Here is a 144,179-nt window from a genome sequence, read left to right on the forward strand (position 1 = left end):
ACCCTTAATAATTAATGTTTCTTGTCTAGTGTTTTCATTTGTGAGTTGGCCCCTTCCTCAGATCCTGAACCCTAGCCGTGCTGGTTGCGGCAGTCAGACATCTCTCATAGCAATATGTTTATGGATACATCTCCTAAGGCAAAGAAAACTAAAGAGAAAATAAACAAAGGATCATACCTCAACATAATAAAAGACATATATGACAAACCCACAGCCAACATCATACCCAGTGGGAAAAAACTAAAATCATTTCCCCTAAGAACAGGAACAAGCCAGGGATGCCCACTCTCACCACACCTGTTCAGCATAGTACTGGAAGTATTAGCCACTGCGATTAGACAAGAAGAAGAAATAAAAGGCATCCAAATTGGAAAAGAAGAAGTAAAACTGTCCTTATTCTCAGATGACATGATACTGCACATAGAAAACCCTAAAGACTCCATCAAAAAATTATTAGACTTAATAAATGAATTCGGCAATGTAGCAGGATACAAAAAATTAACACCAAGAAAGCATTTCTATACACCAATAGTGAACTTACAGAGAGACTAAAAAAAAGCAATCCCATTTACCATCGCACCAAAAAAATTAAGACACCTAGGATTAAACTTAACTAAGGAGGTAAAAGTCTTATACGAGGAAAACTACAGGACACTGAAAAAAGAGATAGAGGAAGACATAAACAGATGGAAGAACATACCATGTTCATGGATTGGTAAAATCAACATAATTAAAATGTCTATACTACCCAAAGCAATCTATAGATTCAATTCATTCCCCATTAAAATAACAATGGCATAGCAGAAACTGGTTTGGCTCAGTGGATAAAGCATCGGCCTGTGGACTGAAGGGTCCCGGGTTCGATTCCAGTCAAGGACATGTACCTTGGTTGTGGGCACATCCCCAGTAGGAGGTGTGCAGGAGGCAGCTGATCGATGTTTCTCTCTCATCGATGTTTCTAGCTCTCTATCCCTCTCCCTTCCTCTCTGTAAAATATCAATAAAATATATTTTAAAAAATAAAATAAAATAACATAACATAACAATGGCATATTTTTTAATTTAATAAATCTTTATTCAGATTATTACAATTGTTTCTCGTTTTTCCCCCATAGCTCCCCTCCACCCGGTTACCACCCCACCCTTTGCCCTTACCTCCTCCCACACTGTCCTCATTCTTAGGTGTACGATTTTTGCCCAGTCTCTTCCTGCACCCCTCATACCCCTATCCCGCTGAGAATTATCAGTCCACTCCCTTTATATGCCCCTGATTCTATTATATTCACCCATTTATTCTGTTCCTTAGATTTTTAATTCACTTGATTTTTAGGTTCACTTGTTGATAGATATGTATTTGTTGTTCATAATTTTTATCTTTACTTTTTTCTTCTTCCTCTTCTTAAAGAATACCTTTCAGCATTTCATATAATACTGGTTTGGTGGTGATGAACTCCTTTAGCTTTTTCTTATCTGTGAAGCTCTTTATCTGCCCTTCAATTCTGAATAATAGCTTTGCTGGGTAGAGTAGTCTTGGTTGTAGGTTCTTGCTATTCATCACTTTGAATATTTCTTGCCACTCCCGTCTGGCCTGCATAGTTTCTGTTGAGAAATCAGCTGACAATTGTATAGGTGCTCCCTTGTAGGTAATTAACTGTTTTTCTCTTGCTGCTTTTAAGATTCTCTCTTTGTCTTTTGCTCTTGGCATTTTAATTATGATGTGTCTTGGTGTGGTCCTCTTTGGATTCCTTTTGTTTGGGGTTCTGTGCACTTCCTGGACTTGTAAGTCTATTTCTTTCACCAGGTCAGGGAAGTTTTCTGTCATTATTTCTTCCAATAGGTTTTCAGAACCTTGCTCTCTTTCTTCTTCTGGCACCCCCATAATTCTGATGTTGGTACGCTTGAAGTTGTCCCAGAGGCTTCTTACACTATCTTCAACTTTTTGGATTCTTTTTTCTTCTTTTTGCTTTTCCGGTTGAGTGTTTTTTGCTTCTTTGTATTTCAAATCTTTGACTTGATTCTTGTGTTCCACTAGTCTGCTGTTGGGTCTCTGTATAATATATTTTATTTCAGTCAGTGTATGTTTAATTTCTAGTTGGTCCTTTTTCATATCTTTGAGGGTCTCGTTATATTTATCGGCCTTTTCTAGGATATTCTTGAAAAGCCTTATAACCGTGGTTTTGAATTCTATATCCAGTTGTTTGTTTTCCTCCATTTCTTTCGTTTGTGATCTGTTTCTTCATCTCCCCATTTTTCACTGCTTCCCTGAGTTGGTAGGGTAGCTTTGTGTGCTAGGTTTCCTATATGGCCCAGTGGGTCAGCCTCCCCAGTTAACCTGAGGTGGACACTCTTGGTGCACCCCTTTGTGGACTGTGTGTACAGCCTTGTTGTAGTTAAGTCTTGATTGTTGTTGGTATCACTGGGAGGAATTGACCTGCAGGCCAGTTGGCTGTGAGGATCAGCTGTGTCTACACTGGGAGAAGTTCAGTGCTGGAGACAGCCTTATAGGATTAGACTTGCCAGATTGCAAAGGCCTCTGTGCTCAGCTTGGAAGGGGTGGAGTCTCAGGGCGGAGCAGACAGTCTTGGCTTCCCGTCAGCCCTGCCCTTGCGCACAAGTCTCCAGACCTCTGCCTTCCGCGGTTCCCGAGTTTCCGCCTTACAGTCCAGATTTCCCCCGTAAGAGCATGGGTCCCCAGGGGCTTGCCCGGAATTGCGGTTCAGTGCAGTCCGAACTGGGGTTCAGTGCAGTCAGGAGCTTCCGACTCCCTTCCACTAGGGATAGCCTGTGGTAACCTCTGCAGTCAGTCTTTGTGCGCACTCGCGCCTCCAGACCCCTGCCGCCGCAGCTCCCCTGAGTCTCTGAGTCTCCGTGTACCTTTCTCTCTACCTGACAGTCCAAACTCCCCCTGTATGAGCCTGGGTCCACAGGGTTTCTCCCAGAAATGAGGTTCAGTGCAGTCGGAACTGGGGTTCAGTGCAGTCGGGGCTTCCTTCCATCTCTCGCCAGAGAAAGCCAGCCAGGCACTCCGCCGCCCTTCCTCTCTGCGCACGCGTCTCTGTACCTCAGCTCTTTGCCACTCCTTTTCCATGAGCTTTCCTTTTTCCTTCTAGTTGTAGAATTTCCACTCAGCCAGCTTTCCTGTGGTTCTGGATGGTGTCTGTTCTGTCTTTTACTTGTAGTTTTGAAATTGTTGTGCGGGGCAGCAGTTTAGGTGCTTACCTATGCCGCCATCTTGGTTTCTCCCAGGCATATTTCACAGACCTAGAAAGAACTTTCCAAAAATTCATCTGGAATTTAAAAAAAAAGACCCCTAATAGCTGCAGAAATCCTGAGAAAGAAGGACAAAGTAGGTGGGATCTCAATACCAGATAGCAAGCTGTATTACAAAGCCACTGTTCTCAAAACAGCTTTGTACTGGCACAAGAACAGACATATAGATCAATTGAATAGAATAGAGAACCCAGAAATTGACCCAAACCACTATGCTCAATTAATATTTGACAAAGGAGGCAGGAACATACAATGGAATCAAGACAGTCTCTTCAATAAATGGTGTTGGGAAAATTGGACAATTACATGCAAGAAAATGAAACTAGACCACCAACTTACACCATACACAAAAATAAACTCAAAATGGTTAAAGGACTTAAACATAAGATGGGAAACCATGAAAATACTAGAGGAATCCACAGGCAGCAAAATCTCAGATATATGCTGAAGCAATATCTTCACTGATACTGCTCCTAGGGCAATGGAAACTAAAGAGAAAATAAACAAATGGGATTACATCAAAATAAAAAGCTTTTGTACAGCAAAAGAAACCATCAACAAAACAATAAGAAAGCCCTCTGCAAAGGAGAAAATATTTGGCAATGTTATCACCAATAAGGGTTTAATCTCCAACATTTACAGAGAACTCATACAACTTAACAAAAGGAAGATAAACAACCCAATAAAAAAATGGGCAACAGAAAAGAAACCAAGATGGTGGCATAGGTAAACACCTAAACTGCTGCCTCACACAACAATTTCAAAACTACAACTAAAAGACAAAACAGACATCATCCAGAACCACAGGAAGGCTGGCTGAGTGGAAATTTCACAACTAAAAGGAAAGAGAAAAGCACACTGAGACTTACAGGAGCTGTGGAATGCAGAGGTACAGAGGCACGTGCGCAGAGAGGACTGGCAAATGAGTACACGGCTGGCTTTCTCAATCAGGAGGGAGACAAAAGCTCCCAACTGCTCTGAACTCCAGTTCCGGGAGAAACTCTGGGGACCCAGACTCATACGGGGAGAAACTGGACTGTCTAGCAGCGGGCAAAATCAAAGGCGGCTTTCCCTCAGAGGTGCTTGCAGCGATTACTGCGGGACACTGAGAACCAGGGGCCTCTTAGGGCAGGGCTGACAGGAAGCCATCGCTGTTTGCTCCACCCTGAGATCCTGACCCACGAAGACATAGCTGTTTGCTCTGCCATGAGACTCCGCCCTATCCAAGCTGAGTGCAGAGGCTTTTGCATATGAATGGCCTGGTCCTTTGAATTTTAAACTTACCTAACAAACTGCAGCTGAGTCAGTGAGACCCAGAACACCCAAAAGAAGGCCCAAGGCTCCGCAGCAGCTTGCATTGCTTCACAGCTGGGCCTCATCTGGGCACCTCCAAAACCCAAACAAAGAAGAGGAATCTACAGATCTCTCCATATCTCCTGCTGGGTGGCCTCAGGCAGAGGCTAAATTAGCACCTCCTTGGAGATCCAATAGCCAGTGTACCCGGGGATCAGAGTGGGACCATCCAGATTACAACTCCTCAGATCCATAAGGGACACACTCAGGGGGCAGACTCAGTGAGCATCAAAGCCCCAGTGAAGCAAGTCTTGTCTCATAAAGGTGTCTCCAGCACAGAAGTTCTCCCATAGTAGACACAGCTTATCCTCACAGCCAATTAGCCTGGAGGTCAATTCCCCCCAGTGATACCAACAACAATCAAGGCTTAACTACAACAAGACTGTGCACACAGCCCACAAAGGGGCCCACCAAGAGTGTCCAACTCAGGTAACTGGGAGGCTGAGCCACTGGGCCCTATAGGACACCTAGCACACAAAGCCACTCTATCAACTCAGGGAAGCAGCCAAAATGTGGAGACAAAGAAACATGTCACAAATGAAAGAAATGGAGGAAAGCAAACAACTGGATATAGAGTTCAAAACCACAGTTACAAGGTTTTTCAAGAATTTTCTAGAAAAGGCTGATAAATTTAGTGAGACCCTTGAGGATATGAATAAAGGACCAACTAGAAATTAAGCATACACTGACTGAAATTAAAAATAATATACAGAGATCAAACAGCAGACTAGAGGATCACAAGAATCAAGTCAAAGATTTGAAATACAAAGAAGCAAAAAACGCCCAACTGGAAAAGCATAAAAAAAAAAAGAATCCAAAAATATGAAGATAGTGTAAGGAGCCTCTGGGACAACTTCAAGCTTACCAACATCAGAATTATGGGGGTGCCAGAAGAAGGGAGAGAGCAAGATACTGAAAATCTATTTGAAGAAATAATGACAGAAAACGTCCCCCAGCTGGTGAAAGAAATAGACTTACAAGTCCAGGAAGTGCACAGAACCCCAAACAAGTGGAATCCAAAGAGGACCACACCAAGATATCATAATTAAAATGCCAAGAGCAAAAGACAAAGAGAGAATATTAAAAACAGCAAGAGAAAAACAGTTACATACAAGGGAGCACCCATATGACTGTCAGCTGATTTCTCAACAGAAACTATGCAGGCCAGACGGGAGTGGCAATAAATATTCAAAGTGATGAATAGCAAGAACCTACAACCAAGACTACTCTACCCAGCAAAGCTATCATTCAGAATTGAAGGTCAGAAAAAGAGCTTCACAGATAAGAAAAAGCCAAAGGAGTTCATCACCGCCAAACCAGTATTATATGAAATGCTGAAAGGTATTCTTTAAGAAGAGGAAGAAGAAAAAGGTAAAGATAAAAATTATGAACAACAAATACATATCTATCAACAAGCGAATCAAAAATCAAGTGAATAAAAAATCTGATGAACAGAATATTCTGGTTAATATAATAGAATCAGGGGTATAGAAAGGGAGTGGACTGACAATCCTCGAGGGGAAAAGGGTGTTGGGGGTGCAGGAAGAGACTGGACAAAAATCATACACCTGTGGATGAGGATAGTGGCGGGGGTGGTAAGGGCATGGGGTGGGGTGGGAACTGGGTGGAGGGGAGCTATGTGGGGGAAAAAAGAGAAACAACTGTAATAATCTGAACAATAAAGATTTTTAAAAAAACAAACTGAAAGACAAAAATCACACGATCATGTCAATAGATGCATAAAAACATTCGACAAAATTCACACCCATTTTTGATAAAAACTCTCAGCAAAGTTGAAATAGAGGGAGCATATCTCAACATAATAAAGGCCATATATGACAAACCTACAGCCAACGTCAAACTCTATAGGCAAAAACTAAAACCATTTCCCCTAAGAACAGGAACAAGACAGGGAAGCCCACTTTCATCACTCCTATTGGGCATTGTACTGGAAGTGCTAGCCATAGCGATCAGACAAGAAGAAGAAATAAAATGCACCCAAATTGGAAAAGAAGAAATAAAATTATCATTATTCACAGATGACATGATATTGTACATAGAAAACCCCAAAGACTATATCAAAAAACTACTAGACTTAATAAATGAATTCGGTGGCAATGTAGCAAGATACAAAATTAACAACCAGGAAATCTATGACTTTTTTATACACCAACAATGAACTCACAGAAAGAGAAATTTTTTAAAAATCCCATTTAACATTGCACCAAAAAAATTAAGATACCTAGAAATAAACTTAACTAAGGAGGTGAAAGACCTGTACTCAGAAAACTACAGAACATTGAAAAAAGAGATAGAGGAAGACATAAACAAATGGAAGAATATACTGTGTTAATAGATTGGTAGAATCAACATCATTAAAATGTCCATAATACCCAAAGTAATTTACAGATTCAATGCAATCCCCATTAAAATACCAACAGAATATTTCACAGACCTAAAACAAACTCTCCAAAAATTCATCTAGAATTTTTAAAAAGACCCCAAATAGCTGGAGCTATTTTGTTCTGAGAAAAAAGAACAAAGTTGGAGGGATCACAATACCAGGTATCAAGCTATATTATAAAGCCACTGTTCTCAAAACTGCCTGGTATTGGCACAAGAACAGACGTATAGACCGATAGAACAGAACAGAGAACCCAGAAATTAACCCAACCCATTATGCTCAATTAATATTTGACAAAGGAGGCAAGAGCATACAATGGAGTTAAGATAGTCTTTTCAATGAATGGTGTTGGGAAAATTAGACAGATACATGCAAAAAAAATGAAACTAAACCATCAACTTACACCATACACAAAAATAAACTCAAAATGGATAAAGGACTTAAACGTAAGACAGGAAACCATAAAAATCTTAGAAGAATCCATAGGTAGCAAAATAGCAGACATATGTTGTACAATATCTTTACCGATACAGCTCCTAGGGCAATGGAAACTAAAGAGAAAATAAACAAATGGGACTACATCAAAATAAAAAGCTTCTGCACAGCAAAAGAAACCATCAACAAAACAACAAGAAAGCTCACTGCGTGGGAGAACGTATTTGCCAATGTTATTTCCAATAAGGGTTGAATCTCCAAAATTTACAGGAAACTCATACTACTTAACAAAAGGAAGATAAACAATCCAATCAAAAAATGGACAAAGGACCTAAATAGACACTTTTCGAAAGAACACATAAAGAAGGCCAAGAGACATATGAAAACATGTTCAAAGTCACTAATCATCCAAGAGATGCAAATCAAAACAACAATGAGGTACCATCTCACACCTGTCTGAATGGCTATCATCAACAAATCAACAAATGACAAGTGCTGGCGAGGATGCGGAGAAAAAGGAACCCCCGTGGACTGCTGGTGGGAATGGAGACTGGTGCAGCCACTGTGGAAAACAGTATGGAGTTTCCTCAAAAAATTAAAATGGAACTCCCATTTGACCCAGTGATCCCACTTCTAGGAATATATCCCAAGAAATCAGAAACACCAATCAGAAAGGATATATGCACCCCTATGTTCATAGCAGCACAATTTACAATCGGTAAGATTTGGAAACAGCCTAAGTGCCCATCAACAGATGAGTGGATTAAAAAACGGTGGTACATCTACACAATGGAATACTACGCTGCTATAAAAAAGAAGGAACTGTTACCATTTGCAACAGCATGGATGGACCTGGAGAGCGTCATACTAAGCGAAATAAGCAAGTCAGAAAAAGATAAATATCATTTTATCTCACTCATTTGTGGAATATGATGAACAACATAAACTGATGAACAAAAATAGAGCCAGAGGGGAAAAAATATTCTAGAATATAATAGAAGCAATCCTGTTATTTGCAGGTTTTAACATTTCCTACAACTTTTGTGATATCATACTATGTAAGTACAGTTTTAGTGATATTATTTATACTTAAAATCCCTTTATTCCTGAAATATTAATGTTTATTGCATGTAACATTATTATATGTAAGATTATTTTTCTTGAACAATTGGTGTTTATTGCATATAAGATCATATTTAAAATCGTTTTTCTTGAGATATTAATGTTTATTGCATGTAACATTATTATATTTAAGATCGTTTTTCTTGAAATATTGAGGTTTACTGCATGTAACATTATTATATTTAAAATTGGGGTTTTTTTTTTAAATTAAAAAAAGCAGAAAAAAGAAAGACCATACCGGTAATTAGAAAGATCCACACTTGGATGTTTCACTCAAATCCAAGAGTTGGTTTTTCGAAATTAATATGGAGTCTAGCAGAACTGGTTGAGTACCACATAAACCAGCTTTCAAGCACAGCTGAAGTACCATGACCTCTGTGGGGAAAAATGACTCCAGTCATGGTAATTTCAGTATGAGAGAAATCCCCAAGATAGAAGGCCCTGCACATGACTTCCTCGGCATTTTAATTACCTTAAAAAAGGGGGGGCTTTGAATATTTATTCCAACATTTTACTGTGAATAATTGCTGTGTTTAAGTACTGGTTTATTGGTCCTTAAAAAGAGGAATGTATCTTAGGGGAGGCTGGGAGAAGGTCAATGGGAAAAGAAAAAAAAAAAGGAGATATATGTACTACTATGTGTAATATTTTAAACAATAAAAAAAAAACAGGAATGTATCAAAAATAAGAAAAAATATATAAGGGAATGAAAACTAGGAATGTAGGATATACAAATACAAATCGTGTATTTGAAACTAATTTGTATACCTGAAACTAATGTCAATTACACCTTGTGGAGCAGGGGAGGAACAGGAAGGTGGAGTTATTTGTCAAATAGCACACGTAATATACCTCATATAGAGTGCTTGGTATTTCATAGGATCTCAAATGGTAACTATCACATAAGCCATAGAAGGCTGCACACAGAAAGCTGTGCCTGTTCTAGTGGGATGGGAAGCAGCAGAGACCAACAGAGCCTGTAGAAGCAAGCTTCCGTCATGAAAGCTTAGGGTCAAGAGTCTAGCCTACATGACAAGGTCCTTTCCCAAAATCCAGTAAAGGGCTAATTTTGCCACTCCTCCTGTCTTTGTGCTGAACCTCACACCCCACCAGGGGGCAGTCTCAGCAGCTGTCTGGTGGGGAAGCATGGGACTTGGTTGGAAAGTCTGGAAGGAGGATTCTCTGAAAGGTCAGAGGCCTCAAGGAGACCTTGCCAAAGGCGGAAGCCACTACCTTGACTTTTCCAAACAAGTCTGAGCCCCGGGTGTTTACTTAGACATGTCTTTGCTTAAAGGACAGGACAGACGGATATACTTTCTCAAGGATGCTTACCCTGCTGATTGTATCTAGAAGTTAATTTTAGTTCAAGCTGTTGTGACAATAAAAGCAGAACGAGGCAGGCAATCAAGGCTTTTTTGGCTCCTTACGCCACTAGCCCCTTAGCTTACTCTTTCACAGAAAAAGAAAAGAAAGAGAATTTTTGTTGGTAATATCTTATTTTTCAGTGTCCACAAAAGTATCCCCCAAATATCTGAAAGAGATAATCATATATCTAGAAAGATACAACCTCAATTATAGAGGGTCTTAATATAATGACACAATATTCACATTTGTGCCTGTACTATATATAAAACAATTAATGTACTAAAGTTTCGTAGTTTATTTCCTTCTAATAAAGTTGTCATAAGCAACTCTAAAAACACCATGAAAAGGGGACATTTGTAATATTTCACCAATAAAGATTTAAATTTTAAAAAATAATAATAAAAACAAACACCATGAGACTAACCAAAGTCACAACACTAAGGCTGACCTTCCTAGCCTCCTTTGGGCACTCCTCTCCAGAGCTTTTCAACCCTGATTCAGTGCAAAGACGGACAACAGAAGACAAAGAAGGGAGTTGGGAAGAAGAGGGGGAGGAGGAGAAGGAAGAAAGGAAGAAAGGATTGGAGAGGGGGAGAAGAAAACAAAATAAGAAAAACAAAGGAGGAGAAAAGCTCCTTTCCATTCCTTTGCCCCTGCAAAGCAAAGAAGCAGAAGAGGAATGTCACCCTGACTCCTTTTAACATGGATGTGCAGAAGAGGCAACGTGTGTCCACAAGAGGGCACATGCTCAGTTGAAGTCAACCCTGTACCTATAAGGAAAGAGAGAGAGAGAGAGAGAGAGAGAGAGAGAGAGAGAGAGAGAGAGAGAGAGAGAAGAAGAAGGAGGAGGAGGAGGAGGAGGAGGAGGAGGAGGAGGAGGAGGAGGAGGAGGAGGAGGAGGAGGAGGAGGAGGGGAGAGAGGGAGGGAGGGAGGAAGAGTGGAGCCCACCTGGCGTGGCTCAGTGGTTGAGCATCAACTTATGAACCAGGGGGTCAGGGTTCGATTCCTGCTCCTGTGGGGACACATGCCCACGTTGCAGGCTCAATCCCCAGTGTAGGGTGTACAGGAGGCAACTGATCAATGATTCTCTCTCATCATTGATATTTCTCTCTCTCTCTTCCTCTCCCTTCCTCTCTGAAATCAATAAAAATATTTTTTAAAAAGGGAACCCTGGTTGGTGTGGCCCAGTTGGTTGGACATTGTCATGCACCCGGAAAGGATGCTGGTCGGGTTCCCAGTTAGGGTACATGCTGGGGTTGCAGATCACTCTTACATGGATGTTTCTCCCCCTCCCCCATCTCTCTCTCTCTCTCTCTATCTCTATCTATCTATCTATCTATCTATCTATCTACCTACATATCTATCTCTCCCTCCCTCCTCTCTTTCTAAAAAAAATTAAACTAAAAAAAAAGAAGACAAGAAAAATAAAGGTGCAGGTATGCGCAGCTCTGGGGCCTGTACCCTGCGGCAGTGAGAGGCTAGAGCGAGAGGAGTTCAAGGAGGCCAGGGGTGGGGACTCTGGCGCATGTGGGTTGGGCGCGCATGCCCTCTGTGGCTCCCTGATCAGAGCAGCACAGGTGGAAAGCCTGTTGTTTTATAAATTGTATAACGTAGGGCTGGACTCAGAAGATCCGCAGGCAACGGAAGCATCTTGGTGCCCTCTGGTGGTTACAGCATGGATTTGTTCCTCCAGGCAGGAATTCCTGACCTTGCAATTTGTATTAAAAACATCCAGAGCTTGTGGCTCTCACGGTCATCATTTCACCAAATGTACATGTCCCTCTGGTTCTGTGGATGCGATGTTCCCGCAGCACCTGCCGTCTGGAGACCTGCTGCCACAGTGGATAGTGCCTTTGTCTTCCCATGTTCCCTCCCACATTCTGGGATCTCTAGGTGTGCGTTCCAGCAGGCTCCCAGCCTGCCCCACTAGACTCCTCAGGAATACCCGAGACTAGACTGCACAGCAGCTCCCCCAGCATCTGGCCAGGGAGGCTGCTGGTGCAGTACTCTATTTAAAATCCTATATAATAAAAGGCTAATATGCAAATAGACTGGTCGCTATGATGCACACTGACCACCAGGGGGCAGATGCTCAACGCAGGAGCTGCCCCCTTGTGGTCAATGCACTCCCACAGGGGGAGCACCACTCAGCCAGAAGCTAGGCTTACAACTGACAAGCACAGCGGTGGTGGCAAGAGAGGTGGTCCAGGACCCCTCCGGGGATGTCCGCCTGCCATCTTAGGCCCGATCCCCATGGCGGACATCCCCGGAGGGGTCCCAGAATGTCGTGCACCCAACCTCTAGTATATATATTTTTTGGCCTTTGAGTCATCAAGCCAATTAATTTTAGAAGAGCACATGACTGTTAATAAACAATAAGAATGGACATTGTGCAGGGAGCTCATAATTGAAAATGCCCCACTCACCACCGGAGACCAGGTGCGTCTTTGCTTTCCCACTCTTGGGGAGCCACAGAGCGCCTGAAATCTGCAGCTGGAGTTTGAACTGAGAGTGATGCTTTAGAGTTCCTCCTTGCAGGGGAACTTTTCTCGGGTCCATGTTAAAACACAATCGTTGAGGGAAGTGTGTGAAATGGATGGAAGGGGCCAAAAGATACAAACTTCCAGTTATGAGATAAATAAATCCCGGCATGTAATGGACAGGGTGGTGACTGTAGTTGACACTGCAGTGTCATACATCTGAAAGTGGCTGAGAGTAGTTTTTTTTTTTAATTATGTACTGATTGATTTTAGAGAGAGAGGGGAGGAGAGAGAGAAACTCTGATTTGTTGTTCCACTTATTTATGCATTCATTGGTTGATTCTTGTATGTGCCCTGACAGGGGATCCTTGGCATATGGGGAGGATGCTCTAGCCAACAGAGCTCCCTGACCAAAGCAAGAGAGTAGATCTTAAACTCTCTCATCACAAGAAAAAAATGTAACTATGTGTGATGATGGATAATAACTAAACTTCAACTTATTTAGCAATATATACAGGTGGCCCTCTGTGTCCCAGGGTTCTGCATCATGGGATTTAAAAAGTTACATTTTTACTGACATGTATTATGTAGTTAGGCCTACAATTATTGCATCTGGAGACTTTCCCCCCCCTGCCATTATTCCCTAAACAACACAGTATAGCAACTATCTACATTGCATTCACATTGTAATATAGTACTCTATAGAGATGATTGGACATAGGTTATTTAAGGGACTAGGGCATCCACAGATTTTTGTGTCTCAGGGGTCCTGGAAGCATTGGTAGATATCAAGGGACATACACTGAGTGGCCAGATTATTATCATCTCTGAACACATAATAATCTGGCCACTCAGTGTATATCCTATATAATAAAAGGGTAATATGCAAATTGTCCCCTGGACCAGGAGTTCAACCAGCAGGCAGGCGGGCCAACGGCCCATGTCCCCTACCCCTGGCCAAGCTGGCCAGACCCCACCCATGCACAAATTCATGCACCAGGCCTCTAATACACACACACACACACACACACACACACACACACACACACACACACACTGAGTGGCCAGATTATTATGCGTTCAGAGATCATAATAATCTGGACACTCACTGTATATCAAATGATTATATTTTACACCTACAACTAATACAATGTTATATGTCAGTGATATCTCAATACAAAAAAAATACAATGGTGTCCACAAGCAATGACTGAAAACTTTCTGTATGTACCAAAATCACCTAAAGCAGTGGTCCTCCAACTTTTGTGTTTAAGATACTGAGCTGGGGGCACTCTCCCTCCCTGGAGCATACCCATGCCTTTCCCTTTCCCTTCTCCTCCTCCCCACTTCCCCCAGGCACTTTACCATTAGCTTCCTCACTCCCAAACTCCAAGGCCCCTTCCTTTACCTCTATAACCTGTTTCCTAAGCCCATTTCTTATAGAAATTACTTCTTCTACCTCTATGATTTCAAATATAAATGTTCTCTTACAGAAAAAAAAAAAAAAAGAAACTCAGCTGGGGAGTTTAGGCAAAAGGAAGGTTTCTTTGACCCCGCCCCCAACAATTTTAGGACCTAGGACCCTTGGCTTTAAAGATACTTAGATGGTGGTGATAGAGTCTGTTCCCCCTGCATGTTGAGAAATACTTACCGGTTGAAAGGTGCATTCTGAAGGCTCCTGCCTAGTACATCCCTCTGGGAAGGTTTGCGGAGGCTGTTGGCCATCAGCATTCTCATTACAACACATACACTTCACTCACTGACTGACTGCTCTTTAAGAACTCATAGTGCAACATGGTTACTATCTTTCACATGTTTTATAATTGAAAACCAAAGAAAGAAATGCATCTACCATCGTATCTAGTACTTATATATTTATGTGTATGTAAATACGTAGGCATGTATTGTGAGGACTAGAGCAATACAATCCGTAATGGCCATTTGTAAGCTTCCTGCCTAGACCTGATCAAATAATTAATCGATACCCCCTCCCCTGGGAACTGACCTTTAGGCCACTTCACAATGGACATTCCACTTGCTAAAACCATTATCTCTCCCCTCTGGACTTTCCCAGAATCCAGATCTGCACAGAGAATTCTCCACCCAGATAAAGCCCGCCTAGAGTCCTTTAAAAACCTCTGACTCCCCGTGTTTGAGGGCTGGCACCATTTTGGGGCTCAGCCCCATCTAGTAGCCAGATGACCTAATAAATTTATAATCCCTTACCACTTTAGCCTTGTGCATCCCTCTTTCGGCAACCCTAATATTTGATGCCAAAACCTGGGAGGGTTCCACGGGGATGGGGAGCCATTGTCCCAGCTACTTAAAGAGCATTAGGCAGCTGCAGCTCGACCTGGGCTTGCCTCCAAATCCTACTCGGGTGACTTGATTGCCAGCCTTGATTAGGCCTCCCTCTCTTAAGGACCCTCCCGAACCAGCCAAGGAGGGTGCCAGATCCGGAATCTCTCCTTCTCCATTGCTGACCCTCCATCCCACACTGGCCAATCTTCTCTAGGTGAGTGACGTTCCACAATATCTCTCATCTCGAGTCTTCTGCCCACTCTCTCTCACTGACTTGTTGAAAGTCTCTCATCTCAAAAGTCGTACCGCTAGGCCAGCAGACTCCTCAGCCATTTGGCTTTGGGTCCTTCTGGATTGGGGATGCCCAGTCCAGAGAGTTACCCCCTCATTTCTCATGGTGATTTGTTTAGCAGCAGGGACACCTGCCTTAACAGTCACTCACCCTTCCTCTCTCGTGGGCCACACTACACTCCCTCTGCACACTCACGGGGGAGATCATGCCCAACCACCTCATTTTCTTTTGTGACACTGTTTGGCCACAATATAAACTAAATAATAAATTTCAATGGCCTGAAAATGACACTTTCAATTTTAACACACTGTCTGGTTTAGATAATTGCTGTCACCACAATGGAAAATGGTCAGAGATTCCCTACATCCAGGTCTTTTGCAACCTCCAGTCCACCCCTCTCTCTGTCGGTCCTGCTCTATCCATTAGAATCTTCTCCTTCACACAACATCATACTCCTAACACTTCTGATTCTGAACCTACTTTTGACCCAGCAGACCACCGACTTCCATCCCCTTATGTGCCCCTTCCCTTACCTGTAGTAGATTCCCAAAACCCAGACCCTCCTAACCAGCAACCACCTTCTCCCCCAACCCCTGAGAGCCTAAATCCCAAGAACTCCAGCTCCAAAACAGCCATTTCCCATCTGACACTCGCTCTCAGGCCACCCAAAGACTGCCTTCCTTAACAGTCTCTTCTATTCCCATGCCCATTCCACCCCTGAGGGAGGTAACAGGAACTGAAGGCATAGTCTGAGTCCACGTCTCATTCTCTATGTCTGAACTCTCACAGACTGAGAAACATCTCAGGACTTTTTCCACTGACCAGACCACCTTTACTAAGGAATTTGAGTACCTGACCCAGTCCTATGACCTGACCTGCTGCATCTAATCATCCTGTCCTCCTCTCTCACCCCAGATGAGAAGGAGTGCATCTGGCTAGCAGCTCAGGACCATGCCAAAGGCCGTCCATAGACAGGACTCAATGGCCAACCTGGTTGACACTGATGCAGTCCCCCGAACTGACCCGGGATGGGACTATCAGGTCAATTCTCCAGGACGCCAGCTCCGTAGCCATATGATCATCTGTCTTAATTGCCAGACTCAAAAAGGCTACCTATAAGGTGGTCAATTATGACAAACTTAATTAAATCACTCACGGCCCTGATGAAAACCCAGCTCTCTTTCTCTTACCCCTCATGAAGGCCTTACAGAAATTTACCACCTTAGACTCCACCTCCCCAGAGGGAGCCCTTCCTCTGAACATCCATTTTATATCCCAACTAAAGGCCCGGTGCAAGAATTCATGCACCAATAGGGTCCCTCGGTCTGGCCTGTAGGATCGGGCCAAAACCGGCTCTCCGACATCCCCCGAGGGGTCCTGGATTGCAAGAGAGCGCAGACCAGGCCGAGGGACCCCACTGGTGCACGATCAGGGCTGGGGAGGGACATGGGAGGTTGGCCAGCTGGGGAGGGACTGTGGGACTGCTCCAGGGTGTATCTGGACTGTCTCGCTCAGTCCCGATTAGCCAGACCCCAGCAGAAAGCTAACTTACCAGACAGGGAGTCTGCCCCCTGGTGGTCAGTGCATGTCATAGTGAGTGGTTGAGTGGTCTTAGCATATCATTAGCATATTATGCTTTGATTGGTTGAACAGACAACTGGATAACCAGACACTTAGCATATTGGGCTTTTATTGTATGGGATCAGGCCCTAACATATGCCACAAACTTGGAAAAATAGACAAAGGTCCACAAACCCCTCAAAAAGACCTCATTAACCTGGCCTTTAAGGTCTTTAATAATAGAGATGAGGAGACCCAAATCCAAAAACAAAGGTGAGATCAGGCCAAGGCTGAGGCCCAGAGGAGGCCTTCCAGCTCCTAGCCACCACTCTCATGAACCCCAAACAAAGTGACAGTCCTCCAACCAAGGGTAAGTCAGGGGCTTACCCTCCTCCAGGCCCATGCTTCAAATGCAATAAGGAAAAACATTGAATCAAGTCCTGCTCCAACCTGAGACCCCCGCTGGGCCCTGCCCAAGGTGTGAAAGGGAAGGCCACTGGAAATCAGACTGTAGTCTGGCCCCTCCAGGTCAGACCTCAGCCAGTCCAGCAAGGCCAGGATCCATTTTCAAGCTCCCAGACCTCCTGGGACTGGCCACCAAAGACAGAAGCTGCCCAGGCCCTGACAAGGCCCCACAGACTTACATCATCAGGACAGAGCCTTGGGTAATGATTGTGGTGGCAGGTAAGCTGATCTCCTTTTTAATTGACCCTGGGGCTACTTATTCTGCCCTCCCCAAATTTGCTGAAACCCTTGTCCCCTCCTCAGTCTCTATTATGGGAGTTGACAGATTAGTCTCACAGCCATTAGCCACCTCACCTCTACACTGCATCTTACTAAATACCCCATTCACTCTTTTCTAGTTCTACCTCAATGCCCAACTGGAGCTACCGCTCATCCCCTCATAAAACCCAGTTGTCCCAAACAGCCGTCTGTCATCTACTTCAGTTTGACTCTCCCCACAAAGTCGCACCATTCCTTAGACTGTAAATGCCTTACCTCCTCCATGACTGTCCCCTCCTCTAAACAAGAAATACTCTCCTTTCTTGGGCTTGCTGGATATTATCGCCTCTGAGTTCCTAACTTTAGTCTTCTCGCAAAGCTCCTCTATGACATGACATGGTAAAGGGACGCCCCTCACTGAGCCTTTAGATCCCAAGGCCAGCATTCTCACCACTTTAATGCTCTAAAAACTGCTCTGACCTTAAAATCTGCTCTGACCTCAGCGCCTTCTCACTCCCTTCCCACCCCCCGACCCCTGTTTCCCAAAGGACAATTTTCTTTTATTTTTTTTTAAGATATTTAGGAGACATCTTTATTTCAATTCTGATTAGAAGAAAGTTTTAAATACAAATAAGGGAAGACAATGCAGAAAATCTGACTACTGAATATGTAATCAAAATGAAATCTATATATATATATAAGGCTAAGTGACCATCCGGCCGGTAGCTATGATGTGCAATGACCACCAGGGGGCAGATGCTCAATGCAGGAGCTGCCAAGCTGCGGTGACTTGGCAGAGAGGAGGGAGCCCGATTCTGGGATGCATCACCCAAGAATCGCCCTCTAGCGATCCGGGACCCCTCAGGACATTGAAAAATGAGATGGTGGAAGACATAAACAAATGGAAGAACATACCATGTTCATGGATTGGTAGAATCAACATCATTAAAATGCCCATACTACCTAAAGCAATCTATAGATTCAATGCAATACCTATTAAAATACCCCCTCTCCCTTTGCATTAGGATTCCCACCTTTCTATGGCACTTCCTTCTACAAGGGGACTTCAATTACCCATGGGGTGAGATTTCCTTCTTTCTAGGTCATGAACTTACCCTTTCCCCCTCTTGACACAATCCCAACCCTGGAAGTGGGGATTAGCTCTCCTCATCTTATTCCAACCCTCCTCTCCTACACCCATAAAGAACTTTATCACCTTCACTCATCTCTAACACTTAACTTTACCCATTTCCTCCTAAACCAGACCAATCCAACCTTAGCCAGGGATTGCTGGCTCTGCCTTTCTCTCTCCTCTTCAGCATATACCACCATCCCTATACCAATCAAGAGATGGGATCAGGCAAGAATCACTCTAGCTTATAAAAAGAAAAGGAAACTATATTTCTCAAAAAGCAGACACCCTTCTAGGTAATTATTCTACAGCCCAGGCAAATCAAGACTCCCTTTTTTTCTGTACTTATATTCAATCTCTTGCAAAGGTAGCTCCTTCCTCCCTCCTGGTCACAGGTCCTATCACTCTGCACACCCCACTAATCGCCCAAGCCCCTTTATGATTTACAAGGTCACAGGGCAATATAACAATAGGCCATCTCCCATCATCAGCTTGCAACACTACATTTAACCTAGAACTACCAAACAGCCATTGGTCCCAGTGGGTTGACTACCAGGTCTCCCCAGAAACCAATGGTTATTTCCTACAGCCAGTCTGTTTTAATTCTTATCCAACCATCCAGGCCTGTGACTTCAACTGCTCCTTTCCTTCCCTTTGTTTTCCTTTGGATAACAGCTCATTCTAGCATTCCCTCCCACTTTTACTGCAATAAAATCTCAACCACTCATCTGTCACCCCTTATTGGTAGCACCATGGTGACTCCCCTCTCAGCTTGGATCACGGAACCCGAAAGGGAATCTCATACCCTTTAGTCCACCTCTTCTCTCTATACCTTTTAGCTTGTCTCCATGATCAGAGATTCTTCTTCCTCTGTGAGAACACATACTTCTGTCTCCCTACCAACTGGACAGGAACCTGTACGCTCATCTATATTTCATCCAATGTAGATGTAGCCCCCAACAATCAGTCTTTACCTGTCAGTATAATCAGTCCGCATAACCCACCATATCTGACACAAAAGGGCAGTTCAGATAATCCCTCTCCTAAGAACCCTTGGCATCACAGCAGAGGTTGGAACTGGCATACGGGGCCTAACCACTGCTCTATCCTTCCACTGTCTCTAAAATCCAATGGAAAAATATCCTTCAGGTAAGGATTAACAACAACAAAAATAATAAAAATAAAATGGGGCCCTAGCTGGTTTGGCTCAGTGGATAGAGCGTCGGCCTGTGGACTCAAAGGTCCTGGGTTCGATTATGGTCAAGGGCACATGCCTGGGTTGTGGCTCAATCCCTAGTAGGGGGTGTGCAGGAGGCAGCTGATCAATGATTCTCTCTCATCATTGATGTTTCTATCTCTCTCTCCCTCTCCCTTCCTCTCCGAAATTAATAAAAATATATTTAAAAATAAATAAAATGGGAAGAAATTTCAAGGAACAATACTAAACCTGCGGTGTGATGAGGGTCCCTCTACAATCAGAACTTTGTCATGTGCTCCAAAAGATACAAATGCATGAACAATAACAATCTTACATTTTTCTCCCTCAAGGTCAGGCTTGTCTGTTCTGAATAAAGCCTGCATTTCTCTAATCCCTCTTTTAAATGTATATTTGGATGGCTTTTTAAATGCATAACACACACTTAACATTGGGTAATTAGGGTGGATTTCAAATCACTTACTTGTGTCGTTTTTCTTTTTCTTTTTTCTTTCTTGTGTAGCTTTTCAAACACAGGTTGTGTGTTTACTTCTGAGGACTTTCCTGGCTCCAGGTTGATACCCAACCACTATTTCTAGAGGGGAATGTCTTCTTTTACACTGGAGAAGAATCCCTCAAATTGTGGAGAGAACTGTGGGAAGTAATCAGTGACTCTGTTGGATTTTCCCCTGATTCCTACTTCTTGCAGAAAGTCCTATTTCAGAAACCTCAGCATCTAGGGACTTATTTTCCCAAGTAGGGCAATGTGCACAGTTGGGGAAATAAGTGGCCCCTTTTCATCTACATTTGTTTTAAGCAAACCCACTCGCCTCTTCAATAAACAACAATAAGACTGGCATCAACCTATGGCTTGATTGAGTCCAGCATAACTCATGGACCTATAGGGCAACTCATGGATGTGTTGTGAGGTTCCAGGGTTAAAGACAGGCTCCTAATTCTCATTATCACTGGAGCTGGGCCACCTACAGTACAGAAAAACTGGACTCAAGGATGCCATATGCCTCCAGTAGGAAAGAAGCCAAATGGGTCTTAAAATGGCTCTGGGGATTGAGGGGGAGGGAAGGCTGCACTGCCCCAATAGGCTGGCGATCTCAGTAAGGAGATAGTTAAAGGAGACAAGATCTAACCAAGAGGTGCCTTGTTCTTGGGCAGTGAACCACAAGGCTGGGAGAAGCTCATTGTCATTCGTGATTGTAAGGCAACCCAAGTAGTTCTAGCCTTCAGCTCGTGCTTATTCCTTTAATTTGCATCAATAACAACACATCAGAATAATTGAGAGGTATAGACATGGTTGCTTTCTTCCTTTTTTAAAATTTGTTTTTCAATTACAGTTGACATATAATATTGCATTAGTCTCAGGGAGTCAACATAGTGATTTGTCCACATAAGAAACACCACATCCAGCCCGACCAGTGTGGCTCAATTGGTTGAGCATTGACCCATGCACCAAGAGGTCCCCAGTTCAATTCCCAGTCTGGGCACATACCCAGGTTGCCCGCTCGACCCCCAGGTGGGAGGAGGGGGGCGTGCAGGAGGCAGCCAATGGATGTTTCTTTCCCATTGATGTTTCTATCTCCCTCTCCTTTCTTCTCTCTCTAAAATCAATAAAAATATATTTTTTAAAAGAGAAAAGAAAAGACATCACATCCAAACCTGTAGAAAGCCAAAATGACAACATATGCCAAAAAGCAAGATCTCAAATGCCCTGGAGAATAACAGGTTTTGAGATTCTTTAATGAATTTGAAATTAAGGAGGAATGAATTTAAGGAAGAAGGAACATAAGGAAGATTACAAGGTGGGGGTTGGATAACAGAGTAGTTAAGATTATGCTCTCTAGAGGGTGGTTCCCTCTTAGAAAGAGGGGTCTGACCCTGGTGGGATAGCTCAGTTGCACCAAAATTGCAGGTTTGATTCCCTGATCAGGGCACATACAACAGATACAAAAATCAACCAATGAATGCATCAAGTGGGACAACAAATTAATGTTTTTTTCTCTCTCTCAAATCAATTTTTTTTTAATGGGAAAGGTCTAAAAGGAGGCATTTCTAAGATGTGTTACCTAGATACAACAAGTGACAGGGATTGCTGAAAACAAATGTGGACGAAAAGGGGCCACATACTAAACCTTACGAGCTCAGGGCAGGCCTGAGTGGTGGTCTTACAAACTCAGAGACATAAAGTAACCACAAAGGATGGTCTGAAATTAAAACTTTTTAACTAAAAGCAGTGCATGCTGGGAAGTCATGTCCTAGGCTCACATATTCCCTGACAAAGGTCAATCTTTGCCTTAAATGAGCCTGTCTATTGTCTTTTTGCATCTATGATAACATATCTTTGGAATGTCAAAGTCATTTTCCTTTTTCCAGACCCCTCAAAGTACAGGTGAAAACCATAAAACCCCGCATTGTTATTGAGTTAATTACTGACTCTTAACTAACCTATACCCACCTAAGTAAAATAAGTGTTTTTCTATCATTTTATTTTTTATCCAATCCCAGAGATGTGCCGCGCCAGCACAGCCAAGGGTTCCACGAGCCTGAGGGAGGGCCAGCAAAGGATGAAGAAAAGACAGACAAAGAGAATAAGCTGGGTCTAGGTGGATCTTCTGTGTGTGACTGAGACCACAGAACAGATCCAGACTGCAAGCTGATGCTTTATTTATAGTCAGAGGTAAACAAGGTAATTTACAACATTCTTGTAAGTTTCACTTGTTTTGGCAGCACTTGCTGCACCTCCCACAGCCCATTAGCTACCCAGGAAAGATCTAGGGAGCAGTCACAAGATCAAGCTTAATTATGTTAAGCGGGCTGTGCCCTCTAAGCTGAGACTTGTTTGCGGCTTTGCCAGCAGGTCAGTCCAAGGCTTAACCCTATAACTGCTCCCTACATCTCACCCTTCTTTTAATTTTAAGCTACTAATAATGGAATTAAACTTAAACATCAAGAATAAAGTTCTGACTATTAAAATATTAACAAAACAATGCCAATGCAAAACCCAATAACAAAACAATGCCAATGTAAAACCCAGACATAGTTATTAATAAAACAATGCCAATGCAACACTACAATAATAGAGAAATCAAACTACAGTAACATTTTTCTACTAAATGAAAGTTTCTTTTGCTGATTTACTCAAGAGTCCTCGGACTTGGCTGCGCAAGAGTTTGCAGAAGACTGGCAGCTAACCAATGCTAGCATGGCCAGAAACATGATTGAGGAAGTAGTTTCCACTTCTTGCTTTTCTGCCATCTGCTGGGCCTCAGTTGTTAACTTCTTCAGCTGACCCCATGTTGGCACCTTGGTCTCTTGTGTAGCCTTCGTCATCTTCCTTTTCCGCTTTGCTGTCATTGGGGCAACTCTCAGTCTTTTGAACGATGGGACAAGGAGCTTCTCTGGGTCCATTGTGGTGACGTAGGTAACGATCTGACACCCAAATTGGCTGCACTGCTCCTTCTGGAAAGATACAAACACAACCTCTTCCCCACATCATTACTGGAACTGGTCCAAACCATTGTCCAGTTTGTGCATCCTTCCATTGGGCTAACCACGCGGAGGTTATTGTACAGGAGGCCCGATGTCTTTCGGCTGCTGTATGACCCTCTGCATTGCAATTCAAAAAATTTAAAGTATAAAGAACATGACTGAGATATTTTTTGGAGAATCCAAGATGGCGGCATAGGTAAGCACCTAAACTGCTGCCTTGCACAACAATTTCAAAACTACAACTAAAAGACAGAATAGACACCATCCAGAACCACAGGAAAGCTGGCTGAGTGAAAATTCTACAACTAGAAGGAAAGAGAAAAGCTCACAGAGAATTGGAGGTACGGCAAAGGGTCTTTGTGCGTGCAGAGAGGAAGGGCGGCTGAGAGCCTGGCTGACTTTCTTTGGCAGGAGGGGGAAGGAAGCCCCTGACTGCACTGAACCCCAGTTCTGACTGCACTGAACCCCAGTCCCGGGCGAAACCCCAAGGACCCAGGCTCATACAGGGGGAGTCTGGACTGTCAGGTAGAGAGAAAGACACCCGGAGACTCAGAGACCCGGGGGAGACCCGGGGGAGCCACGGCGGGCAGGGGTCTGGAGGCGCGTGCACCAGTGTGCACAAAGGCTGCAGAGGTTGCCACAGGCTTTCCCTAGCAGAAGGGAGTCGGAATCTCCTGACTGCACTGAACCCCAGTTCTGACTGCACTGAACCCCAGTTCCAGGAGAGCCCCTGGGGACCCATGCTCTTACGGGGGGAATCTGGACTCTCGGGCGGAGACACGGGAGCCGGGGAAGGCAGAGGTCTGAAGGCACGCACATGCGCACAAGGGCAAGGCTGACAGGAAGCCAAGACTGTCTGCTCCGCCCTGAGCCTTCACCCCATCCAAGCTGAGCACAGAGGCTTTTGCAATTTGGCAAGTCTAATCCTATAAGGCTGTCTCCAGCACCGAACTTCTCCCAGCATAGACACAGCTGATCCTTACAGCCAACTGGCCTGGAGGTCAATTCCTCCCAGTGATACCAACAACAATCAAGACTTAACTACAACAAGGCTGTACACACAGTCCACAAAGGGGTGCACCAAGAGTGTCCACCTCAGGTTAACTGTGGAGGCTGACCCACTGGGCCATATAGGAAACCTAGCACACAAATCTACCCTACCAACTCAGAGAAGCAGTGAAAATGCGGCGCTCAAAGAAACAGATCACAAACGAAAGAAATGGAGGAAAACAAACGACTGGATATAGAATTCAAAACCACGGTTATAAGGCTTTTCAAGAATATCCTAGAAAAGGCCGATAAATATAACGAGACCCTCGAAGATATGAAAAAGGACCAACTAGAAATTAAACATACACTGACTGAAATAAAAAATATTATACAGAGACCCAACAACAGACTAGAGCAGCCGTGGGCAAACTAAGGCCCGAGGGCCGGATCCGGCCCGTTTGGCTGTTCTATCTGGCCCGCAGAGCCCAAAGAGCGGAGGGTTCTCTTGCTCTCCCCTCCGCTCCTTTACTTTGAATTTATATTAGTTCACACAAACACACCATCCATGCTTTTGTTCCGGCCCTCCGGTCCAGTTTAAGAACCCATTGTGGCCCTCGAGTCAAAAAGTTTGCCCACCCCTGGACTAGAGGAACACAAGAATCAAGTCAAAGAATTGAAATACAAAGAAGCAAAAAACACTCAACCGAAAAAGCAAAAAGAAAAAAAAAATCCAAAAAGTTGAAGATAGTGTAAGAAGACTCTGGGACAACTTCAAGTGTACCAACATCAGAATTATGGGGGTGCCAGAAGAAGAGAGAGAGAAAGATACTGAAAACCTATTTGAAGAAATAATGACCGAAAACTTCCCACACCTGGTGAAAGAAATAGACTTACAAGTCCAGAAAGCGCACAGAACCCAAAACAAAAGGAATCCAAAGAGGACCACACCAAGACACATCATAATTAAAATGCCAAGAGCAAAAGACAAAAGGAGAATATTAAAAGCAGCAAGAGAAAAACAGTTAATTACCTACAAGGGAGCACCCATACGACTGTCAGCTGATTTCTCAACAGAAACTATGCAGGCCAGACAGGAGTGGCAAGAAATTTTCAAAGTGATGAATAGCAAGAACCTACAACCAAGATTACTCTACCCAGCAAGGCTATCATTCAGAATTGAAGGGCAGATAAAGAGCTTCGCAGATAAGAAAAAGCTAAAGGAGTTCATCACCACCAAACCAGTATTATATGAAATGCTGAAAGGTATTCTTAAAGAAGAGGAAGAAGAAAAAAGTAAAGATAAAAATTATGAACAACAAATACATATCTATCAACAAGTGAACCTAAAAATCAAGTGAATTAAAAACCTGAGGAACAGAATAATCTGGTGAATATAATAGAATCAGGGGCATAGAAAGGGAGTGGACTAATAATTCTCAGGGGAAAAGGGGAATGGGGGGGTTCAGGAAGAGGCTGGACAAAAATCATATACCTATGGATGAGGACAGCGTGGGGGAGGTAAGGGCAGAAGGTGGGGTGGGAACTGGGTGGAGGGGAGCTATGGGGAGAAAAAGGAGAAACAATTGTAATAATCTGAATAAAGATTTATTAAAAAAAAAAAAAAGAACATGACTGAGTTTGTTTTGAGGTGACACATAACATCCGTCTCCCCCTTTCTGTTTTAGTAATTGCATTTTAAGAGTACGATTTGCTCTTTCCACATTGCTTGACCTTGAGGGTTGTAAGGGATACCAGTTTTATGACAAATTTGATATTGCTGACAAAAATGTTGAAAAGCAGAACTAGTGTATGCGGGTCTATTGTCTGTCTTTAGCTCTAAGGAAGGCCCTAGTACCGCAAAGGCAGCTAGGCAATGATTAATTACATGCTTGGCACTCTCTCCCGTTTGGGGAGTCTCAAAGATAAAGCGGGAGCAGGTATCTACATTAACATGTACCCATCTATGCTTACCAAATTCCGGTATGTGGGTGACATCCTTTTGCCAAATTTGATTAGGTTTAAGACCCCTAGGATTAACCCCCAACGATTGTACAGGGCAATGAATTACACACTAAGAGCACTGCTTAACAATTTGACGAGCTTGCTCCCTAGAAATACAGAGCTGTTTGAGTAAGGCAGCAGCATTTTGATGATGCAAAGCATGGGAGGACTGGGCAAGAGAAAATGGGGTAGCCTCTTGCATTACAGTAAGGAGGCGATCAATAGCATCATTGCCTATAGCTAATGAACCAGGGAGACCTGAATGAGATCAGATATGACCAATAAAGCAGGGAAATTGTCGTTCTCTAATGACTTTTTGAAGGTTGAAAAATAAATGAAAGAGTTCCTATGAATTAGTGTGCCCTATAGTAGCCGTTTCAATTAGTTTGGCCATACTTACCACATAGGCACTATCACTATATAGGTTAATGGGCTCCGTAGCAAAATCTGTCAAGGCATAGATAAGAGCTTGTATTTCTACCCGTTGTGCTGAAATATAAGGGATTTGAAGGAACTTTGCACCTCTGCTGCAGTAGTATCCAGCTTTTCCAGAGCTGGATCCATCTGTAAAAATGGTTAATGCCTGAGGTATAGGTTGTGACTTCACTATCTTTGGGAAGGTAAAGGTAGTAACTGAGAGAAATTGTAAAACCTTATTTGCTGGATAATGGTTACCAACTTGTCCGGAGAAATTAGCAAGTGCAACTTGCCAATTTGTTGATCGTTGCCAGAGCCAGTCTTGCTGTATAGCTGTAAATGGCACTACAATAAGGTCAGGGTCTTGGCCCACTAATTGGCCTGTTCGAAGGTGGGCTCGAGCTATTAGCTGGGAAACTGAATCATGGAAAGGAGTTAATACCTTAGTTGGAGAATGAGCAAATATAGCCATTCAACAACTCCAGGAGCTTGCCAAATGACCCCAGTGGGTGTATGTGTCATAGGGAAAATTAAAACCTGTAAGGGAAGGGAGTAATCAATTCTAGTAAGTTGTGCTGAACTTAAGGCATCCTCAACTTTATGGCTTCCTCTGGCTTCCTCTGTCAAGCAGCATGGGGATGACGGAGATGAATCTCCCCTCAGTATATGAAATAAAGGGCTTAAGTCAGCAGTGGTTAATTTTAAAGCAGGTCGAGCCCAGTTAATATCTCCTAATAATTTTTGGAAGTCATTTAATGTAAGTAAAGTGTCAGTCCGAATTGAATTTTCTAAGGTTTTATTGTTTTTCCCTCAATAATGCTGCCAAGATAAGAAAAAGGAAATGTCCTTTGAACGTTTTCGGGTGCTATGCATAACCCAGCACAATGCAGGGAATCCTGCAAATCTATATAGATATTATTTAGATGCATTTCATTTTTATGAGCTAAGAAAATGTCATCCATATAATGAATAATATAAGCCTCAGGATATTTTTTTCCTTATAGGATGTATAGCTGCAGCCACAAAATCCTGACATAAGGTAGGACTATTGGCCATGCCCTGAGGCAAAACTTTAGCATATCTCCACCCCCATCATCCCAAACCCACCTTGCTTCCTCCAATCCTCGCTCATATTTGGGAGAAAGCCCATAGTCCGGAGGGCTCTCTCCCACAGGAGCTGTAGCCCCAGGGACTGGAGGAGGCAGCAGAGGCACCAATGGTGGAGTCGGAAGCCTTTGGCAACCTTCCCCCATCTGTCTTGATTCCCCTGCCACATTCCTCCACTCCCCTTCTGGAGTGGGCTCTAGGCAGTCCCGAATCAGGGACCACAGACTGAAAGTAGAGGCAGGCATTTCCTCTGGACCTTCAGCTATATAATGATCGCGAAGTTGTTTTCCTAACTTTTCCCATGCCTCTATATTTACCTTTTCTTCCTCAGAAAACCATGGGCAGGTTTTACTTACAAAATCCAAAAAATTGAAAAGCTGTTCATACCTCACAGAACAGCCCCTTGCTTGGAGCACAGCCTTAAGCATGGATACTCATACATTCTTTCCCTGTGATCCTGAATTTCCCATGTTTTACACCTAGCTAGTACTACACCCCACCTTACTTACTGTGTGCGCACACCTTGGGGCCTCCTTTCACCTGACAATTGCAGTTCCCTCACACTCAGGTCCACATTGAGTGCCACTTGGGCCAAACTCAGCCCCGCGTTGGGCGCCACTTGTGCTGCGCCAGCACAGCCAAGGGTTCCGCGAGCCTGAGGGAGGGCCAGCAAAGGATGAAGAAAAGACAGACAAAGAGAATAAGCTGGGTCTAGGTGGATCTTCTGTGCGTGACTGAGACCACATAACAGATCCAGACTGCAAAGCTGATGCTTTATTTATAGTCAGGGGAAAACAAGGTAATTTACAATGTTCTTGTAAGTTTCACTTGTTTTGGCAGCACTTGCTGCCCCTCCCACAGCCCATTAGCTACCCAGGAAAGATCTAGGGAGCAGTCACAAGATTAAGCTTAATTATGCTAAGAGGGCTATGCCCTCTAAGCTGGGACTTGTTCGCAGCTTTGCCAGCAGGTCAGTCCGAGGCTTAACCCTATAACCACTCCCTGCATAGAGGTTTCCCTGCTTGCTTCCTACAGCTTCCCTAATCGATACCAATCAATTTCATCTAACTCAGTCCCACTTTCTCTTTTGATTGTAATGTATAGAATAAGGTGCAAAATTGCCATTCTCCGGAATATTATCTCAATCCATTGAGATTTTGCTTCTTGGCAATTGTCGACAGTGTGGCTCAAATAAACTCACAAAAATTCTCTATAGGTTTGAATGTTTCTTAGGTTGAAACAAAGATAAGCCTTTTACTAAGGACATTATATACCTGGAGTGTGACTACCCACCAAGACCCACCCAGTTTTTAAGACATTATCATTTACTAGAGGCCTGGTGCATGGATTCATGCACCAGTGAGGTCCCTCAGCCTGGCCTGTGCCCTCTCACAATCCAGGACCCCTTGGGGGATGTCAGACTGCCGGTTTCGGGCAGATCCCAGGGGATCGGGCTGATACCGGCAGTCCAGCATCCTCCAAGGGACATAGTAGTTCCCAAAGCAGCAGGTGGTCGGGGAGGAGCCCAAACCAGTCCAGGCGCTGCATGGCTTCTGCTCATCCTGGCCCATTGCACCTGCACTGCTGCGGAGGCAGGAGAGGCTTGCACCGCCGCAGCTGTGCTTGCCAGCCATGAGCCTGGTGTCTGGCGCCCGTAGGTCAGCTGAGCGGCGCTCCCACTGTGGGAGCACAATGACCACCAAGGGGCAGCTCCTGCATTGAGTGTCTGCCGCCTAGTGGTCAGTGTGGATCATAGCAACTGGTTGACCAGTCGTTCAGTCATTTGGTCACTTAGGCTTTTATATGTATAGATTTATATGTATAGATTACAGCACCCCTTTTTTGTCCACAGATTAGACATTTATATACTCTGTTTAGCCACCTTTTTAAAGGAGATTCCCTAAGAAAACAATTTGCTTTTTAAATTTCTTTAAACCTTCTGCTCTAGAAATGGGGGATTGAAATGCTGGTGGATTCTGATTTCAAGTATTTACACAGTAATTTGGAAATAAATGTTCATCCTCAGTTCTCTTTTCATTCATTTGTGGGGAAGGGAGAGCTACCTCAGACCTGTTCTAACCCTCCCAGTGTGCAAGGGCCTGCCCTACCTAGCCCTTCTTACTACTGAATGGAATTTTAAAGACAGGAAAGGCAGTTTTAGGGTAACGGGGTTCATGGGGGAGGAAGAAATATATTCACAGAGGATGGAGGAATCTTACAAGATAAGGGGAAAAGAAAGGGGAGGGCACTCCAAGTTGCCAGGATGCTTATCTTACATTCACAGAGGACAGAGGAATGTTACAAGATAAGGGGAAGAAGAAGAGGGGGCCACCGGGTGAGCTTTAAACTTTGAAACTGATACCCTGCAGTAAAGTAGCCAATTAGGAGAGCACAAGGCACATAAATTAAGGAAGGGTCCAATTAGAAAGTATCATGTTCAGACAAGGAAGCTACCAGCATATATAAACTAGTAGACAAAGAGACTCAGAGAAGCAGTTTTTTTCCCATTTTAGAGAAAGTGAGCAGGTTTTCCCATTTTGGGGACCCCTCACCAGGGGAAATTTGTATATGCTTCCAATAAATTTCCCCAATTTTGCCTAAAAATCTTTTAGTCCACGAATTTTATTCTTCAAACTTTGTAGGACAAGAACTCAGAGGGAGAGTCTGCTTGTCAAACTCCACTTTTCACTACCACTGAGTCCTGGCACCAAAGTTGGTGGCCATTGGTGACCAACAGTGGGGAATTCTGTAGTCTCCGACTCTCATAAATTACTGGCTGTGTGCCTACAGACTTTGGGTATGTGATCACCGCACCCTCCTCACATTCCCAGCCAGGAGTTTGGAGGTGGTCACACACCCCTCCCTCCACTGCAGGGACAGAAAAAGGTCTGTAAGGAGCATCCCCAGGGACTGATCAGGAGAAACTCCCAGAGCCACTGTGGTGGTGGGATGGAGAGGAGGAACTGTTGAGACCACAGGGTCCAATTGACAGGGCCAGAGAAAGGAAGGCCAAAGGGCCTGCAGTGTCCAGCCCAGCAAAGGGAAAGCTCTGAAATTGTGAGGCCACACAGTGGCCCCTGCAAAACAGCCTAGAAATCAGGGTCAGGTGCACCTGTTATGTCCCCCAGAAATTCCTCCAATGCCCTGTGTGTGGATCCTTCACTTTTCTGGACCTTGGTTGCAATTCAGTTAAGGAGTTTGATAGTAGATCATTTTTCACAGTATTAACTCTGTATTTAGTAGAAGTAGCAAATTAAAACAAAACAAAACAAAAAACCTTTTAGAGGAATGATACCAAATAGTTGTGGGATGAATAATAACTGATCCTGAGACATGCAGATTTCTTTTTAAGTGACAATAAGGTCAGGGTTTCATATGTGCAACTCCCTCACTGCAATCTATTGACAGTCAGCCCTTAACACAAGTGTTTGTTTTTATAAATTAAAAAAAGAAAAAGAAAAAACAAAACAAAAAATAAAGTGACACTAAAGATACAAGTAAATTGTAACCTTCCACATGAGAGTAAGTAATGTAAAAAAGGAAATGGGCCCTGGATGGGTAGCTCAGTTAGAGTGTTATCTTGATCCCCAGACAGGGCACATACAAGATTTAACCAATGAATTCATAAAGAAGTGGAACAACAAATCAATATGTCTGTCTCTCTCTCTCTCTCTCTCTCTCACTCTCTCTCTCTCTCTCTCTCTCTCTCTCTCATCAATAAATAGACCTGGCTGGTATAGCTCAGTTGGTTGGAGTGTCGTCCCATACACCAAAGGTTGTGGGTTCAATTCCCAGTCAGGACACATACCCAGGTTAGGGGTTTAATCCCCAATTGGGGTGCATGCAGTAGGAAACCAACTGGTGTTTCACATCAATGTTTCCCCCCGCCCTCTCTCTCTCTCTCTCTCTCCCCACATATAAGTATATATTAGAGGCCTGGTGCACAGGATTCATGCACTGGTGGGGGGCATGGTCTGCGAGGATTGGCCTGCTGTGGGAGCACCATTCATCATGGTCAGCTGAGTAGCTGTGGACCCACCCTCTGAACAGCTGCTCCCTGGTCCAGCATCTTCCATGGAGCAGGGCCAGCAGGGGAGGGCAGTTGGGGATGACCGGGCCTACAGGGGAGAGCCATTAGGGGCGATCGGGCTGGCAAGAGAGCAGTTAGGCGTCAATCGGGCTGGCAGGGGAGCAGTTAGGGGGCGATCAGGCTGGCAGGCAGAAGCTGTTAGGGGCAAATAAGGCAGACAAGCAAGTGAGTGGTTAGGAGCCAGCAGTCCCAGATTGTGAGAGGATGTCTGACTGCCGGTTTAGGCCCCATCCCACAGGGAACTAAACCAGCAGTTGGACATTCCCTGAGGGGTCCCAGATTGGAGACGGTGCAGGCTGGGCTGAGGGACACCGTTCTCCCCCTGCCCCCCAATGCACGAATTTTGTGCACTGGGCCTCTAGTATATGTATAAAAATATATAAAGAAACAAAAGGAAAGGGGAGGTTTATTCTCCCTCTCAGGAGCAGGACCATGCCTTTCCCGTCTACCTCTTCTTCTCCCCAGGCATGTTACCTTTGCCTTTCTCTCTCCTAACCTCCAAGGGCCCTTCTTTTTCTTCTGTGATTGTTTCCTGTGCCTCTGTAACCTTCTAAATAAACTTTCTCAGCTGGCACCATTTTGGGGCTCAGTCCATCAGGGTTTCCAGATGACCTAATAAATTTATAATCACTTACCACATTAAATAAATAAACAAACAAACAAACAAACAAACAAACAAACTTTCTCTTATAAAAAAAATAGAAATGGGAGAACAAAATAACATTTAAACCATCTCTTCCTATAGTGTGAAATCTGTGTGGGCAAAAAAGGCATTTTTTTTGTTAGGGTCGCCGGAGGAACACATGAGGCCCAAGTGGTAAGGGATTCCAAATGTATTAGGTCATCTGGATACCAGATGGGCTGAGCTCCAAAATGGTGCCAGCACCCAGGGACAGGGAGTCAGAGATATTAAAGGACTCTAGGCAGGCTTTTTCTGGGCAAATTCTCTGGGGAGGTCTGGATCCTGGGAAGGTCCAGAGGGGAGAGATAATGGTGGAATATGGCCTTAGCAAGTGGAATGTGGCCTTAGCAAGTGGAATGTGGTCTAAGCAAAAGGGAATGTCCATTGTGAAGTGATCTAAAGGTCACTTCCCAGGGGAGGGAGTATCAATTCAATTATTTGGTCACCTAACACTTTTCAGGGGAGCAATGGGCATTTGCAGCCTGTCCCAGGCCAGCCTCCTAATCCTGTCTCCAAGGCCCTCTTTTCTCTGACTTTCCAGTGAACTAATAGCAGCCCCATCTTGGCTCACTTTTGTCACTGTGACTCTTATTTCTTTTGTTCATTTGCTTTTGTTTTTTTTTGTTTGTTTGTTTGTTTTTTCTTTTGTTTGTAACTTTTATTTCTTAGTGAGCCAAAGCAGCCCCATCTAGGCTCTATCCTGTTGCTTCTTCTATCCTTCCTTGTTTCACTGTCCCCAGCTTTAATAAATGTACTCTCAAAATAAAAATTAAAATTAAAAAGGGGGTTCTTTGGAAAGTAGCCTCACACAATGATCAGATCATAAATTCCTAACTGGGCAGGTCATGGTGGGTAATCATGCCCCAGGCATATAACATTTTAGTAAAAGGCTTATCTCTACCTTAACGCTAAGCAAGTCCCATTCATTGTTTCTGTGCATCTAGGTTAACACACCTTTGAAATGCCCCCTTTTACAATGGACCCACCCTCAAGAGAGCTCTTAATCTTATATTACCCATAACCCAGTCTCACCTAGATTTCTCCTACTTCCCCAGAATCTTTCTTACATTTCCTCGTTAATTTCAAATGTGTTAGGGTCGCCAAAGGAGGAACACACAAGGCCAAAATGGTAAGGGATTATAAATTTATTAGGTTATCTGGATACCAGATAGGCTGAGCCCCAAAATGGCACCAGCGCCCTAGCCGGTTTGGCTCAGTGGATAGAGCATCGACCTGTGGACTGAAGGGTCCCGGGTTCAATTTAGGTCAAGGGCACATGCCTGGGTTGTAGGCTTGATCCCCAGTAGGTGGCGTGCAGGAGGCAGTCAATCAATGATTCTCTCTCATCATTGATGTTTCTATCTCTCCCTCTCCCTTCCTTTCCGAAATCAATAAAAAAATATTTAAAAAAACAAACAAAACAAAAACAAAATGGCACTAGCACCTGAAGATGGGGAGTCAGTGGTTTTTAAAAGACTCTAGGTGGGCTTTTTCTGGGCGGAGAATTCTCTGTGGAATGTGGTCTAAGCGAGTGGAATGTCCTGGTCTAAAGGTCAGTTCCCAGGGGAGAGGGTATTGATTCAATTATTTGATCAGACCTAACATTCCAGCCTTTTTGTTTTATGGAATAGAAACGAAGGTCATATCTTCCATATTTACTTTCTGCTGAGGTGGGATGTTGACATCACAGGGGAATGAATTTGATAGTAGTGGGCTGGACTAGGGGTCACAGCAACATGATTTCCCCAAGAGATTGGTTGGTGAAGGCTCAAAAATGGTCCTGTTGAGTGACTTGGAGGTAAAAGATGTTCCTGAGGCTGCCACAGTATCACTTGTCTGGTTATGCTGCTTTTCTGGGCCTGGAGCTAAAATACAACTGAAGCCTAGATGTTATCTTTAGGGAGGAAAAGATCAGGGTTTTTCGTTGCTTGACTAGTTATTTGCTATGGGAAGATAGGTTACCCTGAGGGCGAGGTTCTTGTTTTCCCAGTTTTTCCCCTTGCTAGCCTCCAGAGCTTTCTGGCCCAGTGAGTTTCTAAACCTGTACCTGACCCATCATCCTTGCTCTGGGGTCAAAGGGACAATGAGGCCTGGGCACAAAAGGAAATTATGATGGTGTGTAAGGGATGGAATTTCCTGAGTACAAGTAGGGCTTGCAACCTGGTGGAGACAAACTGTTTTATAAATTTTAATATTACTGGAGCAAAAGCTAGAAGAACAAGAATTATGATAAGTGGTCTGGTGGAAGGAAAGACACATTGGTTTGGAGAGCTGTAGTCTAATATACCAAAATGAGGTTTATCCTCAAATCATTTACTCTTAAGTGTCCTTGGTTTAGGGAAGATAGGGTTTTCTAGATGGCTGCAAACTTCTTGGCATCTGGATTTTCTAGATGGTTGCAAACTGCTGTTTTGCTATCTCAGTTTCCTTATTCTCCTTGTCCTCTTACTGGCCTGTGTCATTTATATAACTCCAGAGGCCCGGTGCACAAAATTCGTGCATGGCTGGGGCCCCTAGGCCTGGCCAGCAATCAGGGCCTATCAGAGCCATCTTGCCCAGTGCCAATTGGGGCCAGGCCAGTTGGGGCCTGCCGGCTGCCAGACAGGGCAGGAGGGATGGGGAGAGGGCCCACAGGAGGTTTGCCAGTGGCCGGTGGAGGAGGGAGGATCTGGGGGAGGTTGGCTGGCCGTGGGAGGTTGGCTGTGGGACCGCACTGAGCATCTGACCCCTGGTGGTCAGTTCACATCATAGAGACTGGCTGACCAATCGTTTCGGTCGTTCAGTCACAACGGTCACTTAGGCTTTTATATATATACTGGAGGGATCAGGCCAGCAGGGGAGGGCAGTTGTGGGTGATCAGGCCAGCAAGGAAGGGCAGTTGGGAGGGACCAGGCCTACAAGGGAGGGCAGTTGGGAGTGATCAAGCCTGCAGGGGAGGGGTGTCCCTCAGCCCAGCCTGTACCCTCTACAATCCAAGACCGCTGGCTCCCAACTACTTGCCTGCCTGCCTTCCTGATTGCCCCTAACCGCTTCTGCCTGCCAGCCTGATCACCCCCTAACCACTCCCCTGCCAGCCTGATTGCCCCTAACTGCCCTCCCCTGCAGGCCTGGTCACCCCAACTGCCCTCCCCTGCAGGCCTGGTCACCCCAACTGCCCTCCCCTGCAGGCCTGGTCACCCCAACTGCCCTTCCCTGCAGGCTTGATCACCCCCAACTGCCCTCCCTTGCAGGCCTGGTCCCTCCCAACTGCCCTCCCCTGCTGGCCTGATCCCTCCCAATTGCCCTCTCCTGCTGGCCATCTTGTGGCGGCTATCTTGTGTCCAGATGGGGGCAGCCATCTTTGACCACATGGGGGCAGCCATCTTGTGTGTTGGAGTGGTGGTCAATTTGCATATCATTCTTTTATTAGATAGGCTAGAGGCCTGGTGCACGGGTGGGGGCCAACTGGTTTGCCCTGAAGGGTGTCCTGGATCGGGGTGGGGCTTCCCTTGGGGCATGGGGCGGCCTGGGCAAGGGGCCTGTGGTGGTTTGCAGGCCGGCCACGCCCCCTGGTGACCCAAGCGGAGGCCCTGGTACCTGGGATTTATTTATCTTCTATAATTGAAACTTTGTAGTCTTGAGTGGAGGCCAGGGCAGGCCAGGAACTTGGCTTCCTCTATGGCCAGGGAAACCCAAGCCTCCTGTTCACTACATGGCTGCAGCCATTTTTGTTGGGATTTATTTATCTTCTACTAGAGGCCCGGTGCATGAAATTCGTGCATGGGAGGGTGTCCCTCAGCCCAGCCTGCACCCTCTCCAATCTGGGACCCCTTGAGGGATGTACGATCCTACTGGGATCTGGCCTAAACGGGCAGTTGTACATCCCTCTCACAATCCAGGACCACTGGCTCCCAACTGCTCGCCTGCCTGCCTTCCTGATTGCCCCTAACTGCTTCTGCCTGCCAGCCTGATCACCCCCTAACCACTCCCCTGGCAGCCTTATTGCCCCCAACTGCCCTTCCCTGCAGGCTCGGTTGCCCCCAACTTCTCTTCTCTGCCGGCCTGGTCACCCCTAACTGCCCTCCCTTGCAGGCCTGGTCCATCCCAACTGTTCTCCCCTACTGGCCATCTTGTGGTGGCCATCTTGTGTCCACATGGGGGCAGCCATCTTTAACCACATGGGGGCAGACATCTTGTGTGTTGGAGTGACAGTCAATTTGCATATTACTCTTTTATTAGATAGGATAATTGAAACTGTGTAGCCTTGAGCAGAGGCCTGGGCTGGCCAGGGTGTGCAGGAAACTTGGCTTCCTCCATTGCCGAGGAAACCCAAGCCTCCTGTTCGCTCCATGGCCGCAGCCATCTTGTTTGGGTTAATTCGCATATTTGCTCCTGATTGGCTTGTGGGCGTGGCTTGTGGGTGTGGCAGTTAATTTGCATATTACTCTTTTATTAGATAGGATAGATTTCTTCCTACAAGCCTTATTTAACATTCACAAGCCTTCTTTCAACTTTTTGCAAACCTTCTTACAACTTTCACATTCTTACAATTTTCTTTTTTTTTTTAATATATTTTATTGATTTTTTACAGAGAGGAAAGGAGAGGGATAGAGAGTTAGAAACATCGATGAGAAGAGAAACATCGATCAGCTGCCTCCTGCACACCTCCTACTGGGGATGTGCCCGCAACCAAGGTATGTGCCCTTGACCGGAATCGAACCCGGGACCTTTCAGTCCACAGGCTGACGCTCTATCCACTGAGCCAAACCAGTTTCGGCCATTCTTACAACTTTCACAAACATTCTTACAACTTTAACTCACTTTCTTTTTCCTTCAGAATGCATGTCCATGCCTTATGCCTTCTATTGTCAACTCTTAGAAACCTTAATTTTCCAATGATAACCAAAAAGGAAACAGCCGGCATTTCTTAGACTGACATTTATGAACATTATCACTTTCAAGAAACATACCTTTAACAAAGCACAAGACATTACATTAACAGTTCCAAATCTACTTTACAGATTTTCTGTAACAAAAGCTAAAGTCACGTGAACTTGACACTTATTGAAATATTTAGATGTTTAACATTTAACCCAGCAATGCCCCAAAGCTTTTAAGTTGCCAAAGAAAACTTTGGAAAATTATGAAAAGGTATATGAGGCTGGAGAAAAGGCTGAGGGGGGAGGGTGCAGACCCTACAGCCTGTTCCAGGACTGCCGTTTCCAGGCTTCCAGCTGCTTAGATTTAAAACTGTCACATTTTTCCTTAGAGATAACATGCTAAGGTTTGGGTAATAATGAGTTCAGCTTCTGACAGTAGCCGCACTGTTAAGTAAGCATTTTCAGTTTTAGTAAAGAAACTGTTCTTTGGGAGGCGGGAGGGTAAAAAGGCTCTGAAGTGAAAGCAGTTTTTAGAGCATTAGAGGTTGAGAATGCTGGCCTTGGGATCTAAAGGCTCAGTGAGTGGTCCCTTCACTGTGTCATAGAGGGGCTTTGGAAGAAGACTAAAGTTGGGAACCCAGAGGCAAAAGTATCCAGTGAGCCCGAAAAAGGAGCCTATTTCTTATCTAGAGGAGGGAACAGTGATGGAGGAGATAAAGCATTTAGGTCCAAGATAATGGCTCAGTTCTTTGGGGTGAAACAATTGGACTTTATGAGGGGATGCGCTATAGCCCTAATAGCGCACTGAGGTAAAACGAGAAAAGAATGAATGGGGTATTTAATAAGATGCAATGTAGAGGTGAGGTGGCTAATGGCTGTGAGATGAATCCATCAACCCCCATAATAGAGACTGAGGAGGGGACAAGGGTCCCAGCAAATTCAGGAAGGGCAGAATATGTGACCCCCATGTTAATTAAAGAGTGATCAGCTTACCTGCCACCACAATCGTTACCCAAGGCTCTGTCCTGGTGATGTAAATCTGTGGGGCCTTATCGGGGCCTGGGCAGCTTCAGTCTTTAGTGGCCAGTCCCAGGAGGTCTGGGAGCTCCAAACTGGATCCAGAGGGTGGCCTTGCTGAACTGGCTGAGGTTCGACCTGGAGGGGCCAGACTACAGTTTGATTTCCAGTGGCCTTCCCTTCCATACCTTGGGCAGGGCCCAGCGGGGGTCTCAGGTTTGAGCAGGACTTGTTCCAGTGTCTTTCTTTGTTGCATTTGAAGCATGGGCCCGGAGGAGGCTTAGCCTCTGACTTACCACTGTTGGAGGACCTGCACTTTGTTTGGGGTTCATGAGAGTGGTGGCTAGGAGCTGGAAGGCCTCCTCTGGGCCTCAGCCTTGGCCTGATCTCACCTTTGTTTTTTGATTTGGGTCTCTTCACCTCTATTATTAAAGACCTTAAAGGCCAGATTAACAAGGTCTTTTTGAGGGGTTTGTGGACCTGTGTCTATTTTTTTAAATTTGCAGCGTATGTCAGGGGCTGAATGGGATATAAAATGGATGTTCAGAGGAAGGGTTCCCTCTGGGGAGGTGGAGTCTAAGGTGGTAAATTTTTACATGAGTCAGGAAAGGAAGAGAGCTGGGTTTTCATCAGGGCCGTGAGTGATTTAATTAAATTTATCATAGTTGGCCACCTATGGGCAGCCTTTTTGAGTCTGGCAATGATACAGATGATCATATGGCTACAGAGCTGGCACCCTGGAGAATTGACCTGATAGTCCCATCCCGGGTCAGTTTGGGGACTGCATCAGCGCCAACCAGGTTGGCCATCGAGTCGTGTCTATGGAGGGCCTTGGCATGGTCCTGAGCTGCTAGCCAGATGCACTCCTTCCCCTCTAAGGTGAGAGAGGACGACAGGATGACTTAGATGTAGCAGGTCAGGTCATAGGACTGGGTCAGGTACTCAAATTCCTTGGTAAAGGTGGTCAGATTGGTGGGAAAAGACCTGAGATGCCTCTCAATCTGTATGAGGTTGGACATGGTAAATGAGATGTGTACCCAAGACAATACCCTCTGATTCTGCTACCTCCCTTAGGGGAAGGATGGGCGTGGGAATAGAAGAGGCTGTTGAGAAGGGTGGTCTTTGGGTGGCCCAAGAGCAATTAATAGGTGGGAAAAGGCTGTTTTGGAGCTTGTGTTCTTGGGATTTGGGTTTCAGGGGCTGGGGGAGAAAGTGGTTGCTGGTTAGGAGGGTCTGGGTTTTGGGAATCTCCTGCAGGTGGGGGAGGAGATGCATAAGGGGGTGGAAATCGATGGTCTACTGGGTCAAAAGTAGATGTAGAATCATAAGTGTTAGGGGTATGATGTTTTATGTGAAGGAGAAAGTTCTGAAGGGTAGAGAAGGACTGAGAGAGGGTCGAGACTGGAGGTTGCAAAAGGCCTGAATGTAGGGAATCTCTGACCATTTTTCATTGCAGTTACAGACATTATTTAAATTGCTCAGTGTGTTAAAATTGAAAGTGTTGTTTTAAGGCCATTGAGACTTATTATCTAGTTTATGTTGTGGCCAAACAGTGTTACAAAATAAAATGAGGTGCTTGGGCGTGAGTGTGCAAAGGAAGTGGGGCCCATGAGAGATGAAGGGTGAGTGACAGACCACAAATCCAAAGGTGACTGCTTAGGGCAGGCATCCCCAGCTCTTCACCACCCTACTGTGTCCAAGGGTTATGCACAAATGCCTACAAGGTCTTTGATTACCTCTCACCCACCCACCCACTCTCCCCACATTCCCTCTGAGGTTCCACACTCTGTTCCATGCTTCCATGTCTCTAGATCCACTCCATTCATCAGTTTATTTTGTTACTTAGATTCCACATATGAGTGAGATCATGTGATACTTGTCTTTCTCTGACTAACTTATTTCACTTAGAATGATACTCTGGAGAGAAACCAAGATGGCGGCATAGGTAAACACCTATACTGCTGCCTCGCACAACAATTTCAAAACTGCAACTGGAAGACAGAGCGGACATCGTCCAGAACCACCGGAAAGCTGGCTGAGTGGAAATTCTACAACTAGAAGAAAAGATAAAAGGACACTTAGACCCAGAGGAGCTGTGGAGGACAGAGGTGCGGAGACCCGTGTGCGGTAAAGGCGGGCGGCTGAATACGCAGCTGGCTTACAGGCAGCACGCAGAGGGCAGGCAGCAAGCACAGGCTAGCTTTCTCATTCAGGAGGGAAACAAAACCTTCCGACTGCACTGAAATCCAGTTCCGGGTGAGACTTTGGGAACCCAGACTCATTCGGGGAAAAACTGGACTGTCTGGCAGCGGGCAAAACTCGAGGGCAGCCTTCTCTCAGAGGTGCGCGCAGCCATCGCTGCGGGACACTGAGACACAGGGGCCTCGTAGGGCCGGGCTGACGGGAAACCAAGGCTGTCTGCTCCACCCTGAGACTCCGCCCCATCCAAGCTGAGCACAGAAGCTCTCGGAGCAGAGACACAGCTGATCCTCACAGCCAATTGGCCTGGAGGTCAACTCCCCCCAGTGATATTAACAATCTAGGCTTAACTACAACAAGACTGCACACACAGCCCACAAAGGGGCCCACCAAGAGTGTCCAACTCAGGTAACTGGGGAGGCTGAGCCACTGGGCCCTGCTAGGACACCTAGCACACAAAGCCACTCCATCAACTCAGGGAAGCAGCCAAAATGTGGAGACAAAGAGGCAGGTCACAAATGAAGGAAATGGAGGAAAGTAAACGACTGGATATAGAGTTCAAAACCACGGTTATAAGGTTTTTCAAGAATTTCCTAAAAAAGGCCGATAAATTTAATGAGACCCTCGAGGATATGAAAAAGGATCAACTAAAAATTAAGCATACACTGACTGAAATAAAAAATATTATACAGAGACCTAAAAGCAGACTAGAGGATTGCAAGAACCAAGTCAAAGATTTGAAATACAAAGAAGCAAAAAACACCCAACCGGAAAAGCAAAAAGAAAAAAGAATCCAAAAAGTTGAAGATAGTGTAAGAAGCCTCTGGGACAGCTTCAAACATACCAACATCAGAATTATGGGGGTGCCAGAAGAAGAGAGAGAGAAAGATACTGAAAACCTATTTGAAGAAATAGTGACTGAAAATTTCCCCCACCTGGTGAAAGGAATAGACTTACAAGTCCAGGAAGCGCACAGAACCCCAAACAAGTGGAATCCAAAGAGGACCACACCAAGACACATCATAATTAAAATGCCAAGGGCAAAAGACAAAGAGAGAATCTTGAAAGCAGCAAGAGAAAAACAGTTAGTTACCTACAAGGGAGTACCCATACGACTGTCAGCTGATTTCTCAGCAGAAACTATGCAGGCCAGACGGGAATGGCAAGAAATATTCAAAGTGATGAATAGCAAGATACCACAACCAAGATTACTCTACCCAGCAAAGCTATCATTCAAAATTGAAGGTCAGATAAAGACCTTCACAGATAAGAAAAAGCTAAAGGAGTTCATCACCACCAAACCAGAATTATATGAAATGCTGAAAGGTATTCTTTAAGAAGAGGAAGAAGAAAAAGATAAAGATAAAAATTATGAACAACAAATACGTATCTATCAACAAGTGAATCTAAAAACCAAGGGAATAAAAAATCTGAAGAACAGAATGGACTGGTGAATATAATAGAATCAGGGGCATAGAAAGGGAGTGGACTGACAATTCTTGGGGGAAAAGGGGAATGGGGGGTGCGGGAAGAGACTGGACAAAAAGCATACACCTATGGATGAGGACAGTGAGGAGGAGGTAAGGGCAGAGGGTGGGGTAGGAACCTGGTGGAGGGGAGCTATGGGAGGAAAAAAAGAGGAACAATTGTAATAATCTGAACAATAAAGATTTATTAAATTTAAAAAAAAAAAGGATGATACTCTCCAGGTCCCTCCATGCTGTCTCAAAGGGTAAAATATTCTTCTTTTTTACTGCTGCATAGTATTCCATGGCATAAATGTACCACAGCTTTTTCATCCACTCACCTACTGATGGGCACTTGGTCTGTTTCCAGATATCAGCTATTATAAATTGTGCTGCTATGAACATAGGGGTGCATGCATTCTATCTGATTGGTATTTTGGGGTTCCTAAGATATATTTTTAGAAGTGGGATCCTGGGGTCAAAAGGCAGTTGCATATTTAATTTTTTGAGGAAACTCCATACTGTTTTTCATAATGGCTGCAACAGTCTGCATTCCTACCAGCAGTGTACTAGGGTTCCCTTTTATATACATCTTCGCTAGCATTTGTCATTTGTTGATGGTAGCCATTGTCCTTTTAATTTACATCTCTCTGATGATCAATGTCTTTGAGCATTTTTTCATATGTCTCTTGGCGATCTGTGTGTCGACTTTGGAGAAGTGTCTATTTAGGTCCTTTGCCCATTTTTTAATTGGATTGATTGTCTTCCTTCATTAAGTTGTATGAGTTCCTTATATATTTTGGATATTAGCCCTTAACAGATGTATCATTGCCAAATATGTTCTCCCATACAGTGGGCTCCGTTTTCATTTTGTTGATGGTTTCTTTTACTCTGCAGAAGTTTTATTTTAAAATATATTTTTATGATTTCGGAGCAGAAGGGTGAGGAATAGATAGAAACATCAGTGATGAGAGAGAATCATTGATTGGCTGCCTCCTGCATGCCCCCTACTGGGGATCAAGCCCGCAACCTGGGCATGTGCCCTTCACGGGAATATAACCCGGGACCCTTCAGTCTGCAGGCCAACATTCCATGCACTGAGCCAAACCGGTTAGGGCATGTGCAGAAGCTTTTGATTTTGATGTAGTCCCATTGTTTATTTTCTCCTTAGTTTCCTTTGCCCAAGGACATATATCCGTAAACATATTGCTACCAGAGATGTCTGACCTTTTGCTGCCTACGGTTTCTTCTAGGATTTTTATGGTTTCACGACTTACATTTAAGTGTTTTATCCATTTTGAGTTTATTCTTGTGTATGGTGTAAGTTGGTAATCTAGTTTCATTTTTTTTGCATGTATCTGTCCAATTTACCCAACACCATTTATTGAAGAAACTGTCTTGATTCCATTGTATGCTCTTGCCTCCTTTATCAAATATTAATTGAGCAAAATGGCTTGGGTCAATTTCTGGGGTCTCTATTCTGTTCCATTGAACTATATGCCTGAACTTGTGCCAGTGCCAGGCTGTTACAATTATAGTGGCTTTGTAATATAACTTGATATCTAGTACTGTGATTCCTTCAACTTTGTTCTTCTTTTTCAAGATTGCTGGTCTTTTGGGGTTCCAAAATCTATTTTTGGAATATTTGTTCTAGATCTGGGAAATATGCAGTTAGTATTTTAATATGAATTGAATTGAATCTGCAGATTGCCTTGGGTAGTATGAACATTTTAATGATGTTGATTCTACCAATCAATGAACATGGCATATTTTTCCACTTGTTTATATCTTCTATCTCTTTTTTCAATGTCCTGTAGTTGTCAAAGTACAGGTCTTTTGTAGGGAGCGCTATAGGGTTAAGCCTTCAACTGACCTGTTGGTAAATACACAAACAAGTCCCAGCTTAGAGGGCACAGCCCTCTTAACATAATTAAGCTTGACCTTAGGACGCTCCCTAGATCTTATCTGGGTAGCTAATGGGCTGTGGGAGGTGCAGCAAGTGCTGCCAAAACAAGTGAAACTCACAAGAACATTGTAACTATGGTGACCACTACCTTGTTTACCTCTGACTATAAAATAAAGCATCAGCTTGCCTTCTGGACCTCTCTCTGTGGCCTCATTCAGGCACAGGAAGATCCACCTAGACCCAGCTTATTTTATTTGTCTGTCTTTTCTGCATCCTTTGCCGCCCTCCCTCAGGCTCGCCGAACCCTTGGCAGTGCTGGCACAGCACGGTCTTTTACTTCCTTGGTTAGTTTATTTCAAAGCATCTTAATTTTTTTGTTTCAATGGCAAATCAATTGTAAGTGGGATTGCTTGTTTATTTTCTCTTTCTGAGAATTTATTATCTATAACTAGAGTGCTGGTGCACAAAATTCATGCAAGGGGCTCAGCCCTCACAGCCTCGGCTTCATCCGGAAGGTCGTTTGGCAGTCTGGTCTAATTAGCATAATGAAAGCATAATATGCTCATTAGACTGGACATCCTTCCAGACATCCTTCCAGATGACCTTCCAAATGAAGCCAGGGCTGCGTGGGAAGCCCGGGTCCCGGGTGCTGGCAGCCAGGAGAAGGAAGGCCTACTGTTGCACGAATTTCATGTATCGGGCCTCTAGTTGATGCATAAAAAAGCCATCAATTTTTGGGTGTTGATTTTGTATCCTGGTACATTGCCAAATTCAATTATTAAATCTAGTAGTTTTTAGTGTAACCAATGGACACACACACTGGGGCAGGGGGGCTTGCCCTCGGGGGTGGGAATGGCTGAGGGAGGGTCAATGGGGGGAAAAGGAGACATATGTAAAACTTTACACAATAAAAAAATTTTTAAAAATCCTGTAGTATTTTGGTTGGGTCTTCAGGGTTTTCTATGTACAATATCATGTCATCTGCGAATAATGAGAGTTTTACTTCCTCCTTTCCAGTTTGGATGCTTTTTATTTCTTTTCTGATCTGATCACTGTGCCTAGGACTTCCAGTACTATGTTGAATAAGTGTGGTGAAATCAGATATCATTCTCTTGTTCCTGTTCTTAGTGGAAATGGTTTTAGTTTTTTCCCATTGAGTATGATGATGGCTGTAGGTTTGTCATATATGACCTTTGTTATGTTGAGTTATGCTCCTTCTATTCACACTTTGCTAAGAGAGTTTTTATTAAAAATGGGTGTTGGATTTTGTTGAATGCTTTTTCTGCATCAAATGATATGATCATGTGATTTTTGTCTTTCAATTTGTTTATGTGATGTAATGTTTATTGATATGCAAATATTGTACCAGTCTTGCATCCCTGGAATAAATCCCACTTGGTCATGGTGTATGATCTTTTTAATATTTTGCAAGATCAGGCCGGCAGAGGAGGGCAGTTAGGGGCGATCAGGCAGGCAGGCAGAGGCAGTTAGGGGTGATCAGGCAGGCAGGCAGGTGAGCGGTTAGGAACCAGCGGTCCCAGATTGCGAACCGGCAGTACCAGGGATCGGGCCTAAACTGGCAGTTGGACATCCCCCAAGGGGTCCCCGATTGAGGAGGGTGCAGACTGGGCTGAGGGACGCCCCTCCCCACCACATGCATGAATTTCATGCACCGGGCCACTAGTGTTGAATAAGAGTGGTGAAAGTGGACATTCCTGTCTTGTTACTGTTCTTAGGGAACATGCTTTTAGTTTTTGCCCATTGGGAATGATGTTTGCTGTAGGTTTGTCATGTATGGCCTTTGTCATGTTGAGATATGTTCCCTCTATTCCCACTTTGCTGAGAGTTTTAATCAAAAATGGGTGTTGGATTTTGTCGAATGCTTTTTCTGAATCTATTGATATGATCGTGTGATTTTTGTCTTTCAATTTGTTTATGTGATGTATCAGGTTTATTGATTTGCAAATAGTGTACCAGCCTTGCATCCCTGGAATAAATCCCAGTTGGTCATGGTGTATGATCTTTTAAATATATTGCTGGATCTGATTTGCTAATATTTTGTTGAGGATTTTAGCATCTATGTTCATCAGGGATATTGGCCTATAATTCTCTTTCTTTGTAGTGTCCTTATCTGGTTTGGAATTAGGATAATGCTGGACTCATAAAAAGAGTTTGGAAGTGTTCCTTCCTCTTGGATTTTTTTTGAATAGTTTGAGGACTATAGATGTTCTTTGAATGATTAGAAAAAACTCTCCTGTGAAGCCATCCAGACCTGGGCTTTTGTTTGCTGGGAGTTTTTTTTTTTTATTACTGCTTCTATTTCATCAGTTTTTTTGGTCTATGCAGGTTTTCTGATTCTTCCTGATTCAGTTTTGGGAGATTGTATTTTTCTAGGAATTTGTCCATTTCATCCATATTGTCCAGCTTGTTGGCATATAGTTGTTCATAGTATTTTATTACAATCCTTTGTATTTCTGTGGTGTCTGTGGTCACTTTTCAGCTTTCATTTCTGATTTTATTTATTTGGGTCTTCTCTCTTTGTTTATGTGTCTGGCTAATGGTTGATCAATTTTGTTTATCCTGTCAAAGAACCAGCTCTTGGTTTCATTTATTTTTTTGTGTTTTTTTTTGTGTTTTTTTTTTAGTGCTCTAATCTTTATTATTTTCTTCCTTCTACTTGCTCTGGGCTTTTCTTGTTGTTCTCTTTCTAGTCCTTTAAGTTGTAGAGTTAACAGGTTTATTATTAATTTTTCTTGTTTTTATTATGTGGGCTTGTGGTGCTATGAACTTCCTGCTTAGGACTGCTTTTGCTGTGTCCCAGAGATTTTGTGTTGTTGTGTGTTCATTTTCATTTGTTTCCAGGAAGTTCTTTACTTCTTTCTTGATCTCACTAGTAACCCATTCGTTGTTTAATAACATGCTATTTAGCCTGCATGTGTTTGAATGTTTTTTGCATGTTTTTACTGTAGTTGATTTCTAATTTCATTCCACTGTGCTCTGAGAAGATGCTTGTTGTGATTTCAATCTTCTTGAACTTGTAGAGACTTGTTTTGTGTCCTAACATGTGGTCTATCTTTGTGAATGACCCATGTTCACTTGAGAAGAATGTATATTCTGCATCATTGGGGTGAAATGTTCTATAAATGTCAATTAAATCTATCTGATCCAGTGTGTCCTTTAGACTTTAGAATCAGTTTCCTTTCTTATTAATTTTTGAGTGGAAGATTTATCCAGTGAAGGCAGTGGTGTGTTAAAATCCCCTACTATGATAGTATTGTTGTTGATCTCTCCCTTAAAGTCTTCTAGAAGTTTTTTTAATATATATATTTAAGTGCTCCTATATTGAGTGCATTTACGTTTACCACAGTTATATCCTCTTGTTGGATCGATCCTTTTAGTATTATGTATTGACCCATATTGTCTCTTGTGATGTCCTTCATTTTGAAGTCTATTTTGTCAGATATGGGTATTGTTATCCCAGCTTTCTTTTAAATTTCCATTTGCATGGAAAATTTTTTTCCATCCTTTCACTCTCATCCTCTGTGAGTCTTTTGTTCTGAGGTGTGTCTCTTGTAGACAGCATATAGTCGGGTCATTTTTTTAATCCATTCAGCTACCCTATGTCTTTTGATTGGAGCATTTAATTCATTTACATTTAAGGTTATTATTGACAGGTAATTATTTATTGCCATTTTAAATCTGTATGCCTAGGTTTCTATCTCTATTTCTTTTTTTCATTGCAGTAGTCCCTTTAACATTTCTTGCAATGCCCACTTGGTGGTGATAAACTCCTTTAGCCTTTTTCTTGTCTGGGAAGCTCTTTATTTCACCATTTATTTTGAATGATGGTCCTGCTTTATATAGTAATCTTGGTTTCAGATCCTTGCTTTTCATTACCTTGAGTATTTCATGCCATTCCCTTCTGGCCTGTAGAGTTTCTGATAAGAAATCAGATGGCAGCCTTTTGGGAGCTCCTTTGTAGGTAACAAATTGCTTTTCTCTTGCTGCCTTTAAGATTCTCCCTTTGTCTTTAATTTTTGGCATTTTAACTATGATGTGTCTGGCTGTGGGCCTGTTTGGGTTCTTTTTGCTTGGGACTCTCTGTGCCTCCTGAACTTGTGTGACTTTTTCCTTTTCCAGGTTAGGGAAGTTTTCTGCCATTATTTCTTCAAACATGTTCTCTACCCTTTTTTCCCTTTCTGCCTCTTCCAGTATACCTACTATTCAAATATTGTTATGTTTTATGTTGTCCCACAGTTCCCTTAAGTTGTCCTCCTGTTTTTTAATGGTTTTTGTGGGGGGAAGGGAGATTGGTTCTCTGACTGAGTGATTTTTTTCAACCCTGTGTTTTAATTCACTCATTCGATCTTTAGTTTTCCCTATCTGCTGTGTATTCTTTCCAATGTGTTCTTCATTCTTTATTTCTGTTTTCATAGTTACTATGTCTTTTCTCATGCTGTTGAGCATCTTTACTATCATTATTCTGAACTCTATATCAGATAAATTTCTTATCTCCATTTCATTTATCTCTTCTTCTGAAGAATTCTTATGTTCTTTCATTTGCTGGTTGTTTTTTTGTCTCCTCATTTTGACTGCCTGTTTGGGTTTGTGACTCTGTATTAGGTAGATCTTCTACACCTCTCAGTCTCTAGTGCAGGACAGTGTCAAATACTGTTTCTGACTAATTTTATCAGGCAAAGACTCAAAGACTCCAGAGTCTGCCTCTGCCTGCAGACTTATTGGATTCAGTCTTGAATAGCCCTCAGCCAATCGTCCACAGGTGTGGTGAGAGTTTTTCCAACAAGGTGAGGCAATTGCTTCTGCCTGTAGGCTAATTGTTTTTCTCAGTCTCAGAAACTCCACACCATGGGGCAAGAGGTTTTCCAATAGGGTGTGTCAGTTATCTTCCCCTCAGGCAAAATGGCCTAGATAGCAAATATCTGGTGAGAAAGATGACCTCCACAGAGTGAGGGAATGACTCAACACAGGAAACCAGTGTTTCTGCCTTCTGAGTTCTAACCCTAGAACCCCCAAACTTAGCCTTTGCTTACACAGCTCGAGTTCACTCTGCCCTCACTCTGCTGGTGCACAAGGTGGGTGGCTGCACAGAGAATTTTGTGCACTGGCCCTTTAAGAGGGTACCTACATTTCCAGCCATCTCTCCCTGGAAGATGGCAAACCTGCTGCTTTTCACAGCCAGATATTGATGACTGGAATGGTGAGCCAAGGTGTTTTCCCAGAGTCATGTCTCTTGACGCCAAAGAATGAGCTACACGGACCAGAAGATTTAAGCAAAAGTGTGGAAAATTTACTATAAGCAGATTTAGACTCCCTGCAAGGGGACGGGGGCCCAATAATGGGCTGCCCGTTAAAGCCTTGTAATTCAGGGGTATATATTTGCTACAAGCCTGTTCTATGTCTACCTGTGTCATCACCTGATTGATTCCCTCAATTGTTTTTGCCCAGCAACGGACCTAAACTTTCCCTGTTTCTATGCGTTCTTTCTCTGTTTAGCAAAGTTCCTATGCTGAACTTTTTCTGTTTCTATGTGTTCGTACATTTTGTTTACTGCAGGCCCTCCCTTGGTTTCCCATGCCTCTTGCTTTGTGTCCAGAAACATTTTATTATTTCTGCTTGGTTGGTTCCTGTGGTCAGGTTGGCTCAAATTGCCATGTCTGTCCCTGCCTAGGTTCTACCTGCCTTTGTTTTCCACTGGACCCCTGACCTATCTGCCTGCATTTCAAGTTAACCCTCTTATTATGTGGGTACCCTTCTTAGTTCTGGTGCTCATTTCTGGGGCCCAGCTTGGGGATTAGACCCCAGAGTTCTCAGTGGCAACCCCCATAGCTGAGATACCTCTCTGGAACTTCAGTTGCTATCTGTGGGAGACCATTGAGTCCTTTTGTGACTCTGCCCCCACCTAACAGTCTCTATTCAGTCTCTGCTTTCCATCCTTGATTATCAGGGTTCTCTCCAGAGTCTTTAGTTGATTATTTAGGGATTTTTTTTTTCTGTATTTTAGTTGTAGTTCCAGGATGCTGGGAGCAAGTCCATGCAGCTTCCACTTACTCTGCCCCCATTTTAAATCTCTGCATTTGAAATTAAGAAAGGAACATAAGGAGGATTCCACAGAGGTGGTAGAAAGCAAAACAGGATTGGATTACAGGACAGTTAAGATAATGTACTTTCTTGAGGGTGGTCATGCCATCAAAGTATATTACTTCTGGCATTTCAAAGATGTGTTAACCTAGGTACACAAGGACAATAAACAGACCTGCTTAACAACCTCTTACTCAAGAAGTTATAAGCCTGGGATGTGACTGGCCATCACAAGAAGTTATGATTTATTACAGCATCCCTTTTTGTTCACATCTGCAAACTACTACACCGAGACTTTTTGTTGTTGTTATTTATTGATCAGAGAGAGATACATTGATTTGTTGTTCCACTTATTTATGCATTCATTGGTTAATTCTTTTATGTTCCCTGACCAGATTCACACCCATCACCTTGGTGTATCAGAAAGATGCTCTAACCAACTGAGCTACCTGGCCAGGGCCAATCTGAGAGGTTTGTGGGTTATTTTTAAATATATTTTTAATTTATTTTAGAGAGGAAGGAAGATGGAGAGAAAGATAGAAACATCATTGATGAGAGAGAATCATTAATCAGCTTTCTCCTGCACGCCCCACACTGGGGATGGATCCCGCAACCTGAGCCCTGACCGGGAATTGAACCTTGACCTTTAGTTTATAGGTCGATGCTCAACCATTGAGCCACATCTGGCTGAGCCAAGCTGAGAGTTTTTGATTCCCAGACTTTCTGTGCATTTTGGGGAGAATTTTTACCTAATGAAGTCTTTTCACAACCTGACAGTGGCTGAGGCCTACCACAAGACCCCCTTCAGTGATTGCTATATTCATTAAGTTATAGGGTCGCCTTGTCACTCCAGTGAGCCAGCAACCCACTGTTCTCCTTCCTGGATTTTCCAAAAATGGTAACTGAACTCTGGTACCTGTCTAGAGTGCTGGTACCCCTTGGCCTGATGAGAACCTTTCATCAACATTCCGTTATATTAAGGGACCCATTACAGTGTTGGGGCCAAGAAACTCCTTTACCTTCAAGATTATTTCAGCTGGTCTAATAATATAAATAGACACGAGACAAATTAGCAAGAGGATCAAATCTAATACATAGGTATGCATGGGGACTCCGAATGCATGAGAGGTTCATAGAAAGGGAAAATGTGTGGTACATAAGACATCGTGAGCTAGGGATGAGGGAAGATCCCTTGGGAGCTTCAGAGGGCCAGTGCAGGATGATAAAAAGAGCAGATGTTTAGTAATTAGAAGTTTGTCCTGCCCTATAGATATATTGTAGGCAGCAGGAATGGCACCAGGTGTTAGACCATTGGGGTCAGACTGACCTGGGTTCAGCAACCTTGGTACCTAAGTTCTGACTAGGAAAGAATTCAGAGGCAAGACTCAAACTATAAGATAACATTTATTTGTAAAATCACAGAGGTAGAAAAAGTAATTCCTAGAAAAAATGGCTTAGGAGACAAGTTATAGAGGTAAAGGGAGGGCCTTTGGAGCTTGGCAGTGAGGAAAGTGCAGGCATGCTCCGGGAGGGAGAGTGCTCTGGGTCCTCCCTCTTAAGGGTTTTAAGGGTAGAGATTTTAGGTGAGGTTCCAGGGGAAGATAGAATATCCAGAGTTTTCCAGTTGTTGCCTTTCAGGGTCTAGGTCTCCACTGATTGATTGGTCGGTGCCAGGGCAGAGGGTCATTATCCAATGCAGCTGGTCCTGAGGTCAGCAGTGGTGTAGCTTGTCTGGTTTTGCTGCTTTACTGGGCCTGGAGCGAAAATACAACTGAGGCCTAGACGTTATCTTTAGAAAAGAAAGGTCAGGGGGTCCAAACCACATGACCAGTGATATGTTAGGAAAGAAAGGCCACCCTGGGGGCAAGGTCCCACCTTACAATCGTCCTTTGCGAGGCGCCCAGGGCTTTCCACCCTGGTGACCCTCTGTACCTGGCCCATCCATCTTATTCTGCTCATGTCTGTCTAACTGCCTACCACAGATAGGTCAAAGGAGGTTATCTCGCCTTGTCAGTGTGGCTCCATGGTCGAGTGTCAATCTGTGGACCGGGAGGTCATGGTTCGATTCCCAATCAGGGCACATACCTGGGTTTTGGGCTTGATCCCCTGCAGGGGCTGTGGGGGAGGCATCCAATCAATGATTCTTTCTCATCATTGATGTTTCTATCTCTCCCTTCCTCTTTGACATCAATAAAAACATATTAAAAATATATATTTTTAAAAATAGGAGGTTATCTCTGATAACTCTCTTATTATGGTCAAGGCCCCTAATTCAAGTTCTTCTAGGTAGTTAAGTGGGGCAGACATTTCTCTTGAGCCCACAGGGTCTTGGTTGCCTCTAGTTCAAAACAATCCACATACCACAAAGACGCATCTTGAAGTGACTGGTTCTGAACCCCCACAACAGCTTATAACAGCATTAAAATTATTTTAATTACCCATGACACTTGATGAGCACTGTAAGACAGTCTTTATTCTGGGGACTATTGGGATAGGGGTAGGGACCACTGCAGTAATGTCCTGTAGTGGGGGGAGAGCTTTATGGGTTCAGATTCTAAAAAAGTAGAAATTTGTAGCCAAGAAGCAGGGTCGGGGTAAGAGGATAGGATATTACTCAGAGGAAACATGAAGGGCAATGGGGGTTCTGGGTAAACTGAGCTGACCTCTGGGGGTTCCTGCTGAAGGCATTACCTGAGAGAGGGTGGGGATGAGGGATCTGAGCAGATGTCTAGGGTGGTCAGATATCTCGAGGGTGGGGGTTCTGGTTAAACTGACAAGATTCTTGCTAAAACTGGACAATGCAGAGATGAACAGGGACGCCCAAAAGTCAGTTTTACTAGAAAAAATGCCCAGGGAAGCCTGAGCAGAGTTGGGTTCAGGAGAGACTTGTCAATGTAAGAACATTTAAACCTGTAGAGAATTTTTATAAGAATTTCTTGGAGCCAAACTTACAATAGCCAGGAAGCAAAATAACTCAAAATTTTCAGAAAATGACAGTTTTACAGTTTCTTTTTTCTTTAATTTCTTATTTATTGATTTGAGAGAAAGAGAGAAACATCGATTTGTTGTTCCACTTATTTATGCATTTATTGGTTGATTCTTGCATGTGCCCTGAAAAGGTATCGAACCCAAAACCTTGGCATATGGAGATGACACTAACCAACTGAGGTCCCATGCCAGGTCTGAGAATGGTCACTCTTCAGAAGGAGGGTGCATTGCAAAGGTGTGTTAACCCAGACAGATGCACAGAAACAATAAACAGGGCTCAAGACAAAGATGAAACTTTTACTAAAAATGTTATAGAACCCAGCCGATGTGGCTCAGCGATTGAGCATCAACCTACGAACCAGAGGTCACGTTCAATTCCTGGGCAGGGCACATGCCCAGGTTGCGGGCTTGACCCCCAGGGCAGGGCGATCAATGATTCTCTCTCATCATTGATGTTTCTATCTCTCTCCCTCTCCCTTCCTCTCTGAAATCAATAAAAAAATATATATTTTTTAAAAAATGTTATATGCCTGAGGCATGACTACCCACCATGATCTGCCTAGTTAGAAATTTATGATCAAACCACCTGTGAGGTTACTTTCCATAGATTCTACCCCTCCCCCCTTTTTTTTCCTTTGCCACAATAACAGCCCAGCCTTTTTCTAGCAGAATAGAACAGAGCATATTATCAGAGTGAATCTTGATGTGTGTGCTTTTCTCTGGGCTGCAGGCAAAAAAAAAAAAAAAAAAGGGTGAGAAATGCTTGTAGAATAGAATTTAAACTCTTTAGCCTGGTGTATGAGGACCTCTGATTTCATCTCCAAGTTTGCCACACAGTTCCTCCCCCAAATAGCAAATGTTTTCAAGAGGTCTCATCTTACCCTGGCTGGGTAGCTAAGTTGGTTAGAGCATGGTCCCAATACCCCAAGGTTGTGGGTTTGATCCCCGGTCAGGGCACTTTCCTTCCTCTTCAGTTTTTTGGAATAGTTTGTTAAGGATAAATATTAATTCTTCTTTTAATACTTGGTATAATTTATTTGTGAAGCTATCTAGTCCAGGAGTTCGTTAGTTGAAAGGATTTTTTTTTATAACTGATTCAATGTTATTACTAGTGATTGTTTTGTTCAGATTTTCAGTTTCTTCCTAATTCAGTATTGATCTACACCATTTTATATAGAGGACTTGAGCATCCATAGGTTTTGATATCTGTGACAGGCTCTGGAACCAATTAATTCCTCAAGGATACCAAGAATAGTTAAGTTTTTGGTGAGTCTAAGGTTATATGTAAATTTTTTACTGTAATGGTGGTCAAAGTCCCTAACCCTCACATTGTTCAATGGTTATATGTACTTGGAGACCAAACTCCTGCTTCATGGCCTTTGCATGAACTGTCCCCTCTGCTGACATGCTCTTCCCGCACACTTTTGTTGTGCTTGCCATCTACCTGCTCTGCGCTCAAATACCACCTCCTCATGGAGGTCCTACCTTACCATTTTATTTTATTTATTTTTATGGCATCTATCCTCAATGGCATTATATTGAAGAGTCATTCATTTACTATCTGATTCCCCTTCCAGATGCCAGGACCTTTTGTTCATCATGGTCTCCCCAAGGATGGAACAATTGGTGGCACACAGCAAGCATTTTATAAAAACATACACAATCAGCAGCAGTAATATAAACCAAATACACATACACATTGGCTGGTGGGCCTTCAGCAGGGTTTAGAGCAGGGTTTCCCTGCTGGTGCATCACCTGTGACAAATAACACAATCCCATTTGGTGCAGAGGAAAGCACCTTCCCATGGCACTCAGTGCCCCCCCTCCTGCCCCCACTCTGACAACGCACTCCCCTTGTTCACTGGCCACCACCCTATGCCACCTCTCCTCCCCTTAGGAACCCTGTTCTTATCCAGGCTTGAGCTTAATCAGCTCCCTCATTTCAGATATCACTGTGGCAATGGAGCCTGCCTACCTTTTTTTTTTTTTAATAAGAAAATTCATTTAGAAAGTCAAAGAGCTAGAAGTGAACTGTAGAAAAAATGGGCTCAGGGAACACGGTACAAAGGCGAAAGAAGGGCCCTTGCAATTAGGAGAAAGGTAATGTATCTGGGGGGACAGGAAAGGCACCAGTGTGCTCCCCGATAGAGCTGCCTGCCCTGACTTCTTTAATAGAGTGACCCAGCACCCCCTTACCGTTACTGACACTGCTCCACTTTCCTTTTCCTTTGCAACACGGATCAAACTTTTGTTCACAGATGTACTCTGAGCACCTGGAAAGGCACCTAGCACTAAGAGAGCCTACTGCAGTAGGTGCTAGGTATGTTTGTTGAATAATGATTCCATATCCACCCAGTGAGGTAGACAGCATCATCTCTGTTTTCTGGATGAGGAAACTAAAGCACAGAAAGGATAAGTTGGCCTGATCATCCAGTGAGGAGTCGGGGAGGCAGGACTGAACTCTGGTGTTCTGACTCTTAAACCCAGTGAAAACAAAAGAGAAATGCTTAGCAAAACACAAGAGAAATGCAAGTTCTGAGCTGAGATGGGTCAACAATTTGCAGGGCGGTATCTGTTCAGGGGAAGGAGCTGGGCTGGGCAGCGGGGATGGACCTGCTGCTGTGTGCTAGCAATCTCTGGGCTCTGCATTTTACGTGCTTTAGGGCTGCACTAGGCAGAAGGAGGAGCACAAATTCCCAACACTCAACAGCTGGTTCCTCAGCCAGTCACAGAACTGGGAGCTCCACCAGAGGGTCTGGACCTCCAGAGCAGTGCCACAGGCTGGGCTGTTTGCTAAAGCACCTACGTCCAGCCTTCCTCCCTGGTCCCTGGTTCCTCCCATGGGGAACCTCTCCTCCACTCCATGGCCGCAATGGTGCTGCTGGTGTTCCTGAGAGGGGCTTACCAGTGAGTTCGGGGAGGCTAAAAAGGGGTGGCTCCCATTGGTATCCGTAGGCTCCAGGTGAGATCTCTGGGTGATCCTGCCAGTATCTGGCATTTGGGGGAATACAATCACTGTTCACTAAAAAGAGCTTCAATCCTTTGCTTTGTTCATTTCTTGCTGATGTCAGAGTCCAGGCATTTGACAAATGTGGCTACCAGTAACTTCCACTAGTAAGGAGAGATCATTTGTAATTTAAAGGAAGAAACAGGAGGCACCAGGCCTTGGAATGATAAGACATGCAGGGCAAAGGTCTGGTGTCTTGGCCCACTCATCTCCTCCCCGCCCATTTAGCCAGGCCATTTTCTTTGAGGGAACTGATTTGTTCTGCTTGCCCTTGAAACAGGGTCTGACAGATGCCCTAGCGGCCTAGCCAGTTTGCTCAGTGGACAGAGCATGGGCCTGCGGACTTAAGGGTCCTGGGTTCCATTCCAGGTCAAGGGTACATGCCCAGGTTGCTGGCTCCATACCCAGTGGGGGTATGCAGGAGGCAGTGGATCACTGATTCTTTCTCATCATTGATGTTTGTATCTCTCTCTCCCTTCTCCCTTCCTCTCTGAAATCAATAAAAATATAGGAAAGAAAGAAAGAAAGAAAGAAAGAAAGAAAGAAAGAAAGAAAGAAAGAAGAAAGAGAAAGAAAGAAAGAAAGAAAGAAAGAAAGAAAGAAAGAAAGAAAGAAAGAAAGAAAGAAAGAAAGGGACATGGAGGGAGGGAGGGAGGGAGGGAGGGAGGGAGGGAGGGAGGAAGGAAGGAAGGAAGGAAGGAAGGAAGGAAGGAAATAGTGTCTGACAGAAAGCAGAGGTGTCTGCAGTCGGGTGACTCTCTGGTACATGGAGACTTTTCTCTGCCTTCTGTTCCGTGGGATAGTTTAACTTTAGTGCGAGGTTTATGGAGGAGAGTTTTGAGGGGACCCGAGGCACTCTCTCTCAAACTCCGGAATCTGAAGATTAAGGATGACCCAGGAAGACCCCTCCTGACTCGGGCTATGTTCAGCACAGGGTAGTGTTTGGGGGATCCGAAGGCCCTAATTCCTGCTTGCCCTTCACTGCCACTTAACTTCTAAAGCCTTCTAACCTCTCCCTGTGCCTCTGGCTCAGTGCGAACCAAGAGCACCAAGCTTCCCCCACCAACCGCTGTGGGGGTGAGAGATTCACAGGGGCCCTCCGCGCACTCCCCAGCCTTGTCCTCACGCTCAGAAAGGCCATGTAGCGGGCAACCTTCCTTAAATTGAAACTCCGCAAATCTGTTTCACCCCAAGAAAGTGCAAACTGACACCTGGACCTCCCAAGGTGGAGGAGGCCAAGGGGGTGAGGGGAGGGGTCTGCGTCTCTCTCGACCTGGCCTCTTCAGCGGCTGCAGCTGGCTGAGAGAACGGGTTTTGGACATCCGGGGGCGGTCACAAAGGATTCCAAATGGAACGGCTTCCTTTCCCCATTCCAGCCTTCAACTTGGCCCCCATCTGCCCTTCCGGGCATCCTCTAGTCCGGGGGCCCGGGAGTGGAGAAAACAGAGGAAAGGATAGCCCAGCACCTTCCCGCCCCGCGCGCCCTCGTGCCCACTGTGTCCTCGGCCACCGTATGCGGGCGCCGTCCCCGCTGCGCGCCCGGGCCGCGGGGAGGCCGGCCCTGGCGGCGGGGCCCACGTTCCGGCGGGCGCCGAGGCCGGGACGCGCGAGGAGAGGGGCGGGGCGGCGCGCGGGCCGGGCTGGGGGTGTCGGATGTCACCCCTGCGCACACCTCGGCCTGGGGGGGGGGGAGGTGTGGGGGGGGCGGGGAGCGAACCACTGAGACGCCGAGACCTCCGCGGTCCTAGAGTGGAGCAGGAAGTGTCCCAGGGGAGGGAGCCGGAGGGTCCGGCCTTTCCTTTCCTCCGCGTCCGGCGGGCTCCAGCGGCGGCCAAGCCTGCGCGGCCGACTAGCGGGGACGCGTCGCGGCGGTGAGTGCGGCCGGGCTCCTACGGCCCGCGCGGCGCCCTCCCGCCGCCTCTCCCAGCCCCAAGCACTCCGGACTCGCGGCCCCGGACCAACCCTGCGCGCCCGTCGGCCCCGCGCGTCCCCCATCCCGGAGCCAATCGTTGGGGCTCTGCGGGCGGGGAGATAAGGCGATATCGTTTTTCAGGAGCCTGCATTTCTTTCTACTGCTTCCCTCCCAGGTGGAGCCGTGGATTTCTGGATGAGCTGGAGACGGGGCTTGGCTGGCCAAGGACGGAGTCGGGCCCAGCAGAGAGCCCGCCTCGGAAGGACACCGGGAGGCGGGCTTGGAAGGATGAGGAACGGCTGTGGAGACTAACGCCGCAGCAGGAGCGATTTGAGTTAGACGCCGGAAAGGAGTTCCAGACTCCGTGAGGTGAGGCGCGGGAGCTGGCTACCCTGGAGACGCGCGCGCGGGGATGTGCGTGCGCGCGCTGGGAGGGAAGCGGGAGAGGGAGAGCGAGGAAAAGCTCTCTCTTCCCCTGGCCTAAAATGCCCTCCCTTTCCTTGCTGCTGATCCCGTGCTGTCCCGCCTCCATCAGCTGCTTTAAGCCCCGCCTCGCTCCATGGGAATCCCACGTTTGTTCATTCATCAGGCATCACTCTTGAGCCTCCTACCACCAGGTGCCTGGGTGACAAAGAGGACCGCCACTGTCTGGTTAGGGCTGGTTCCCAGCGCGCACTGAGTGCTGCGGGTGGGGCCTTGGGTACCCTAGGTTGGGGCCGACCTGGGAACCCAGAGGCCCTGCCGTTGTGTGGTGGCTGAGCTCAGGGACTTTGGGGTGGTGGAGCTAGTTCCAGATGCAGGAAGGGCACTGAAGGAAGGTGGCCATGGGGCAGGCTCTAAGGTGCCCAGCCAGACTTCTTGAGTCCTTTTCTGCTCGTCTGTTTTCTATTGGAAAGCAGAGCAATCCAGACACTTGGTTTTTCTGACTGTCATTCCGCTTTGCGGTTCTTCTGGTCTTACTGTGAAATTGGAGCGGGGCCTGCATTCCACATTGGACCCTTAGGACCCTGAGCTGTTGAGGGTTAAGGTTAAGCTGGGGGGCCTCATACAATCTGGGTATGGAAGTCCAGTGGTCTCACAGCCTGAGAGAAGGGGAGGGACTTTTTCTGGGTCCCATAGTCTCTGAGTAGTGGCGTTTACTTTTTTTTTTTTTTTTTTTTTTTAATTAGAGAGAGGAAGGGAGAGCTAGAGAGAAATATTGATGAGAGAGAAACATCTATCTGATGCCTCCTGCACGCCCCCTGCTGGGGATCCAGCCTGAAACCAGGCTTGTTCCCTGACCCAGGAATGAACCTGGTTGATTGGTTGATACTCAACCATTGAGCGACACCGGCCAGGCAGTACTGGTATTTATAAATGCACAGCATTACTTTTCTCCTGCAATCTGAGGTGTGACTATCACTTTTGACTGTCCCCCCCCTCTTTTTTGTGACTGTCCCATTTTTTGTTGCTTTTTAAATGCTCATCTGAGGATATGTTTTTATTGATTGATTTGAGAAAGAGAGGAAAAAAGAAACATTGATGTGAGAGAGAAACATGGATCAGTTGCCTCCCGTACACACCCCAACTGGGGATCGAACCTGCTACCCTTTGGTGTACGGGACGACTCTCCAACCTACTGAGCTGCACTGGCCAGGGCTTGTCTGGGTATCTTCTCGACCATGTGCTTTACCCTTGTTTCTCAATGCAGACTCTATGGGTCAGGGCTGGTCTGGCTGTGTGGAGCCAGCAGGTCTAAAACCAATAGTCTGCCCAGGCCACCAGCAGGGTGGGTTTCCCCTCCTCAACAAGCCTTCATGGTTCTTATCTGGAACATCTGTCTTTGTCTTTCCAACTCATGTTGTAAAGGTCTCAAGGGAGAAACGGTGACTTTGGCTCAGAAATCCCAAGATAGCAGCCTGCTTAGCTCGGCCCTCTTGGGTTTTCTCCAGGAGGATCTGGCCACCGAAGGTACCACGGAGTCTTAATTCCTTCTCTCTCCTGCATGTAGCCCTGTCATTGTCCTGGGATTCTCGGAATGTCTTTGTCACATTGAAAGGCCACCGCTTTTCTCCCGGACTCCCTGCCTTGTTTGTCAGGTTGACCAATTACGGGGACCATGCAATGATGCTGTTGGGGGTGGCAGTTCCCTCTCTCCATTTGTATAAGGACCAGTCACACTGACACTTCTCACACGTCCCGGGGCTTCTCCCAAGGGCTGGTCTCTGGGCCTTGTCACTTTCCCCATCACCACCCTCCACACCTACTTACAAGAGAACAGAGTATTGAAGCCAGTGATTTCTGTTTGGAAATAGGGTCGTCTTCTGCTGCTGACCCCCATCAAATCCCATCATGCCCACAGCCCTGTGTCCCCGAGTCTTGGCTCCGAAGGAAAGTGAGGAGCCCAGGAAAATGAGGAGCCCACCGGGAGAGAGCCCTGGACCCCAGGGCGAGCCTCCCAGCCCCGAATCCTCCCGACGCCTCTTCCGCCGGTTCCGCTACCAGGAGGCGGCAGGCCCCCGTGAGGCCCTACAGCGCCTCTGGGACCTGTGCCGGGGCTGGCTGTGCCCTGAGCGGCACAGCAAGGAGCAGATCCTGGAGTTGCTGGTGCTGGAGCAATTCCTGGCCATCCTGCCTCGCGAGATCCAGGGCTGGGTGCGTGCCCAGGAGCCGGAGAGCGGAGAGCAGGCTGTGGCTGCTGTGGAGGCACTAGAAAGGGAGCCAGGGAGACCCTGGCAGTGGGTGAGTGGAGCAGCTGCTCTGGGCTGGCTGGAGGTTGCGGGGAGGAGAGGGTAAGAGCCAGCAGTGTAGAGAGGGGCCACTCCCCTCCACACACACACACACCTTCTCCTGTCCCCTAGCAGGGAAGAGGAATTCTTTCCAGAACTCTTGCTTTGGTGAAGTACACATGAGTGTTGGTTTCTCAGTAGAGCAGATTATATTCCCTTAAAGGCTCTAACTAGGAAGATAAGTCCTTCCCCTTTACAGCCCTGTCCAAGGCCTGGGCTGAGCCTTCAGTGATCAGCTGTGGAGGTGATGGTCAGTAGGCCAAGGGAGGGAGTTTGCACAGCCTCTGGCCCTTGCTGGCTAGGGACCTCTCCATGAGTCCTGAAAAGCTCTCTCTGGGATTGCAGCTCAAGCACTGTGAGGACCCTGTGGTGATTGACGATGGGGATGGCCCTCTGGACCAGGAGCAGGAGCGGCTGCCAGCAGAGGCCCAGAGCCACCTTGCAAAGAGCCAGGAAGCCCAGCCAGTGGCCCTGCTCCAGGGCCCTGGGCTACCAAGCAGACTCCCAGGCCAGCTCAGCGAGGACCCAGGTAGGGAGTCTGGGGTGGGGGGCGGGCCAGCCTTTGTACCCCACCTTGTGCCTTAGAGGTGGCTTTTGACCTCAGTTCTCTTCTATCGCCTGAGGAACCATAAACAACTTTCAAGGTCTGAGTTCCTCCCTAGAGTGATTGAATCAGAATTTCCTGAGGGTGTCTGTTCTTTTCATGGTGCCCCATTCACTCAGACGGACCTCTGTCTCCCAGTGCAGACTCTGTTGTAAGGGCCTCTCTTTGAAGTTGCACCATCTTCTCTCTGTGAGGGTGCATTTCTGGGCTTTGTCATTTTGGGGGAACAGCCGGGCACTATTGGCTGTCCCAGTAGGGCTGTGTCAAGAGCGGAGTGTGGCCATAACTACTTGTCTCCCTGAACCTCTCTTTCCCAGCCAAACAGCCCCTGATCTTAGGCTTGTTATGATGCTGCAAGGAAATACAGAAATACTCTCAGGGAACAGGTTGGGGTCTCAGAGTTTGGGGCTTGAGTGTCACCTAGCCATGTCTCTACCTGTACAAAGTGTGCTGGTGGCTTCAGGCAGGTGCTTTTGGCGCCAGGTACACTTGACTACAAGCCTCAGTTTCCTGGTCCATCCAAAGGAGGTAATCATTACCCTTATTGGGTTTTGGGGGATTAAAGGATTATAGCCATAAAATGTTAAGCAGGGGGCCTGAGGCAGTCATGATTTTCAGTTGAAGTAATCCTATGGGAAGTTGTGCTGCCCTGGGGTTAAGTGACCTCTATGGTGTGAGGGTTGTTTCAGGCAGACTTACTGCTTACATTGTGCTACAGATAACAGATGAAAGGAGGGCGGATGCCAGGAGAGTATTATTGAGATTCAGGGTCCTCCTTAACATTGTAATAAGTTAAAAAAAAAAGCATATTAAATTTCTTTATGGGTTAAACTATATTGACTTCTGTATAAATCAAACTTTTCAGCCTCCCCTTGGTTAAAAGTCCAGATAGTTGTGTAAGTTTTTTAGGAATGTCTGAACAAAGGCCCACAGACTGGGCATCTTAAACAACAGACAGTTACTTCCAGTTCTGGAGGCTGGAAGATCAAGACCAGGTGTCAGGAGGGCTGGTTCATTCTGAGGTCTCTCTCCTTGGTGTGTGAATGGCCATCATCTCCCTATGACCTCATGTATTTGTCCTTTTGTGTGTGTCTTAATCTCTCTCTTTTTTAAATAAAATTTACCATTTTAACTAAAAAAAATTTTTTTAATTGATCTTAGAGAGAAGAAGGGAGGGGGAGAGAGAAACATCAATGTGAGAGAGAAACATTGATTGGTTGCCTCCTGCATGCCCTCTACTTGGGATTGAGCCTGCATGCAACCCGGCATGTGCCCTGACTAGGAATCAAACCCGCCACCTTTTTTTTTCTTCTTTAAATATGTTTTTTTTTTTTTATTTCAGAGAGAGAGGGAGAGAGAGATAGAAACATCAATGATGAGAATCATTGATTGGCTGCCTCCTGCCACATCCCCTACTGGGGATCGAGCCCACAACCCTAGCATGTGCCCTGATGGGAAATCATACTGTGATCTGGTTCATGGGTTGATGCTCAACCACTGAGCCACACCAGCCATCAAACCTGCCACTTTTTGGTGTACCAGCCAGGGCTTAATCTCTTCTTATAAGGACATCAGTCATACTGGGTTAGGGCCCATCCTAAAAATTTTATATTGACTTAATTACCTCTTGAAAGACCCCCATCTCCAAATACAGTCACATTTTGAGGTAATAGGGGTTGGGACTTCAACATGTGAATTTGGTGGGGACATAATTTAGTCTAACAACAAGCTTAAGGGAAGCAACCATTAGTCCAAATAAACACTGCATGTGCAGGCAGCTTGGGATATGCAGGTTGTGGGCCTAAGCTGGTGCTTCTTGAGGAAGTTCAGAGATAAGCCAGTTACCACTGATGGGATTCTGGTCCAAAGACTCAGCTCCTCCATTTTCCCTGAACAATAAGTGGACAAAGGAGCCATGATGAATTTTTTACTAGGAAGACCTTAAAGACTTAAAGTGATTTGTCATTGGGATGAGCCGCCAGTAAAAACCTTGTAGTTCCTAATCTTGAAAATCTTCCCAAAATGCTAGATCTTATTTAAAGGATAAAGCTTTCCACGGTGATTTGTAAAAGTGTCCGTGTACTCGTGTCCCGTGGGAAAGGTAGGGAGAGGCTGTCATTCATCCCCCAGAAGCTGGAAGGTGTGAGAGAGCAGAATGAACTCCCCCCTCACATCCACACCCACCCTGCTAGAGCTTTCCCCAGCAGAGTGAGGAGGCTGCCTCCCTCGGGGACCCCCAGTATCACTGCTGGCTACGCTGTCTCCTGTTCTGCCTCCTGTTTGGACCCTTGTTCTAAATAGTTACACCTTTCCCTGCTGCATCTTGGTGAGAGATGCTGCCTTCTGTTAGCTTTGAGGCTGATTTAACATGTGACCAGGATCAACTTTCAAAAGACCAAGAGACGATAGTGCAGCTTTCCAAGTCTTATTCTGTGAAAGGAGCACCTTTTGAAACATAACTTATTTTCACATGGCTGCACCCTGGGCCAGGCATGTGGCTTTGCTCACAGAAGCCTGAGAAAGGTGTAGTTGCCAGTCAGGGAGAGAAGTCTGTTGGAATAGCAACCCCTGTCCCCCAGGCCTCAAGGTCAGGCTAAGGGAGGTGGTCCCAGTGCTACACTCTGCACTTTCTAGTGGGCTTCAACAAGTGTTTCTTCCGGAACGGGGGGTTGGGGGGTGACACCTAACAGGGACACAGTCTTCTGGAGTTTACAGTTTATGAACTTCAGGTGTATACATTTCTATGACCCTGGAGCCCCACAGTAATTTTCATTGCTGGCAGCTCTTACTGACATCTTGACTCAGAGCTCTAACCTTTATTTTCCCCATATTTCGGATCATGAAGTTGAAGCTCCTGCATCTGTGGGAAGTTACATTGCGACTGACTTGGTGGCAGGGCCAACTCAAGCCCAGGCATTCCCTGTTAAAGTCCCCCTTGTTGTGTTTGAAAGCAAAGTAACAAATCTTGTAGTTTGCCCAAAGTTTTTTATCTGCATTATCTTGTAATCCTCCCAGGTAAGAAAAGAGGCCCAGGGTTGTGAGACACCCTTTTCTCATCTCTTTCAGTTCCTCAGGACCCATCCCTCCTTCAGGAAGTGAGCTTGAGGGATGGACAGCAGATGACCTCTCTCCAGCTTCCCCTGGTGAGTGACTTCTGCAAGAACCCTTGAAAACCCCACTTTGCCTCTCTGTCAGCTACAGGGAAGCTTTTCCAGGGCCCTGGCCACTTTCTGTCTGCCACACAGGCTGTTCAGCCCCATCCTAGAAAAGATAAGAGGACAGATGTGACTTTATGTGTCTCCCATCCCTCCCCCTGCCCCATAGTCTGGGCTGCTCACTGTGCTGGCTGTGCCGTCACCTTTGGGAGTCTGTGTGGACTATGGTGGTGGACAACAAACATCCTGGAGTCCCCATCTCTCTTCCTCTTGGCATCTTGGTGTCCCCTCCAGTGAAAAAGGGGAGGGGAAAATGTAGAATTCTTTGGTACCATCACGTAGCCGTGCAGAGGGCTGTTAGGGGGTTTCCACGTAAAGCTTCTTTCTCAGGTGTCCTCCCCAGGTGGGAGTCGTTTTTGGTCTGGCAGGTGTCTTCATGCACCTCTTTCCATCCCAGGTTCTGCCTGGGGCTGTGGTTTCTGACCACACCCCCTTAGTTTCCCTACTGAACACTTTCCTTTGGCTGACATGAAATTCAGTTATTACAAGAACGTTGGTGCTGTAAAGGGGTGGACCCTGTTGTTACTGGTTCTCAGCAGATGGAAGACTCTCTGAAGGACAGTAGACAGTTTGTTTTCTGCACATCCATGTAGTAGGACTTTAAACTTGGGAGGGGGTTCGGCTCAGGACGAGAGGACACATGGAATGGTGGGTTATCCATTCCCTTGGAGCTGTACCCCTGGAACACAGCATGTGCCTTTGACCAGTACAACTTGCAAAGTGATGCTATGAATTTAGTATCTATTGAGTTTCGGTTGTTCACCTTTGAATTTATCCAGGTCCCTGTAGATGCCACAGTGAGCAGAAGAGACAGATTCTGATAAATCAGTGTTCTTTATCACTCCATTGAAGATTGTTTCTGCCCAATGCACTAAAAGTCACCATCCTGAAGGTCCTATTTTTTAGGGCTTTTTCTTTTGAATTTTTAATTGTAAAATACATACAACAAAATTTACAATTCTAACCATTTTTAATGTACAGTGGTGTTTTTAAATGTTCAGTAATCTTAAGTATATCCCATTGTTGTGCAACCAATCTCCAGAATTTTTTCATCTTTCCAAACAAACTCCTCACCCATTCAGTAATAATTCCCCATTCCCGCATACTTCTGGCCCTGGCACCCACCATCCCACTCACTCTAGAGAGCACTCATACATGGGACCATACAGCATTTGTCCTTTTGAGTCTGGTTTACTTCCCTTGGTGTAATGTCCTAAGGCTCATCCATGATGTAGCATGTGTCAGAATTTTCTCCTTCGTGAAGGCTAAATGATATTTTGTGGTGTGTACTGTATATAACCCATTGTGCTTATCCATTCATTCTTTTTAAAATAAAACATTTTTATTGATTTTTAGAGAGAAAGGAAGGGAGAGAGAGAAACATTGATGTGAGAGGGTAACACTGATTCACTGCCCCTTGCAGGCCCCCTACTGGGAATTGACCTCACAAACCTGGCATTTCTGACCAGGAATCTAACCAGCAACCTTTTGGTGTACGGGACGATGTCCAACCGACTGAGCCATACCGGCCAGGACATTTCATTCTTTGATGGACACTTAGGTTGCTTCCACCTTCTGGCCGTTGTGAATAATGTTGCTATGAATATGGGTACATTTATTTTTTTTTAGGTAATCATAGATTCACCTCAGATGTAAGAAATAACAGATACAATACAATACAATGTTATAAGCTGGTAGATACAATGTCATAAGCAACATACTGACATCAATACACACAGGATACAGAACGTTTGCTTTCAGAAGCATCCTTCCTATTGCCTTTTTCGGCCATAACCACTGCTCTCACTCCAGCCTCTCATTGGTCTCTGATAACCATCTGATAGTATTGTTTAAGAACATTACTAGTAAGTAAGTGGGTTCATACAGTATGTCACATTTGGGTATGGACTTTTTAAAAAATTTATTGGGATGACACTGGTTAACAAAATTATGCAGGTTTCAGGTGCACAATTCTACAACACATCATCTGTACACTGTATTGCATGTTCACCACCCCAAGTCAAGTCTCCATCACCATTTATCCCTCCTAAACCCTGCTCCCTTTCCTCTAACCCCCCTCCCCTCCTCAGTCACTGCACTATTGTCGCTGTCCATAAGTTTTTTAGTTTTTCTCTTTTTTTTTTGCCCAATCCCTCCATCTAATACTTAGACACCCCCCAAAACTCCCCCTCCCCTGCTGTCAGCTGGCTTTCTATCTATGTCTGTCTCTATTTTGCTTGTTAGTTCATAAATCATATGGTACTTTTCTTTCTCTCATTGGCATATTTCACTTACATAATGTTCTTCAGGTCCATCTATGCTGTCGCAAAGGGTAAGATTTCCTTTTTGTTTTTTGTTTTTTGTTTTTTGTTACAGCCAAGTAGTATTCCATTGTGTAAATGTACCATAGCTCTTTTTATCCACCCATCTACTGATGCACAGTTGGGCTGCTTCCAAATCTTGGCTATTGTAAATAACACTGCAATGAACATAGGGGTACAAATATTCTTTCGAATTAATGTGTTGTGTTTCTTCTCATAAATTCCCAAAAGTAGTGGAATCACTGGGTCATAAAGCAGTTCCATTTTTAATGTTTTCCATAGTGGCTGCACCAATCTGCATTCCTACCAACAGTGCTCAACCACTGAGCCACGCCAGCCAGGCTCCTTTGTCAAATATTAATTGACCCAAAGGTGTGCATTTATTTTGGGGATCTCTATTTTGTTCCATTGATCTATATGTCTATTTTTGTGCCAGTACCATGCTGTTTTGATTACTGTGGCCTTGTAATATAGTTTGATATCAGGTAGTGTGATTCCTCCAGCTTTGTTCTTTTTTTCTTAAGATTGCTGTTGCTATTTGGGGTCTTTTGTGGTTCCATATAAATTTTTGGAATATTTGTTTTAGTACTATGAAATACACCATTTATGTATTGGTAAGAATTGCATTGAATCTATAGGTTGCTTTGATTAGTATGGACATTTTAATTATATGTTAATTCTTCCTATCCATGAACATGGTATGGTATATGCTTCTACTTATTTGTATCTTCAGTTTCTTTCTTCAATGTCTTATAATTTTCCGAGTACAGGTCTTTTACTTCCTTGGTTAAAATTATTCCTGGGTATTTACTTTTTTTTTAAGCGGTTGTGAATGATATTTTCTTTTTTTTTTTTTTCTTTTTTTTTTTAATATATTTTTATTGATATTTTACAGAGAGGAAGGGAGAGGGATAGAGAGCTAGAAACATCGATGAGAGAGAAACACCGACCAGCTGCCTCCTGCACACCCCCTACTGGGGATATGCCCGCAACCAAGGTACATGCCCTTGACCGGAATCGAACCCGGGACCCTTCAGTCCGCAGGCCGACGCTCTATCCACTGAGCCAAACCGGTTTCGGCTGATATTGTTTTCTTAGTTTCCCTTTCTGATAGTTTATTATTGATGTATAAAAATGCAACTGAGGAATTTGCACGTGGCTCAGCAATTCTGCAAGTTTTGAATTGCAATCCTTTCTTTTTCGTGAATAAATACTTTTTTAAAAAATATATATTTTATTGCTTTTTTACAGAGAGAAAGAGAGAGGGATAGAGAGCTAGAAACATCAATGAGAGAGAAACATCGATCAGCTGCCTTCTGCACACCCCCTACTGGGGATGTGCCTGCAACCGAGGTACATGCCCTTGACTGGAATCGAACCTGGGACCCTTCAGTCCAAAGGCCGACGCTCTATCCACTGAGCCAAACCATCAGGGCATGAATAAATACTTTTTGGTGATGAAAAAAAAAAGCAACTGACTTCTGGATATTAATTTTGTATCCTGTTATTTTACTGAATTCATTGATCAGTTCTGGTAGTTTTTTGGTGGAATCTTTAGGATTCTCTTTATTCAGTATCATGTCATCTGCAAATAATGTGTTTTACTTCTCCCTTTCTAATTTGGAGGCCTTTTATTTCTTTTTGTCTGATTGATATGGTTAGGATTTCCAGTACCATATTGAATAAGAGTGGTAAAAATGGACATCCATGTCTTGTTCCCTATGTTAAGGGAAATGCTTATAGTTTTTGCCATTGAGTATGATTTTGGCTGTGGGTCTGTCATATATGGCCTTTATTACATTGAGGTATGTTCCCTGTATTTCCACTTTGCAGGGAGTTTTTACATAAATGGGTGCTCTATTTTATCAAATGCTTTTTCTGCATCTATTTTTTAAAAATATATTTTTATTAATTTCAGAGAGAGAGAGAGAAATAGAAACATCAATGATGAGAGAGAATCATTGATCTGCTGCCTCCTGCATGCCCCACACTGGGGATCAAGCCAACAACCCGGGCATATGCTCCGACCGGAAATTGAACCTTGACCTCCTGGTTCATAGGTTGACACTCAACCAACTGAGCCATGCTGGCCAGGCCTTTTTCTGTGTCTATTGATATAATCATGTGGCTTTTATCCTTCATTTTGTTTATGTGGTGTATAATGTTTATTGATTTCCAGATATTGTACCAATCTTGCAGGAGATGGTTTTCAATCAGCATAATTCTGTGGAGCTTCAACGAGTGTTTTGCATGTGTCAGTAGTCTGTTCTGTTTTTATTGCTGAGGAAAGAACCCACCGTATGGATGTACCACAGTTTGTTGAACCATTCACCTGCTGAAGGAGATCTGGGTGGTTTCCAGTTTAGGGCATTTTGCATAATGCTGCTGTAAACATTTGTGTTCAGGTTTTGTGTGAACATCAGTCTTCATTTCTCTGGGGACACATGCCCAGGTATGCAATTGTTGGGTTGTCTGGTACCTTTTTCCAGAGTGACTGTACCATTTTACGTTTCCACTATATTCCCCACATCCTTGTCAACATTTGATGATGTCACTGTTTTTTATTTAATTAAATTAATTAATTTTTTTATTGCCATTTTCAGGGACCTTAATGACTTCAATGTCTTTAAGGCTCGTAACATGGCTTTACTATTGCCAGCTTTGTCTAAATTTCTGCAGAAACACATTCAGGTAAGCAGACTCATTGGCTGGCTTTCACCATTTTTTATTTTAGCCATTCTGATATATGCATACTGATATCTCCTTTGGACTTAAATTTGAATTCTCTAATGGCTGATGAAGTTGGACATCTTTTCATGTGCTCATCTGCAATCTATATCCTCTCCATGAAAGGTCTCTTTATGACTTTTGTCCATTTTTTTTTTAACTTTATTGTTGAGTGTATTACAGATGTCTCCCCTTTTTTCCCCCATTAACTCTCTCCACCCCACACCCACCCCTCCCAGGCCTTCACCACACTATTGTCCATGTTCTAATTGTCCATTTTGCTTTTTTTACTGTTGAGTTTTGAGAACTCTTTATATAGTCTACATACTTGTCCTTTGTTGGATGTATGTTTTGTAAATATTTCTTCTCATCCCATCTATTTCACAGGGTCTTTAGCAGAGCAAAAGTTTCAAATTTGATCCCAAAGATTTTCTATGTTTTTTCCTTTAGTTATCCACTTTACATTTTGGTCCAAAATACATTAACCCAGCAGTTGCATACTTGGGTAATCATAGACTCAATCTATGATTACAATCTGTGGTCCATTTGCATTTAAGTCTATATCTCTAATTTTTGTATAAGGTGGAGAATTAGGTCACAGTTTGTTTTTGTTTTTTTTTTTTGTTTTGTTTTTGCTGGTGGATGTCCAATTGCTTCGGCCCTCTTGGTAGAAAAGTTTGTTTCCACTGAGTTGCTTTTATTCTCTTGTCAAAAATCAGTTGAACATATTTGTGTGGGTTATTCTTGGGTTCTCTGTTTTGTTCCATTGATGTATTTGTCTTTCTTTCCACTAATAGTACACAGTTTATATGTAGACTGGCTCCTCTTATTTTATTCTTTTTCAAAATTATGATAAGAATTTTGTTAAACATGTGTGTCAATTTAGGGAGCATTGACATTTTTACTATCTGGGTCTTGTGATCTGTGAATGTGATATGCCTTTCCATTCTCTTTGATTTCTTTCATCACTGGTTGGTGGTTCTCAATGCACACGTTCTATACATGTTTTATTATACATAAGTACCTCATTTTTTAAGCAGTTGCAACTGCTATTATATTTTTAATTTTGATGACAATATAATCATTTCTAGTATAAGAAACACAATAGATATTTGTATGTTTATTTTGTATTCTGTGACCTTGCTGGATTCATATATCAATTTTAAGGAGGGTTGTTTTTATGTGTATTTGCTTGTTTTTATTTTTTATTATTATTTTTTTTTAAATATGTTTTATTGATATTTTTACAGAGAGGAAGGGAGAGGGATAGAGAGCCAGAAACATCGATGAGAGAGAAACATCGATCAGCTGCCTCCTGCACACCTCCCACCGGGGATGTGCCCGCAACCAAAGTACATGCCCTTGACCGGAATCGAACCCGGGACCCTTCAGTCCGCAGGCCGACGCTCTATCCACTGAGCCAAACCGGTTTCGGCTATTTGCTTGTTTTTAAATAGAGTCCTGGATTTTCTATGTAGACAACCATGTTATCTGCAGATAAGGATAGTTTTATTTCATTCCAGCTTTTATGCCTTTATTTTTCTTTTCTTGCCTCATTCCATTGGCTAGAACCTCCAGCACAATGTTGAATAGCAGTGGTGAGAGAGGATTTCCTTGTCTTGTTCCTAGTCTTAGGGGGAAAGTGTCATCTCACCATTAAATATGCTGTTAGCTATAAGTTTTTGTAAATTCTCTTTATCTAGATGAAGCATCTCAATTTTTTTTCTGAGATTTCTTATTGTGTATGGGTGTTGGATTTAATCAAAGTCTTTTCTGCTTCAGTTGATAATGAACATGTGAATTTTCTTTCGGCTGTTAATGTGCTGATTATGTTGACTGATTTTTAATTATTGAACCAGCCTTGCATTCCCTTATTGTCATGCTATAAAATCTCTTTATCTATTGCTGAGTTTTGTTTGCTGTTATTTTGTATCTGTTCAGGAGTGATATCGGTCTGTGTTTATTTTACTGTCTTTGTCTAGCTTTGGTTTCAGGGTAATACTAGCTTCATAAGATGAATTTGGAAGTGTCCCCTCCTCTTATTATAAGAGACTAGAGGCTTGGTGCATGAAATTCGTGTATGGGGCGGGGGAGTCCCTCAGCCCGGCCTGCACCTTCTCCATTCCAGGATGCCTCGGGGGATGTCCGCAGGGATCGGGCCTAAACCAGCAGTTGGACATACCTCTCGCAATCCGGGACCGCTGGCTCTTAACTGCTTGCCTGCCTGCCTGCCTGCCTGATCGCTCCTAACCACTCTACCTGCCTGCCTGGTTGCCTGTAACTGCCCTCCCCTGCTGGCCTGGTCGCCCATAACTGCCCTCTCCTGCTGGCCTGGTCGCCCATAAGCACCTCTGCCTTGGCCCCCACTACTGTGGCTTTGTCCAGAAGGATGTCCGGAAGATGTCCGGTCTAATTAGCATATTACCCTTTTATTAGTATAGGTTGTGCAAAATTGGTGTTAATTTTTGAACACTTGGTAGAATTCTCTAGTGAAATCTATGACCTGGGAGACTTAAAGGGGGTGTAGCAGAAGTGATATTCTTTTTTTTTTTTTTTTTAGTTTGTTTTTTTTTTTTCTTGTTTTTATTGATTTGAGAGAGGGAGAGATAGAAAAGAAACATCAATGATGAGAATCATTGATTGACTGCCTCCTGCATGCGCCACACTGGGGATCAAGCCCACAACCCGAGCATGTGCCCTGACTGCATGTACCCTGACCCCATGTACCCTGACTGGGAATCAAACTGTGACCTTCTGGTTCATAGGTTGCTGCTCAACCACTGAGTCTCACTGGCTGGGCTGGAAGTGATATTTTAACTATAGGTTCAACATCCTTAATGGGGGCTGTTCGTACTGTCTATCTACTTCATAGTAGATGAGCTGTAGTGGTTTGTGTTTTTTCAAAGGATTCGTTGTTTTCATCTTAAATTGTCAAATATATGCGTGTGGAGTTATTTGTGGTATTCTGTCATCATTGTTTCACTGATTTTTTTTTCCTACTGTTTTTGTGTTTTCAATTTTATTGATTTTTTGTCTCATCTATTATTTCTTCATCTTGCATGCTTTGGGTTTATTTTACTATTCCCTTTCTAGGTTCTTGAAGATGGAAAGCTTACGGTAGGAAGCTTGAGGTGGGACTTTCCTTCTTATGTAAGCATTTCTATTGCAGGCATGTTAGTACCATAAATGTCGTTCTTAACACTGCTTTAGTTACATCCCACAAATTGTAATAAAGTACATTTTTATTTTTATTAATTTCAGGATATTTTGTATTTCTCATGAGCCACCTTCTTTGACATAAGGATTATTTATTTATTTATTTATTTATTTATTTATTTATTTATTTATTTTTAAATATATTTTATTGATTTTTTACAGAGAGGAAGGGAGAGGGATAGAGAGTTAGAAACATCAATCAGCTGCTTCCTGCACACCCCCTACTGGGGATGTGCCCGCAACCAAGGTACATGCCCTTGACCAGAATCGAACCTGGGACCTTTCAGTCCGCAGGCCAACGCTCTATCCACTGAGCCAAACCGGTTAGGGCGACATAAGGATTATTTAGAAATGTGGTTTAATTTCCAAGGCTTGCAGATTTTCCTCTGAGCTTTCTATTATTGATTTCTAGTTTGATTCCATTATGATCAGATAACACTATGTATGATGTCAGTACTTTTAGATTTGGGGTGGGGGGGGGCATTTCTTTTCTCTTTCTGGGACCTCAGTAGCCCAGTGTGTGGTCTGTCTTGTATGTTCTGTTGGTATTTGAAAGGAACATATATTCTGTTCTCGTTTGGGTATTCCATAAATATTGATTAGAACCTATTGGTTGATGCTGCTATTGAGTTTTCTATATCCTTCCTGATTTTCTATGTAGTTGATTATTGTTCCAGCTTTTGAGAGAGGCATGTTGACATCTCCAACTGTAGTGATTTGTCTGTTTCTCCTTTTGGTTCTGTCAGTTTCTGCCTATGCAGCTCTGTTTGGTGCATATGCATTAGAATTGTGACTCACATATTACATGTATATTTAGAAATGCCTTAGGGGATGAATCCCTGGTACAGTCACTCTGGTATCTTTCTCCACATCCCCCACATCCTTGCAAACATTTGCCAATAACCAAATGTTATAATAAACTAGAAGCCCGGTGCACAAATTCATGCACCAGTGGTGTCCCTCGGCCTGGCCTGCAGGATCAGGCTGAAACCGGCTCTCCAACATTCCCGGAGGGGTCCCAGATTGTGAGAGGGCACAGGCCAGGCCTAGGGACCCCACCGGTGCATGATCAGGGCCAGGGAGGAATGTGGGAGGTTGGCCAGCTGGGGAGGGACCGAAGGAAGGCTTCAGGGTGTGTTCGGCCCATCTCAGTCCCAATCGGCCGGGCCCCAGCAGCAGACTAACCTACCGGTCGGAGCATCTGCCCCCTGGTGGTCAGTGCACATCATAGTGACTGGTTGACCATTCGACTCTTTGCCCCCTGGAGGTCAGTGCACATAACAAGCAGTTGCATGGCCTTCACATATCATTAGCATATTATACTTTGATTGGTTGAATGGATGACCGGACACTTAGCATATTAGGCTTTTATTATATAGGACGGGTAATTTAGTAATTTAATACGAGCCCTTCTTTTCCCCTCCATGGCTTTTGTTCAGCAAATTACTAAATTATCCATCTATCATAATAAAAGTGTAATATGCTAATTAGACCGACAGCCGAACAACCTTCCAGATGTCATTCCGGACGTCCTTCCGTACGAAGCCGCAATGGCGGGGGACAAGGCAGAGGTGGTTAGGGGTGATCAGGCAGGCAGGCAGGCGAGCAGTTAGGAGCCAGTGGTCCCGGATTGTGAGAGGGTGCAGGCCAGGCTGAAGGGAACCCCCCCTCCCATGCACGAATTTCATACAACAGGCCTCTAGTTTAGTAGTATAATTTTCTTTATGCTAAATTCTACCTTTTTTGGTATTCGCTATTTCTTTTCCTTTTAATTAATTATTACGTAATACATACTCTCCATCTTTTTACTTTCAACCTGCCTACATCATTGTGTTTGAAGTGAGTTATGTTTTTGTTTTTTTTTTTATATTTTTATTGATTTCAGAGAGAAAGAGAGAAATATCAATGATGAGAGAGAATCATTGATCAGCTGTCTCTGCTCAATCCCCACACCAGGGATTGAGCCCACAACCCAGGCATGTGCCCTGACCAGGAATTGAACCTTGACCTCCGGTTCATAGGTCGACGCTCAGCCACTGAGCCACACTGGTCAGGCTGAAGTGAGTTTTGTTTAAATAGCAGACACAGGTAGACCTCATATTACTGTGTTTTCATCAATATCGAGGCAAGACCTTCCACAAGCAACAACATTATTACTCACTGAGCGCTCACATGATGGTTTACATTTTTTAGCAATAAATTTTTTTTTTTAATTATGCTACGTACATTGTATTTTTAGACAATGCTATTGCACACTTAGCAACTACAGTGAAGTGTAAACATAACTTTTATATGCGCTGGGAAACCAAGAAGTTCATGTGACTCCCTTTATTGCGATGTTTGCTTTATTGCAGTGGTCAGGACCCGTGAACCTCAGTATCTTTGAGGTATGCCTGTAGTTGAGCCATGTTTTTTAAACCACTTCCAGTTGCTGTGTTAACTGATGTGTTTAAACCATTTGTATTTTAACATAATTATTGACATATTAGAGCTTAAATCTGTCTTTTCCCCCATTTGTTCTGTTTTTTATTTCTCTGTTTTTTTGTTCTTGCCTTCCTATGGGTTACTTGAACATTTTCTAGAATTCCATTTTGATTTATGTAGTGTATTATTGAGTGTATTTATTTATATTTCTAAATAAAAAATATTCAATGATACTTGCTTAAGGATGGTAAGGCAAATTATTCGGACCATTGTGGTAGAAGTAGGGACCACTGCAATGGGATTTTACTCTAGGGGACAGATATTGGGCTCAACTCCAAATATGGACAAGGGGGAATTTATAGCCAAGGAGCAGGATTTGGGGTCAGTGAATAGAAAATTACTAAGAGGAAACATCAGGGCATAAGGAGGACTTTTGGGTGTTTCTAATGGGGGAGGAGGTTCCCCTATGTTCACAAAAAAATTCCCAAAGAGAGCATGGATCCCACAACCTAAAGGCTCCGTCCTGCAAGACTGCACACCCACCCCTCCCACTTGAGACACTAGTCACAAGCTCAGGTTGTCACCTATCTTTCTGACCGACTGGCTATAAATCAGAGATTCCTACAACCCCCCTTCTTGGGTTTGATTAATTTGCTTGAGTGGCTCACAGAACTCAGAGGAACATTTTACTTACTAGATCACTGGTTCATTATAAAAGAACTAGAGGCCTGGTGCATGACTTTGTGCACGAGTGGAGTCCCTCAACCTGGCCGCCTGGGAAGAGGGACCACAGGAGGTTGGCTGGCCACGGGAGGTTGGCTGTGGGAACTCACCACCAGGGACCAGCTCCTGCATTGAGGGTCTGTCCCCTGGTGGTCAGTTGCGTCATGCATATAGATATGACTCAAGAATAGCCAGATGGAAGACATGTACAGAGCAAGGTATGTGGGAAGGGGCTTCCATGCTCTCTGAGCCACCACTCTCCCTGCATCTCCACATGTCCACCAATTGGCTATGGGTTGTTGATTCAACCTCTAGCTTCTCTTCCTTCTCTGGAGTTTGGGGGAGGATGTGGGACTGATAGTTCTAACCCCCTAATATCTGGTTGGTTCCCCTGGCAAACAATGCCCCAACCTTAGGTAGGGTTCAAAGTTACTACAGTAACATAACTAAAGGACACCTTTGTGGCTCTCATCACTTAGGAAATTCCTAGAGTTTCAGGAGCTCTGTGCCAGAAAGTGGCATAGACCAAATATTATAAATCACACATCACAGTGGGGACTCTGGCTAAACTGACCTAACAGGATTCTTGCTGAATACAGGCCAGGGTTATCAATACCATCTGGTAGTGGTGGAGGGAAAAGAACCTGATCAGAAATCCACGATGATCAGATATGAAGGGTGGATTTTTACAAGGAAGTACACAGATGAGCCCAGGAGTAGGTTCAGGAGCCTAAAGTTTGTCAACCAAAGAATATTTGTCAGTATGGCATTTTTATTTTATTTTTTTTTCAAGGCCACCAAAAATTTTGGTTGCCTCCCAAAAAAAAATTGGTAGAGAGAGAGAGAGAGAGCTAATATAGCATATTTAGAGATTACTCTGATATTACATTATATATGCATAACCTACCACACCCTTGACTTCTCTTTCACCCTTTCCCTTTCTAACACAATTTAAATAGTTCCTTTAATACATTTAGAAGTACATTCCAATGTTACAAATTTTGCTTTAACTATCAAACCTTATTTAGAAAACCTAAAAGGCGAAGGAAAGCCTATTGCATTTATCCATATTTTGGCTCTATTTTCTCCCTTATGTTCCATGTTTCCTTCCTTCATTGTGAGGGGGAGGAAAAATTTACCTCTGCTATTTTAAGTTTGTTCGATTTGTCTACTAATTAAATCTGCATGAGACAGATTAGCAAGAAGAAATAACCAAATTTAATACATACCGGAACCCCACATACATGAGAGGTTCTGTTGCCCTAGGAACCAGTGGGTCAGATTTCTTAGACTCGAGTGGGCATGAGGTTCTTGGGGTACCACTAAAATGAGCACTTTCAGAAGCCCCCACAGGAGAGGGAGGTGTGGTAGAGGACTTTATTTTCATGGTGTTACATTCCTCAGGTTGCAAAAGTCCCATGCCCCTTAACCCAGCCCTAAAAAAGGTGCAGCTGGGGTTCTAATAGAGCCAAAAGGAGGACCGGTGTCCAGAGCTTCTGTTCCATGTTGCAGCCAGGTCCAGTTCAACATCAGTTAGATGTCTAGAATGGTGAATTCTTTCCAGAGGTTTTCATTTACTTTTCTTAGATTCATCACAGGAATCACCATTTATGATACCTACTAGAGGCCTGGAGCATGAAATTCATGCACTGGGGGGAGGGGGAGGTGGGTGTGGGGGGGTGTCCCTCAGCTCATCCTGCACCCTCTCCAATCTGGGATCCCTCTCACAATCTGGGACTGCTGGCTCCTACCTGATCACCTGCCTGCCTGCCTGATTGCCCCTAACCACTACCCTAACAGCCTGATCAACGCCTAACTGCTCCCCTGCCGGCCCGATTGCCCCCAACTGCCCTCCCCTGCCGGCCTGGTTGCCCCTAACTGCCCTTGCCTGTTTGCCCCAACTGCCCTCCCCTGCAGGCCTGGTCCCCTCCCCCAACTGCCCTCCCCTGCTGGCCATCTTGTGACCACATGGGGGTGGCCATCTTGTGTGAGGGTGTGATAGTCAATTTGCATATTTATTATATAGGATGGTCTTACGGAATGTGTTTCTTTTTTTTATATATATATTTTTTTATTAAGGTATTATATGTGTACATATCTTACTATTGCCCCCTCCACCCCACTCCCATACATGCCCTCACCCCCCAATGTTTTGCATCCGTTGGATATTCCTATATGCATGCATATAAGTCCTTCAGTTGATCTCTTATTTTCCCCACCTCTCCCTAACCTTACTGCTGTAATTTGACAGTCTGTTTGATGCTTTACTACCTCCGTATCTATCTTTTTGTTCATCAGTTTATAATGTTTTTTATTATCCACAAATGAGTGAGATCATGTGGTATTTTTCTTTCATTGACTGGCTTATTTCACTTAGCATAATGTTCTCTAATTCCATCCAGGTTCCTACAAATGGTAATAATTCCTTCTTTTTTATGGCAACATAGTATTCCATTGTGTAGATGTACCATAGTTTTCTAATCCAGTCATCTGCTGACGGGCACCTAGGATGTTTCCAATCTTAGCTATGGTAAATTGTGCTGCTATGAACATAGGGGTGCATATAACCTTTCTGATTGGTGTTTCTAGTTTCTTAGGATATATTCCTAGAAGTGGGATTACTGGGTCAAATGGGAGTTCCATTTTCAGTTTTTTGAGGATACTCCATACTGTTCTTCACAGTGGCTGCACCAGTCTACATTCCCACCAGCAGTGCACGAAGATTCCTTTTTCTCCGCATCCTCGCCAACACTTGTCATTTGTTGATTTGTTGATGATAGCCATTCTGACAGGTGTGAAATGGTATCGCATTGTTGTTTTGATTTGCATCTCTTGGATAATTAGTGACTTTGAGCATGTTTTCATATGTCTCTTGGCCTTCTGTCTTCTTTCGAAAAGATTCTATTTAGGTCCGTTGCCCATTTTTTTATTGGATCATTTATCTTCCTTTGATTAAGTTGTATAAGCTGCCTGTAGATGTTGGAGATTAAACCTTTATCAGTGATAACATTTGCAAATATGTTCTCCCATACAGTGGGGTTTCTTGTTGTTTTGTTGATGGTTTCTTTTGCTGTGCAAAAGCTTTTTATTTTGATGTAGTCCCATTTGTTTATTTTCTCTTTGGCTTCCATTGCCCTAGGGGCAGTATCAGTGAAGAAGTTCTTTAGATATATGTCTGAGATTTTGCTGCCTGTGGATTCCTCTAGTATTTTTATGGCTTCCCATCTTATGTTTAAGTCCTGTATCCATTTTGAGTTTATTTTTGTGTATGGTGTAAGTTGGAGATCTAGTTTCATTTTTTTGCATGTATCTGTCCAATTTTCCCAACACCATTTATTGAAGAGACTGTCTTGATTCTATTGTATGTCCTTGCCTCCTTTTTCAAATATTAATTGAGCATAGTGATTTGGGTCGATTTCTGGGTTCTCTATTCTATTCCATTTATCTATATGTCTGTTCTTGTGCCAGTACCAGGCTGTTTTGAGAACAGTGGCTTTGTAATACAGCTTGAAATCTGGTATTGAGATCCCTCCTACTTTATTCTTCTTTCTCAGGATTGCTGTGGCTATTCGGGGTCTTTCTTTATTCCAAATGAATTTTTGGAGAGTTCTTTTTAGGTCTGTGAAATATGCTGTTGGTATTTTAATGGGGAGTGCATTGAATCTATAGATTGCTTTGGGTAGAACGGACATCTTAATGATGTTGATTCTACCAATCCATGAACATGGTATGTTCTTCCATCTGTTTACATCTTCCTGTATCTCTTTTTTTCAGTGTCCTGTAGTTTTCCGAGTATAGATCTTTTACCTCCTTGGTTAAGATTATTCCTAGGTATCTGAATTTTTTTGGTGCGATGGTAAATTGGATTGCTTTTTTAGTCTCTCTTTCTGTAAGTTCACTATTGGTGTATAGAAATGCCATAGATTTCTTGGTGTTAATTTTATATCCTGTTACATTGCTGAATTCATTTATTAAGTCTGTTAGTTTTTTGATGGAGTCTTTCGGGTTTTTTATGTACAATATCATGTCATCTGCAAATAAGGACATTTTACTTCTTCTTTTCCAAGTTGGATGCCTTTTATTTCTTCTTCTTGTCTCATTGCAGTGGCTAATACTTCCAGTACTATGTCAAACAGGAGTGGTGAGAGTGGGCATCCCTGTCTTGTTCCTGTTCTTAGGGGAAATGGTTTTAGTTTTTGACCATTGAGTATGATGTTAGTTGTGGGTTTATCATATATAGCTTTTATTATGTTGAGGTATGATCCTTCTATTCCCACCTTGTTGAGAGTTTTTATCAAGAAAGGTTGTTGGATTTTGTCAAATGCTTTTTCTGCATCAATTGATATGACTATGTGATTTTTATCTCAATTTGTTTATGTCATGTATCACGTTAATTGATTTGCGGATATTGTACCATCCTTGCATTCCTGGGATAAATCCTACTTGGTCATGGTGTACGATCTTTCTGATGTACTGCTGGATCCGATTTGCTAGAATTTTGTTGAGGATTTTGGCATCTACGTTCATGAGGAATATTGGCCTGTAATTCTCTTTCATTGTGTTGTCTTTATCTGGTTTTGGTATTAGGGTGATGCTGGATTCATAGAAGGAGCTTGGAAGTGTTCCTTCCTCTTGAATTTTTTGGAATAGTCTTAGGAGGATAGGTTTTAGTTCTTCCTTGAATGTTTGGTAAAACGCTCCCGTGAAGCCGTCTGGCCCTGGGCTTTGGTTTGCCAGAAGCTTTTTGATGACTGCTTCAATTTCTCCCATAGTTACTGGCATATTGAGCTGTTTAGATTCTTCCTGATTGAGTTTTGGAAGGTTATATTTTTCTAGGAATATGTCCATTTCATCCAGGTTGTCCAGTTTGTTAGAATAGAGTTGTTCATAGTATTTTTTAACAATCCTTTGTATTTCAGCGGGATCTGTTGTTATTTCACCTCTTTCATTCTGATTTTGTTAATTTGGGTCCTCTCTCTTTGCTTCTTGGTGAGCCTGGCTAGAGGTTCATCAATCTTGTTTATCCTTTAAAATCACCAGCTCTTGGTTTTGTTGATCTTTGGTATTGTTTCTTTGGTCTCTATGTCGTTTATCTCTGCCCTGATCTTCATCATTTCCTTCCTTCTGCTTACACTGGGCTTTTCTTGTTGCTCTTTTTCTAACTCTTTGAGTTGTTGGGTTAGGTAATTTATTACCCCTGTTTCTTGTTTTTTGCAGTAGGCTTGTAGAGCTATGAACTTCCCTCTCAAGACTGCTTTCGCTGTGTCCCATAGATTTTGGATTGTAGTGTTTTCATTGTCATTTGTTGTCATGATGTTTTTTATTTCTTCTTTGATTTCTCTGGTAACCCAGTCATGGTTTAATAGCATGCTGTTTAGTCTCCATGTGTTTGATTTCTTTGGGTTGTTTTTATTGTAGTTGATTTCCAGTTTTATGCCACTGTGGTCTGAGAAGATGCTTGATATGATTTCTATCTTCTTGAATTTGAAGAGACTTTGCCTATGTCCCAACATATGGTCTATCTTTGAAAATGACCCATGTGCACTTGAGAAGAATGTATATTTTGTGGCTTTGGGGTGAAATGTTCTGAAGATGTCAATTAATTCCATCTGGTCTAGTGAGTCATTTAGGATTGATGTTTCTTTGCTGATTTTTTGCTTAGAGGATTTGTCCAATGGTGATAGTGGGTTATTAAAGTCTCCTACTATGATTGTATTGCTGTCAATCGCTCCCTTCATATCCTCCAGGAGATTTTTTATGTATTTGGGTGCTCCTGTATTGGGTGCATATATGTTTACCAGAGTTATTTCTTCTTGTTGGATTGCTCCCTTTAGTATTATGAAGTGGCCTTCCTATCTCTTGTTATGTCCTTCACTTTGAGATCTAATTTGTCAGATATAAGTATTGCTACCCCAGCTTTCTTTTCATTTCCATTCGCTTGGAAGACCTTTTTCCATCCCTTCACCCTCAGTCTGTGTGTCTTTTTTTCTGAGGTGGGTTTCTTGTAGACAGCAGATATATGGGTCTTGTTTTCTTATCCAATCTGTTGCCCTATGTCTTTTGATTGGGGCATTTAATCCGTTTACATTTAAAGTTATTATTGATAGGTACTTATTTGTCGCCATTTTTATTCTTTACCCCTGTGTTCCTTCTTCGCTTCCTATTTCTTTTTTTGACAGCAGACCCTTTAGCATTTCTTGCATTGCTGGTTTGGTGGTAATAAATTCCCTTAGTCCTTTTTTGTCTGTGAAGCTCCTGATTTCACCTTCAGTTTTGATTGTTAGCCTTGCTGGGTACATTATTCTTGGATTCAGACCCTTCCTTTACATGACTTTGTATATTTCATTTCATTCCCTTCTGGCCTGATGAGTGTCTGTTGAGAAATCAGTTGCTAGTCTGATGGGAGTTCCTTTTTATGTAACTTTCTGTCTCTCTCTTGCCGTTTTTAAGATTCTTATTTTGTCATTGGTGTTTTCCAATTTAATTGTAATGTGCCTTGGTGTCGATCTTTTGGGGTTCATTTTGCTTGGGACTCTGTGAGCTTCTTGGATTTGTGTGGGTTTTTTCTTCCCTATATTAGGGAAGTTTTCTGTCATTATTTCTTCAAACAGGTTTTCTATTCCTTGTTCAGTTTCCTTTCCTTCTGGAACCCCTATTATGTGGATGTTGTTTTGTTTCGTGTTGTCCCAAAGTTCCCTTAGGCTCTCCTCCTGCTTTTTAATTTTTTTTTTCCAGAAGCTGCTCTACTTGGGTATTTTTTCCCATCTTGTCTTCTAGCTCACTGATGCGGTCCTCTGCTTCTGCTAGTCTACTCTTGATGCTTTCTATTGAGTTCTTTACAGCAGCGATGTCATTTTTCATTTCTTCTTGGTTTTTCTTAATTTCTTCTTGGTTCTTACTCATATTGTCGAATTTGTCTTCCATTCTTTTCAGCCACCTTATGACCGTTTCTCTGAATTCTTTCTCTGGAAGGTTACTTGCCTCCATTTCGTTGACTTCCTTTTCTGGTGATGCCTGCTTTTCTTTCATATGCAGGCTGTTTCTTTGTCTCCCCATGGTCTCTCTTCTCCGGATGTCTGGTTATGTAATTCTCTCTCTCCTGCATTGATTTAAAGGCACAAAATACAACACAACCAGGTACAACTCACAAGGCACTGAACAGAAATGTATTCACGATATTAATAACCTCCAATAAAGGTGACCACCAGAGAAAGGCAAATTAGGGGATAGGAGAGAAAGATGAGGGGAAAAAAAGAAAGGAAAAAAAAAGGAGTGTCAAAATGCAATTGCGAAAAGGAAAAAAAAAAGTAAGAGAGACAAGAAAGAGACTAAGAGAGAAAGGGGAACAAACTATATGGGAAGAAAATCCAATAGAACAGCCACTAATCCCTGCAAATGCCAGCAACAAGTACCTGGGGATTAATACAAACTATAACATCAACTAATATCAAGCGATGCAAGGGAAAACAGAAGCAAAAAACAAACAGAAACACAGCAAACAGACAAACAAAAAAAGAATAAGCCAAACTATATCACAAAAAAGCATAAAAATTCAATATAATCAACATTCAAGCAAACAACAACAAAAGGACAGAGAGAAAGACAATTTTTGGATAGTTAAGACAGCGAAGAGAGAGGTGTGTATGGACTTGGAGCAGGGGATTGTAGATTAAATATAAAAGTAGGGTGAAATTTTATCAGGGGGTAAACAGAAAGAATGGGGGAAAATCTAAAGCAGGAAAGGGGTAAGATAAACAGGACACCAAAAGGGGAAAAGTTAGGAAGAGATTGATGTCATAAAGGTAGAGTTGAGATAGAGTAAAACGATGCTAAAGGAAAGATGAAACTAGAACAGGGGTGGGCAAACTTTTTGACTTGAGGGCCACAATGGGTTCTTAAACTGGACTGGAGGGCCAGAACAAAAGCATGGATGGAGTGTTTGTGTGAACTAATATAAATTCAAAGTAAACATCATTACATAAAAGGGTACAGTCTTTTTTTTTATTTCAATAGTTTTATTCATTTCAAACATTTTAACAAGAAGAATGTAAACACTAATTATTATAATTTGAAACTTCAAAAAATGGAGGAATCATAGCACAATAACATACCTTATATTGAAGATGGCAAAGGCAAAATAAAATTGCCTAACAAAGGAAAGGTACAAAAGCCTTTCAAATTAAACTTAAATATAATAAAATAATTTAAAACTAAAACAAACAGAAAAGAACAAAATGTGTAAACAGTAAATTAAACATTTTCTTTAGTGCAACTTCCAAATTATGCCCGGGACGTAGATGTAGATGGCAATGTAGACTGGGTTGAAAGGTTTTTGGTCTTTAAAACATCAACTTCAGTGGGAACAGTGTTGTTGGTCTCCTTTTTAGCTAATGCTCTGATACTGTGCTCTCCAGGGGCGTGTCTCCCTACATCACCACGATAACGTGTCTACGCATTCCCAGGGTGATGTCGGGGGACGCGTCCGCGGGCATTATAAGGAGCCTCTGGAAGATCGAGAGGTTGTTCCTTCTACTGAATGGGCAGATATAAATCCGCCCACTCAGAAGAAGGAGCTGCGGCCGTGTTTCCCGACGTTGCCACGTTAACACTGCTGCTGGTGAAGGAGCGGAGGGGAGAGCAAGAGAACCCTCCGCTCTTTCGGCTCCACGGGCCGGATAGAACAGCCGAACGGGCCGGATCCGGCCCGCGGGCCATAGTTTGGCCACGGCTGAACTAGAATATAGAACACTAATCCCAAAGTAAAATATAGAGAAAATAAAATGATACTTTAAAAAAAAAGCAAAATAGTAGTAGTAATGATACTGATTGAAAATAAAAATGTAATAATTAAAAAGGTAAAATCAAGTGAGGAAAAAAGAAAAAAAATAGTTTCTTGGGTAAAAGATGCAAAAAATGAAAATAAAAAGTAAAATGTGCAGTAGTGAAGGTCATTCACTTCCTCTATTGTTCTGTTTGGCACGCCTGTTTCTCAGTCCGGACAGTATTGCAGTTCCCTGCGTTCCACTGCTCCTCAGTGTTGTAAGCCAGTCCTGATTTTTAAGCAGGCGGTGTGTCTTAATTTCTCATATTCCTTTATTTTTGATTACACAAGAGTCAATTTGTGATTCAGCCCCTGGGTGGCAGTGTTTCTGGATTCACTTCCGGATCTCTTTGGCCTCTCTAGCCTGTATTGACATCCTTCTTTCCCTGTTGCACTCAATACCGGTTTGTGGAAGTGGGCTGCCTCAGAGCTGGCTCTCCGATGGTCACTCCGTGCTCTGATCCCCAGGTTCCAGAATAACACTTTCCCCTGCAGTCTCCCAGGGTGTCCCCAACTGGGTGATCCTATGTATTGGGCTTAGTAATCAGAAGCAAGGATTTGAAGAGGAAAAAGCCCAAGTGTGCGAACAATGGGTCTGCGGGCAAGTCTAAGCAGCTGGCACACCTTTGAAATTCTTAGGCTGTCCCTGCACATCAGAGCAAAATGTGTTGCTTTTTAGAGATCCCTTCTGTTAGCAGCTCTGAGGACCCCCTTCCACATTCATGGATCCTGCCAGCCCCAACAGCCACTGATTTTTCTAGGCACAGACTTCCCTGGTCCTCCAGCTCCCGCAAAACGCGCGTTCCTCTCTCCCGCCGGGACCAGAGATCTCACCTTATCCCAGGCGAAATCTGACCTTTCTGTGGTGGAGTGTAGAGCTCCTCTGAATCCGCATCTTTGCGCCAAGTGGGGACCAGTGTTTTGGGGCTTGCAGCTGTTCGGTGGGTGCCACAGTTGTGGATTTTCAGGCTTCTGATAAGCTCCACTTTCCCTTTCAAGATGGCTCAGACTCCGTGTCTGAGCCCGTAGCTCCTGGAGGGGACCCAGCTGCAGTGGGGGCTGCCCAGTCAGGGGAACCCCATCCAGCAGTCCCCCACCTTCCCTTGGAGTTTAGCTGTCCCTTAACTTGCCAACAAACACTCCTTGTGCGATCCTCAGCTGTTCTTTCTTTCTGCTCCGGGACAAGGCTCGGAACACGTCTGTCTATTCCACCGCCATTTTTTTTTTTTCCTGGAATGTGTTTCTTAAGTAAGTTTTTTTTTTGTTGTTGTTTTTTGTTTTTTTATATTTTACTGATATTTTACAGAGAGGAAGGAGAGGGATAGAGAGCTAGAAACATTGATGAGAGAGAAACATTGATCAGCTGCCTTCTGCACACCTCCCACTGGGGATGTGCCCGCAACCAAGGTACATGCCCTTGACCAGATCGAACCCGGGACCCTTCAGTCTGCAGGCCGACGCTCTATCCACTGAGCCAAACCGGTTTCAGCTTAAGTAAGTTTTGAAAGTTGAAACTACTCCTTGATTCATGGGCTGTAAAATGGATGCTGTATTAGCAGGCATGTAAACAACACAGTCTCATTGTACATCTTTATCAGAGCTCTTGTGTGACCAGATGTACTGTCAGTGAGCAGTAACATTTTAAAAAGAATCTTTTCTGCACAGTGGGTATGAACAGTAGGCTTAAAATTTTTAGTAAACTGCCCTGACCGGTTTGCCTCAGTGGATAGAGCATTTTTCTTTGGACTGAAGGGTCCCAGGTTCGATTCCAGGCAAGGGCATGTACCTTGGTTGCGGGCACATCCCCAGTAGGGAGTGTGCAGGAGGCAGCTGATGGATGTTTCTAACTCTCTATCCCTCTCCCTTCCTCTCTGTAAAAAATCAATAAAACATATTTTTAAAAAAGTATTCAGTAAACCATGTTGTAAACAGATGTGAATATCATCTAGGCTTGTTCTATTTATAGAGCACAACCAGAGTAGATTAGCATAATTCTTAAGGGCCCTAGTATTTTCAGAACGTAAATGAGTATGGCTTCAACTTAAAGTCACAAGTTGCATTAGCACCTAACAAGAGAGTCAGCCTGTCCTTTGAAGCCAGGCACTGATTTCTCCTTTCTAGCTATGAAAATCCTGTACGAATGACATCTTTCAATATAAGGCTGGATAACTTGCTGCAGCTTCTACATCAGCACTTGCCTGCCTCACCTTGCACTTTTATGGCATGGAGACAGTTTCTTCCCTTAAACCTTATGAAACAATCTTTTTTTTTTTTTTAAATATATTTTATTGATTTTTTACAGAGAGGAAGGGAGAAGGATAGAGAGTTAGAAACACTGATGAGAGAGAAACATCAATTAGCTGCCTCCTGCACACCCCCTACTGGGAATGTGCCCACAACCAAGGTACATGGCCTTGACTGGAATTGAACCTGGGATGCTTCAGTCCGAAGGCCGACACTCTATCCACTGAGCCAAACCGGCCAGGGCTGACCCAATCTTTTTTTAAAATATACTTTTATTGATTTTAGGGAAGAAGGGAGAGGGGAAAGAGAAAGAGAAACATCAATGATGAGAGAGAATCATGATTGGCTGCCTTCTGCACGCTCCCTACTGGGGATCAAGCCCACAATCTGGACATGTGCTCGTGACTTGAATCAAACCCAGGACCCTGCAGTCCATAGGCCAACGCTCTATCCACTGAGCCAAACCAGCTAGGGCATTATGAACCAATCTTTGCTAGTTTCCAACTGTTCTTCTGCAGCTGCCTCATTCTCTCAGCCTGCATAGAAGTGAAGAGAGTTGGGGTCTTGTTCTGTTATTAGGCTTGGGCTTAAGGGAATATTGTGGCTGGTTGGGATTTTATCCAGACCACTAAAACTCTCCGTATCAGCAATAAGGGTTTCACTTTCTTACCATTTGTGTGTTTATTGGAGTAACACTTTTAATTTACCTCAAGAACTATTTCTTTGCATTCATAACGTGTTTGTTTGGTGCAAGAGGCCTAGAGATCAGCTTATCTTGGCTAGTTTTCCTTTTTTTGTTTTGGTCTGGCTTCTTTCTTGGAGGATTAGGTGTACATGGGACCATCTCACAGAGCAGGACTTATATCAGTGGGGCTCTAGTGCTGATGGAGTCGGCCCCTTTAGTGTATCGGTTGTGGAGGTGGTTACTTGGTGCTTTCTACCATGTGTGCTGGCTCTGGGGCCTCCCAGGAGGTGCAGGCCGAGGTCAGCTTCTGCCTGTGTTCTGCCTGGAGCTGATGGCTGCTACTTGTGCTGGGCTTGGAGGTGCCCAGAGACCAGGCTGTGATATAAGTCTAGCTGCTGCTAGTGCCAGGCGTGGAGCCACTTAGCGAGAGGTATGCGGTACACTGAGGCCAGATGCTATTTGTTTGAGAGATTTCACGAAAGTCTGGAGCATGAGCCAAGATAGGCCCTTAGTATGGAAAAGCCACTGGAAACAGCTTGAGTGGACCCACAAGTTGGGTGAGGTGGGGTTTCAGGGACTCTCCAGGGTAAGCCAAGTTGATGGAGTCTCAGATATGGTGCACACTAGCCTGCGGGCTCTGTGGGGAGTGCGGTCCTCATAAAAGGAACAGTGGCTTCTGCCAGTACTTCTGTTTGGAGAAAGCTGCCTCTCCAGCTCTCTCTCTGATGCATGACAATTCAGTTCCTCCCTGTATGTCTCTGGTGCTTTCAAGCTGCTGCCCCAGAGCTGGAGCTCAGAGGGAGTGAGCCTGTGTAAGTCTGTGCATGGCCCTTTATGAGGAACTGATTGGGACTCCAGCAGTCCTCTGTCTCCCTCAGCCTCAATCACCGCTGGTTTTTACAGCTAGAAGTTATGAGGATTTCTCTTCCTCATATCCAATCTTTATCCCCCACACATAGGTGTGGGACCAACCTGTTCCGTGTTCCCACTTCTCCTGCCAGTCTTGAGGTGGCTTCTTTAAACCCTTAGTTGTAGGACTTCCATTCAGCTCAGTTTCACGTGGTTCTGAATGATGGTTGTTCTGTAGTTTAGCTCTAATTTTCAGGTTGTTATTGGGAGGATGTGAGTCTTATCTTGACTTTCTACATGTCTTCCTTACTAAGTTTAATCATTTCTAGATTTAGATTTAAGGTGAGAAACATGTGACTCTTCTTTCACTTAGAGGCCATTGACGGTTATTCATAGGATTAATTTTATTATTGTGTCTGAGGGAACATGGAGGCCTGGGGAGAGGGAGAGAGACGGGGAACAGCCCCTTGATGGAGCAGTCAGAACACACAACCTTTATTGATGATGTTCACCCTCTTATATAGTAGTAGATGCAGTCCATGATGCCCCAAGCAGTTATGGTAGTAACATCAAAGACCACTTATCACAGATTACCGTAACAAACATAGTAATAAAAATGTTTAAATTATTGCAAGAATTACCAAAATGTGACACAGAAGCACAAAGTCAGCAAATGGTATTGGAAATCAGTGCCGGTAGACTGCCTGTTGGGTGCCACCAGCCTCCATCCTGCACAGAATGGCGTGTCCATGCAGCACAGTAAGCCCAGGGTTGCCTGTGTTGTGGTCTCAAGTCCTGCAGTTCCATTTGTTGTTCTTGTTATCTTCTGTTTTCTTTGCTGAGACGATGTCTTTGCAGAGGGTTTTTATTTGTTTTTAGTATACTTGTAATTGTTCATTGAAGCGTTTTTATCAAGGCTTCTTCTTGTCAGATCGTTCTTAACAGCTCACATCTCTTGGTCTTTTTTCCCTCCAGTTTGAGATTCCTCTGTGGTCTTCATTGTCCCTGAAGGGGGCTTCTGAGCGGAGGTGGGAGCTCACCGATGGGGGTGTGTGTGTGTGTGTGTGTGTGTGTGTGTGGCGGGGGGGCTGCCATTGGCCTGCAGGGACAGAAGTCCTGGCTCCCACCCATTGGTCCTGAGACCCTCACTGCAGCCTGGTTTGGGGGAAGTCTGGGCTTCCCCAGGTTGTTGTGCAGTGCTTGGTGGAAGTAGAGCAGTTATTATCAGATTCTACTGCCCTTTCCTGGTTCTGTGGCTGAGTGAATAGGTTTTGTTGGGTTTTATTTTTATCTGTGCCTGCTGGTATTTCTGGATTGCCAGCTCCTGCAGCTTCAAGTTTGCTATTTGAGACATAAGGAAAACCAGGGTCCTCAATGCCATGCGGGTCCTCAGGACCCCAGGCCCCTAGGCTGTCCAGGGTTTGAGCTGTCCTTAGTGGAAGGGACCAGGGGAAAGTACATCTGCCCCATCTCTGAGGAGGCAGCAGGATTTCCCCCATCCAGTCTCCCATTGTAAAAAATTGGCTACATGTCTCCAGTTCCCTCAAAAGAAATGTTTTGATGCACTTACTTCTGGATTTGGGTCTTGGTGCGTTCACTCTGTAGATCATTGGGCCCTGTTTTTATGCTACTCTCCAAGTGTAAGCTTTCCCCCATATGACACAAAAGCTCCCTGGGTGTCCTACTAAGTGGTTGTGTCAGCATTCAAGGTGGCGCTGGAGTGCCACTGGTCATTCACCTGTGCTGGCACTCCAGTTTGCTTCCATAGTTTGAACATCCTTGCCCACTATTTTCGCAGACACCACCAAGGGTCAAAGGGAAACAAGACCCACATTTCTTTTTTTTTTTTTTAAGACCCACATTTCTTTTGAAAATATATGCTGCCAATTTTTTCTTGGAACTGCAGAGCCAGACACCTCCCAGTGCTGTCTCAGAGCCCAGATTCCTCTCATATTTCATCGATGGTGGCAGTTAGCATCTTTTCCTCATTAAGGGACTGTCAGGGAGGGAAAAAACTCTTTTTCTCTACTTTCTTAGGTTCAGTGGCCGGGGCACTGCAAACTGACAAGAGAGATTCACAGGAGAAAAAAGACTGATTTCATATGCCTATGGGGTGCCTGACAAATGAAATGAAATGAAAATCTCGAGACAGCAGTCAGAGCTTATATACCATTTTCATGGAGAAATGACAAGACAAAGGAAAAGGAATTTGAGCTTCAAGGGGCAGTAAGTTGTGGGCAGGTAAATATACGTGGACACTATGGAAGATAAGGTTTATTTAGTTTGTTATGCTGCCTTGGGCTGATAAAAGTCTAGACTTCTTTCTGCTAATCCAGAGTCATTGTGCCCTTCCTGGGAGGAGGGGAAGTGGTATTCCTGCATAAAGGAAATCCAGACTTTGTTTCTCTGTTCACTTCAGCTCAAAACAGTCTTTTGCCAAGCTTGCTCATTTTGGGGTGGCATATTTGATCCCCTTCGAGACCAACATCAAATTATTTTCTACAAGCCCCTGTCTTCCATTCTGAAGGACTTGTCCCGGGGGGCAGGCTTCCCCCAGGCTTGCCTCTTTCTAGCAGCAAAGCCAATTGGGGACCCCTTCAAATGCAGCTTTTCAAGCTGCACCCCAGACCAACTGAGGCAGAATGTGTATTTTTACCTGTATTTCATTTTTTTCTTTGTTACCCACTGTTTTTTATTTTTGAAATATACTATTTAACTTTTTCTTTGGAATTAATTTCAAACTTGGGGAGATTATAAGAATAGGACAGAAATTTCCAAATACCCTTCACTTTAATTTCTGTATATTCATTCTCTCCCCTTCCCGGTCTGTCTCACCTCCTGCCTCTGCATACATTTTTTCCTGCATTTTTAGAGACTTTGTGTCTCTCTAGTCATACAGGAGCATATTTTCTAAAAGCTAGGATGGTTGCTTACCTAACCACAATACAGCAGGTTCTCGAATAAAGTTGTATCGTTCAGTACCCTTTTTTTCTCCTTTTTTAAAAAATATATTTTTATTGATTTCAGAGAGGAAGGGGGGGGGGGGAGAGAGAGAGAGAGAGAGAGAGAGAGAGAGAGAGAGAGAGAGAAAGATCAATGATGAGAGAGAATCATTGATTGGTTGCCTTCTGCACGCCCCTTAGTGGGGATCGAGTCCACAACCCCGGGCATGTGCCCTGACTGGGAATCAAACCTTAACCTCCTGGGTCATATAGGTTAATGCTCAACCACTGAGCCACATCAGCCATTATCACGTTGATGTGGAGGGAGAATCAATTTCTGGCCAGGGACAGGGTGACTCACTGTCCATATGGAGTTGGCCCGTTCTCCCCACATCTGCATAGTTTTTCTCTGGGGATTCCATTTCCCTTCCTTGTCCCAAAGATGTACATGAGGGCATTTGGTGTGTCTGCCTCATTGTAGTTGAGTGTGGGTGGGTGTAAGTACCCTGTGATGGAAGAACTAGAAGGCCATCCTGTCCAGGGTCCGTGGGTCCTGCCAGGGCCAAGATGCCAGAGAGGCTCCACTCTGGCCACCATGACCCTGAATCAACATGCGGGAAAGTCATGTTCTTAATTATTCTTATTAATCTTTCTTAAATGTCTGTATAGCTCACATTTATTTCCATGTTTGATATGAGAAGTATTTTGGGTCTTCATTTAGAAATTCGGTGATGTTTTTGTGACCAGAAATTTGCCATAGGAACTTGGTCCAGTTTATGCCAATGCCCCTGATCAAATTGGTTTCCTTATACATCATTTTCCTTAAAGTCACAGTTTCCAAGAACCTATCGTCAACGTTAAGTAGGGACTTACTGTGTGTGTGTCACATTCTGGAAAGTTAACATTTAAATAACATATACCAGGGTTGTGCTTCTCATTTCTTTATCCTGGCTCCAGTGTTTCCTTCTTGGGGTGTCCATGTTTGTCATTGCATCAATAATCCTGGAGAGTGAAGACTAGACCTCAGTAAGGTTTAATTCCTATTGAGATTCAAGTCACATGTTTTGGTGGGAATGCTGGGCTGAGTCATGTCCTTCCAGGGGTGGCATCAAAGTAGTGTGCCACATAGAGCTCCTGACAGCTCTGAGCACCAGGGCAGGGTTCCTAGGTAATTTTTAATATGATATTTATAAAATTTGAGTATAATCTATAGATTTTTTCTTTCTCTCTATAGCTTTATTATTATTTTTTAAATTCTTTATTGTTGAAAGTATTACATGTGTCCCCTTCCCCCTCCCCTCATTGGCCACTTCTAACTCACCCCTGCCCCCACCCCAGGCCTTCCCCACCCTATTGTCTGTGTCCATGGGTTATGCATATATGCATACAGGTTCTTTGATCTCTTTCCCTCCATTCCCCCTCCCCCAACATCCCTCTGAGATTCCTCATTCTGTTCTGTGATTCTACTTATCTGGATCTATTTTGTTCATATGAGTGAGATCATGTGATACTTATCTTTCTCTGATTGGGGATTCCATTTTCCTTCCTTTCCTTTTATTTCACTTAGCATAATACTCACCAGTCCCTCCATGCTGTCTCAAAGGGTAAGAGATCCTTCTTTTTTTATTATTATTAAATTTAATTTTTTAAAATATATTTTTTATTGTTGATATTATTACAAATATCTCCCATTCTCTCCGCCTTCTCCCCTCTCCTCCCAGGCTCTACCCATCCTTCCAGGTCTTCACCACCCTATGGCCCATGTCCATGGGCTATGCATAAAAGTATATATGCATAGCTCCCAGAGATCGTTCTTTTTACTGCTACATAGTATTCCATGGTATAAATGTACCTCAGCTTTTTATCCACTCATATACTGATGGGCACTTGGGCTGTTTCCAGATCTTAGCTATTGTAAATTGTGCTGCTATGCACATAGGGGTGCATACATTCTTTCTGATTGGTGTTTCGGGTTTCTTAGGATATATTCCTAGAAGTGGGATCCCTGGGTCAAAAGGCAGTTGCATATTTAATTTTTTGAGGAAACTCCATACTGTTTTCCATAATGGCTGCACCAGTCTGCATTCCCACCAGCAGTGTACTAGGGTTCCCTTTTCGCCACATCCTCGCCAGCACTTGTCGTTTGTTGATTTGTTGATGATAGTCATTCTGACAGGTGTGAGGTGATACTGCATTGTCGTTTTAATTTGCACCTCTCTGATGATCAGTGGCTTTGAGCATTTTTTCATATGTCTCTTGGCCTTCTGTATGTCTGCTTTAGTGAAGTGTCTGTTTAGGTCCTTTGCCCATTTTTTAAATTGGATTGTCTTCATTTTATTAAGTTGCATGAGTTCCTTTATATATTTTGGATATTAACCTTTTATCAGATGTATCATTGCCAAGTATTTTCTCCCATACACTGGGCTTCCTTTTCATTTTGTTGATTGTTTCTTTTGCTGTGCAGAAGCTTGTTATGTTGATATAGTCCCATTTGTTTATTTTCTCTTTAGTTACCTTTGCCCTTAGAGATGTATCTGTAACCATATTCCTACAGGGAATGTCTGAGATTTTGCTACCTTTGGTTTCTTCTAGGGTTTTTATGGTTTCACAGTTTACACTTAAGTGTTGTATCCATTTTGAGTTTATTCTTGTGTATGGTGTAAGTTGGCGGTCTAGTTTCATTTTTTTGCATGTATCTGTCCAATTTTCCCAATACATTTATAGAAGAAACTGTCTTGACTTCATTGTATGTTCTTGCTTCCTTTGTCAAATATTAATGGAGCATAGTGTCTTGGGTCGATTTCTGGAGTCACTGTTCTGTTCCATTGATCTATATGCCTGCTCTTATGGCTGTAGTAGACTGTTATGATTACGCTGGCTTTGTAGTATAACTTCATATCTGGTATTGTGATTCTTCCAATTTTCTTGTTTCTCAAGATTGCTGTGGCTATTCGGGGCCTATTTTGGTTCCATATAAATTTTTGGAGTATTTGTTGTAGATCTGTGAAATATGCTGTTGGTATTATATTAGGAATTGCATTGAATCTGTAGATTGCCTTTGGTAGTATGGACATTTTAATGATGTTACTTCTATCAATCCATGAACACGGTATATTTTTCAACTTGTTTATATCTTCCCCTATCTATTTTTTTAACGTCCTATAGTTTTCCGAGTACAAGTCTTTCACCTCCTTGGTTAGGTTTATCCCTAAGAATCTCAAATTTTTTGCTGCAGTGGTAAATGTGATTGTTTATTTAGTTTCTCTTTCTGAGAATTCATTTTTGGTGTATTAAAAAGCCATCAATTTTTGGGTGTTGATTTTGTGTCCTGGTACATTGCCAGATCCATTTATTAAATCTAGTGGGGTTTTTTTTGTGCAGTCTTTAGGGTTTTCTATGTATAATATCACATCATCTGCAAATAATTCCTCCTTTCCAACTTGATTGCCTTTTATTTCTTCTTCTTGTCTGATCACTGTGGCTAGGACTTTCAGTACTATCCTATCTAATAAAAGAGTAATATGCAAATTGACCATCACTCCAACACACAAGATGGCTGCCCCCATGTGGTCAAAGATCCTGCCCCCATGTGGACACAAGATGGCCAGCAGGGGAGGGCAGTTGGGAGGGACCAGGCCTGCAAGGGAGGGCAGTTAGGGGTGACCGGGCCAGCAGAGGAGGGAAGTTGGGGGCGACCGGGCCCGCAGGGAAGGGCAGTTGCGGGGGACCAGGCCCGCAGGGGAGAGCAGTTATTAAATCTGAAAAATCTAGAGTGCTGGGCTCGGGGCCGCCCGCCCGCCCCTCCCCTCCTCCGGGCCCCGCAGCTCCCCGCACCCCCCCCTCATGGACATGCTGGACCCGGGTCTGGATCCCGCTGCCTCGGCTACTGCTGCTGCCGCTGCCAGCCACAACAAAGAACCTGAGGCTGAGGAGGGCATCGAGCTGCAGGAGGGCGGGGACGGCCCTGGGGCGGAGGAGCAGACTGCAGTGGCTATCACCAGCGTCCCACAGGCGGCGTTCAGCGACCACAACATCCAGTACCAGTTCCGCACAGAGAACAATGGAGGACAGGTGACATATCGCGTAGTCCAGGTGACTGATGGTCAGCTGGATGGCCAGGGCGACACAGCAGGCGCTGTCAGCATCGTGTCTATGGCTGCCTTTGCTGGGGGGCAGCAGGCTGTGACCCAGGTGGGTGTGGATGGGGCGGCCCAGCGCCCTGGCCCTGCTGCTGCCTCTGTGCCCCCAGGTCCTGCAGCACCCTTCCCACTGGCTGTAATCCAAAATCCCTTCAGCAATGGCGGCAGCCCAGCAGCTGAGGTGGTCAGTGGGGAGGCACGATTTGCCTATTTCCTAGCGTCCAGTGTGGGAGATACCACGGCTGTGTCAGTACAGACCACAGACCAGAGCTTGCAGGCCGGAGGCCAGTTCTATGTCATGATGACACCCCAGGACGTGCTTCAGACAGGAACGCAAAGGATGATTGCACCTCGGACCCATCCCTACTCCCCGAAAATTGGTGGAACTAGAACACCCTGGGATGAGAGACGGAGAGCTCAGCACAATGAAGTGGAGCGGAGGCGGAGGGACAAGATCAACAACTGGATTGTCCAACTTTCAAAAATCATTCCAGATTGTAATACAGACAACAGCAAGACAGGAGCGAGTAGAGGAGGGATCCTGTCAAAGGCCTGCGACTACATCCGGGAGCTGCACCAGACCAACCAACGCATGCAGAAGACCTTCAAGGAGGCCGAACGGCTGCAGATGGACAATGAGCTCCTGAAGCAACAGATTGAGGAGCTGAAGAATGAGAATGCCGTGCTTCACGCCCAGCTGCAACAGCACAACCTGGAGATGGTGGGCGAGAGCAACCAGCAGTGACGCCCTTCCCGTCGCGCGGCAGGCCCTCCTCTGGGCCTCTGCTGCCCTCTTTCCCAGCCCTTAGCACAGAGAGGGACAGATGCCCCTCCCCCAGCTGCGTTTTTTTATAGTAGATTTTTAACAAAAAAAAAATGGGGAGAAGTAATGAATTTCTTTGGATAAACACCCACTGCTCTCCTGGATGTGGAAATGATCTCCCTCCCCCATCTGTCTGCCCCTTCTCCTGGCCCCCACTAAGCCCCAGCACTTCTAGTGGTCTCGCCTGGAGACAAAAGGGAGGAGGACAGAGGCCCTGCCATATCCCGCTGCCTCCTTTGGCCTCTAAGAGGTACTGACATGGTGCTTACAGGCAGGAGGGGAGCCTTTGCGGGGGGCATCCCTGGGACCTGGACCTAAGAAGGGAGGCCATGTCCCACCCCACCTCTTGTTTCTGGATTCCTGCTCCCCTTTGGGTGTGTGTGTGTGTGTTTTCATTTTCTTTATGGAAAAATGGACAAAAAAGAGAGAGGTATTTAACTGCAATAAACTGGCCCCATGTGGCCCCGCCTTGTCAAAAAAAAAAATCTAGAAAATCTAGTATTTTCTTACAATCCTTTGTATTTCCTCTATTCCCACATTGCTGAGAGTTTTTATCAGTTAGGGGTGACCAGGCCTGCAGGGGAGGGCAGTTAGGCATCAATCAGGCTGGCAGGGGAGTGATTAGGAGTGATCAGGCTGGCAGGCAGAAGCGGTTAGGGGCAATCAGGAAGGCAGGCAGGTGAGCAGTCCTGGATTGTGAGAGGGATGTCCAAGTGCCTGTTCAGGCCCGATCCTACCGGGCAGTCGGACATCCCTCGAGGGGTCCCAGATTAGAGAGGGTGCAGGCTGGGCTGAGGGACACACACCCCCTGTGCACGAATTTCGTGCACCGGGCCTCTAGTGTTGAATAAGAGTGGTGAAAGAGGACATCCCTGTCTTGTCCCTGTCTTGTTTTTAGGGGAAATAGTTTTAGGTTTTGCCTATTGAGTATGATGTTTGCTGTAGGTTTGTCATATGTGTCCTTTATTATGTTGAGATATGCTTCCTCTATTCCCACATTGCTGAGAGTTTTTATCAAAAGTGGGTGTTGGATTTTGTTGGATGCTTTTTCTGCATCTATTGATATGATCATGTGATTTTTGTCTTTCAGTTTGTTTATGTGATGTATCAGATTTTTGATTTGTGAATATTGTAGCAGGCTTGCATCCCTGAAATTAATTCCACTTGGTCTTGGTGTATGATCTGTTTAATATATTGCTGGATCTGATTTGCTAATATTTTGTTGAGGATTTTAGCATCTAAGTTCATCAGGGATATTGGCCTGTACTTCTCTTTCTTTGTAGTGTCTTTATCTGGTTTTGGAATTAGGATAATGCTGGCCTCATAAAAGGAGTTTTTGAAAGTGTTCCTTCCTCTTGGATTTTTTGGAATAGTTTGGGAGGATAGGTGTTAGTTCTTCTTTGTCTGTTTGTTAAAACTCCCCTGTGAAGCTATCTGGACCAGGGATTTTCTTTGCTGGGAGGTTTTTGTTTACTACTTCTATTTCTTCAGTTGTTATTGGCCTATTCAGGTTTTCTGATTCTTCCTGATTCAGTTTTGGGAGATTATATTTTTCAAGGAATTTGTCTCTTACATCCACATTGTCCAGCTTGTATGCATGTAGTTTTACATAGTATTTTCTTACAATCCTTTGTATTTCTGTGGTGTCAGTTGTTACTTCACTGTTTTCCTTTCTGATTTTATTTATTTGGGTCCTCTCTCTTTGCTTCTTGATGATCTGGCTAACGGTTCATCAATATTGTTTATCCTTTCAAAGAACCTGCTCTTGCTTCCATTGATTTGTTTGTATTGTTTTTTAGTCTCTGTGTCATTTATTTCTGCTCTAATCTTTATTATTTCCTTCCTTCTACTTACTCTGGGCTTTACTTGTTCTCTTTCTGATTCTTTATGGTTAAATAGTTTATTATTAATTTTTCTTGTTTTTTGAGGTAAGCCTGTAGTTCTATGAACTTCTCTCTCAGGACTGCTTTTGCTGTATCATAGAGATGTTGTGTTATTGTGTGTTCATTTTCATTGGTTCCAGGAAGTTTTTTATTTCTTTCCTGATCTCATTGGTATCTGATTCATCCTATGTAATAAAAGCCTAATATGTTAAGTATTTGGTCGACCAGTAGGCCGTTCAACCAATCAGAGCTTAATATGCTAAGGCAACTCAACTGCTCACTATAACGTGCACTGACCACCAGGGGGCAGACGGTTGACTGGTCAACCAGTTGTTATGACGTGCACTGACCATCAGGGGGAGACGCTCCGACTGGTAGGTTAGCTTGCTGCTGGGGCCCCGCCCATCGCAACTGAGCAAGACAGGACGGACACACCCTGGAGCCCTCCCGCGGTCCCTCCCCGGTCCCAATCATGCACCGGTGGGGTCCCTTGGCCTGGCCTGTGCCCTCTCGCAATCCAGGACCCCTTTGGGGATGTCGGAGAGCAGGTTTCAGCCTGATCCCGCAGGCCAGGCCGAGGGAGCCCATTGGTGCCGAATTCATGCACCGGGCCTCTAGCCTATATAATAAAAGCCTAAGCAAGTGTTACGGCGGAACGACCGGTCACTGTGATGCGCATTGACCACCAGGGGATAGACGCTCAACACAGGAGCTGCCCCCTGGTGGGTCAGTGCACTCCCACAGAAGGAGCGCCACTCAGCCAGAAGCCGGGCTTACGGCTGGTGAGCGCAGCTGCCGCAGCATCAGGAGCTTCTCCGTGGTTTTTTTATGCTACTGTAAATGGTCTGTTTTTTGTGGGTTTTTTTTTATAATATGTTTTATTGATTTCAGATAGGAAGGGTGGGATAGAAACATCAATGATGAGAGAGAATCATTGATGAGCTGACTCCTGAATGCCCCATACTGAGGATCAAGCCCACAACCCCGGCATGTGCCCTGACCGGGAATCGAACCATGACCTCCTGGTTCATAGGTTGACGCTAAACCACTGAGCCATGCCAGCCGGGCTCACTATACCAATTTGTTAAACATTTTCTTGCAGTTTGTTCTATACCACTAATGTTACTGATTATTTATACCACTGTTAAGTAATTATAACACATTTAGAGTTTTTAATATAAAAGTTCATTCCCACCAGGGGCCAGAACCATAGACCTTTGACAGACCCAGTACTGGCTGGTGCCTCCCCTTGAGGAACCATGTGGCAGTGTGTCATTTCAGTGAAGACGTGGTTCCCCATGGTCTAGTACAGTGGTCGGCAAACTCATTAGTCAACAGAGCAGCAAACCACGGCGCGGGCCGCAGTTTGCCGACCACTGGTCTAGTAACTCTCCTAGTTGGAAACACTTACACATGGGCCAGGAGACAGATAAGAGAGTTCACTGAACTGTTGTTTGTAATAGCAAAGTATAGCCAGTTCCAACTTATAGTGGCTCAACTTTACTATGGTAGGAGAGTGATAGGCATTTAATAAAAATGGTGTTTTGGATTTTGAAATTAGATGTTTTCGTGGGCTGGCCAAATGCAGGAGGATGCCCACTCATGGTGCTGGGAAGGGCAGTGAGCACAGGCCCTATCAGCCAAAGGTCAGCAGTGCACACACTACAGTGTGATATTACACACATTTTCAACTTAGGATATTTTCAGTTTACAATGAAATTATCAGGATGCAGCTGCAACTTGGCTGAGGAGCATCTGTCCTGGGAAAAACCTAAACATTATTGATAAAAGAATGGATGAAATCACTGCACTCTGAAATTCTATATATTAGTTTAAGTCAATGAACTAGACCAATATGTATGTACATGAATCAGTCTTAAAGAAAATGGGAATGTGAGGCACGTTCAACATTTAAAACCATACAAAACAGTGCTGTGACATAGTTTCAAGTTACATTGAGATGCAGTTAGTGTTTCAAAGGCATGCACTAATATTTACACCAAACCCAGATGTAACCTCCCTCTGGGGAGATCTGCAGGTGGCACTGGGGGCAGGAAAAGCTCAGAGTTCAACCCTGTGCAGTCTGTGACCTACACACCACACCTTTCAAAGAAAACCTAAAGCAAAGATTGCAACCTGTCTATATTGTTTATATCTTAGAGGTGGGTGCATGGGTATTTTGTTTCAACTTTTAATGAAACTTAAGTGATCCATGCTTAGGATAAGTCTTCAGACACCGGAAAAAGGTATAAAGAAAAAACCTGATGCTTGATTCTACCAAACAGTATCTTCTACATTCTCTTGCACACACCTTTGCATTCATCCTCATGATTTCTTTAGGAAAATGTCCTGGAAACGGAATTAATGAGTCACAGGGTGTACTTCTGTTACTTTCTCCCCAAATTGTCCAGAAATTTCCTCAAGGACCCATGGGAGTATTATACTTACTCTCATCTTTTTCCTGATGGGCTTGGGCAGAACAAAACAAGTGTTTGTAAGCCCATGACTATTTTCATCCTATATACTATCCTATATAATAAAAGCGTAATCTAAGTGTTCGACCATTCATTCAACCGTTCGTCCTACCGTTCCACCAGTTGCTATGATGCGCACTGATCACCAGGGGGCAGACACTTCAACCGGTAGGTTAGCTTGCTGCTGGGGTCTGGTTGATCGGGACTGGGTGAGACAGGCTGGATACACCCTGGAGCCCGCCCGCAGTCCCTCCCCGGCTGGTGGCCCCGATCGCTGGCCAGGCCGAGGGACCCCACCTGTGCACAAATTCGTTCACCAGGCCTCTAGTGTAAACATAAGACTGTTGAATTTCACTTGTATACCTGATGATTGACATTTAAAGACAAGTTTAGCAAAATTTCTATGGCCCATTAGAAAGCTTAGACCCAGCAATTTCCAATCTTGACTTCTTGTCATAGTCACCTGTGGAAGTCATCATAATTCTTTACCTTGATAAAATAATACTATTTCATAGTTCAAAAGATACTAAATGTTATTATTGAACCCATGTTAAATTTTTCTGATGTTATAGAGCAGTTTCTAGACCAGGCATCCTCAAACTACAGCCCGCGGGCCACATGTGGCCCGCTGAGGACATTTATCCGGCCCGCCAGGTGCCGCTGCCTGTCCTGCTTAGCAGCCGACTCATCCTGGGCCTGCAGTGCGCATAGGAATTTGTTCATAGTTTTTTTTTTAAACTGTAGTCCGGCCCTCCAATGGTCTGAGGGACAGTGAACTGGCCCCTGTTTAAAAAGTTTGAGGACCCCTGTTCTAGACCATGTCTTCATTGACATTTTGGTTGACAGTTCTTTGTCACGTGGGGCTGTCCTGGGCACTGTGGGGTGTTGCGCAGCATCCCTGGCCTCCATCCTCTTGATGTCTGTAGTGCCCATCCCAGTAGTGACAGTGTCTCCAGGCATTGCCACATATCCTCTGGGTGCAGAGTCACAGTGCCATAGACATTGTGCTGATGTGGAAGAATAACCTTTTTCTTAAAAGATTCATGCGGACCCTTATTGGGGTAGCCCAGTGGTCGGCAAACTCATTAGTCAACAGAGCCAAATATCAACAGTACAACGATTGAAATTTCTTTTGAGAGCCAGATTTTTTAAACTTATTCTAACGCCACTTCTTCACAATAGACTCGCCCAGGCCATGGTATTTTGTGGAAGAGCCACACTCAAGGGGCCAAAGAGCCGCATGTGGCTCGCGAGCCGCAGTTTGCCAATCACTGGCCAGTAGCCTATTGTGATGCCTTAAGTCCCCAGTGACCCAGGGGATGAGGGATCATGCCCACCTATCGCATATGAGAGACAGGAAATGTGACAGATAGGCAAGATGTTAACTTAGCAAGTCTAGTTGAAGGGCTCTGGGCCCTTTATGCTCATTGTCCTACTCTGTTGTCTCTGGGTTAATGTGAAAACAACTGCGTACATAGGGGAGGAAGAGTCCAAAGGATATTCGTTGAAAACTGTCCTTTCCCCGCCTGATCCCCCCACACACACCTGATCCCAGCCCCAGAGCAACCATCCGGGTAACTGGTGATCATCTAGAGCAGCCGTGGGCAAACTACGGCCCGCGGGCCGGATCCGGCTGTTCTATCCGGTTCTCTTGCTCTCCCCTCCGCTCCTTTACTTTGAATTTATATTAGTTCACACAAACACTCCATCCATGCTTTTGTTCCGGCCCTCTGGTCCAGTTTAAGAACCCATTGTGGCCCTCGAGTCAAAAAGTTTGCCCATCCCTGATCTAGAGCCACAATTTTTAGCCTTTTTCATCTCATGGAACACATTTTTTGTCCATCTGACAAAAAAAATATGTATAATTTTGTTTCATTCACACCAGCCAATATCTAGTGAATATACATGCAACCATATATACACATACAGTGTGACATGCTTAGTGGAGATAGGCTGTGTATGTTTGCTCTTCTGGGATTAGACAGCATGAACAGAAATGTCAGCTTCCAGGAGTTCTCCATGTTCTTTCAAATCAAGGTTCTAGATTATTTCAAAGTGAGTAATTTTTCAATGACATTTATTGTTATCAATTTATTGTCATATTAGTATTTACAAGAAGTTTGAGACCCAAATAACTTAATGCTTCAATGGGCAAATATCTATTTCCATTTTGTAAAGGACTTTTTTATTTTTATGGTCTTCTAATATAATATGGATATGTCACCATTTTTAAAATTAAAAAATTAATTTGCCCTAGCTGGTTTGCCTCAATGGATAGAGCATTGACCTGTGGACTGAAGGGTCCCAGATTCGGTTCCCGTCAAGGGCACATGCTGATCCATGATTCTCTCTTATCATTGATGTTTCTACCTCTCTCTCCCTCTTCGTTCCTCTCTGAAATAAATAAAAATATATTTTAAGCTCTCCGACTGGTGTTCCCGCAGCCTCTGCTGCTTTCGGGCTCAGTAGCCTGGAGAAAAAATTCAAAACAAAACCTTGAAAACGCTTTAAAATTTGGGGGGGGGAAAGAGAAAGAAAAATCAAATCCCCCTCGAACCTACGGGAAAGTCACTTTTGCACACTTCTGGCCTGCCAGCCGCCTCCATGGCACTTGGGCGTGGGTGGTGAGCCGCACCATCCCTGCGCCCGCACCTCGTGGCAGCCCCGCACCGTCCTCCCCGAGCACCACGTGTCTGGCGGCCCTTGTGAAGGCGGCTGCGTGCTCGGGCCCCCCAGGCTTGCACGTTGACAGATACTTTGCATCTCTCTTCCCCAGCTGTAATCTTAAACTGCCAGCAGCCCAAGGCCTATATTTAAAGAGAAATGCGTATCCCAGAGGTGGGCACCGTTTGGCTGGCTCTTTAAGAATTTTTGTAATTAGGAGGAAAGTCCCCATTTTAATACACTTATTTTGGAAATTTGGAGCTGAAAATGCCAAACTCCCGGGGAGAGCCATATTGTTTTTGAGAGCCTTTTGTGTGCGGTCCTGCAGTCTTGAGTGAGCCGCCCCGGACTTCTGGGTCCCTCCTGCTCTGCCACCATGAGCTGGTTGCGCGCTGATTGGAGAAGAACCCCTTTTATCCTGTGTGGTCCCTGTAAGAAGTCCTGGCGGGGCTTGGGGTCACGGGGGCTTAGGGAGATGAACGCTGCCACCAGCAGCTACCCCATGGACTCCCTGTATGTGGGTGACTTGCACTGGAACATCACCGAGGCCGTGCTGTATGAAAAGTTCAGCCCTGTGGGGCCTGTGCTTCCATCCGGGTCTGCCACGATGGAACCACCTGCCGCTCGCTGAGTTATGCCCACGTCAACTTCCAGCAGCCAGCTGGCGCTGAGCGGGCCTGGGATACTGTGAACTTTGATGTGATTACGGGAAAGCCAATCCGTATCATGTGGTCTCAAAGGGATCCCTCTTTGAGAAAAGATGGTGTGGGAAACGTCTTCATCAAGAAACTGGAAAAATCTATAGATAACAAGGCAATTTATGATACTTTTTCTACTTTTGGGAACATCCTGATCTGCAAGGTGGGTGTGACAAGAGCAGCTCTAAGGCTTATGCTTTCGTTCAATTCGAGACCCAAGAGGCTGCAGACAAGGCCATCAAGAAGATGAACGGCATGCTCCTCAATAACCACAAAGTGTTTGTGGGCAGATTCAAGTCTCAAAAAGAGCGGGAAGCTGAACTTTGGGGGGCCAAAGCCAAGGAGTTCACTAATATGTATATCAAAAACTTTGGGGAAGAGGTAGTTGCGTGATGAGAGACTAAAAGAGCTGTTCAGCCAGTTTGTGAAGACCCTAAGTGTCACGGTGATGAGAGATCACAATGGGAAATCCAGAGGCTTTGGCTTTGTGAGTTAAAAAAACATGAGGATAGCTCTAGCTGGTTTGGCTCAGTGGATAGAGTATCGGCCTACGGACTAAAGGGTCCAGGTTTGATTCCGGTAAAGGGCACATGCTCAGGTTGCAGGCTCAATCCCCAGTGGGGGGCGTACAGGAGGCAGCTGATCAATGATTCTTTTTCATCATTAATGTTTCTCTCCCCCTTCCTCTCTGAAGTCAATAAAAATATATTTTCAAAAAACACACACATGAGAATGCCAATATGACTGTGGAAGAGATGAAAGGAAAAGAAATCAGTGGGAAAGTCATTTTTGTAGGCTGTGCACAGAAAAAAAGTGGAATGGCAGGCCAAGTTAAAACAAATTTGAACAGCTGAAGCAAGAGAGAATTAGTCAATATCGGGGTGAATCTCTACAGTAAGAACTTGGATAACACCATTGACGATGAGAAGTTAAGGAAAGAGTTTTCTCCTTTCGGATACACCACCAGTGCTAAGGTAATGCTGGAGGATGGGAGAAGCAAAGGGTTTGGCTTTGTTTGCTTCTCATCTCCTGAAGAGGCCACCAAAGCAGTCACTGTGATGAATGGATGCATCATGGGTTCCAAGCCACCGTATGTCGCCCTGGCCCAGAGGAAGGAAGAGGGAAAGGCTCATCTGACCAACCAGTATATGCAGCGGGTGGCCGGAATGAGAGCACTCCCTGCCAGTGCTATCTTAAATCAGTTCCGACCTGCAGCTGGTGGCTACTTCGTGCCAGCAGTTCCACAGGCTCAGGGAAGGCCTCCATATGACACACCTAACCAGTCAGCACAGATGTGACCTAATCCATGCTGGCAGCGAGGCTTCCAAGGAATGCCAAGTGCTGTACGCCAGTCTGGGCCTCTTCCAACTCTTCGTCATCTGGCTCCAACTGGTAATGCTCCAGCCTCTCGTGGCCTCCCTACTACTGCTCAGAGAGTCGGGTCTGAGTGCCCAGACCGCTTGGCTATGGACTTTGGTGGGGCTGGTCCACCCAGCAAGGGCTGACTGACAGCTGCCAGTCGGGAGGTGTTCGCACAGCTGTACAGAACTTAGCACCTCATATCGCTGTGGCTGCTGCTGCTCCTCGGGCTGTTGCACCTTACAAGTATGCCTCCAGTGTCCGCAGCCCTCACCCTGCCATACCACCTCTCAGCCTGTGGTCCATGTGCAGGGGCAGGAGCCCCTGACGGCCTCCATGTTGGCCGCAGCACCCTCCCAGGAACAGAAGCAGATGCTGGGGAAATGTTTGTTCCTTCTCCTCCAAACCATGCATTCTAACCTGGCTGGAAAGATTATGGGAATGATCTATAACTCTGAACTGCTGCACATGCTGGAGTCCCACAGGTCTCTCTGTTCCAAGGTGGATGAAGCTGTGGCCGTTCTATAGGCTTAACATGCCAAGAAAGAAGCTGCCCAGCAGGTGGGCACTGTTGCTGCTGCTACCTCTTAGGCAAGGAAAAAACGATTCAGAAGCCAAATAATCCCTCAGGAAATCCAGCTCAAGGTTTGAAGACTTCCTAGCTTGTCCTATGGACCTCAACACTAAGAACCACAAATTGCAAATTTATTAGGTCATTTTGTATCAAAAGGTCAATTATGAAGCAAATAGAATTTTTTAATTAAAAGAATATATTCTGACCTGGCCGGTTTGGCTCAGTGGATAGAGCGTCGGCTTGTGGACTCAGGGGTCCCGAGTTCGATTCTGGTCAAGGGCATGTACCTTGGTTGCGGGCACATCCCTGGTGGGGGGTGTGCAGGAGGCAGCTGATTGATGTTTCTCTCTCATCAATGTTTCTGGCTCTCTATCCCTCTCCCTTCCTCTCTAAAAAATCAATAAAATATATTTTAAAAAATAAAAATATATTTTCTGGGTTCTGCTACGGCTCAGGCAGTGTTAACTTTTGTTAACTTTTTTTTTTCTTCCTGTTGTGGGTTTTGATCCTCCCTCCCCTCCCCCCCCACCCCCGCCCCCAGAAATTGATTTTATTTTATGTATCCAAGCCTTAAGTTTCTCAATAAAGAAAAACTCTCCATAAAAATATTTATTTAAAAAAATTAATTAATTAAATTAATATTAATTTGACATATTACCATGGTCTGTGATTCAAGTTTAAGCAAAGTCTCCCAGCCACGCCTTACCCCAGGTTCCACTGCTAAGCTGCTGGTGATCCAGATTTCTGGACATTTTGTGCATTGAGCAGTCTAGATCATGTGACACACAGCTTAGACGGCTTTCTGCTCGTGCAGAGAGGACCCTCGCTCCTAATGGGAGTTTGCTTGAACCGGGCAGACTGTCCTGGAGTTAATCTGTGCTCTGGTGATGGGCAGAGAGCCCGTCAGTGGGAACATCCTTCTCTGCTATAAACGGCATCTTCAGTCTTTATTATCTATGATCAAAATGTATTGATAATATTATCTGTGATCATCAATGCTGCTGTGACTAGGCTGGTCCAGACCTAACACTGCATATGTGCAAAATAAACTCTAGAAATGGCTGGGCCGAGCCTGGTGGTGTCTCGGTCTTCATTAGCTGCCTGGGACTGTGTACCCTGCCCACAACCTTGGCCACCAGAGAGTCACCATGGTTTGCATTCAGCCAAACCAGATAGGAAGGAGGTGGATCCCAGGTGAGAGCTGGAGAGCAGCCTCTGCTCTCTCCCTTCCGTGCACACACGGGGCGGGAGTGTGCCCTCAGCTCCAGCTCATTCCCTTGTTTGCAGCAACCCTTGCCTAGCTTGTCCTTGGACTGAGGCGTCCCTGTTCTGTGGTTTCAGAAACGGGTTTCTCCTTTCGAGGACATGATCTTCTGTTTCTCGGAAGAGGACTGGTCCCTTCTAGACCCTGCCCAGACTGGCTTCTACGGGGAGTTCATCATTGGAGAGGACTGTGGGGTTTCGCTGCCTCCAAGTAAGATGTCCTTCCACCCTCTCCTGAGACCAGGGAGCTGGGGGCCCACATCTGAATTTGCTGACCACCCTCCATCCCTGAGATGAGGTCACATACACACAGCGACAGTGAGGACTCTTAGTAGAGGCATCCTCACCTACCGCTATCACATGTAAATCAGGCTTACTGGCTGTTTTGCATTCGAAACCAAGCATAACAGGTTCCTGTGCACCCACTTTTCCTCTATCATTCTGATCCTATGGCCTCTGAAGTTCTGGCTTTCTGGCTCATGGGCCTGACAGCTGCCCCAAGCCCACAGCTCCCCCAATAGTGTGCCCCTCCCCACCCTCTCTGCTTGCTCAAGCCTCTCAGTTTCTCTGCAGCCCTGCGTGGCCCTGTCACTGCCATGGCTTGGCCTGCGTCCCTCCAGGTCACTGAGGAATGTGTGTCCTCCCCTTTTCGTTGAACAGATGACCCAGCAGCCCAGCAGGACCTCTCTCAGGGTGAGGAGAATGAGCCGTGTGTTCCTGAGCTGCAGGACCTCCAGGGCAAGGGTGCTACCCAGGTCTCCTACTTGGGTGAGTCATGATTCCACCACTGGGGCGACAGTAGGGTGGTAGGTGGTGCCGACCAGAGGTGGGCCACTCCCTGCCATTTCTCTGCAGCCCTCTGTAAGCCCAGGCTCTGTCTCAGTAGAGCATGTTTTGCCGCCTCCATGACTTCTCCCAGAAAGAATGTAGGCTTATTTTTTTTGGCGGGTGTGGGATCACACTCATCAACCAGGGACTAGGACACAGTGGGAACATCCTTCTCTGCTATAAACAGCACCTGGGCTGTGCTGACAAGCCAGCAGCCCCTCCACAGGTGAGGTCACATTCTCTAGAGGTCAGGTGGAGAAAGCACTAGTGCAGGACCTCCAGGTGTCTCATTCTCTAGTGGGAGGATTTTTGTAGGTTTCAGAGTCTAGTCCTTCCACCACGTGCTGTGAGTGTGAGGAAACTAAGGCACAGGGTGCTGGGCCTTGGCTTACAACAGCACGGCATTGGCAGCAACATTTCCCACTCCCCTATCTGGGCTTTCTGTGTAGGTTGTTAACCACTTGCCATAACGCCTGAGACACTGCTCCTTCAGGACTAAAGGCTTTGTATGGTTTCAACAGCAGCCTCCTCTCCTTCCCCTTCATGACCTAGAGCTGGCACAGTGCAGTCAAGTGTGGGTCTCCATTCCCACCTGGACGAGCTTGCAGGGCCTCGGGGTGGCCAGCTCCCTGTCCTGGCAGCCTAGCAGGCTCTGTGCAGACTATTTATGCAGGGTCTGCGAGGGGCCTGGGGCCTGTGGAAATCCCACTACAGAAGTGGAAATGACCATAGGGGTGGCAGTTACTTCTTCACAGGCAAGTCGACAGGCAGATCCAGGACTCGTGCTGACTCCATATAGCTTTAGAATTTTTTTGCCTACAAATTCATTTGCTCCACAAACATTGACTGAGTGGCTGCTCAAGAAGGGAGCTCAGAGCTGCCCTTGGCTCATAGTCTGGCATCTGTTAAGATGCCTCCCCAGGAAGTGCCACAGCTGCATGACAAAACCACCTTTCCATTTTCTTCTCTGGAAAGACTTTCCAAGTGTCCAGCCATTCCAGGTCGAAGAAAGAGGAAAACAGGATGAGCTACAGGGACAAGAGTTCCAGGCCTGCGAGCAGACAACACTTACTCAGAGCACCTGCCCAGGTAAAGATGGTCTGGGAGGGGGTGGGGTGTGTGATACATATGTGAGCATATGTGTACACATGGTATGTGTACATGTGGTATCTGCTGTGTGGTATGTGCATGTTTTGTGTGTATAGTGTCTGGTGTGTTGAAGTGTGAATGTGTATGGTGTGTACATGCACGTTTGCTGGTGTGGGTGGGGTCAGGGATTGACCTCTCTGAGGTCCTTGCTGACCAACCACTCCTGTGAGTTGTCAGCTTATTGTGCTGGGTTCCCTTTTGCTAGGGTCTCTCCCAGCTGAGCTCCAGCCCAAGACCCTCCCCTCCTGGCCTCACCCTGGCATGTTGAAGAAGGTACGCCACAGCGCTACTGGCCATTAGGGGTGTGTTTCTTCCCTCAGCACAGAAGCCAGAGTCCTGGGCAAAGCCTTGGACCTAAAGAGCAGGAGTGTGGCATGCCTGTGAAAGGGGAGTGTCCTCCACCTGTCTCATAGGGTCATGTTGGTAGAAGTCACCACCTCCAGATGCAAAGACTGAAATGTGGCCATCATTTTTTTAAAAATATGTTTTTATTGATCTTTAGAGAAAGAGGAATCTTTTAAGTGAGAGGGATAGAAAGATAGAAAACATCAATAGGCTGCCTCCTGCACACCTCATACTGGGGATCAAACCCACAACCCAGGCATGTGCCCTGATCGGGAATCAAATCAGTGACCTCTTGGTTCATGGGCTGATGCTCAACCACTGAGCCACACCAGCTGGGTAATGTGGCCATCTTTAATGTCCTTGGGGTTAAGATGTTCTTCCAGCCACCATACCTGAGTTTCTGGTCCTTTTTTGTTTCACTTTGTTCTTTTTTTAAATTCCAGTTGACATACAATATTATATTAGTCTCTGGTTCATACTCAAACCCACTGTGTGAAAGAGACTTTCCACAGCTGTGGGGACTGACTCACGTATAGTCTTTTACCCGAGATGCCTTTTGGAGCAAGAGTTGTCTGGCAAAGAATTGTATGCACCCCTATGTTCATAGCAGCACCTTTTACAATAGCTAAGATCTGGAAATAGCCCAAGTGCCCATCAGTAGACAAGTGGATAACAAAAGATGTGGTGCATTTATACCATGGAATGCTAGGCAGCAGTAAAAAAGAAGAATCTCTTACCCTTTGAGGCAGCATGGAGGGACCTGGAGCGTATCATGCTAAGTGAAATAAGCTACCCAGAGAAAGACAGGTATTACATGATCTCACTCATATATGAAAAGTAATTAACAAAAGAAACTGATGAACAGAGTGGATCCAGAGACATGGAAGCATGGGACAGAGTGTGGGATCTCAGAGGGAAGGTGGGGGAGGGTAGGTGGGTGGGAAATAATCAAAGACCTTGTATGCATATATGCATAACACCAACAGTAGGGTGTAGAAGGCCTGGTGGGGGGAAAGGATGGGGGCCGGCAGGAGAGGGTCATTGGGGGGAAAGGGGAGACATACGTAATACTTTCAACAATAAAGAATTTAAAAAATAAAAAAGAATTATCCAGATGATTCTGGGGTGAAGCTAAGATTCAGGAAAAGAAAAAAAAAAAAAAAAGAGTTGTCTGGCATTGTGGTAATTCCACTTAGCTCTGTGCAGGGCTCCCTGCTATTTGTGTTCACCCCGTCACATGTAGACAAAAGGGATTTTATATTTACAGCAGATCCAGAAGGAGAATAGCCCCTCCCCCAAAACTTTGAGCTCCCTCACCCCTGGTTTTCTCAGGTGCCTGCAGCAGGCTGAGAGTGGCCATGCATAGCTGAGGATGGCCCCTCCTCAGGATGAGGGTGGCCATTTCAATGGGGCTAGATGAATGCTTGTTGCCACATGTGCACTTCTGGCCTTCTCTGGCCTCTGCCTGCCCGTAGCAGCCTCATGATATACAGAAGGGGTGCCTACATATGTATTAAATCATGTGTAATCCTCAACAGTAACCCCAAAAGGCAGCTCTGATTCCTGTCTATTTTACAGAAAAAAATTTAAAGGAGAAAGAAAGTTGCCCAACGTGTCGGAGGAATTGAGCTTAATCAGGGGATTGGGAATACCGAAGCCTGTGGCCATGCTGTGCGTGGCCTGGGAATAGGTGATGGATGGTTCCCTGTAAGCTAGAGGGACTAAGGAGAGAAGCAGGGAGGCTAGGAAGCCAGATTTGAAAAACAAAAGACAAAGGCATTATAAAGAATATATTCTTATAATGTTAGGGTGGGGAAGCTTTCTTGTAAGACATAAAACCAAAAAGGAGATGAATAAATGTGTTGCATTTTAAAACTGTGAAAAACAAATGTGCTGAAACAATATACATAAAATTTAAAAAAAGAAAAGAAAAATGGGAGGGATTATGTACAAATAAGAGGCAACAGATTCAGACCCATAATTTTGACTTCATAGAAAAGGCAAGCTATGGCTCTGCAATGTGGAGTTAGCCCGGACCTGGGGCCTGACGGCCCACATTCAGATCCTTAGTCTGACACCCATGGCCCGTCACTGTGGACCCTGGGTCAGCGACTTCTGCTCAGGAGCCCCAGGGGCAGAATGAAAACATCAGAGTACCTGTTGCGGGGTTCAGTGTTTGTGTCCCCCCACACACCACCCCCCCCATACTCATCACTCCCTGATTTCACTGTTTCTCTGGTGTTTGGGGCACACTGCTGAATCCCACCTCATCTAGTAACAATTCCTAACATTGTGTAAATGGCCCACAGGAGCACTAAGGGTTGTTTATGCCCCCTTTTAGAAATTGCATTTATTTTTTGTCACTTTAGCTGATTTGAGGGGTTGTCATCCTGTATGCACTGTATTAGTCTCCTAAGGAGGCTCAAACAACAGAAATTGGTTTTCTCAAAATGCTGGAGGTCTGAGGTCCAGGTATCAGAAGGGGCTTCTCCTGCAGCAAGTCGTCTTGGCCAGTAGCTGGCTGTCTTCTCCCTGAGCTTCCACATGTCTGTGTCCTAATATCTTCTTGGAAGGATGCCAGTTGGCTTACAAGCCACTCTAATGATCTCATTTTAACTTAACTCTTGAAAGACGTTAATTCCAAATACAGTCACATCCTGAGGTATTTGGGGTTAGGACTTAAGCATAATAGGGATTTTTAGGGGATGCAGTTCTGCCCTTAGCACTCCACCCTCTGGTCTCCTAAGTTCATGTCCTCACATTCAAAATACATTCACCCTTCTCCCATAGCCCCCAATCTGTTCCGTCATCAACTCTAAGTGACCTCCACATTGCTTTCCTGCAGCCGGAGGTGACCCACCGCCCCCTAAGAACAGCCTGGATGAGGAGGTGACCATCGAGATCGTCTTGTCCAGCTCTGGGGATGAAGATTCCCAGCTGGGCCCCTACTGCACAGATGAGACACAGAGCCCCTTGGGGAAGCAAAACGGCACCCCCATGCTCCAGCAGAATGGCCTCTCAGTGGGGGGCGAGGTGCACACCTCTGGGAAGTCCTATGTGTGTCCCAACTGCGGCAAGGTCTTCCGCTGGAGGGTCAATTTCATCCGACACCTGCGCAGCCGCAGGGAGCAGGAGAAGCTGCATGAGTGCTCGGTGTGTGGGGAGCTGTTCAGTGACAGCGAGGACCTGGACGGGCACCTGGAAGCCCACGAGGCCCAGAAACCTTTCCGGTGCGGCGCCTGCGGGAAGAGCTTCCGCCTCAACTCGCACCTGCTTTGCCACACGCGGGTCCACCTGTCGCCGACCGGCCCCCGGCCGGTGATTGGGAGCAAGCAGGGGGAGGCAGAGTCCACAGGTGGGGGGCCTGATGCCTCGCTGGCTGAGGGCCGGGCCCAGCTGAGCATCCAGTGCTGTGACTGCGGGAAGCTGTTCCAGCGGCCTGACCACCTGGCAAGGCACCGCAGCAGCGTGCACGGTAAGGACCGGGCACGGCCCTTTCGGTGCCGGTACTGCGTCAAAAGCTTCCTGCACAACTCCGACCTCCTGCGCCACCAGCGCCTGCATATGAAACGCCGCTCCAAGCAGGCTCTCAACTCTTACTGATGCCAGGCCCTCCCCGGGACGTACCTGCTCCTGGACTGACCTCACCTTCCCACCCTTTGCTCTCAGGTAGAAATGAGATAGTGATCAACTGAGCATTTCTTTTGTCTCTGCTGTGCCAAAAAGCAGGGAGGGAGGTGCATAACCAGCTTGGACTCGCCCGGTGTTTCTGGGTCAGAAGAAAGCCCCGTCCAGTGCTTCCCAGGCGGTCTGAGGGACTGGACTGCCCCAACTGCAGTGACCATTTGGGGTTTGACCCTTGCCACCAACTCACTATACTGCCATGCTGCCTTGTCTGGACCCCTGCCCCTATCTTGAGGTTCCAGGGTAACTGTACTTCCCATCTGAGAGCAAGAAGCTGTGGGCGCCGTAATGCCTAGAAAAAGGCAGGGAGTGCATGTGTTCAGCAAGGCCAGGCACACCAATCCTGCCATGTCACCAGCTGACCCAAAGAACACCCACTGTTACCAGGCAGCCCTGTCAGGGTCAGAAGCCTCCAGGGCGCTGTACAGCTGCTTGCGAAGGGGAACTGTGTCATACTTTTTTTGGGGGATGGCAGCTGCTTATTAGGATTTTGAGTTCACTGAGGGCAATACCCACATTTTAAATTGTTGCACACCCTGCTCAAATGTCATTTCTTTGTACCTGAAGGACCCGGTAAATGGTTGTGGGGTAGAAGCAGTTGTCATCATTCAAAAGGCACTTAAGTTCCCCTGCCCGTCACATTGTGTCCAGGAATGGGGAGTTCAGCCAGCCCCAGTGGGGGGTTCTGTTGTCTGGATGAGGGGCAATGGGAACAACCTCCTGTGAGGTTGGGTTCTCCATACATAGAACGTAGTCTGCTGTTCATATTCATTTGCTAGGGCTGCCTTAACAAAATACCAAAAACAGGGTGACTTAGAGCAACAGAAACATTGCCTCAGTTTTGGAGGCTGGAAGTCCAATGTCAAGGGGTCAGTGTGTTGGTTTCCTGTAAGGGAAGGTTTGTTCCACACCTTTCCCCCAGCTTCTGGTGGTGCTGGCAGTCGATGATGTTCCTTGTAGAAATATTACCCCATCTCTGCCTTCACCTTAATGTGGTGTCCCTGTGTACATGTCTGTCTCCAAATTTCCCCTTTTTATAAGGACACCATATTGGATCAGGGCCCCCATGCCTATTCTAGTATATTCCTGTCTTAATTAGTAACATCCACAATGACCATATTTCTAAGAAAGGCCACATTCTGATGTATTGGGGTTAGGACGTAAATATGAATTTGGGGTGGTGGGAAGACAATTCAATCCACAACAGCAGATAGTCTTGCAATTATCCGGTCATCCCTGATTAACAGATGAGTCAACAGAAGCTGCGGTTGGCTTGCTGTCGGTTCCACTGGAAGCAGCATAGTTTTGAAAGTGCGTGGCCTGGAGTTCTGGATTGGGAGTGACCTTTGGCTGTGAAATCTCAAGCAATGAAAACCATGGTCTTATTGTTCCTGGAAGACTGGTAATATCGGCCAGGCTCAATGTCAAGAAAGCACAGGCACTATGGAGTAGTGGTAGCTGATTCAAAGCCACCAGGTGGACATTTTGTGTTATTTGTATGTCCATCAGCAGGCAGCCAGGCCCCTTGTCATGTCTGTTGTCACATGAGATGCCATCAAACCCAGTGGAAGAGCCACAGGTTTTATAATTCTGATTACTGTGCCTGTGTAGACACCCCTGCATCCTGAGGAGCAGTAAATGCAATAAAACTGTTAGGTCATACCCTGAACAAAAAATAAATATTGGGGCTCTCCATTTCTAAATAGATTGCCTCTTATTGATCTGCCAGGAAAAGGGGGAAAGTGAATCTTTAAGGCTATTGAGGAGGAAATTACAAATAAAAGCCAGGTTATACATTTGCCCCACCCTCATGCACTCTTGCTCAAGGGCTTGTCAGCTGGAAGATGGTTCTCCATCTGCTTCAGACATCTGTGAAATGGAGGAACATTGCCCACTCACTGTTGTGTCTTACCTATAAAACCAGATCCTAAATAAGAAAAACACCAAGAGGATGTAACTGCTTCTTGAGACCCTACCAAATACTGTGGAGAACCCCCCACTCACTGACCCCATACACCTAGTACCTACCTAATTGGAAGGTCAATCACTCAGGATTCAGAAGCCCTCCAGGGTGATGTAGTTCAAATCCCAGTTCATCCCATTCCAAAGAGGCCAGTGGGGTTACCTGCTCCTCCAGGCACCAGAGAACTGACCACTTGCTCCCTCCCTGGGGGGTGGGCAGGCAGGTGAGCTACATCCTTACCATGGAAGTACAGGCCCCACATCTGAGAAGCATCTGCCCTCCCTGTTCCTTGGATCTCTGGGCATTGTTTCCACAAACTCATAAGTACATAATAAAAATTAACTTGCTGAATTAATATTCATGTTAGACTTTCCATTTAGTTTAAAAAGTAATGTGCACCACTGCTGAGATAGTTGATTGGCCTGACAAGATGAGCTTGAGGTATAAGGATGCTGAAAATAGTCCTCTGAGTGTCAGACTTCACCTTGTGACACATTTAGGCCTCAGATAGATGGCCCGCTCACCTGATCTGACCCCTGTCCAAAGGACAGAGTAAGTCACTACACCGGGGGTATTTTGTACTCCTAGTTACACTACAGCTGGTTAACCTGACCTCACCATTTTCCTATATCCTGTCTCCCAACCTCTCCCTAGCTGAGTGATGTGACCAGTGGTGTGAAGGTATGAGTTCACGCCTGCCTTGGAGATCAGTCTATGTCACTTTTCTCCCATAAGATGGTTTTCCCTTCCTGCCAAAAGCAGAGTTCAGAGTGTAGTATAGGGGATTTGATGATAACTTAAGTTGCCACATCTTGTCAAAATATGGAGGGGCTGGGACCCTTGCCTGGAAAATGTTGCAGGTCAGAAAAGGCACATCTGAGAGTCAGGGTAAGTCTACGTCATCCATATTAAGCTGGAGCCCCTTTGAATGTGTCTGTGTGCTCTGAGAAGAGACAGGACCTGCCTCCAGCCCACTGAAGGTAAATTCAGAGTGAGATTTCTGGATTTTTAAAAATATTTTTTAAATTGATTTCAGAGAGGGAGAGAGAGATAGAAACTTCAGTGATGAGAGAGAATCATTGATCGGCTGCCTCCTGCATGCCCCACACTGGGGATCTAGCTAGCAACCCAGCATGTGCCCTGACCAGGAATCAAACTGACCTGGTTCATAGGTCAATGCTCAACCACTCAGCCACGCCAGCCAGGCAGATTTCTGGATATTTTTAAGTGTTTTCCCAGAAGAAGATTGAGTGAGAAAGAGTATAAACTTGCAGAAATTTTACCATTACTTTGCATTTTCAGCAAACATTGACCCACCCAGTTGCGGGGGTGGGGGGGAAGGGGCGGTGCTAAGAATAGGTAAATCATATTTATCTTGGTCTCCCTTTTGGTTATTCCCATTTTTCTAAAATGGCTTGGCTAGTATTAGGATGATACTCCATGGCCATGATATAAAGGCTTCACTAACCATCTGTGCTCAAGAAGCCAAAGTCTGACCAGATTGCCTTCACTAAATTTGCACAGTACTAGGTGCTCCAGCAAAGATGGCCACTAAGGCCTAGCTGGTTTGCTCAGTGGACAGAGTGTCCCAGGTTCGATTCCAATGCCCGGGTTGTGGGCTTGATCCCCAGTGGGGGGTGTGCAGGAGGCGGCTGGTCAATGATTCTCATCATTGATGTTTCTCTCCCTCTTCCTTCCTCTTTGAAATCAATATATATATATATATATATATATATATATATATATATATATATATATATATATTATTTTTTTTTTTTAAAGATGGCCACCAAGATGGGAGGACCAGGGGCCCCAACATTCTTAAGGCAGTCTTCCATCCCTGTGGGGATTTTCACGTAGCTGCTGCTGTTAATAGCAGAGATCTCTGGCTTACACGCACTCTGTCTTATAACGAAGTTAGCCAGGTGGCTGGTGGGCAGTCTTGGGGCTCAGAGAGGGTGAGTGCAGACCCATGTTGTCAGGAGGAGATACCTGGTGCATCTCTCAACCCTTTCCCCACTACTAGTCACCAAGGACAGAGACCTCATTGTGTTCCTGTTTACAAAGTCTGAAACAAAACGGGACCTTGTTATGTGACGTATAAGGCATACCTTGTCCGGTCTGCCTTCCTAAGAGGCACTGGCTCCTGCCAGAGCAGGACCTTAGAAGCCAGCTTGGCCACGTGCCAAGCTAAGCCTGTGCTATCCTCATGCCAATACTCTGACACTAATGATCTGGGAGAACATTGGCTCCCATAGGTTGAAGGTGAAGGCCTACACAAGATCCCCCTCTTCAAATGCCAGTTAGGCGTCTTGGGGGCCATATAGACTAATGCTGAAATGGCTACAAACGGGGGTTCTAAAGACACCTTTGGGTTGATTATTCACTACAATGACTTCCAGTAACTAAGAGTGTTAGCCTTATGGTTAGTGTTTATTATAAAGGATACAACCAAGGAACAGCAAAAAGGAAGGGATGCACTGGGTGAGGTCAGGAATGGGTGTTCCAAAGGCAGAGCTTCCATGCCTGCCCTCTGTGGACTAGGGTGCGGCCAGCTCTCAGCCAGTCACCTTGGGATGAGCTGAGCTGTCCAGGATTCTTGCCACGTTTCATGTCGATGCCCCATGCCATGAAACTCAAGCTGCCTCCCACATGCGCCCCTCCTGGAAATCACACCCCAAATCTAGGCATCTTTCTCATTGCCCCTGTTGCCCCTCTGTGCTGGCTGCAGCCCACCAGAGCTTGTTCACTTCAGGACACCAGCTTGCTGGTGTCACAGAAATGCTGCTGTGTCCAAAGCAAGTGGAGCCCAATGAGAACTGCATGTACCCTGGAATTCGAGTTTCCCAGGAATACCTGCTCTCCTTAGTACTTTTGACAAGCTGCAATTTGGGGCAACTAAGGAAATTACACAATTAGGAACTAGAAGACCAATGTGGCCTTTGTTCTTAGGATTTTATTCAAAGATGGTGGACACCTCCTTAAGGACATGTGGCTTCATATTTGGGGCTCTGCATGTGCACAGTGGTGGGCACTGCAGAGGGACCCACCAGTCAGCTTGGTGACTCCAGTGTCCAGATTACCTAAATAATCCTGCCCCACACTGGGAAGGAATGTGTAGAGGTGTGTTACTGGTCCAAGGCCCATGTACCTGATGCTTCAGAAGGCCAAAACTAAAAATGTTAGAGTTTGGCCCGGCCAGTGTGGCTCAGTGGTGGACCATCCACCTATGAACCAAGAGGTCACCGGTTTGATTCCTATTAAGGCATGTGCCCAAATTGCAGGCCCAATCCCCAGTAGAAGGTATGCAGGAAACAGTCTTGATGTTTCTTTCTCATCAATGTGTCTCTATCTCGATTCCTCTCCCTTTCTCTAAAATAAAAAAATAAAAAAAATTTTTTAATGTCAGTTTGGAGTAAGAAAAGGTTTATTTTTTATTTAAAAAATATATATTTTTTTTATTTCAGAGCAAAAGGGAGAGGGAAAGAGAGATAGAAACATCAATGATGAGAGAGAATCATCAGTCAGCTGTCTCCTGCATGCCTCCTACTGGGGATCGAGCCTGCATGTGCCACCCAGGCATGTGCCATGATTTGGAATTGAATCGTGGCCTTCTGGTTTATAGGTCAATGGTCAACCACTGGGCGGGAAAGGCTTAATGATTGAGAAGGTGGGAGTCCTAGTAATTACTCAAATTCATCTTAAGAAAGTACTAAGTTCAGGCTTCTTTTATGTCAAGGGCAGGGGAAATGGGAGGGGCTGCTTTTGTAAAACTCAAGCTGTAAGCAGAATTCCTCTAATGATTAGCTTGTCTATATGCAAAACAAAGCAGATTTGAACAAGCTGGAGTTAGACAAAGCATTTCTCTGTTACAGGTGGATGTTCTCATGCATCGGCCTTCAAATCCTAAACATTTATAACCAGAGACAACCCCCCTACCCCGCCCCAAAGAATATTTTTGGAGACATCCTTCTTCACCCTCAGGGAATTAGCCTGGTGTGGTTGGTTGTTGCAGGTGATGGGGCTGGATGCCAAGTACATCCTTCTTCACCCTCAGGGAATTAGCCTGGTGTGGTTGGTTGTTGCAGGTGATGGGGCTGGATGCCAAGTGATTTTAGAGACCCTGTCTGCACCCAATTTCCTCTGTCTACAACAGGGAGTGTCCATTTCTTCTACTTGTCTTAGGAGGCTCACAAAAGGCTAAAGTGAATGGAGCCCGTCCAGTGTGTCTCAGTGGTTGAGCATCGACCAATGAACCAGGAGGTCACCGTTCAATTCCTGGTCAGGGCACATGCCTGGGATGTGGGCTCGATCCCCAGTAGGGGACGTGCAGGAGGCAGCCAATTGATGATTCACTCATCATTGATGTTTCTGTCCCTCTCTCCCTCTCCCTTCCTCTCTGAAATAAAAATACATTAAAATAATAATAAATTAATTAAAAAGTAAATTGGAAGTGCGAGGAATGGTGTGAAACACTATACAAGAGTCATTAAACACCTGCTTTAGACGAACATCTCATGGGCCCACAGGAAGTGGCAGTGCTGCAGTTCCTGTCCATGATTAACTTCCTCAGTTTGTAGTAAACTTGTGTTCTAATCCTGAGAAGTGGAGCTGAGAGTAGGTACCCCGTCTTCAACAGCAGTCACCCATCATGTTTCCTCCAGTCCACAGCTGTGGGAACACCCACAGAGTTGGGTTTTAGAAATGTAGTACCTTCAAGTGTTTTTTGGATGGTTTATGTTTGCAAATTCTTCATTGTCTAAAAAAAGAGAAATATATTGAGCACATTGGTTTACTTGGCTGTATTCACCAAAAGTTTAACATGACTGGAGTGCTTTTCCATGAGGCCTATTTTTGTGGGCATGGAATCTTCCTGATGCCACATTGCAAACAGCTCTCAGCAGAGTGGCACACTCACAAGAAAGGCAGGCTCCTACACCCCAAGGAGATGAGAATCAGGTAACTGCTTCTAGCCTCTCGTTTTGAAGCAAATCAAGTGCAGAGGCTCATAAAACGTGAAGTAATTTAGGCCAAGGTATGTGTATCTGACCCAGTTTCCCCCTCCCAGGCAACAGTCCTCATGCATTTCTTTTTTTAAAATTATATGTTTTTATTGATTCCAGAGAGAGGAAAGGAGAAGTAGAGATAGAAACCTCAATGATGAGAGAGAATCATTGATCCACTGCCTCCTTCACGCCCCCTAATGGGAATCGAGCCCACAATCCAGAATTGATCTCTGATATCCTGTTCATGGGTTGACACTCAACCACAGCTACACCGGCCAGGCTTCTCATGCATTTCTAATCATCACATAGTTTATCCACAAAACCTGGGAGCCTGTCTCCCAAGCCCTTCCACATAGCTCTCAGCACAGAAGCACATTATAAAAAGGCAAGATTCAAGGAAGGAGGTTTTTACAAAAAGCAATTTGCCTTATGCACTTTTCTGGTGAGCCAGAAAGCATTAGAACGGGAGGCTTGTGAGCACCTGGGTCAAGGTCCAGGTATCATGACTCCAGGGCTGATCAGCTGAGTAATGCAGGACCATTCAGACCAGTGGCCATGGCTCCTGAGTGCCCTTCCTGTGATTCCCTCCTCCTTGAGTAGCGACAAAGACCCCAGGAGTGTCATAGGCTTCACTCAGGAACAAATCCCACGTTACAGCAAATAATTTTGGGAGAGGGAACATTCATTCAAAATTTCTGAGAACCTAGTATAAGCAGGCAGTAATAATAATCACAACCTGCATATAAAATTAGATTGAGCCCAGCCAGTGTTGCTCAGTGGTTGAGCATTGACCTATGAACCAGGAGGTCATGGTTCGATCCACCCACATGCCCAGGTTGCGGCTCAATCCTCAGTAGGAGTTGTGCAGGAGGCAGCCCATCGATGATTACCTTTCATCATTGATGTTTCTATCTCTCTTTCCCTCTCCCTCTCTCTAAAGTCAATAAAAACATATTTTAAAAAACAAAATCAGACTGAAACATGGCCCCAGGGAGAGTATGAGAAGACACTGGGAAACTAGTTGGGGATGAAGGCATATGCAGTGGGTTGAGTTGTGTACCACCCCCCTCCCAAAGATATGTCCATGTCCTAACCTCTTAGACAAGGGTCCTCAAACTTTTTAAACAGGGGGCCAGTTCACTGTCCCTCAGACCAATGGAGGGCCGGACTATAGTTTAAAAAAAAAACTATGAACAAATTCCTATGCGCACTGTGGGCCCGGGACGAGTCAGCTGCTAAGCAGGACAGGCAGCGGCACCTGGCGGGCCGGATAAATGTCCTCGGTGGGCCGCATGTGGCCCGCAGGCCACAGTTTGAGGACGCCTGCTCTAGAACCTATGGATATGACCTTATTTGGAAAAAGCCTTTTCAGATGTAATCCAGTTAAAGACCACTCTGGATTACCTGGGTGAGCCTTACGTCCCATGACAAATGTCCTTATAAGATGAATAAACATGACAGAAGAGGGGATACACAAGAGATAGTCATATGAAGATGGAGGCAGACTTCAGTGACATGATCACAAGCTGGGGGTCTGCTGGAGCCAACAAAAGCTGGATGAGGCAAAGAGGCATCTGTCCCTACTGCCTTAAATACCTTGATTTCATGCTTCTGGCCTTCAGGACTATGAAAGAATACATTTTTGTTGTTTTAAGCCACCCAGTTTGTGGCAATTTGTCACATCAGTTTCTGGCAGTGCCAGGCATCCCAGAGCTTGTGGCCACATTATTCCAAACTCTGCCTCTGTCTTCACATGACAATTCTCTGTGTCTTAGAAACACACATCATTGGAATTAGAGCCAACCCAAGCAATCCTGATGATCACATCTCAAAATCCTTAACTTAATTACATCTGCAAAGACCCTTCTTCCAATTAAGGTGACAATCAGAGGTTCCAGTGAACAGATCTTCATGGGGGGCCCATTCAATTCACTACAATGATTATCAAGGATCTGATCCTTTCAAGGGAGGATTAACATCAAAACCAGCCAGGTGATCAATAATCTAGGACTCTGGCAAATCAAAGCTGCCCTTGACATTCTGGTGTTCCACAGTAAAATAATTCTCCCTCAGGAAATACTTCTCTTCAGTCAGAAATTCAGTGTTAACTCTGAAAGAGACAGTGAGTTACCTGAAGTCCTCCTTGACAGGTGGGGACCATTTGGTTAACATTTTGTTTGAGATCAGAGACAATTAGGGGAAAGAATGCAAGATTTCTGGCAGTGGGCCAGGATTGGAGGAGAGACAGGGAAATACCTCAGTCGGTGTATACCTCGGGATTCTCCAGAGAAATGGCACCAACAGCATGTGTACGTATACAGAGATTGATTCCAAGGAATTTTCTCACATGATTGTGGGGGCTGGCAAGTCTAAAATCTATAGGCAAGCCTTGGCCAGGTAGCTCCCTTGGTTGGAGTGTCCTCCCAATATACCAAGGTTGTGGGTTTGATCTCCAGTCAGGGCACATATAAGAATCAACCAATGAGCCATGGCTGGTGTGCTCAGTGATTAGTGTTGGCCTGTGCAAAATGTTAACCAAAGGGTAGCAGGTTTGATTCCTGGTCAAGGGCATGTACCTGGGTTGCAGGTTCAATCCCCAGCCCTGGTTGGGTTGCATGTGGGAGGCAACCAATCAATGTGTCTCCTCTCTCTCCCTCCCTCCCTCCCTCCCTCCCTCCCTCCTTCCCTTCTTTTTCTCCCCCCTCCCTTCCACTCTCTCTAAAAATAAATGGAAAAAATATCCAACAACAACAAAAAGCTTACATTAAGCACTAAATAAATATTATTTATAAAGTCAACCAATGAATGAATGTATAAATGGGTAGAGCAATACATAAATGTCTCTCTCCCTTCCACTCTCTCTCAAATTAATAAATAAAAATAAATAAAATCTACAGGGTGGACCCGCTGGCTGGAAACCCAGGGAAGAGTTGCAGTTCCAGTTTTAACACACTCTACTAGAGAAATTCCTTTGTTTGGGGGAAGGTAGGTCTTTGCTTTATTAAGGCCTTTGTCTTAGTTTGGGCTATTGTGACAAAAATGCCATAAATTTGGTGAGTAAATAATGTTTCTTAAAGGAAGAATTTATTTCTCACAGTTCTGGAGACTAGGAATCCAAGATCAAGGCACCAGCAGATCTGGTGTCTAGTGCGAACCCACTTCTAGTTCATAGCCATCTTCTTGCTGTGTTATCATTTGGGTGAAGAAGTTCTTTGGATCTCTATTATAAGGTCACTGAATTTCATGAGGGCTTCACCCTCATAATCCAATCACCTCCTAAAGTCCCAACCTCCTAATACCATCACATTGGAGATTAGGAGGTTCCAACATGTGAATTTTGAGGGGTCATAAACTTTTACTTCATCCCAGCCTTCAACTGTTTGGGTGAGGCCCACCCACATTATGGAGAGCAATCCACTTTCTTCAAAGTCTACTGATTTAAATGTTAATATTATCAAAAAAGCATTGGACTATGGCCCAGCCACACTGACACATAAAATCAACCTTCACACTCATTTCTTCAGGTCTGTGTAACAAAAGCCAAGGCCTACTTTCTCAGATATCTGGTGAACAGAATTCTTGAGTGAGTGCAAAACTTGGGTTCCAAATAAGTCCTATGCCAGTATAACAGATGATCAGGCCTAGAGTTGGCTTTTCATCATGAAAGTAAATTTGGGTCTGGTCAAGACAGAGCTCATTTCCAAGACTCTTGATTTGTCTCCTGCTGAGATTCTCATAGTCCCTTGAATGTCCAGGGCACTGTCATGACAGGGTCAGCCACAGCCAGCTCTAGACACAGGAGAGGCCAGGAGTCAGGGATGCACACCCACTTTTGGCCAAGGAAGAATGACCCTCCTGTCCACTTACCAGTCCTACATCTTCCAGGGTCCTGAAACTCCCCTCCCTGACACTACTCACCAGCCTTAGAAAGAAAGAAGGTGAGAGGAGCACCTTTATTATCACTGTGGTGTGCAAAGATGGTTCTCAGGATGAAATTTTTCAACAAATGATCAAACCTCCATAGGATAGATAATTGGAAGTCAGGAAGATGGACTTAAGAAGTGAGATAAACCTTCCAGGGGTTCTAAGATGCCACATCCTTGGGATCTCCTCTGCCCTGGCTGGCAGAGGGGCCTCCTTGGTTTCCTCAGATGAGCTCTGAACAGGCCTGGGGGGCACTGGCTAGTGGCACCCATGCCATGCTTTGGGCAGTACTTAAGACGGCATAAGAGCCCACACCTGGACTGCAGCCCGTAGGATGGGAACGAATAGGCTGTGGCAGTTTATTCTACAGCAACAGGAAACGAGCATAGGAACTCTGCCGCCACGTGGGACGCCGAACAAGCATCTGAAACCAGTGTGTCCAGCTCTCCCGGAACCTGTGCCTGTCTCCATCCTGTCAGCCTGGACTCGTTGGCAAATTCCTTCAACTCCCCCTTCATAATGCATGCAGACTCGGACCATTGTCACCACCCCTTGCCTGTCCCTCGCCAGCCATGGTTATTGTAGTGGCGCTGGGTGAGGCAGGAGGGCAGGCCCTCGGCTGGGGCTGGGGCTGGGGCTGTGGTCCCTCCCAGCCAGTGGCCCCGCGCTGGGTGGACACAGTTTCACCGGGGAGCTCCCAAGCGGCTTCAGAACCGCTGTGCTCGGAAGACGTGCTGTGGGTACGTCCTGGGGATCAGGATTTTATTTATTGTTCACAGTTTGAGCCAAGAGTGAAAAATGATTGTAGATGGTGACTGGAGAAGTCCCAGAGGCCTGAAAGGACTCAGGGACAACCAGCCCCGAGCGGTAAGGATTCCAGCTGGCCAGTCAGCCCCACAGTGGCCAGGCTGCCCCAGTGAGGGTGAAACAAGGCAGCTCCCTTCCAGCCAAACACTGGCCCAGCGCGTGCAGCCAGTTCTCCTTACGTGGTGGCTGCTCTGTTGGTGCGTGTCTGCCTCACTCCCGGCGAAAGCAGAGCACACTGCTGCTGGGCGGCGCCTACGTCAGGGCAGCCAGCTCTCAGGGGAGGTCAGGCCCACACTCCAGAGAGAGTTACCAGTACTGCTCGCTCATCTGTCTGAGCACCCCCAGGGTGTTCATTAGCACAATGGATTCTAAAGTGGGTTCTCTTTGATGCAAATAGTGGCATTCAACAAAGGAGCTGACCAGAGACTTCTTGTGGTGTCTGAACTTTGCAATGAATCAAGCGAGACCAGCAGACCAGCTCCTGATTCTCTTGGAAGGCACCCCCGCCCCCCGGCCCCCACCTTGGCAGACAGCGCTGTCCCATCAGCTCACAGGGCGGGCTGCACTAATGGTGTCTCCTTGTTGGTGGAATTTGATCTGAGATGGCTCTCTTGGTGTCATAGCATCTGACCAGGGGGGTCAGTGTGGAAATAGGGGCCACCACGGACTTCTAACTAAAGGAAGATGGGGAGTCACCATCAAGCACCCGTGCTTGGAATAACCAAATTGCTTAGGATAGTTTGCAACAAATGCTTTTAAATAAGTAAGAGAATTACACCAGAACCAGGTAGCTGCTGGTTTCTGATAGCCAAGGAGAGAATGACGGGAAGCCCGCAGTCTGAGAAGCCTCCGCTAGATGTCCCGGGGGCAGTCCTGGCGAAGGTGTGTGTACAGAGGAGCAGGCGGGGGAGAGGAGACTAGAAGGTGAGTGGAGAATTCAATACTATTCTTTCTCCCAGGAAAAGCTGTGAAACTTTCCAGAAGTGGCATGGCTGAATGGGCTGATCTAGAGTTTGGGCCTCCTGAATCAGAGGGTCAGTGAGCGGGGCCGGGAACCCATTTTTAAGAAACAACCCAGGTGACTCCGATGGGCATCCAGGCTGGGCAGGGTCACCGGAGAGGTGCCCTTGCTGTGCTGCTTACCAGGCCGCATCCCGGGAGCATGGACCCCAGGCGGCCACCGAGCCAGGCATCTTCAGGGCCAAACCTACCCTGCTCTGCAGACCAGCACCTGCAACAACGGATATTATGACTGTGCCAACAACTGATACTATGACTGTGCCTACTTTGGAATCATTTTTTCTGCTCTTCCCCCTCCTTAAAATCATGTGTTGTACTTTTAAAAAACATGTCAGTAGCTTAAATTTTTTTGTTGCTAATCTTCACCCAAGAATATTTTTCCACTGATTTTTTTTAGAGAGAGTGGAAAGGAGGGGGGGAGACAGAGACACAGAAACATCAATGTGAGAGACACATGGACTGGTTGCCTCCTGCATGTGCTCCGACCGGGGCCAGGGATTGAGCTTGCGACCGAGGTACATGCCCTTGACTGGACTCGAACCTGAACTCTTCAGTCCCTGGGCCGACGGTCTATCCACTGAGCCAAACAGTCCAGGGCATGTGTTGTCCTTTATTTGCCTAAAAATAATTTATACTTAAAATGGAGGTAATACAACATTGGCAAAGAAAAGAGTAAGAACATACTGGGGATCTAGGCCCCAAGATGCCCAGCAGAAATATTGTTGGTGTATTTCCCTCTAGTCTTTTTTCTATGTATGTGAATGTGTACCGATGTCATTATTTTTCTCCACAAAATCAAGGTAGCAGTGTGCTGCTGTTGTGTGTTTTTTTAATATATTTTATTGATTTTTTACAGAGAAGAAAGGAGAAGGATATAGAGTTAGAAACATCAATGAGAGAGAAACATTGATCAGCTGCCTCCTGCACACCCCCCACTGGGGATGTGCCCGCAACCAAGGTACATGCCCTTGACCGGAATCGAACCCGGGCCCCTTCAGTACGCAGGCCAACGCTCCATCCACTGAGCCAAACCAGTCAGGGCATGCTGTTGTTGTGTTTTTTTTTAACCTCCTCTTTTCATTTAATAATATGTTTTAAAGTAAAAAGTTAATGATGTTTTGTCACGCCAGTAAATAATCCTCTGTGACAGCGATGCTCAGGCCCCAGAGCGCCTTGTTCCCGGGGTGGGAAGCATGGCGCTGGGGGGCCTTGGGCCTGTGCAGTCACAGCCGCTCCACCTGCTTCTGCTTGTAACTGGAGGAGCCATGTACGTTCCATCACAAAAGATGTGGAGGCCTAAAAATTTGAAACCATTGCCCTAAGCCACCATAAAAATTTAACACCTAGTTTATTTCCTCCGTTTTAAAAAATTCAAATGGAAATGAACCTTTAAAAACTATAAAACAAACATTTGCTACTTGTTACAAACAAATTTTTGTTATGTACTTTTATTATTATTTTTTCTTTTATATATATTTTTGTTGGGGTATTGTATGTGTACATGTCTTGCCATTGCCCCCCCCCACCCCACTCCCATGCGTGCCCTCACCCCCCAGTGTTTTGCATCCGTTGGTTGCTCTTGTGTGCATGCATATAAGTCCTTCGGTTGATCTCTTATTTCCCCCACCTCTCCCTGGCCTTCCCGCTGTGGTTTGACAGTCTGTTTGGTGCTTTGCTGCCTCTGTATCTATCTTTTTGTTCATCAGTTTGTGGTGTTTTTTATTGTCCACAAATGAGTGAGATCATGTGGTAAAAAAAAAAAAAAAAAAAAAAGACAGCATAAAATGGGAAGGTGGACATGGTGATCCTTATAGGCACCCACCTCCAGGTTTCAGAAGGCTGTGCCCCTGACCACCCACCCCGCTCCACACTCATGTCCACCCAAAGACCCAAACAAACACCTGCCTTGTTCTCTCTCAGCTTCCATAACCCACCACCTGAGTGTCTGACAGCATAGGTGCTGCAGGAACCTTCATTCCCTTCGGTCCATTTCCCTCCCCATCTGCCAGCTTCAGACCTACTGTTCTCACCACCCACCAATCCCTCATTCCAACCCTTCCTGCTCACCCCTCACACCCTGCACAGGAGCTTTTCCCATCCCACCTACTGAAGAAGCAGAAAGGCAGGCTGAGAAGAATGCCCTGGTGGCTTGGTTTCCTTCACATGGAGCCTGCTTTGCTCTGAATCAGGGCTCTCCTCCCAACTCTAGACTCAAATATTGTTTCCCTCTGAGTGGCAAGATTAAAACTCCATGCCTGCTACCCTCCCCTTCCCTTACCTGTTGCCCTGAGATTAAATTATCTTGAGCATGAATGCACCTCTCTTGACCTGAGCAAGACTTAACATGGGGAGTGAGGACCCCTCATTTTTCACTCTGGTTTATTTTTTTTAAATTTTCAAATATATTTTATTGATTTTTTACAGAGAGGAAGAGAGAGGGATAGAGAGTTAAAAACATCGATGAGAGAGAAACATCGATCAGCTGCCTCCTGCACACCCCCTACTGGGGATGTGCCCACAACCAAGGTACATACCCTTGACCAGAATCGAACCTGGGACCCTTCAGTCTGCAGGCTGACGCTCTATCCACTGAGCCAAACTGGTTAGGGCTCACCCTGGTTTTAAAGGCCTTTCATATTATTCCCTCATCTAGAATGGACTAAAAAGGACAAGGGGCAAAACATTAGCATGGCAAGGAATTTTCCAGAAGGAATTCACCATCTCCTAATTAGGTGGAAATGGTTCCCAATACTCTGGTATTTACATAAAGGCATGACCCTGGTAGCTTTAGTGGCGCAGTTAGCTAGTTATTAATAAAAGGAGGAAGCAAAGGGGATTGGGCATTTTATTTTTTTATTTTTTTTAAAATATATTTTATTAATTTTTTACAGAGAGGAAGAGAGAGGAGAGGGATAGAGAGCTAGAAACATCGATGAGAGAGAAACATCGATCAGCTGCCTCCTGCACACCTCCCACTGGGGATGTGCCCGAAACCAAGGTATGTGCCCTTGACCGGAATCGAACCCGGGACCCTTCAGTCCGCAGGCCGACGCTCTATCCACTGAGCCAAACCGGTTTCGGCAGGGGGATTGGGCATTTTAAAAAAATATATTTTTATTGATTTCAGAGAGGAAGGAAGAGGGAGAGAGAGAGAGAAACATCAATGATGAGAGAGAATCATTGATCGGCTGCCTCCTGCACGCCCCCTAATGGGGATCCAGACCATAACCTGGACATGTGCCCTTACAGGGAATCAAACTGTGACCTCCTAGTTCATAGGTCAGCACACAACCACTTAGCCGCACTGCTGGGCTCCACCAATGGGCATTTTTGAACCGAAAGGGCTGGGGAGCTAAATTGGACACTGAGCCGGTTTGCTTCACCAGGAAGCTACAGCTTCACACACACTCCAAGGTATCACAGCATTGCCCCACCAAGGATTAACATCCCTCCCTTTCCCACTCAGGTATTGGATTGTTGGGGGAGCAGAGGGAGGTAAGCATATGCACAATACAAGTCAAAATGATGCAGGGGAAGGTGCTTGATCATAGAAGTCCGTCAGTCTAGCCTGGGGAAACAATGGACTGGCTAGGGTGTGGACCCATCAGAAACCCCTGAAATCTTGGAAAGTTGATTGGTTATTTTTTTTTAAAATATGTTTTATTGATATTTTACAGAGAGGAAGGGAGAGGGATAGAGAGCTAGAAACATCGATGAGAGAGAAACATCGATCAGCTGCCTCCTGCACACCCCCTACTGGGGATGTGCCCGCAACCAAGTACATGCCCTTGACCGGAATCGAACCCGGGACCCTTCAGTCCGCAGGCCGACGCTCTATCCACTGAGCCAAACCGGTTTCGGCTGATTGGTTATTTTTAAAAAGCTCTGGTTCTTCCCAAGCCTGAGATGATATGTAATCCCCAAAGAACAAAGAAGAACTGCCCTAGCTAGTTTTGCTCAGTGGATAGAGCGTCAGCCTGCAGACTGAAAGGTCCCAGATTCGATTCCAGTCAAGGGCACATACCAGGAGACAGCCGATCAGTGATTCTCTGTCATCATTGATGTTTCTCTCTCTCTCCCGTCCTCTCTCTGAAATCAACAAATATATACACACATATATATATATGTATATATTTTAAATTTTTTAAAAATGAGCTCTCTCTCTTTCTCTCCCTCCCCACCGCTGCACTCACCCCATTTGTTCAGGTGCTCTTTTGCCTGGGAACAGGTGACCATGAGGGTCTGGCAGCCAACCAGGGCCTTCAGCAGACCATGTGATAACACAAATCTACAAATGATAAATTAAAAGGGTAATATAAGAACTTCTATAAATATACAGTTGGTTTTCCTTTTCTCCCAGCTTTTAAAAACATAATTATTTTTAAAAAATATGTTTATTGATTTCAGAGAGGAAGGAAGAAGGTGAGAGAGATAGAAACATCAATGATGAATGTGCAAGAGACAGCAAGGGAAGAGAACCAAGATGGTGGCATAGGTAAGCACCAGTACGCATCACCTCCCACAACCACATCAAAATTACAACTAAAATACAGAACAACTAACCTTCAAAACCACCTGAAATCTGGCTAAAGAAAGTCCTACAACTAGAAAAGTAAAGAAGAAAGCACATTAAGACTAGTAGGAGGGGCAGAGATATGGAACAGATTCATGTGTGGTGTTTTTTTTTTGTTTGTTGTTGTTTTTTGGTGTTTTTGTTTTTTTTTAGTCGGGAGGGATATCTTGGCTGTGGAGGCCTCCCATGAGGCGCAAAGGGTCCCAGCCCCACAACAAATACCCAGTCTGGTGTTCCAGAGCTGAGAAGAGAAGTCCCCGTTACTTCGGGCTGTAAAAACCAGCAGAGATTGTGGCTGAGTGACACAGAGGCTGTTGGAGACCAAGGCAGTTCTGCTTAAAGGACTGGTGCACAAACTTACTTGAACTTGCTGCCTCTGAGATCCAGTTCTGGGACAGCAGTTTGAGGGGATCCAGGGACATATGCAGAGGAACTGGATTGTCTGGCATTGGAGCAAGAACTCAGGGGTGGCTTTCTCCCAGACAGGGGTGCTTTGTTACTATGCTGAGACATCCCTCAGTCACAGAGCTGACGCAGCCATATCTGAGTTTCCATCAGCCTGGCTCACACTGTTCACTAAACCCGGGTGATTCCCTGAGAACCAGCCTCATCCAATTTGCAGCCCCACCTAAGCAGTTTGCAGTGGCTTTTGCCTATAAATGTCCTGTCCTGGCTCAGGCTTCAGACTTTGCTAAAATCTCTCAAACAAACAGCAGCTGGTCTCAGCGTGCCCCATACCTGTCAATAAGAGGCCCAAGACCTAACACTAGTAGCAGCTCACCTTGGTTTACAGCTTGGCCTCTCCTGGACACCTCCAAGCTCAACACAAGTAGCAGCCAGCTACAAATTGCTTTGTAGCTTTGTAGCATCTGAATGAACAGATGAATGAATAATACACTAACGAAGACTCCCTGAAATACTTTCCATACAAAAGTAATTAGTACATGGGAGTTGGCCCACCAACAGACTGTATTCATGTCATCTCTTCCCAGCCTACCCACCCCACCCTGTAGTCCCCAGCACCCTAAATTAAATTTCCTTTAATTTAGGAAATTCACCTCCAGAGTTAAATGAGACACACCTGTGAGGCCCAGGACATCCTGAGACCACAGGGCATAGAGGGCTGCACTATGTTAACCCAACTCCTCCAAGGAAATTGACAGTTGTTTGCAATATGCCCAGGTTCTAACTAAAGCCAGCAAAGCCAGTGATTTTCTAAAGGAAGGAGAGACATTTCCTGTGTCTCCATAAAAAGAATACCAGTGGTTGTGGGGCTCTTATGATAAGCCATGGTCCCTCTGCCCACCATTCTCAAAGTAGGAGAACTTCCCAAGGCTCCAATCACACTGGGTGGCCCAGGCAGTCCCAGGAGGAGATCCTTCCTGCCTCCCCAGCCTCTCTCCTGTCCTCCAGGGGCTGCCGATGGGCACCAGAGCCTGTATTTTCCAATGTTCCTCTTGGCACAAAATAGAGAAAAATGACTTTTCAAATAACCAGCTGAAGTTCACAGGAACCCACAGCATAAAAATCAGTGGATCCCAGTCAGCCAGGGGGCAGAGGGATAACTGGGCATTTCAGCATCACTGCCTGCCCCCTGAGCTGGGACCACCCGCACACACAGAGACAAGGAGACTGACTGCCAGTACATGTGTCCTCCACACATATGACACATACTAAAATGCACAGGGTACACACTCAACTGACACACAAATGAGCAGAAACCTATAGATACACATGTGCACAAGACACACAAAGGCTCATTCACATGTTCACACAGGTACCCAGATGTGTGTACACATCAACATTCCAAACACATGTGCACACACTCACAGACATATACGCACACCTTGATGCCAAGCCAAGACCTGTGCCTGCAGGCCTAAAGGAGACACATGGCTACTTGACCAGCCCTTTGGAGACCCCGGACCCCCTCCTACATAAATCACCCCTCTCCCGTCAATCAAAATAACTTGCCTTCCAGCCACCCCCTCAGTGTATGCCCTGTGGTCCCTAAGCAGAGATGGTCCTCAGTGCAGGCCTTGCCCTCCCAGGGGACACCCAGGTAACAGGCTTCTGAAGCTCAGGCAAGAGCCATGGACAGAAAGGGCTGGAGAAGTGCCTACTCACCAGCCCATCGCAGGTGCTGAGCGCCACGGAGGAGGCTTCCCTCACGCCGGCCACGTCTCCAACGTAGAGGCAGGTCCCAAGCAGGGGCTCCACGCGGGTGGTGCCCCACTCACCCTGCCACTCCATTGTGGCCCCGGGCGCCACGAGGTGAGCGTTGGGCTGCAGCCGCAGGTGCAGGTTTCGGCTGAAGACGGTGATGTTGTAGAATAGGCGGCGGTCAGGGTCCTCCTCACTGCCTCCAGGGAAGCCCAGGGTCTGGGCGGGGGCAGCCCTGCGGGCCCGAACCCCGGCCTGGGCAGTCGTCACCGACACCACGTGAGACACCAAGCGGCCCTGGGCGTCAGTGCGTACGGGCACCGCCAGGATGCGCTCGGCTCCGTGCCCCAGGGGTCCGCCTGCAAGGGGAAGGAGCATTGGAGCCGCCGGGACCTGGGAGCTCCCAAGCCCGGCTGAGCCCGCAGCACCGCAGTCCCGCCCACGATACGAAGGGAAGGACATCTCTCCAGGCAACCCTCAGAAACTAGCCTGCACCTCCCCTGCAATCTGCCAAGCGGGAAGGGTAGTTAATCCCGCCGCCCGGGGGTCCCGCTCTGGGACCCTGCAAGCCAAGAGCATTCCTCTTGCCCCATCTGGTTGGTGCTCCGCGGCTCCTCACAGGTCCCCAGGGGACGGCCACCTCAGAGCAACCCCACCACCGTGAACCTACCGTCCTTGGCAGGACGTGGGCCCCTCCGAAGCCATTCCCGGTTGCCCCCCTTAACCCTACCCCTGGGAGCCTCCACCCTTCAGTGGCCCCTGGGGCGGCGAGGACTTGGCTCCCCTGGCACGGGCGGCCTCTGATGACAGTATCCCGTCCCCGGAGGGTTCCTCGGATCTTCGGGGATCACCTCCGGGGCGCCCCAACCCACCCTCCGGGCCTCAGCAGCAGCTCGGCACCCGGCTCTGGCTTCCTGAACTCGCCGAGGCTGGCGCTGCGAGCTTCGCGGGGAGTGCCCGGCCGCCGCCCGCTCGCTCGGCGTCGCGGGGCCGCGAAGGCCGGCAGCTCCCTGTAGTCCGAGGCGCCCTCTGCGCAACCGACCCGCGAGAAGTTGGCTCCGAGTCGGCCCTCGTGGGACTGGAAACTGCCTGGAGAGGGAGCGGTGCCCCCTACGGAGTCCTCCTGGGGCGCCCGCTTCCCACCGGTCAGTCCTGGGACTCAAGGGGCCACCTCGCCCTCCCTTGCACTCTGGGGCAGGACAGGGCTCAGGAATGGGTCGCGGTGGGGGAGGCCTGAGATGGAGGCCCCAGAGTCCAGAAGACAATTTTATAGAAGGGTGTACACACTGCAGGTTTCCCTCAGCTCCCAACTTCTCTCTGCCTGAAGTCCCTGTCTCCCCACAACTGCCTTCCCATCCCTCCTTTGCAGCCCGGAGCACAGCCTCCCCCAGACCTGGCCCTCCCTTCTGAGCGCTGGCCCGTTGCAGCCCGCACCGCTCCTGAATCTGGCCTCCCGGACTCTGCTCTCTCCCAGGCCCTGCCTGAAATAGCCTTTCTACACTCTACCCACGTTTTCCAACTCAGAATCCCAGACGTACCTCTCCATCCTGGGGCAAGTTTGTTCTGGAAAATTAATGAAGTAATAATCTCTCTCTCTCTCTCTCTCTCTCTCTTTTTTTTTTTTCTCCCTACAAAAAGCTTTATTGTTTCATTTGGTCCAATGCATGGGAGAGGGCTTCAGGGTGGTTAAAAAAAAATGGCTAGTAGTTTTGGGGAGAAGCTCAGGTAAAAGCCAGAGATACCAGCGGATGCCTGCGGATGTTAGTAATGTGGTCACCCATCTTCTTGATCAGTTTCACCTCCTCATCCAGGAAGTGGTTCTCCAGGAAGTCACAGAGATGAGGGTCTGCCCGGGTAGAACCCAGCACCTGCAGCTCCCAAAGGGCCTGGTTCAGGTGCCTCTCCAAGGCCAGGGCGGCTCCCAGGGCATCCTGAGTTTTGCCCCACTCATCTTGGAAAGGTTTCAGCACCTCCTGGAAGAGAATGTGGCCGCCACCCTTGTTTTGCAACTTTACGAGATGCTTAGTGCCCTCGCACTTCTTCTCCTCTGCCAACTCGCAGAAGAAGTGGCCCATGCCCTCGAGAGCCTCAGGGTTGGAACAGAAGCCCAGAGAAAGGTAGGTGTAGGAGGCCCGCAGATGCAGGTTGGCCAGGCGGTTGACCGCAGCCTCCACCTCGGTGGAATAATTCTGACGAATTTGGGAGCTCATGGTTGTTCGGCAATAGGAGTTAAGGTAGAAGAAAAACGGGTGTGTTGGCTGGTCCCGGAGGTGGTTCTGAAGGTGGTGACTGGATAAGACGCAGGAGGGTGGCCGGAGGCTGGAAGTAGGGGCGTCCCTGCGTCTGTTCCGTCCAAACACTGTTGAAACAAGACAGATCCAGGACTGCTGAGGGCACTCTAGATAGTTTTTTTGCAGATAGGAACAGCGTTCCATGAAAGACAAAAAGCATTCTGTTTCGTTGAACAGTGAAACTGACCTCTCAGCTTTTGGGTGTCTAATGGCAAATTAAATCCACCTTGCCAAGAAAAAGAAATTATGAAAAAATAATTATAATGCAGAAAATAATTGGTGCATTGAATGCATTTCCTGATTTCCTACCTTATAATGATTTTCCTAAATGGCAACACAAGCATTAAGAAAACAAAACATATTTCATGGAAATTCTCGCCTTTCCCTTCCTTTTTAAATTATTTAGTAACAGTGGTAGCTAAGAAATTGTCTCAGCTCCTATAAAACCCTCTATGCTATCTGTAGCCAGCAAGTTAGTAATTATAACGGATTATACAAAGCAGGGAAAAGCTACACTGATGTTAGGGAGTAAAGCTTGCAATTAATTAGATAACTCAGCCTTCGACATCTTGATTCTGATTCTCTGTGAAGGATGAAGAAAAAACCTTCTGCACCAAAATTGAAGGGGACCAGTGTTCTGTTATGTCCTAGGGAATTTGGTTGAAGCTCAAAGAATATGAAGCATTCCCTCTGGTTGTACTCAGCAGAATTCTGACCTTTGCCACATCTTATCATAAGCCTTTAAAAGGAGAAGATGCCAAATCACAAGTCATTTGTTGGCATATAAATGCTTCAACAACATTGACAGCATAGGGATATATATCATCTCTGTCAAAGGGAGTGAGCAGTTTCAATAGAAGAAGACTGAATATAAAAACAAATTTAAATAAACCCTAAAGGGGGTTAAACCAATACCAAACTGAAGAATATCAAAATAAAACAGTCCAGCTAGTAGTGTGTCTCAGTGGTTGAGGGTCGACCCATGAGCCAGGAGGTCACAGTTTGATTCCTGGTCAGGGCACATGCTTGGGTTGCAGGCTCAATCCCCAGTGAGGGATCCCCAGAGGGTGTGTGTGTGTGTATGTGTGTGTGTGTGTGTGTGTGTGTGTACACGAGTGCGCGCGCGTGCTCACGTGCAGGAGGCAGCAGATCTGTGATTCTCTTTCATCATTGATGTTTCTGTCTCTCTTTCCCTCTCTCTGAAATCAATAGAAATATATATTTTTAAAAAATAAGAAAACAAAAGCTTAAATATAGTCTGAAGCAAAAGTTTGATAACGTATGATTTCTAATCACCATATTTCTAGTCTATTATAAATATTGAAGAATCAAGAGTTAAAAGAGGAAAAAAATGAAAGGAAGGGATGGAGGAAATAATAAAACTTAGAACAGCTTATGAAAGCATAGGACTGGATTATAGATGGTATATGAAGTATTATGGTTGGTTTTGTAGGTACAGAATTGAATAATACTGAACCACACAGAGAGGTCATTGGTCTCAATTCTTTTGCTTACATCAAGAGGAAAGTGGGGGGGGGGCGGCTAATCTGTCTTCAACTTCTCTTTAACCCTCCCTTTAAAAAGAAAACAACAAACAAAAACAGGCTCTGAGCCTTTGGCAGACAATAGCATCTAGTCTAGCTCCAATTTAATTGCATTATGTTATTTTTATTCTATTTCTATTTACTTATTTATTTTTATTAATCCTCACCTAAGGATATTTTCCCATTGATTTTTAGAGAGTGGGAGGGAGAGGTAGAGACAGAGAGAAACATCGATGCGAGAGACACATCGATTGGTTGGCTCCCACACACACCCTTTACCTGAACCGGAATCAAACCTGTGACCTTTCTGTCCACCAACTAACGCTCTATCCACTGAGCCAAACAAGCTGGTGCTATTCTATTTATTTTTGTAGTTACCTTCTTTTTATGGTAAGCGAATTGTTTTCCATTTGTTATTGGTCTATAGTTGTTTTCTTTATTTACATTTTAAAAAACTGAGTCAACTCTTTTTCTTTATTTACATTTTTAAAAGCCGAGTCAACTTAAAGATAAACATCAGGTAGAGTACTGGGTGAAAAAAAAACAAAGAAAACTAATAGTGGATCTAACGTGGTTGGGCAAAAATCTTATGAAGGGCACTGAAATGATTTCAGTTGAGAACATGTCACCTTAAAAATCACAGACTGGCCCTAACCGGTTTGGCTCAGTGGATAGTGTCGGCCTACAGACTGAAGGGTCCCAGGTTCAATTCCGGTCAAGGGTATGTACCTTGGTTGTGGGCACATCCCCAGTAGGGGGTGTGCAGGAGGCAGCTGATCGATGTTTCTCTCTCATCGATGTTTCTAACTATCCCTCTCCCTTCCTCTCTGTAAAAAATCAGTAAAATATATTTTTAAAAAATCACAGACTGTCAGAGCTGAAGGAGAGTAGGAGCAAACAATCCAAATCTGTTCATTTTACAAATGAAGAGAACAAGGACCAGCGACAGGGCAGAAATGACCAGCAATGGTCATTTGTGATGCCAGAGACAGGTGTTAATGTAAGCTGGCTGCCTCTTCTTCCAATGCTTTTACCATTATTTAACTTGTAGGCTTCTCAGAAGCTATATATTGGACTTGGATAAATATATCTGTCTTCAAAGGTATCAAAGTAAAGAGGCAAGCCACAAAGGACTTTGATATTCTTTACTAAACAGATAAAACTTGTGCAACTAGTAAAACCACAGTGACATCTAGTGGTGTTCTTTGATAATGCAACTTTTGATGCCACCCTCTATTTGAGCAAGTTTGTCATTAAAAAGCAAAAATTATTTTGTCCAATATCCTCAGTTTGGGTTTGTCTGTTTCCTCATAAATAGATTTATTTTTTTAGCAGGAATACCAACTAAGTGAAGTTTTACCCTTCCTTAATGCATCATATCAATGATGGTTTGTTCTATCATTGGTAATATTAACTTTGACTACTTGGTTAACATGGTACCAGGTTTACCCACTATAACGTTACTGTCCCTTTCTTTATAATTAACTAGTGACCCGTGCACATATTCGTGCACATTGAAAGGAAATTAATTAGAAGGTGGCTGGCGAGATGGGCCAGACAGGCCCTGGAGCCAACCTCCTGTGGTCCCTCCCCAGCCGGCTGCACCTGGGGTGGTGCCGTGGCTCGAAAGGTGACTGTGGGGTGAGCGGCATCCCTCCAGCAGGTGGAGTCTCTCAGCCTGGCCTGTGAGGATCGGGCTGAAACCGGCAGTCAGACATCCCCCGAGGGGTCCCAGAGTGGGAGAGGGCACTCTGCAAAGTTGCTGTCGTACAGGGTGTGGAACGCAAATGCAAGTGTGCAGTAAACCAGATTCAGGGAGACAATGCCCCAGCAACAACATAACCCATGGCCGAAGGTGGAATCGCACAGCCCTGCAAGGAATCGGGTTCCCTCCCCTCTGGTTTCCAGGGTGGCTCATGCGAGAACCACTGCTGCCAAATCACTGCAGCTTGGCAGCTCCTACATTGAGCATCTGCCCCCTGGTGTTCAGTGTGTGTCATAGCAATCAGTCGGACAGGTGAAGGGACACTTAGCATATTAGCCTTTTATATATATATTAGAGGCCCGGTGCACAAAATTTGTGCACTGGGGTGGGGGGTTCCCTTAGCCCAGCCTGCACCGCTCCAATCTGGGACCCCTCGGAGGATGTCTGACTGCTGGTTTAGGCCTATACCACAGGGATAGTACCTAAACTGGCAGTTGGACATCCCTCTCACAATCTGGGACTGCTGGCTCCCAACCACTCGCCTGCCTGCCAGGCTGATCACCCCCTAACCACTCCCCTGCCAGCCTGATCAATGCCTAACTGCTCCCCTACTGGCCTGATCACCCCCAATTGTCCTCCCCTGCTTGCCTGGTCACCCCTAAATGCCCTCCCCTGCAGGCCTGATTCCCCCCCCCCAACTGCCCTTCTCTGCTGGCCTGGTCGCCCCTAACTGCCCTCTCCTACAGGCCTGGTCACCCCTAACTGCCCTCCCCTGGAGGCCTGGTTGCCCCCAACTGTCCTCCCCTGCTGGCCCAATCATCCCTAACTGCCCTCCCCTGCTGGCTGGTCACCCCTAATTGCCTTCCCCTGCTGGCCTGATTGCCCACAACTACCCTCCCCTGCCGGCCATCTTGTGGTGGCCATCTTTGACCACATGGGGGCGGCCATCTTGTGTGAGGGCGTGAGGGTCAATTTGCATATTACCTCTTTATTATATAGGATAGATAGATAACTGATTAGTGGGGCAATATTTTAAAGCCATATATTTTTTCTTCGAACTTTCATTTGCTAGTTTTACTATCCATTAATAATTCATGCCTGAATCAATTATTACTATAATGGTTGCAAAATGGTAATTCTCTAATTCTGTCATTTTTTCTGCATTTTTATTAGTTGTCATATTACTGAAAGGAGAGCTTTCCTTATTTATGTTAGTGTTTATTACTATAGACTCATGCATTCTTACATCATCTGTAATATACTATACATAATCTATATTATACTATACATAATTCATAATCTATTGCTACTTATTTCTCTTTAAAAATATAAATGTCATGAAAGTAAAAAATATGAATTGTTCCAGATTAAGGAGACTTAAGAGATATAACAACTCAATGTTATGTGTAATCCTGGATTAGATTCTGCACAGGGTGTGGGAGGAGTTGTAAAGATCTATAAAGGACATTATTGGGATAATTAGTAAAATTTGAATAATCCTGTGAATTAAACACTGTGTGTTAAATAATGATGCCATACCAGCATTAACTTTTCTGTTTGGATCACTTTACCATGATTATGTAAAATAAAAATACTAGAAAATATACACTAAAATATTTAGGGGGAAAGCAGCATTATGTTTGCAGCTTATTCTGTGTATGGACATGGTGTGGGGTGGAGGGTGAGCAGTCACCAGACCAGAGAGGTCATTGGGAGCTCTGGTCTGAGGAGGAAGCCCAGGTAGGGAACGCCAGGCAGTGACCTCACTTCTTGATGAGAGAGCCCAACAGAACTTGGAACCCTGGTAACCAGACAGCCATGTTCTAGAGAGGCCCTTGAGATGTTGGAGAGAGAGCAACATGTTCATTGCTGCATCTTTATGTTCTGAGACTGTGACCTCAGGAAAGGATGTTGTGAGAAGTTCTTCCTCTGCTGTAGATGGTGGGCCAGGGCTCACACCAGACACCTCTAGCCATTTCCATGGAGATGAACAAGGGTAGCACAGGTAGGCCTAGGGCAGTGGTTGGCAAACTGTGGCTCGCCAGCCACGGTTTGCCGCTCTGTTGACTAATGAGTTTGCTGACCTGTGGACTAGACTAAATGTTACCATGTAGTTGGAAGCTGTGAGGATTAGGCAATTGTGGCATATTGTGTGCAAAGAGGTAAAGGGTAGTATAGCAAAAGGGAATGTCCATTGTGAAGTGGCCTAAAGGTCAGTGCCCAGGGGAGGGGGCATTGATTCAATTATTTGATTACTAGTGGCCCAGTGCACGAAATTCGTGCACATTAAAAGGCAGACCCAGAGTCAAGTCCCCACCCACCCACATGCAACTCAAAATCGTGTGAGACCCAGACCCAGCCGCCTCCCCTCCATTGGGCTAGATCCAGACCCGGCCAGTCCCACCCTTGTCAAGCCCCACTGGGCAGGGGGCATAACCTCAGATCCCCTAGCCTGGCACCAGGACAGGGGCATGGCCTGAGGTCCCCCAGATGGGATGGGGGGTGTGCCTTGAGGTCCCCTGTCAAGCCCCGCCAGGTGGGGGACACGGCCTGAGATACCCTGTCAAGCCCCACTGGGTGGGGAGCATGGCCTGAGGTCCCCCATCAAGCCTCACTGGCAGAGGGGCACAGCCTCAGGTCCCCCGTCAAGTCCTGCTGGGCTGGGGGTGCGGCCTGAGTTCCCCTGACCCAGTACTGGGGGTGCACCTTGAGGTACCCCGTCAAGCCCCGCTGGGTGGGGAGCATGGCCTGAGGTCCCCTGTCAATCCCCGCCAGGCAGGGGGGTGCAGCCTCAGGTCCCCTGGCCCGGTGCTGGGGGGGATGTGGCCTTAGGGAGGTGGGGGGTGTGGCCTGAAGTACCCTGTCAAGCCCCACCTGGTGGGGGGCGTGGCCTCAGGTCCCCTGGCTTGGCGCCGGGGCGGGGGTTGTGGCCTGAGGTCTCCGTCAAGCCCCGCCAGGTGGGGGGCATGGCCTGAGGTCCCCCAGCCTGGTGCCAAGGCAGGAGGTGTGGCCTGAGGTCCCCCAGCCTGACACCAGGGCAGGGGGCATGGCCTGAGGTCCCCTGTCAAGCCCCATGGGGGCGGGGGAGGGAGTAGCCTCAGGTCCCTGCTGATTGCTCATTAAAGCTCCTTAAGGGAACTTGGCCTCAGCTGTGGGTGCAGCCATCTTTGTGATGGAGTGATGGTCAATTAGCATATTCCCTCTTTATTAGATAGGATACCTAACACATTGTGTCAGCCAAGCACCCAGATTGTCCTGCTTGACTTCTGGTGACTCAACTGGATCACTTCGACCTCATAGAGGCAGAGTCTGTCAGTGAGAAGGGAGTGTGGGAGGGTGCCTGTGAGCGCATGGGAGGGGTCAGTGCCAGACACATAAGGAGGAACCCCAGAGGCTGACATCGAGCCAGAAGCAAAGACTGGCCTTAGACCACTATCTGGTGGGCTGCAGCCAGGGAAGATAGCCCGTTGTCGGTTCCTGGGCTATGACTTCTCCAGAAAACTCTAATGTGTTCTGATTTTGGAATGCATGTGGAAAGGCAGGCAGATGGGTAAGCTTTTCTTCTCTTCCAGGTCTAGCGCTAGCTCAGGGATCTATACAAGTTCCAGCTTCAGCTTCTGTGCATCCTGAGAGCCAGCTGTAGGTGCAGAATCAAAAGCACCTGCAGCTCCTGGAAACTGTCCACCTCCAGCAGCTGTTCCAGAGCTGCTGGCAATATCAACATCAGTTGCACCTGCAGTTCTGGGGCAAGAGCTGGCATCTGGAGAAGATCCTGCAGGAGACCTGGAGCCCACACAGGACCCAGCACCCTGCAGGGAGGGCCAACACCTGCGCCTGCACCAGCTCCTGCAGGAGACCTGGAGCCCACACAGGACCCAGCACCCCTGCAGGAAGGGCCAGCCCTGGAGAGCCCCTCAGCACCATTTCCTGAAATATACTTTCAATCCTCACCCTGACCAGAACTTTCCTTCCCTCCCCCTTTTATTGTTTGCAGTTTGTTTTCATAAAATTTTGTTTTTACATTTTATATAGTGACATATTTTAGATTTTAAATTAAAGATAATGTTTTTACATTATCATTGTAATTATATAATTAATGAGCATTAAGTACATTCATAATACCCTGCAACTATTGCCACTATGGAAGTGTGAAATATTTCATCTCCCCAAAAGGAAATTCTGTACCAAAAGAATTTGCTCCCCATTCCTTCCTCCCCCAGCCCCTGGCAGCTCCTAACTTGCTTTCGGTCTCTGTTCCTTTGCCTATTCTAAATGTCTCCTGTAAATGGAATCATGCAATAGGACCCCTTTTGTGTCTGTCCACATATTTTTGAAGGAACTCATTAATTTTTATTTCTGTTTTAATTAAAAATAGTATTTTGTTTTTTAAAATAAAATACCAGATGGATTAAAGACTATATGTATAAAATCTAGCCTTTTAAATAAATATGTGCAACATCTAAGGGTAAACAGTACTGTTCTATGTGTGACATCAAGACCAGAAAACAGACAGGAAATGGCTGGCTCTTCTTGTGGCCAAAACAAAATCAAGAAAAATGTAGAAAGCTGTAAAAAATAGACCACAAACACAAAAATATTCTTCACAGCACAAGGCCAGAGAAAGGCTTACCATCCCTGTGATGCAAAAAATCCTCAAAAGTCAATGCTGTAATAATGACAGTGAACACATGCAATTCCAACAAAAGACAACACATATGACCAGTATTTCAGAGATGCCTGACTCCCATGGGCACACATGCATATGTGAATCCTGTGGGGAGAGCATCGTCACCAGCAGACCGACAGGATTCTCACCCAGGATACAATGTGAGAAAGCAGAGACTCCACTAGATCCCCCACAGTGTGAAAGGACCCTCCTTTCTGTAAGAACATTGCTCTACTAGACCCATCCAAGTTCCACAGGCATACACGTTACCTGGCAGTGCTCATCTTAAGAGTTTACACAGAAATAATTTTCAAAGATGTATTTTCAAGACATCAAGACCATCACAGCACTGATTGAAATAGCAGAGAACTGGAAACAACACTAATGTCCATGGAGAGGGGTTGGGATCCATCAGTCCTTGTGGGTGTTGACAAAGCTGGGTGGGGGTTAAAGTGGGAGCAAAGAGAGACCTCAGGGGTCCTCTTACGTGAGACATGTGGACCAACTAAGTCCAGGTTCCATCTCTCAGATCACATACATGTGATATCAACAGGTGAACACGTATTTAGGAAAATGAATCTGCAGTGACCCTGATTCTTCTCACCTGTTTGGCCTGCGCAGAAGACAATGCACCCTGGAGAAGGGCCGTGGGTTACTGTAAGCAACCCATCCCCTGGTCCCTGGTCTGTAACTCTTGCTCTGGCAGATGCCCTTTTCTCCATACTTTTAGCTATGAAGGTCACTAATACACCCTCCCTGTCCCACCTCAGGGACAGATCAACTCTGCTGCCCCGTGTCATAATTTAATTCATAGGAATCTCACCTGCCTTTCCCTTCCACAATGATGACATATTCTGATTGGCTCTACTCAGAAGTAGAAACTAGTCTAAACTTATTGGTAGGACATTTGCATGTCAGAGGGTGGGAGATACGCCCCAAAAGTCTAAGGAGACTTTTTTTTGTTCTTGTTAATCCTCACCCGAGGATATTTTTCTGAGGATATTTTTTCCCATTGATTTTCAGAGAGGGGGTTATGGGGGAGAAAGAGAGAGAACCATCAATGTGAGAGAGACACATTGATTGATTGCCTCCCACACCTACCCTGACCGGGGCTGGGGATTTAACCTGCAACCCAGGTATGTGCCCTTAACCAGGAACCAAACCCACGACCCTTTGGTCTGAGGGCAGACTCTCTTAGCACTGAACCACGCTGGCCAGG

At 45.3% G+C, this 144,179-nt stretch overlaps 2 protein-coding genes and 1 pseudogene across 4 annotated transcripts; 2 read left to right on the forward strand and 1 right to left on the reverse strand.

Annotated features, from left to right (window-relative positions):
• Window positions 1–57,710: 57,710 nt before the first annotated feature.
• Window positions 57,711–115,614, forward strand: ZNF496 (zinc finger protein 496; the record flags this gene model as incomplete). 2 transcript variants are annotated; one of them, XM_080672705.1, is made up of 10 exons in its annotated part: window positions 57,711–57,835; window positions 58,052–58,245; window positions 59,725–59,826; window positions 60,171–60,597; window positions 60,990–61,173; window positions 64,315–64,391; window positions 107,371–107,503; window positions 107,953–108,060; window positions 109,096–109,209; window positions 112,460–115,614. In XM_080672705.1, 7 exons carry the CDS (start codon window positions 60,208–60,210, stop codon window positions 113,215–113,217), a joined length of 1,764 nt encoding a protein of 587 aa, XP_080528831.1. In that variant the 3' UTR covers window positions 113,218–115,614. The 2 variants fall into 2 exon arrangements, with proteins under 2 accessions (XP_080528831.1, XP_080528832.1); XM_080672706.1 differs by lacking the exons at window positions 57,711–57,835; window positions 58,052–58,245; window positions 59,725–59,826; ... (1 more) ...; window positions 60,990–61,173; window positions 64,315–64,391 and adding an exon at window positions 95,259–95,486 and having other exon boundaries at window positions 112,460–115,608.
• LOC308250614 (polyadenylate-binding protein 1-like 2) lies at window positions 103,874–105,983 on the forward strand (annotated as a pseudogene). Its single transcript has 2 exons — window positions 103,874–104,583; window positions 105,768–105,983. The product of its transcript is annotated as a polyadenylate-binding protein 1-like 2 (transcript).
• Window positions 115,615–134,475: 18,861 nt separating the features above from the next.
• Window positions 134,476–134,964, reverse strand: LOC308251794 (ferritin light chain-like; the record flags this gene model as incomplete). The annotated part of the gene is made up of 1 exon (XM_080675484.1): window positions 134,476–134,964. The coding sequence occupies one exon, from the start codon at window positions 134,962–134,964 to the stop codon at window positions 134,476–134,478; it is 489 nt and encodes a 162-aa protein (XP_080531610.1).
• Window positions 134,965–144,179: the final 9,215 nt, after the last annotated feature.

Source organism: Plecotus auritus (genome assembly GCF_963455305.1).
Source record: "Plecotus auritus genome assembly, chromosome: 6".
NCBI lineage: Eukaryota > Metazoa > Chordata > Mammalia > Chiroptera > Vespertilionidae > Plecotus > Plecotus auritus.